General features: G+C 41.0%; 7 protein-coding genes and 2 long non-coding RNA genes across 11 annotated transcripts; 4 read left to right on the top strand and 5 right to left on the bottom strand.

Annotated features, from left to right (window-relative positions):
• The first annotated feature begins 1,707 nt into the window (after positions 1-1,707).
• On the top strand, positions 1,708-6,249 carry eed (embryonic ectoderm development). The gene is made up of 12 exons (XM_079185899.1): positions 1,708-1,844; positions 2,559-2,711; positions 2,923-3,015; positions 3,095-3,160; positions 3,299-3,424; positions 3,541-3,622; positions 4,052-4,143; positions 4,227-4,360; positions 4,444-4,549; positions 4,663-4,821; positions 5,001-5,074; positions 5,184-6,249. Exons 1-12 carry the CDS (start codon positions 1,725-1,727, stop codon positions 5,308-5,310), a joined length of 1,332 nt encoding a protein of 443 aa, XP_079042025.1. The 5' UTR covers positions 1,708-1,724; the 3' UTR covers positions 5,311-6,249.
• Positions 6,250-6,585: 336 nt separating this feature from the next.
• Positions 6,586-18,784, top strand: atp7b (ATPase copper transporting beta; the record flags this gene model as incomplete). The annotated part of the gene is made up of 21 exons (XM_079185582.1): positions 6,586-6,747; positions 9,500-10,262; positions 11,784-12,017; positions 12,092-12,255; positions 12,338-12,499; positions 12,587-12,681; positions 12,968-13,151; positions 13,516-13,749; positions 13,957-14,048; positions 14,141-14,268; positions 14,610-14,764; positions 14,875-15,009; positions 15,106-15,300; positions 15,560-15,742; positions 15,839-16,022; positions 16,989-17,129; positions 17,222-17,364; positions 17,437-17,640; positions 17,715-17,832; positions 17,981-18,083; positions 18,164-18,784. The coding sequence occupies 21 exons, from the start codon at positions 6,586-6,588 to the stop codon at positions 18,393-18,395; spliced, it is 4,011 nt and encodes a 1,336-aa protein (XP_079041708.1). The 3' UTR covers positions 18,396-18,784.
• A 6,329-nt stretch (positions 18,785-25,113) lies between these two features.
• LOC306715416 (leucine-rich repeat-containing protein 3-like) lies at positions 25,114-25,902 on the bottom strand (the record flags this gene model as incomplete). Its single annotated transcript, XM_079185780.1, has 1 exon — positions 25,114-25,902. The coding sequence occupies one exon, from the start codon at positions 25,900-25,902 to the stop codon at positions 25,114-25,116; it is 789 nt and encodes a 262-aa protein (XP_079041906.1).
• Positions 25,903-33,169: 7,267 nt separating this feature from the next.
• On the bottom strand, positions 33,170-41,309 carry LOC306715592 (poly(rC)-binding protein 3-like; the record flags this gene model as incomplete). 2 transcript variants are annotated; one of them, XM_079186009.1, is made up of 12 exons in its annotated part: positions 33,170-33,224; positions 33,815-33,984; positions 34,796-34,848; positions 35,357-35,435; positions 36,632-36,673; positions 38,175-38,249; positions 39,234-39,362; positions 39,607-39,738; positions 40,748-40,864; positions 40,945-40,977; positions 41,069-41,092; positions 41,235-41,309. In XM_079186009.1, 12 exons carry the CDS (start codon positions 41,307-41,309, stop codon positions 33,170-33,172), a joined length of 984 nt encoding a protein of 327 aa, XP_079042135.1. The 2 variants fall into 2 exon arrangements, with proteins under 2 accessions (XP_079042135.1, XP_079042134.1); XM_079186008.1 differs by having other exon boundaries at positions 35,357-35,432; positions 38,106-38,249.
• A 23,883-nt stretch (positions 41,310-65,192) lies between these two features.
• Positions 65,193-66,152, bottom strand: LOC306715521. Its single transcript, XR_013767684.1, has 3 exons — positions 66,048-66,152; positions 65,419-65,478; positions 65,193-65,286 (listed from the first exon to the last, which is right to left on the bottom strand). It is a non-coding gene; the product is annotated as an uncharacterized lncRNA (long non-coding RNA).
• Positions 66,153-67,301: 1,149 nt separating this feature from the next.
• Positions 67,302-69,865, bottom strand: LOC306715379. Its single transcript, XR_013767674.1, has 3 exons — positions 69,785-69,865; positions 68,772-68,829; positions 67,302-67,334 (listed from the first exon to the last, which is right to left on the bottom strand). It is a non-coding gene; the product is annotated as an uncharacterized lncRNA (long non-coding RNA).
• A 1,999-nt stretch (positions 69,866-71,864) lies between these two features.
• LOC306715630 (fibronectin type III domain-containing protein 4-like) lies at positions 71,865-86,073 on the top strand (the record flags this gene model as incomplete). The annotated part of the gene is made up of 7 exons (XM_079186060.1): positions 71,865-71,952; positions 78,482-78,597; positions 81,958-82,059; positions 83,283-83,385; positions 83,885-83,974; positions 84,407-84,573; positions 86,032-86,073. 7 exons carry the CDS (start codon positions 71,865-71,867, stop codon positions 86,071-86,073), a joined length of 708 nt encoding a protein of 235 aa, XP_079042186.1.
• A 5,414-nt stretch (positions 86,074-91,487) lies between these two features.
• On the bottom strand, positions 91,488-108,528 carry gpd2 (glycerol-3-phosphate dehydrogenase 2 (mitochondrial)). 2 transcript variants are annotated; one of them, XM_079185864.1, is made up of 17 exons: positions 108,432-108,528; positions 105,621-105,727; positions 102,828-102,999; positions 102,257-102,381; positions 102,068-102,165; positions 101,737-101,900; positions 100,220-100,384; positions 99,883-100,027; positions 99,065-99,258; positions 98,308-98,442; positions 98,050-98,225; positions 96,108-96,239; positions 95,872-96,030; positions 95,303-95,415; positions 95,048-95,126; positions 94,850-94,948; positions 91,488-92,968 (listed from the first exon to the last, which is right to left on the bottom strand). In XM_079185864.1, the coding sequence occupies exons 2-17, from the start codon at positions 105,720-105,722 to the stop codon at positions 92,843-92,845; spliced, it is 2,184 nt and encodes a 727-aa protein (XP_079041990.1). In that variant the 5' UTR covers positions 105,723-105,727; positions 108,432-108,528; the 3' UTR covers positions 91,488-92,842. The 2 variants fall into 2 exon arrangements, with proteins under 2 accessions (XP_079041990.1, XP_079041991.1); XM_079185865.1 differs by having other exon boundaries at positions 105,621-105,932; positions 108,432-108,490.
• Positions 108,529-109,744: 1,216 nt separating this feature from the next.
• Positions 109,745-113,110, top strand: LOC306715155 (nuclear receptor subfamily 4 group A member 2-like; the record flags this gene model as incomplete). Its single annotated transcript, XM_079185428.1, has 6 exons — positions 109,745-110,596; positions 111,516-111,645; positions 111,769-111,926; positions 112,053-112,252; positions 112,513-112,691; positions 112,863-113,110. 6 exons carry the CDS (start codon positions 109,745-109,747, stop codon positions 113,108-113,110), a joined length of 1,767 nt encoding a protein of 588 aa, XP_079041554.1.
• Between the last annotated feature and the right edge of the window lie 7,538 nt (positions 113,111-120,648).

Genomic DNA, 120,648 nt, shown 5'->3' on the forward strand with positions numbered 1-120,648 from the left:
AAATACCACATGAAATCAGAGGATATTTATTTATTCATCAAGTATTGAATTTTGTCATTGAAGCTGTTTTGAGAAAAAGGAGTAAATAGATTATTTGAAATTGCCTCTCTTGTGAGGAAAGAACCTGGAAGATGTTCAAATTAGGGATTTAAAAGTATTTATTAAATACCCACAATTGTACATGTTTTTGGGCATTTTGGGATTGGGCTTAAGATTACTTTGATATACACTTGCAGACTTTGTATCGCTGTAGCTAACGTTACCTAATTAATTACAAGTTCGTCTTTGGTTTGAACACAATGCTGATTGGATTAACCAGCGGCCACAATGTTGTATGTATGATTTAATTTTAAATTTACAGTTTTATTGCTATCGTCAATAATCAAGAGTATACACTGCCTTCTGGTGGTCAAAATGCGTAATTACATGTTGTATGCTTTTATTTTTGATCGATTTAGTCGAAAGTATTGATTGTGTATAATTTTCTAACTTGATAACATGTAGTTGTAGACTTTGGCCACTAGAGGGCGTTAAAACTCATGCTCTAAATCCAGTATTACTTTGATATACACTTGCTAACTTTGCATCGCTGTAGCTAACGTTGGCTAATCAAATACAAGCTCATCTTTAGTTTGAACACAATACTGATTGTATTACCCAGCGGTCATACTGTTGTATGTATCATTTAATTATACATTTACAGACTGCAGTGACAGTTTTATCACTATCGTCAATAATCATGCGTATACACTGCCCTCTTGTGGTCAAAACTTGCAATTACATATTGTATGCTTTTATTTTGAATGATTTAGCCGGAAGTATTTATTGTATGTCATTTTTCTAGCTTGTTAACAACATTGCTGTAGTTACTGACTTTGGCCACCAGAGGGCATTAAAACTCATACTCTAAATCTAGTATTACTTTGATATACACTTGCTAACTTTGCATCGCTGTAGCTAACGTTAGCTAATCAAATACAAGCTCATCTTTAGTTTGAACACAATACTGATTATATTACCCAGCGGTCATACTGTTGTATGTATCATTTAATTATATATTTACAGACTGCAGTGACAGTTTTATCACTATCGTCAATAAGCATGCGTATACACTGCCATCTTGTGGTCAGAACATGTAATTACATATTGTATGCTTTTATTTTGAATGATTCAGCCGGAAGTATTTATTGTATGTCATTTTTCTAGCTTGATAACAACATTGCGGTAGTTACTAACTTTGGCCACCAGAGGGCGTTAAAACTCATACTCTAAATCTAGTATTACTTTGATATACACTTGCTAACTTTGCATCGCTGTAGCTAACGTTAGCTAATCAAATACAAGCTCATCTTTAGTTTGAACACAATACTGATTGTATTACCCAGCGGTCATAATGTTGTATGTATCATTTAATTATATATTTACAGACTGCAGTGACAGTTTTATCACTATCGTCAATAATCATGCGTATACACTGCCCTCTTCTGGTCAAAACTTGTAATTACATATTGTATGCTTTTATTTTGAATGATTCAGCCGGAAGTATTTATTGTATGTCATTTTTCTAGCTGGATAACAACATTGCTGTAGTTACTGCCTTTGGCCACCAGAGGGCGTTAAAACTCATACTCTAAATCTAATATTTCTTTGATATAAGATTGTCAAACTACCATACCCAGCAGCCCTTGCGGCAGCGGAGCGGAAAAGGTGGAGTTTGATCCAAAATGAGGGAAAATAAGAACATGTCCGAGTCCCCCTCTCAAGCGGGAAAAGAAATACCTGCGAAAAAACAAAAACTAAGCAGTGACGAGAACAGTAACCCGGATTTATCCGGAGACGAGAATGTAAGCAGTTAAAATGTGTAAAATGTGTTAAAATGACCCATAAACCGCCTCAAGCGAGTTAGCATCGTGCTAAAGTAGCCGTGGCTAGCTAGCATCTTTGTTCATCTGTACCGGCTAGATGTGATTAAGCTGTGATGATTACAGCCGTTAACCACTTAGGTCTGTCCACACGACCGAAGACACAGTTAGCTTCGTTGTTGTGTACTTGTTGTGTACTTATACACGTTGTTTTTAATGCTCAGACTAGTCATTCCATCCAATGCTAGCGCTAGCAGTAGCCTCTACTGTTGGTAAATCACGTGACAATGTTGACCTGAGGTAGCTTCTGAATTAAGGGTTGTGAGATGATGAAAAGTAACTTGAGTCAATGTCAGCCATGTTGGACTCATGCATACATGATTTAGCTCCTGTCAGCAGGTTTAAACCTAAGAAATGTGTTTATATTCATGTAATTGTTGAAGAAGTACAGCTCGCTACAGTGATGCAGGTTATTGTACACCTTAATGTACAATATGACATTCACTGTGGTCGCTGATGCTTGTCACGTGTTGGACTACTAACCTCTTCAGTCCTGATAAGAGAGAAGTATTAAAGGATAAATGTTGGTTATTGTTCCTGTGTCCACTGACATGGCGATCAACAGAGACTTGACATTCCTGCAGGATAAATACAACACATGTGTACCCACCACCTGTGTCTCTGTGCATCCTGCAGGATGATGCTGTCAGTGTTGAGAGCGGGACCAACGCAGAGCGCCCAGACACACCCACCAACACTGCCAACGCCCCGGGCAGAAAGAGCTGGGGCAAGGGCAAGTGGAAGTCCAAGAAATGCAAATATTCGTTTAAATGTGTCAACAGCCTGAGGGTGAGTACGGACGGAGTTCTTCTACCAATACTTTTGTGAAAGCTGTCGTATGTGTACATGGTGTTCATGTCCTTTCCTGTCCATCCGAAGTGTATTTAAACCTCTTGCATACAGCTCCATGTGAATTAATGCAGCCTTGTGTCAGGTGACCTGTGTTCATTTCACCCTCTGAATTTCGTGAATGATGACGTCACGATCACGATTTCCACAGGAGGACCACGGCCAGCCGCTGTTTGGTGTCCAGTTCAACTGGCACAGCAAGGAGGGAGACCCGCTGGTGTTTGCCACCGTCGGGAGTAACCGAGTCAGTGGTGATGAGGGATTCGTTTAGTCCATTGGTTGTCTTGGTCTATTCGTGACTAATGCTGTCTTCTCTTCACCAGGTAACTCTGTATGAATGTCACTCTCAGGGAGAAGTGAGACTCTTGCAGTCTTATGTCGACGCCGACGTATCCTTAAACTTTTCTAACTTCCTCATTGTCATCCCGTCACTCGGACATGTTTTAAATCCAACCATTTGATGTGAGATGCGAGTCTCTGCAGGAACTTCTAGTTCGCGTTTTAATTCCTTGACTGAATGTGTGAAGGCCGAGGAGAACTTCTACACGTGCGCTTGGACCTACGACACCAACACGAGTCATCCTCTGCTGGCTGTCGCCGGGTCCCGCGGCATCATCCGGGTGATCAACCACATCTCGATGCAATGTATCAAGGTGAAGATAAATAACACGACTCTACAGTTTCAGTTCAGGTGGTTCCGATCAGACTGTTGTTCAGTATTTATCTGAATCGTGTCTGGACTTTGAACCGTTCTTGTGTTTAAATGCAGCATTATGTCGGTCACGGAAACGCCATCAATGAGCTCAAGTTTCACCCGAGGGACCCAAATCTCCTCCTGTCTGTCAGCAAAGGTAAAAAACCTTCAATCATTCTATTAACGTCATTAAACTCTCACACAGAAAAGCCAGGAAGAGGACAGTGGGAATGCAACTTCAGTTAACGTGAGTTAACGGCCCAATATTCAACATCATCTTTATCTTTATTGACTCTGTGATTCGTTACCTTCTTTATGTCACGAGTCTATAAAGTCTTTATGTCGACAGTTCTTGTTTTTTATTACCGTGTGATTGTCACACGGCTCACCTGATGAGGCTCGTGTGGAGTTTAATCATTTATTTAATCAGGTGAACGTTGACGGAGCACATTTCATGTTGTTCCCGTCACAGCCTGCTTTTCGGTTGTTAAATCATTTGACTCCCGCATGAAGAAGCCGGTGATAAACTGTCAAACGAGCATTAAATATTCTTCGCTTTCAACAAAGTCGTGACTTGTTCCCTCAGATCACGCCCTCCGTCTGTGGAACATACAGACGGACACGTTAGTGGCGATATTTGGAGGTGTGGAAGGTCATCGGGATGAAGTCCTGAGTGCTGTGAGTGTTCACTTCAATCAGAAGAACAATAAACTCAAAACTATACCTGCGTGTGAATATCTATTTTTGATATCCCGCTGCAGGATTTTGATCTTCTGGGTGAGAAGATCATGTCGTGTGGGATGGACCACTCCTTAAAGCTTTGGAGAATCAACTCGGAGAGGATGCAGAAAGCCATCCGTGGGTCTTATGAGTACAATCCCTCCAAGACCAACAGGTAAAATAATAACGCAGCACGTCAGTGTGTGTGTGGGCCGTCAAACCGTCACTTTTCGACATCTCGTGTTTTGTGTCCTTCAGGCCTTTCGTCTCGCAGAAAATCCACTTCCCCGACTTCTCCACCCGAGACATCCACAGAAACTATGTGGACTGTGTGCGGTGGCTCGGGGATCTTATTCTCTCCAAGGCAAGTCTGAATCGCTCTCTTTGATATCGTACGTTGTTGTGAACAGGCACACGAGCTGCTATATGTAGCTGTCACCGTAGAGTCGGTCTAACGTGCTCCCTGTCTCGCCGCAGTCCTGTGAAAACGCCATCGTCTGCTGGAAACCAGGGAAGATTGAGGAAGGCCTCGACCACATGAAGCCAAGCGAGTCAAACGTGACGATTCTGGGACGCTTCGACTACAGCCAGTGTGACATTTGGTACATGCGCTTCTCCATGGACTTCTGGCAGAAGGTGGAGTCATTTATTGTTCATTCATAGCTGCACATGTGGTCATTCTACCTTTGAGTGGTACGATCTCTGATGTTAGTGATTTGACCCGAACGTCGTCTGATTGGTGGACTCTAGAGGTGCGGCTTAGATCTCTTTGTGCTGTTGCTGATCTTTTGTCTCCTGTGATGCTGATCTTTCAGATGCTGGCTCTGGGAAACCAGGTGGGGAAGCTTTACGTGTGGGACCTTGAAGTGGAAGACCCACACAAAGCAAAGTAAGACACTGACAATCATCCATGTAAAAGTCATTATACGGTGGAGAACAGTGTCTTATTTTGTAGGATTTGTGTGAGATGTATGAACATGTTTATCTCCGTCCTCCAGGTGCACCACGCTGACGCTCCCCAAATGCACATCGGCCATCCGGCAAACCAGCTTCAGCCGCGACAGCAGCATTCTGATAGCCGTGTGTGACGACGCGTCGATCTGGCGCTGGGATCGACAGCGCTGAGCAGTTTCACCTGAAGAAGAAGAACTTTTGGTTCCATCCTGTCGCCCCGTTGTTCAGATTTACACTGCAACAAATGTCTGTTTGAACATTTAATCTTAACGTGGGGTCTAAAAAAATACAGCATTTCCTTTAAAACAACAGAGAAGTGAGCAAAGGTGCCGATGCAAGATGAGGTGATTCCTTTTGTTTTTACGATGAGCTTGATGTCTGATCAAGGAACTGTTTCTGTCCAACAAAACATCCGTGGGATTCTTCCTTTAATGAGCCGCAACACTGAAGAACAAAAAGATAGACGTAGTTCCCGATCATAGAAGAGTATTTAGGTGAATTAAGATTTAAATGTCGAGCTATAACAGCATGTCGGTGACGTGTTTAACTTCAGCCCCGTGTGTGCCTTCTAGATTTCTATGCAGTCTCATCCATCGACGGTTAATAACAGACGAGTGGAATCATCTCAACCAACTGCATTTGTTTTAGGGAAAATAAGCTTTTAATTAAGAGACAACCGATAAAATGACCAAAGATGGATTTTCTTTGCAGTGGGCCACATCTGACGTTCATTAGTTCACACAAAAGAAATGAAGAGTTGTTCTTTGTTGTCTACGTTCCTTTGTTTGCGTTGATGACCTCCCCCCCCCTCCCTCCCTCACACACACACACACTGACTGGAGGCTTCGAGAACACTCAATAAAATGTATTTTATAAATATATATACTCAAGAGTCTGTTTGTATTGATCGTGGACACTTTCATTTGGCTACAAATCTGATGAAATTGTGTTTTAAGGCAGCATTAGTGGTATTTTGCATTTATGTAATTTGGCTTTTATTTTGAAATTACAACCTAATCCCGCTATAATGCAGAGTCTGGGTTATTTTGCCTTCATGCACTGCTTGTACTTACATTTATTTGGACTTGAATAAAATTATTTTTCTACAGATACATTGGTTTGTTTCTGTACCCAACTTTCTCCTCAAAGAACTACAAAAGTTCTCAAATTGTAGTTTAATGCAGGTATGCGCGTAAATAAGTCCTTCTCTCTGCACGTTCTGCAGAAGTCATGTGATTGGAGGCTTTGTCTACACTTTTCTGAATCACAAACCTCCTAAAAAAAAAAAAACTTTGAACTTCAAAAGCATGACGTTTCCCCGGAGTGCGCACCGGCGCTGCGCTCCTCTCCTCCAGGAACAGACCGGAGCGCTTGGCACACTGCGGACTTTTGCCCCCCGACTGTGATAGGTGAAGATAAGCCAACAGGCATTAAAGCAGCGCAAACATGTTTTCACCAAAGTTGCCTAAAAAGCCGTCCAAGTATGTCTCCAAGTCGTCGCGCGGCGCGGTGGATCAGATCTCTATGGTCGACTGTGGCTGTAAGCCGGACTGCACCTGTAGCGTCCACTCGGCCGGCAGCAGGAGACACTGCGCGCCCGAGTCCAAGGTAGGCCTCCGGGGAGCATGTGGTCCATCTGCGGCAGAAGTTTCACTTCACTTTAGAAGTTGTGTTGGTACAGACCCACATGTGTTTGGGTTCAGTTTCATTTGGCACATCAGGTCAGAACCAGTGGAGATCTTTAGGTGAGTTTCTGTTGTGCAGAAGCGCAGAGCTGCAATCATTACAGAAGTGGAAAGTAGAAGCACAAATGTATACTTCTACAATTAGAGGTAAATATGTATCCCACAGCTTTGGCTAGAAATTACTTTGAAAATTGTGTTTTTACTGTAAAAAATGTTCATTCATTTATACAATACGATGCATTTTTGTCGATTGAACCTGTTAAATGCATCAAGTATTACTCCAGTAAAGCTGTGTAACATGGACCACGTCCTGTATTATGATGCATTAGTGCTTTTGATACTTAAAGTATACTTTGCCAATATTTATTTAGGCTGTAAGTGCACATTTTGAGTGCAAGACATTTACTTGTAAAGTATTTATATATTGCAGTATTGCTAATTTTACTTTACTTTTTACTTTTTACTTTTACTTTTACTTTAAGGAATAAGTTCTTCAGGAATGGTTGATTAATCGATGGACAGAACAAAGAGTACAATGTTTTTCTCTAAAATGTGACAGTAGCATAAAGTGGAAATACTACCAAGTACCTCAACATCTTACTTCAGTTCCACGACTGGAAAACATGCAGTATATTTTATATATACTTGTATTTCTCTTGGTGAGACACTGCTCACATTTAACCGGTTACAAACCCTCATTATGTGTCGCATCATTTGATTTCTGTTGCAGCGATCGTGCGTCTGACAAACGTTTGATTGCCGGGAGGTGAAGGAAGTTTGTGATTATGTGTCATCTGTAACATGCAGCTCATGTGTCCCTGCAGGTTGAATGCTGTTATTGTCTGCGCTTTGGACAAAAGCCAAATGACTCATGCAAGTCATTGTGTCCCAGACTGGTTTAGGATGACTCTGTGAAAGTGTCGAGGGAAATCAATCATACACGATTGTTACATTAACACAGTGACATTGTTTTGTTCATGACACAAATATCCAAACAAGATGTGTGTCCACCACCTAAGAACAAGAACTCTATTTAGTCCAGCAGTCAAAACTCACTCAGTCCACTTTTACACCAAATCAAACAAACGATCCTAAATTATAGTGAACACACATAAACTGTCTCATTTTAGTCCAAATTATGATTTTTCGTTGTCTGAGAACTTTATCGTAATCGAAGCAAAACGGTGGTGAATTATTGAAAACAAACAATAAATCTTAGTTTTGTAAATACATCCCAACGATCATTTTAAAGTAAAGAGAAGGCTTTCTATTCTAATCGATAGAAAGTTACTGCAATAATATTAGAAGTATTAGCAGATTGATTTGACTGGTGCTTCAGCTGTCCAATCATTAACACCTGGGTAGTTTTCTTCCTCATTAATAACATGTCAGATCATATTTATATACAGTTGTCAAACAGGCCTGTAGCTTCATGAGTTCCTGTTTCCTCTCATGTCTACAAGATAAACCATGAAATACAGCGGGGTCACTGGGACACAGTTTACTCTGTGACGCTGTTTCTGGGAATTGTTTGTCGTGATTCGCTGTCTGTGTGTGAGGTATTGAACTTTGAACAGGTGAAAGCACCAGAAGTCAACATGCCACTGTTTGTCTTAGTCATTATTAGGCAGATCTGTAGTCACTGTGGTGGATCTCGTGTTTTGCGATAGACGATTAAAGTGATTTGTCATTCTCATAAGGCTCTGGCCTCCTAAGGATTGTGGGTCTGAGGCTCATCTGGGGTGCAGCAGAAGTGTGCATGACTTTGCAGACATCCTCTACTAGAAGGCTTTAGAAGTGTGCAGAGGTTTACAACCATCCTTTTCTCCCCCCATGTGGCCTTTGGTTACATCAACTTGTACTTAAGTACCAACTTACAGGTTTTTAACGTGGGTCACTGTGGTTTTAAGATGCATTCCAAATTAAAGTAAAGTAATCAAGAATTGACTTCTAAAGGGTCATTTACACATCTGATAAAGAAGCATTTATCATGGAAAATGTAAGCAGCATGAAAGTAAAGTAGAGCTCCATGTTGTAGACTTAGTGCTTCAGTTCTGTGAGGGGCCTGTTGCCTTTAAGAAGAGTCACGTTGGGAGATTATGTGAAGGACCAGTCATGTGGATTTTAGCCCCAAACCAGCAATGCTGGACTTTTCTTCCCGTTGGACCCCCATTTTAGCTGACAGCCTATTGAGAGGGTGAAAGCGTCAAGTGTTATTTGTACCATTTAAATGTACCACCTAATCCTTCTCTAGTTAAACTCCTGCAGTACATTATGTAGCAACCAGGTCTGTGTTTTAACAAAGAGATGGCCTCGCTGTGTTTATTCACAGGGAGATTAAACTCTGCATGTGGAAAACCGATGTTTTACCCACGAAGCTTAACTCTCATATCACAGACACATACACTCACAATGCAAAATATTTTTTCCTGATTTCATTATTTCCAGGAATGCATTCATTCGTATGTAAAAGTTGCAAAGAATACAAGCATAGAATGGAAGAAAGCAACTGTATAGGCTGACACATATGATGCTGCATTCATTATTTTTACAATAGTTAGTTTTTATGATTCTTGCACAAGATACCCCCCTCACCATCTCCAAAAGACATATTCATACAGTCCCTGAGCTCATAGAAGTGAAGCGTACTGACTTTATTTCTCTCATCTGTCCAGGAGAATGGCCTCGACATCGAGAAACAAGGCCTTGACAACTTGGCCTACGAGTATGGGAGTCAGAGCGAGCTCTGCCCTCCACCCAAAACGGCCTCCGGAGCTACTTTTAAACTCCTGGGACTCGGCCCCGAGCACCAGAACCAGGCCATCGAGAGCAGAATCTGCAGCCTGAATGGAGTTCTCGCCGTCAGCTTGTCTTTACCCAGCAGCTTGGCCAAAGTGGACTATGATGCCTCAGTTATCACAACCAAAGAGATCGCCCTGGACCTCCAGAGGCTGGGACTCAACGTGGAGTCAGCGGCGCGGATCAGGGTGGATGGCATGCACTGCCAGTCCTGTGTGCAGTCCATTGAGGGACAGATTGGTCCTCTGCCTGGGGTGTCACATATTCAGGTGTCCCTTCAGGACGCTGCAGCGCTGATTGTGTATCAACCTCATCTAGTGACCCAACAGGAGCTGAGAGACAGCATCGAGGATATGGGTTTTGGTGCCTCTTTATCAGCCGATGATCCATCTGGATCTGATATAAGCTACTGGCAGAGGGACGTATTGAACTCGACTGTAACCGTTTGGATTGTAGGGATGACTTGCAACTCTTGCGTGCGGTCCATAGAAGGGAGGATCTCTCAGATGACAGGAGTGCAGTCCATCGCGGTGTCACTGAAGGAGGAAAAGGGAACGGTGAACTTTGACCCCAGTCTGACGGCGCCGGAGCAGCTCAGGGCAGCTATCGAGGACATGGGCTTTGACGCATCGCTTGAAGGTTGGCAGAGATGTTTAAATTGTGGGTTAATCTCAATCAAACAGAAATGATTTTAGTATGAGTGCAGAGGTTTTATTTTGAAAAGAAACATGACAATGGGTGTCTCCATGGAACTCTTTATGGAAAACCAGCATTGTTTTATATTTCAGAGGCTGGAAATGTTAATTATTTAGAGTTTTTCCACTTTAAAAATGTCTCAAACAAATAATCTGTTATCAAATAGATAATCCTTCAAGTCCTAGAGGTCCAATATCCAATCTTCACAGTGTCACCTGTGGATTAAGTGGATGATATTTAAGTTCTCAAATCTCCAGATTTGTGTCCACAAACAACTATTTTTGTTTCAGAAAAGAGACACATCACGTTTGTCGTGTAAACAAGTCTGAAGAGGAATAGTTGGACATTTTGGTAAATGCTCTCATTCTCTGTCTTGCAGACGGTAAGATGAGAACAATGGTACCACAGTTAACTATGAAGCTACAACCATGAGACCGTTTATTAAACTGTTTAACGACAGATGATTGCATTGAACTGGTTTTACAGCTCAAGGCAGAAAAAATTTCGACATTCAAGTTATGATCCCCCCCATGAATTCTTGTGCATGATATGTTAAGATGCATTCAGGAAAACTACGTTATTTATATCCCCTGGTTATGAGCAGAAAGACTTTGATTAAATTCTTTCCTGCACACCTCAACTCAGTTTCCTCTGCTTACCGTGGAAACCAGACAAAGTATGCTTGAGTGCGACATTGAGGGCTCTTACGCCGGCCGGTGCTTTCTTGCTGGATTTAATGACAGAAACAGCTTGCCAAGACGTGGAATTAACTCAGAAAGCAGATTAAGAGCAGATTCTTTCATGTATCGTTTGCATTTTCGGCCGTCAAGCTCGACCTGTGTTTAGGTTTTAATCTCTAAATCAGTGAGAAGCATAATTCACACTGTAGCATAAAAGTTATGTTTTACATCTTGGTCGATTTGTATTGCTTTGCTGATATAAATGGAAGCAGAATATGTGTTTTATATATGTTATGTGCAAGAGCATGGATGTTAACTCCTGATAGCTTGAAGTTCATAACATTTGAAAGAGTTTTTATACAACACGTTGTAATGTAAAAGACTGTCAGAAAATTATTATTTTATTGCTTTTTAATGTAAAATCTTAATCAGAAAAGTAACAAGTAACTACAGCTGTTGAATAAATGTTAGGGCAAGGAAATAGATTGTTTTATTCTAATTTTAGGAAAGGAACACACCTCCGTATGCATAACAGCTGAGTAAAAAGGGTTACCTTTTTGCATTTACATTCATCACAATAGTATTTGGAAATACTCAAGAAAAGTTCCTCAAAACTGTACTTAAGTACTTGAGTAAATGTACATAGTTAGGTTCCACTATTAAAATGGGAGAAACTGCAGTGTTTATCCTGTTTATAGTTTGTCACTATATTTAAGGATACTGACACACTACTAATCTACCTTTAAGCATCCTTCTGCCTCTGACTTTGTTCCTCCTTCTACAGAACCTGCATCTGCAAAGACCTTCCAGCCTCATGTAAACTCCAGGCCTGTTAGCTCTGGACTTTCTGACCTCTCTGACTTGCAACCGCCCAATAAAGCGGGAGTCAGCAATGGCACCGGATCACAGGCGGCCCCTGGAAGCCAGATTAAAGCACAAAAATGCTTCATTTGCGTGACGGGAATGACGTGTGCCTCCTGTGTGGCCAACATTGAGAAGAACCTGCACAAACACAAAGGTAAAGCAAGCTCAGGTGTTGTTATAAAGTGTGTGTTTCAGTTCACGCGTGTGATGTTCGGCTTTGACTTCCAGGAATCATCACGGTGTTGGTGTCACTCATGGCTGGAAAGGCGGAGGTGAAGTATGATTCAGAAGTCCTGGACGCTGCTGCTGTAACTCAGCTCATAGAAGACTTAGGCTTTGGTGCCAAGCTGATAGAGGACAATGCAGTAACACACGGGAAGCTGGACCTCACTGTGAGTCAACTGAGAAGAATAAAACACATTTACTGGTTGAAGATAATACTCGTTATTTAATCCCACCATTCTTCACTCGCAGATAACAGGCATGACATGTGCGTCATGTGTGCACAACATTGAGTCCAAGCTCACCTCCACCAAAGGGATCCTTGAGGCCTCCGTCGCCCTTGCAACCAAGAAAGCCCAGATCCAGTTTGACCCAGAAGTGCTGGGAGCTCGAGATATAATCAAGACCATTCAGGTGTTGATCACGTTCCTTTTTTTAACCCCCTCCCCTGTAAAGCAGTGATTTTACAGAATAACCTGGTTTATATGTCTGGTTATCTAGAGTCTTGGATTCGAGGCCAGTCTGGTGAAGGCGAGCTTCAGAAACAACCTCGATCACACCGAAGAAATTCGACAGCAAGTATCTGTTTTTAAAATGTCGTCATTTAGAGAAAAAGTCTTTTCTTAGAACATCATCTTTAAGGCCTTCAGGCATAAAAAAAAAAGTATATATTCCGTCTGTTTATAGGCATTTTAATTACTGTAAAATCTTAATTAAACCTTGATTAAATATGTGCAAATTACATCAGAAACGTGTCCTGCATGAGGCAGACTATATGAAGATAATTCAGAAATTGCAGTGACCCACATCAGAAACCTGTCATATAACAAAATGGTGCAAAATCACCTCTCATGGGACTCAAATCCACGTTTATTTTTCCAGGTGGAAGAACTCCTTTCTTTTCAGCCTTGTTTTCGGCCTGCCCGTCATGGGCCTCATGATCTACATGATGGTGATGGACAGTCAGCACCAGGAACATGGAGGCTCCATGCCTGAGGAGCAGAACCTGCTGCCCGGCCTCTCCCTCCTCAACCTGGCCTTCTTCCTGCTCTGTACACCTGTGCAGGTAAGGGGACGTGTCTGGGGCTGGGACCCCTTTCAGGACTTTAGTTGTTCCTGTAATGGGATTGTTTCCTTTATGCATTAAAGTGTGAGGCCTTTAATCCAATATAAATGCATTCAAAGCGTATTCTTAAAATGTAGGTGTGCTGTAAGTGGAGCACTCCTTCCTTCTTTTCCTCGAAGGAATTTAAAGTAAATTCATACTTTAATGAACGTCTGGCTCACCAAACTGGTAAATAATCTGCCTACGACTTTTATGAATGAAAGTACCAAGTATTCCTTCTTTTCTTGTCCTTCAGCAAACGGAAGATTTTGTCTTGAGTTTGTTCTTTTAATCCAAACGCTAAATCTGTTTTTCTTCCCTGCAGATCTTTGGAGGCCGATACTTCTACGTCCAGGCTTATCGCGCGTTAAAACACCGCACAGCCAACATGGACGTGCTCATCGTGTTGGCCACCTCTATTGCCTACATCTACTCCTGCGTGGTCCTCTTTGTAGCCATGGCCGAGCGAGCCGGCCAGAGCCCCGTCACCTTTTTCGACACTCCACCCATGCTGTTTGTGTTCATCGCGCTGGGTCGATGGCTGGAGCACATTGCAAAAGTAAAAGAACATATTTTCCCTCAAAGTTTCTTTATGTCATTAGTATAACAAAAGGCTTATCTAAAGGTGCAATGTCTTTTATTTTGAAACTTCAATATTATTATGACATCTTGGAAAAACCCTGTTAGTTTGTGTAGTCTATGTTTTACAAGTGGTATTATTGGACCACATTTCCCATAAGCCCTTGCTCTGCCGTCTGACATTTAGAGTAAAACCTCAGAGGCGTTGGCCAAATTAATGTCACTTCAAGCCACTGATGCCACTGTGGTCACTTTGGGACGAGACCACTCCATCATCAGGTGAGACACAACGCATACCGAGAGCATTTTAAGTGTATCACTTTGAGAAACTAGAACTGAGATCTGTAACTGTCAGTGCGTTGATGCTTCAGTGAGGAGCAGGTGGTGGTGGAGCTGGTCCAGCGGGGCGACATCGTAAAAGTCGCTCCGGGAGGAAAGTTCCCCGTCGACGGGAGAGTGATTGAGGGAAACTCCATGGCAGATGAGTCCTTGATCACAGGTAGGAGGATGGGACTCCTGACTGGTGAATTTACAGCCTCTTGACAGATAATGCTGGAGGACGTATGAGTCTCTTGGAGAAATGTTCACAACTTTATTATTGTAAAATCAATTTACTTTATAGTAGAAGTTTTGCAGCAATACTACTTCTTTCGTTGTGATGTAAAAGCAGTAATTGCATATAAAATACTTAAAAATAGACTATTGTTAATGGATGCATTAGCTGGCACCATTTACCTCCAAGCCATTAACAAAGAAAACATTAGTTTGTCCTATTTGAGAAGAAGAACTCTTTGATTAAAACATTTATATTGTTTGCCTCTCTTCTTCTATGGTGGTAAGGGGAGCCGATGCCTGTCAGTAAGAAGGTGGGCAGCTTGGTGATTGCCGGCTCCATCAACGCTCACGGGGCTCTTCTGGTGGAGGCCACTCACGTCGGTGCTGACACAACTCTGTCTCAAATCGTTAAACTGGTGGAAGAGGCCCAAACCTCGAAGGTAAGACGCAGTTTGAACTTTATCTTTCATGCTGTTACACAAGGTGAAATGCTCTCACAACATGTTGTCCAATAGAAGTATTTCCTCTGTACTCTCTTGTGTGTTTTCAGGCCCCCATCCAGCAGTTTGCAGACAGGCTCAGCGGCTACTTCGTGCCCTTCATAGTTATTGTTTCTTTGCTGACACTGATCGCCTGGCTGGCAATCGGGTTTGTCAACTTTGACATTGTGAAGGAGAACTTCCCGGTAGGTGCGCACACATTTTGTTTTCACACGCAAACAAAAGCTGCTTTCATAAAAAACAATTGGCATCACTCCAATAACACATTCTTTTCCTCACAGGGTTACAACAAGAACATCTCCAAGGCGGAGGTTATCGTCCGCTTCGCCTTCCAGGCCTCCATCACCGTTCTGTCCATCGCCTGCCCCTGCGCTCTGGGGCTGGCAACCCCGACAGCTGTCATGGTGGGCACTGGGGTCGGAGCTCAGAACGGGATCCTCATTAAAGGAGGCGAGCCGCTGGAGATGGCCCACAAGGCAATGCTCTTTACATCCTTACATTTGATCAGATTGTATTTTGTGTATTATAAATGCATAGTTAATTTCTTATGCTCTATATTTACACGTGACTCATAGCAACCTGCTGTTTTCCAAACAAGACTTAATCTTCAAATATCTTTAATCTTTAATCTCTGAAGATCTGATTGATAACTGCTAAATAAGTAGAGTTATGTGACTTAATCGTGGAGTGTAGAGTTGGATTCATGACTGTGTCTTTGTGTTTCTGCTCCCTCAGATCAATGTGGTGATGTTTGACAAAACCGGTACGATTACCAACGGCGTGCCTCGGGTGACCCGTGTGCTGGTGTTGTGGGAAATGGCCCGCATGCCCCTGAGGAAGATCCTGGCGGTGGTCGGCACAGCGGAGGCCAGCAGCGAGCACCCGCTGGGCATGGCCGTCGCCAAACACTGCAAAAAGGTGACAGAGATGCTCTCCGTGTGTGTCAGTACTGTGTTTACTACAGCTTTAATAACGGTTCTAACAGTTGATAATCTGTCTGTGTGCTCGTAACAGGAGCTGGCCAGTGACTTGCTGGGCTACTGTCAGGACTTCCAGTCCGTGCCCGGTTGTGGGATCAGCTGCCGGGTTTCTAACGTGGAACATCTGCTGCAGCAGCCGAATGAAGAGCGCTTCCTGCTGCCGGGAGCCACCACCGACGAAAGCAGCCTGCTGTCTGCTGCCGAGACCACGTCTGCAGGTTGGATGGCTTTCAGTGTCTGAGGTTGCACTCACAATTATGGTGTTTGAAGAACAGCTTCACTTTTTGTGCAAGCTAAAATTGGTGCCGTTTGGAAAAACAAATACATACAAGGTCTTTAAAGTAGTCAGTTAAAGTTATTCAAGTGAAGATCCCCCTTCTTATCATCATAAACAACACCATGGACCAGGCTGGTAAGATCAAATGTTTAGAGTACGGTGCTATTAATGCAAAGGTCACGGGTTCAATTCCCATACCGGTCAGTTCTAAGCATTTGCTGACTGTCCAGTAGTTCCCATTTAGGAAGGATTTGTCTCTAAATAATCTCCTTTAAACACAAGTTTCAAAAGCTCCAAATTAACATATTAAGTATATCTTAAGTGCTTTGTGGTTTTAGACTTAATTTTCATACACATTTTTAAAGATGTACACACCTATAACTATTAATTTAAGGCGTTCCTAAGGTTGAGCTTTTGGTTGCAGGGCTCTGAAATACTTTCATGTGAAAATGAATCATATTTGAAGAGACTCTTGTTCAGTATTCATGTATTTAATAGGGTTACCTTAGATTGGGGGGGTTTAAGGATTTACAATTCATTAGATTTACCAAATAGCATGAAAATCATTCCTGAATTTACACCTTAATTAAAATGTTTTACCCCAAACCCCTTAAACCTTACTGATAATCTGTTAGAATACCTTAATATATTACAGTCCATTAATTTATCTGTTAATTATCCACTTAAAGGTGCATTATAATACCTTAATTTAGTCATCAATATCACTAGATGTTAAACCTATAAATCCTGCTTATAAATTAGTGATTCTTTTGGTTAAATACATCTCTAACGTAACTGAAATACAGACTGGTTGAACTTTAACTAAATGAGCCAAAACACATAAAAACACTGTGCGTCTTCTTTGCTTCAATGTTCACTTGTTAACTCACAGACTCTTTGCTTCCAGGTGAGCCTCTGTCTTACTCCGTCCTGATTGGGAACAGAGAGTGGATGAGGAGGAACGGCCACCACATCGGAGCAGACGTTGATGCCGCCATGTCCAGTCACGAAACGAAAGGACAGACTGCTATCCTGGTGGCTATAGATGGTGAGGATAAAAATGAAAAAACACTGACATTCACTTTCATCTCTTATCTCGCACCTCATGATGTGTTGTGTGTGTGTGTGTGTTCTCCGTAGGTGTGCTGTGTGCCATGTTAGCCATCGCAGACACGGTGAAGGCAGAGTCAGCGTTAGCGGTGCACACGCTCAACAGCATGGGCATCGAGGTGGTGATGATAACAGGAGATAACAGGCGCACTGCGAAAGCCATCGCTGCACAGGTAAAACACAGTTATAAAGGATTCTAAAAAATGAGTGTAAAATATGAAATCAAATGTTTTGTTTGATCACAGGTGGGGATCAAAAAGGTGTATGCGGAGGTGCTGCCTTCACATAAGGTGGCAAAAGTGCAGGAGCTGCAGGAACAAGGCCGGCGAGTGGCCATGGTGGGGGATGGCGTCAACGACTCGCCCGCCCTCGCTCGGGCCGACGTCGGCATCGCCATCGGCACAGGCACCGACGTGGCCATCGAGGCGGCCGACATCGTCCTGATTCGAGTAAGTGACACGTTGTGATTGACGGCCTTGTGCAGACATACAGTCCTTAAACTGAAGGTGTTCACACTCTGCAGAATAACCTGTTGGACGTGGTGGCCAGCATTGAGCTGTCCAAGAAGACGGTGCGGAGGATAAGGACCAACTTTGTCTTCGCCCTCATCTACAACCTGGTAGGAATACCCATCGCTGCAGGTGAGGACGGATGATACACCAGCAGCCAAAATATGACTCAGCATCCTCACTATCTGATCAAAGAAAAGAAGAAAGAATCAAAAAGCAGAAAATTAGTGTGCAGCTTCTTGGTGAGCTTTAACTGCTTGTTCTGCTCTGTTGGTTGCAGGTGTGTTCATGCCTGTTGGCCTGGTGCTCCAACCCTGGATGGGCTCTGGTGCGATGGCTGCCTCGTCCGTCTCAGTGGTTCTGTCGTCTTTACTGCTGAAAATGTGAGTTCATGTGAACATATAAGTTTACAGAAGAAGAATAGATGGCAGAGGTGAAGATAATAACCATCTGTTCCCTCCAGGTACAAGAAAACCTCGGTGGAGCTGTATGAGGCGCGAGCGCTGGGCCACATGAGGAGCCTTCGGTCGTCGCAGATCAGCACCCATGTGGGTCTGGACGACGAAGCTCGGGAGCAGCTGAGCCAAAGCGGCCCCGTCCCACCCGTCCAGGCACCGCCCATTAACTCTGCCCAGGAGCGGGACCGCTACTCCTTCCTGGATTACCAGACTGCAGAGGACCTCAATGTGTTGTAAAGGGAAGAAGGACTGAGATGTCACACATGGTTCTGGTTCTCATGTTAAGGAATTTGTAGTATTTCTATGTATTTATGTAAATAGAGAAGGCTAATTGTGCACAGAAACTCACCTTTAGCGCATGAACCTAAACCACTGTTATTGTTGGCTCTGAGGACACCGGTTTATAACAAAGAATCAAGCTGCTAACACTTAAATTGAGGCTTTTGCTGAAGCATTGTGTCATTTTCTGCATTTTTATTTTCTCACATAAATCAAACTTGCAATATGAAATGGGTTTGCTTGTGTGAACAACTGCACTTTTACGATATATACCTAAGTCAAAGTAAAGCCACGTGGATAAGACTGTCGGTGTGAGAGTCTCAGGTTATAAATAAGGCATGAGCCGATAGAGAAAAGTCAACACTTTCTACAGCGTGTGTTTGTGCCTGTTTTCATCCAGCTGCTCTGATTCTGTGTTTTGATTGTAAAAGTGTTTTAGGCTCTTATTCTTAAAAGCTACACACCTAAAGTGCTGCAGTTATTTAAAGATGTGAAGAAGAAGAAGTGGAGGGCAGACTTTCTGGACTTTTCTTGCCAATGTATTTTGAGCCTGGCCAAGGATAATTAATGGAGTAGATTAATCAAATGATTCATGGACCAGACAGAATAGTTTCACAATACATATATAGGTTTTACGGATATAAATATGACTTTTGCCTCACTCCCAGTTCATATGAAAGATCATTTTTCACAGCAGACATTTTGACATATGAAAGCAGGAAGCGCAGAGTATTATTAACAGTAATGAAGCGAATATCCAGTGTTAATGTTAATAATACCCGTGCTTTTCCTGCTCAGCCACGCCAAAATGTCCATTCATAATTCCTCTGTAACACTGACTGTAGACATTAGAAACTAATGTTCACACACACGTCACATTCAGGTAAGTGTTACGGGATCAATGTGCAATCCAAGCCATACAAACTGCTATTTCAGTTAATATTCGATGTATCTTTTTTTTGTTATTTTGTTGGTGTTTCCATAGACGTTTTGAAAACTTCAGTTCAGACTGACTAGAGGAGAATCCAGGGCCTTTGACCTCTTGTAGGGTCACTCACACGGAGCATCGTTAAGCTCTCCTGGTTGTCAGAGTCACATGAGTCCTGATGGGAACGGGTGCCTGGGCAGCGATGTGAGTGCAGCTTATTACACGGTAGATAAAGGCTGAGGTGTTCGAGCCTTGCAAGATGTGACAATCGTTTAAATGGGGATAATGGCGCTCAGAGTCCTCAGAGGCTTTCACGGTGTTGCGCTCCTTTGTGCGTACAAAAGGTGAAGAATCTAAAAAGAGAGTCTGAGGCAGAAGTTGCTCAGCTTCTGTTTAGTTCTGTGTTAGTTTGAAAAAAACACAGGGACGCAGAGTCGCAGATTAATCGGGGCGATGTGGGGTTGTGGATGGGGTCGGAGAGTAGAACAATGTTATTTTGGATGAAGAAGCCACAGCAAATCCTGTCTTGTCTTTCTATGATTGAGTACTTGTAGAAATCCAGTGGCGTCGATGACTGAGATTCTGTTGCTCTGTTCCTGTCATTTTTATTTGATTCATGAATGTGGATTTGCCTCACCAACTTTGAAGGGACAGCTTTTACTGATGTTTTACATTTAATCTAATCTGTACAAAATATTGACTGCAGTCTTTTTTCTCTGTATCTTGTGTGTGTCTGCAAACACAACTTGAGGTTGATAGGGTGTCAAAATGTATTTTACAGCAGTGTTATATGGGGGCACAGCACCCTGGGGAGTCCTTTGCTGACTCAGCTATGCATCTGTAGTTGTGCCGCCTGCATCTGAGCGCATCTTTACAAAAATACCCCCAGACAAACCCTCTGACAGACGACCAGAAGGTGTTAGCTTCATTTATTTATTTATTTGGGTTTGAGCATATCTAAGAGAGGGAGAAAACACATAGTTTTAATGTTCGGACGGGACCAATACATTTTAGTAAATAGGAGCTAAACAAAATGTAATTTATTAGGTTTTTTTGCAAATTGTATGGCTTTATACAACCTTAAATAAAAGCAGTTAATGCCCCAATTTAATCATTTTAGTTTTCAAAATTTCAAAAGGTTTCAAAAGACAAATGACATGACAAAGTGCAGAATTCATCTTTCCTTGTAACCTGGCTCTGCCTCATCTCTCACACAAACAAACACACTTCAAATGCTTTCATAACTTTTGAGAATTCATCTTGAACTGAGCGACCCTCTCTCAGCATGTTCATCCACCACCCCCCTGTGCAGCACCATGATAGCGAACGATTCTCTCCTCAATAAACCCAAACGGCATCTTCCTTCCATCTTAATTAGAAAGACCTCTCACCAGGAATCCCTCAACCTTTTTGTTGCAATGTGTCGTGACTACTTTTCTTTATTTGTGTCTGCACTTATTTGTCTTTTCCACAGAAACACTATGAGAATGTACCCTGAATTGAAACATATATGGAAAAGAACTGTGATGACAGATGACATACGTCTTCAAGAGTCTCATTAGCATGCGCTCCTTGTGCACTTTTGGAGAACAGACGGTTAACATGAGGCATAATGTGCTCCGTGAATATCTTACCAGCAGGAGTTTGTATTAATTATATATTCATTGCATGGTTTTGTTTCTCCACTTGTGTCACGCATGTGTTCTGTGTGTGTGTGTGTGTGTTTGTGACAAGATCTGAAATGTTTGAGACATAAGAGTCTCAGCTTTCCAGTCATATTCAATTTATGCAACTCCAAGACTGTTTAGGTGCCCCAGTATGCAGAAATCTTCAAATACACTTTCAGTTTGAAGCACCTGATCCAATCAAGGGAGACCCATGTGGTCTAATTGCAGCAGGTGTGAGAGAGCAGAGCTCCACATGGAAACACGACATCAGGCTGCTTACCTTTATGAACTTCTTAAAGGGAGTCACCTTAAGCAGGAAGTGATGAGAGTACTGACACAAATCATCTGTGTACCGGTTGGCTTTGACGTTTTAATTTACAGCATGTTAGTGAAAAAAGAAATGAAAACTGACTGAAGCTTAAAAGCTGATGTTGATGGTGAGCTTGTTTTCATTTTTTTGAAACTACTCTGTCATCGAGGTATTAGGGAAATTAACTTTCAAAGTGCACTCTTTACGGCTCATTTATTAAGTAGCTGGAATTCTTGCAGTGTCATGTAGCAACTACGTTCAACAGCTTTGAATATTCTCTGCTTAGAAAATATCACAAACAAGTTATCCCTAAATGAAACTATACTGAAAGGAGGAAAGAGAGTTAAAGGACATAAGGGCACCTCAGTATAATCTCATTCTCTGTCTCTCCTGCAGACGTTTGAACCTGTGATCAGTGATCCGTGAAGGTGCTGCGTCACGCATCAGCGCTGACCGATAAAGGTGTGTGTGTAGGTAGGTAGGTGTGTGTGGGGGGGGATGAATATTGTAAGAAGTCAATGTGACAGAGCCATTTGTTTTCTACAAACTGTAAGCTGGGAGAACATCTTCAAATGAATATCAAATGAAAACGCATTGCTTTCAATAGTAAGTTTAGTTTTACGTGACGTGTTGTCATTTATTTAAGTACTCCTCTACCTAATGTTTATTGTCCCACATTAGAAATAATGTTTCAGACTTCTCCACAGTGACATCTGTCCGGTCAGAACACATGTTCTAGTGTTGAAAAGACTTTTCACTCAGTGCACGGATGCACTGATTGTTGGTTATTTGCAGTTTCACATCGTGCTCACAGCTCTTGGTGGAGTTGGTGTATTTTGTGGACTTAGTTAGGCAGATTGAGTTGTATTATCATAGCTGTGCAAATGATTAGTAGATAATAATGTTTACATAGAAACATTTTTCCACCAGGCTGGAGCTTTCAACCATGAAGTCAGACGTCTTGTGCATTTGGCCACTTTGTCTCACAAAACAAACAGATTTTTTAAAATCCAAAAGTGTCATGGCTGAGAGAGCTCCGTACATTAGACACTAAATAATGACTGGACCTTGAAAAGAGCCCTGATCCTGACTGGCTTCAGACTGTAGAACTTAACATTCATTTGCCTCTTGATGTTTTCTGTTTCACTGAAGGTCATTGTTTATGTGTGGAGATATAGGATGGCCTTCATGTAATATGCAAACATGATAAATCTCCACAAAGGTCTCCTACCATAAATCAATGACACTGCATAGATTCCAGTTAATATACTGAATAATCCAACATTAATAAAACACTCTGCTGACTTCGAGGGATAGTACAGTAGAAGGGAGGATTCTCGTTGTTGTGGCTTCACAACAAACCATCGTTTGTGCACGTTTTGTCTTTGTTCATATTCTGGGTTTTGCTCCTTCAGCAATGCACCTGATTATTCAACAGCCCTGAGGAAATATAATCTGTGGCCAATTTGAGGAGCAAACAGCCTTTCATTCGGCATTACCACAGCCATGATTTTTGAAGTATCTCTCTAAGACCCAGTCTTGATTGTGTGCTGAAGTCAAGCTTGCGAGAGTCCCTTGAGTTATAATTCATGAGTAAACAACTGGGAGCACAGAGAAAACATGGAGAAGAATTGAGCACTATACAGTACATCTGTGTGCTGAAGTTAGAGGCTCTATCCTGCTCTGTATGGGGTCGGATGGAATGAAATAAGTCTGATCTGTACATTTTATTTTACTAATCTTAAACTACGGTCTAGGACTGGAGCAAGTGTAGAAAAATATAGATGCGAGTCATTTCTGCTGCTTATGTAACTCTAATGAAGTGCCACGCAGAGAGACACCCTGACCTCAGCTGTACCCGGCTAATTAATATCATTCGGTTGATTAGGATGTGCGCTGCGGCCCTTGGGGCTTATAAAACAAAGTGATGTGGACTATGATTCAAGTTGTGACCGTTTTGACAGGAGAGATAGTGTCGAGGCTTCAAGGTCAGCATTAGATATTAAAGAAAATATATTAAGTGGAAGAAACCAGAAGACAGGCCACACGTTTATGCCCATAAAATACAGCAAATCAACCAATATTTATGGGCCACCAGTGCTGTTAAACTGTATTAAAGCTGTTTTCACATCAACGTGGCAGCACCATTCTGTAGCTGTATTATATTATATGTATTATAAGAACAGGAAGGAAACTGGACACCAGAACGGCGCATATTTCGTCATATAAGAATGGCTCACCTGCAGCATACGCCAACAAAGTTTTGTAGCTTCTGGGTTCACTTCCGGGTTATGCTTTTTTTTGTTGTTTTTCCCTCGGGTTCCAGCTAGTTCCCTGTGCTGCATGAAGTCATGAGCAACAGTATTCACTTTGTCAAAGAACAGGATGCTTTCATCCTCTCCCTGACCCTGATGATGTCCAGTATCAACTGCAGCTGTAACTCATTGAGCTGCAGTGCGAGTTGTGCAGCCGACATCAGCAGCTCTCTCTTGTGAACTTTTACCGGCAGCGGGATAAAAGCGTGTTCCCAGAAATGCTAAAGTTTGCAAAGAAAATGCTGAGCTTGTTTGATTCCACATATTGAGCAGGCGTTCTCTGTTATGAACTTGATCTCAATCTTTTGAGGTTTAGAGGAACTGATCCTGCACCGTGACATAGGTTTATAATACAACAAACTACAACCAACCCCATTTCAAGATATGAATACTGCTTGGATTTTTATTTGCAATGGTAATAGCTGTCATTGATGACGATATTATCACATCTCTCTTCCATTAAAAAGAAAAGGTACACATGTGACACGTATGTGCATCTAGATAAATGTCAGTGGGGAGTTCAGAATCAAAAATAAACAAACCATCCACTCCTGCAACAATTAATTTTTTTGTCCCTGTATTTTCTTTTTTTTCAGGAAAAGTTTCCGTAAAACCTGAGAAACAGGTGGACTAGTTGGTATACATCTTGAACAAAGCTGCATAGTGTCTTTTTATTCAATTACATTTTTTTCTCCATGTTTTTCACTTCAGTTATTCCTCATATCTGGCTGGGCGTTTTATTATCCTTCCACTGCATTGCTGTTTTATGCTGTTGCATGCTCTTCACTTGTTGCTGCCTGATCCTCTGTTGATCCCTGAGTGACGGATGTCAATGCATGTCGTGTCTCTTCCATATTGTGTGGTTGTTGAGTTTTACATTGTGCTTGTGGGCTTGTAGTTTCAGAAGGAGTCTCTGTATCCTCGGTGAGGCACCTCCAGTTGGTTTCTTGAATATCGACACCAGCGGCTTGTTTATCCTCTGCTTGAGGACTCCACAGCACCGATTACGTTAGTCGGAAAGAGGGTTATAAGAACTGTTTGCTAACCTTTTTCTGTGCACTGAAAGAACACTTTTCATGTGAATAATTAAATGAGATCCGATATGAGAACCAACGATATGGTACCATAGACTTGAGTTTCATTATAATATACAAATTTGTTGTCTTCAATCATTAATAGTGAAATATTATTATAATAAATACAGTAAACCAGTAATAATTATCAGTGAATAGTGTATAGTAGTAGGCAATATTTAATACATAGTAATTTACAGTATTTTACTATAAAACACAATTGGTGTCTTACTCCAAAAGATATTTTCACTATCACTGTAAACCACTTAATGCATATCAGGGTAACGCAGTTGTACTGTAAAACATCATCACAGCTATAAATCGATGATTTTGGTAACTTAGTGGCAACAGTTTTATCTACAGTACATCTTTACTCAGACACACTAAAACACACTGCTGGCTGTGTCGTACTCCTTGCTAATGTGGGAAGTGCTGGGCAGGGACTTGAGGTACTCCATGTGCCTCCTGGCGTCCTCCTGGTTGTGTTTGATGTAGTACACGATGTAAGCCGTCACCATGGAGAACCAGCAGAACATGGCCACAAACATGGCCACATCTGTAGTCTTGTGGTGGAAATTGCAAAAGTTGATCCCAGAGTCCAGTACTTGGATCACCGCTTGTCCCACGTACTCCTCCTGCACCGATGTGGAGCAGCTGACGTCGTTCACCGTCTCGGGGTCGAGCCTCAGCTCCCTCAGCGCCTCCTGCAAAGAGCACTCGCAGTGCCAGGGGTTGTGGGATAACCGGACGCGAGCGTGGAACTTGGCGAAGGTGTCCTTGGGGAGGCTGCTAAGGTGGTTGTTTGAAAGATCCAAAGTCTGCAGGCTCTCGGAAATTCCTTGAAAGGCGCCGACCTCCACGCTCTCAATGGCGTTGTGAGATAAGTTCAGTTCCCTGAGGCGATGGAGGTCTGTGAAGGTCTCTTTTGGGATGTTTCTGATCCGGTTAGATGAAAGCAGGAGAACGACTGTGTCCTTGGGCAAGTTCAGAGGGATGTTCTCCAGGTTGCGTGAGGTGCACTGCACCACCACACCGTTCCTGTCCGTGCAGTGACAGTTGTTGGGGCACGCATACGCAGTCATACTCGCAGACAGAAGCCATGTTCCCACTAACAAAAGAGAAGCACAGGAGGGAGGTTTTATAGATGACCTGCACCTGTGAGAGGCCCCCATTAGCGGACTGAAATCAGCCCTTCGCTAAAACAATGCAAGAAGTTTGCATTGGTGGGGTGTGTTGCTTACCAGTGAGACATGAAATATATCCAGGAAGTCCAGTTGACTTTAAAGTAGTTTGTTGCGCTCAGAGACTCGGTTTTACGACTCAGCCTTGAATGACAAGTTGCGTCTCAGCAAAAGTTAAACCAGGTATAACTTTCTTGCCAGACGACCCTGCAGTTTTTCGCTGGAGCCCTCTACGTTGGCATCGTGGCACTGGGCTGAACGTTTTTCATGCAGAGGTAAAGTCAGTCAAAACACGGCCTTCGTCTCAGCATTAATGGAGAAAGTTGCATCCTCAGGGCACTTTTCAATGTTCACTCTGACATCATTGTTCATCATTGTGTCCTTGAGCAAGACACTTATCCCCCAAATTGCTCCCGTAGCTGTGCCTACGGTGTAATAGCATCTGAATTGTAAGTCGCTTTGGATAAAAGCGTCTGCTGTAATGTAATGTAATTTATCTCAACATATGGAAAACTAAGCCCCGATGCAACTCAAAAAGAAGCAAATGTCCAAAGGTTTGCATACTAGCTATGAGATGTCAGTGCTACGCAGCTGAGGAGGAAGGGGAAGGGGAAGTCATCTCAGTGGATCCAGGGTGGAAGGGGCATGTGTTCATGGCTGACTGGAAGAAACCTGTGATAGAAAGAGAGGGAGGTAAAAAGATGGAGAGACAAAAGGTGAGATACAGAAAATGTCAAAGCTTGTCAGGAATCAATTTGTTTTGTATTTTTGCTAAGTCTAAAAATGTCAAAATTCACATCTATTATCTTCATATATGCTTTTGACAGTTGTGTTAATTTTCTGGCCATATCATTTTCGAGTGAACTTTCAACAACACCTCCCCTTATCAGATGCTTTCCTCCTCAGAGGAAAAGCTAGTAAAGTTCAAAATTATCATCATAATGGCATGTTTCCATAGCATGAGTCCCTTTGCTCAGCATCTGTCCCTTTGAGAAGATACCATTAAACAAGGTGTGTGTTCATCAATATGCAGCAGATGAACTTTCAAAGAGTGATTTGTGATTAAATAAAAACGTTCTACTTTTTAAGATTAACAGAGATGCATAGGAGCGGTAAAGGTCAGAATCCAAATCAAAACGACTACGAACAATGGAAGATAACGAGACGTTGTGATGTTCAGTTTCCGATTTCTCCAGGAGTCATAGAATAATAATAATAAGCTAAATTTCACTGTAAAAAACTTCAAAGGAATATTATAGAAATATATTTGGAGGTGCAAAATACAGATAATCAAGAGCCAGGCAGCATGAATCATTTAAGTATATTTTAGGATTTTAAATGTAATACAATCCTCTATCTTAATTAAATCAATATTTGTGTTTGTTTTGGACATTTGAAGATGTCACCTCAGGCTCTGATAAACCCCAAATGGTCTGGACTATGTAATTAATCAATCTAGAAACATATTGCATGATTAATCAAAAAGGAAAATAAATAGTTGCAGCCAATTTCTTAAAGTTCACTTAAGAATATTAAAAGATTTGTCTTACACAGCATTTGTCTGCAGTGACAAATCAATAACCCTATAAATTCTGACGCCCATGGTGACAAAATACAATCTTAAAATGACCACCAGCGAAAGAAAGAAAGAAAGAAAGAAAGAAAGAAAGAGAGTTTATATTGCTATTTGAGTGGACACCTACCTGATAGCTCCACTCTGTCCGGCTCACATCAACGTGTATTCACGGGGGTTCTTGTCTTTGATTAAATATCCAAGAATAAATGAATAAACCGGAGAAAACCTCAAATCAGTCTTTGCAAATAAACGCACGTCTGCGGCACTAATCAGAGATTACAGTTCAGGAGTCCGGATCCAAATGTTTGAACGCAGTTTGCAACCTCGTGTCAGTGCAGGTTTGCAGCAGCTGTGTGTCGGTTGGTGTGTGGATATGCGCAGAGGCGCAGCAGCTGCACCGCTGTGGTCCCGTTTAAAGCCTCTGATCAGTAATTCAAATAAAATAAAACATGAAAGCATCCCACTGGAGCTCCTCTACCTCAGTTGTCCCTGAACCCCATTTAGTTTGCCCCTCCTGTCACACTCTGTCATTCTTCATAAACATTGATTACAATTGTCCTGCCCTGATGAAGGACTTCGATAGAGACCACTTTACAGCCGCGGTGACGAAGGTAGTCCCAGCTGTATCGCAGTGACGTAAAGGTCACCTGAATGCAGCCAGCGCTTTGCAAAACACCTGCATGATTAAATGTGCAGAGTTCAGCCCTGTCAATTTAGCTGAAAGGCAGACTCATTGATTGTATTGACTACTGAAGCATAACCTGTCCCAGGTAAAAGAGTTACTTCATATTCTCGTTTAAGATACTTGAGACTGGCCAAGCCATTTGTTTATCATTCTAACTAATCTCTATCGGTCTCCTGGCAGACTTCCTGACTCTTAGATAAATTCCTGCTTCTCCCCAAAACGATATGGGGCTAAGCCAATTTAGGGAACCTTTGTCGGGTAAGCATTATGGACTGTCCTAACTCTTGAGACATATTTAACGTCAACAGACTTCCTCTGAGTAGAGCCATATTTTCAACATCATTCTGCCCCATCTGCACTTCCTGCCTGCTTTGTTACAGATGACATTGTGAAGAGACTCTGAAAGCAGCACTGCGCTGCCCTACAGTATATATTGACCTCTTCAAAGCCACGCTCAGTACATTTCATAATGTTTCCCCGCTACAGAGACTATCTGACATTGCATTGCTCACTCTGCAATTGCTCTGCACTAGCAGCAAAAAGGCCAGGGATGTCATCACACTTTTCGACTTGCACATTGTCTCCCTCATTGCTTTGACATCAGTCTTTTGCATTATACAGAAGGTTGTCTGTAAGTAGCTTACAGCATTGCTGAGTGAAGGCATGGACCAACTCCAACGTTGAAGCCGAGCCAACGTAGGGGCAGAGAACGCTTTTACGTTTTGGGACAAGCTCAGTCGGTCGAACCCTTATTGAACCGTTATGGGAGGTAAATTGACTGAGGAGAGCTGATGCACAGTGTATTGGCCACTTCATTTGATGATGTCCTTTTGTTGTTATAACTTGTTCTTAGTTTTTTTTAAGAATAGAAACAAACGTGATTTTTTTTTAATGAGAACTTTAAGTGGCTTTGTGACAAATTGTAATGAGATGTTTGCTTACTTGCCCCAGTGTATATGGTTGGATATAACGGCAAAGAACGGATACATCTTTCTTAAACGCAGTAGATTACCTGATTATACTGTGAGCCTCTAATGTCATTGGGAAGCTGTATGTCACAGTCACATCATGCTATTAAATAAATCACTGGCTCCAGCTGAGTTGTGATGGTGAGGGAGTTATTTTGGGCATTGTGATTCATTTTCTGCATAGAGAATATAAAGTGACCGGCAGCTGGAGCACTTTCAAGGCTTGAATGGACATGAACATTTATGTGTTTGAGTTGACTAACCCAAAGCATACTATAGTGTATTTACCATAACCACCATATTTTGCTAACCTTAGCCACAGCCAAGTGCAGATGCTGCAAGTGAGAATCTTTTGATTAATTGTATTAATTAATTAATTGTATGACTGGTAATATTCAATTGCCCTATTCATCTAATTTGAGTGTTGAGTTCCAGCAAAATTACACATTTATCTTTGCCATACAAAAATTAACTGTATATAGTAACTATCAAAATCTCCCCAGGGGTATCTTTGCTTGAGATAGCCCATGTTAGCTCATGGTTCATCGGGTCCTAATGTGTGCACAGGGATCGTGGGGAAATGATCTGAAGTCATTCATATTCTGTAAGAGGCAGCAAAGAGAAACCAGAGAAAAACAAGTCACAGAAAGAAAAAAATGAAAGTTTATTTGTTTTTATACTTACCAACACTTTGAAATTAAAACCTATGTAATTACTCACAACTAATATAGATCTGCACATAGCAAATAAATCAATCGAAAATAGTTACGAAGTTCTATCACTTTTTTCCCCCAAACTGCAATACACACGAACAAAAGCTGAAACAAAACATGTCTAGTCATTCTTTTTTTCCTGCTGTTGCTGCCACATGGAAAGTGGATTTTAAAAAAGTGTTTTAAATAAGCTACACAGTTCTCCTGTATATCTATACTAATAATAACTGAATAAATAATTGCACATTGCACCCTATTATTGCATTAGTTGCAGTTTGTTTCAAAGTTGTAGTATACTCAGGCATATACACAAATGTAAATACAGTTTTCAAACACTGAGTAACACATGAATATCGATGTTATTGAAATCACACTGCCATAGCAACCAAATTCATATCACACAACAAGATCTTTATCAAATGCACGCGCCAACTGTGCTAATTAGCATTAGCAATCCTTGTTTTTCAATGTTTTTAATGCTTACAAAATATGTACCAATTTAAGTAAAACATTTCAATGGTACACATGCACTGATAACAGTTGTTTAAAAGCCATAATACCCTTGAGGATGTTCTTTACTGTCACAGTACTGTTGGGAAAGAATGCCCTCTTAGGTATTAGCTAACTGTTCTATAAAGCAAGTTTGCCCAAAAACATAATTTAATTGTATTCATTTGACAAACATTCCCATTGAAGTACAAGCTATGACAACTCAAAATAAAAAGAAACACAAATTCATAATTTCAATGCTAGCACTACTACTTGAGTTAACATCAAAATGTAAGAATTATTGCAGAATAATCAGACTATGCATGGTTCAGTATAGCAATACAGCATTTGTCCAATTACATAATCACATTTATGTCATCGAAGCGCTTAAGACCCAAAGTTACAGGAAAGATTGACCTATTGGCAAATATGTTGATTAAATTTCTTGCAGAGCGTTAAATGACATGATTGATACCATTCTCATCCCCTTACTCTTAATATGAAGCTACTGTTAGCAGCTGGCTAACTTAGCTTAGCATAAAGAGTTGAAACGGAGGAAACAGCTAGCCTAGCTCTGTTCAAAGGTAACACAATCTGCCTACCAGCTCCTCTAAACCTCACTAATTAAAAATGAACATGTTTTTTTAAATTTGTATGAACTAAAGTGTAAAAACAACAAATCGGTCGGTTATGAGCCGCACTGTTTCCTGATCCGGACTACTAACTGGAGTCTCTTCAAGCTGGTTGCTTGAAGTCAAGAATGTTACTTATTTCATTATATTTTAAGCCCTCTGAGTTTTATTTGCTTTCTTTGCTAAATATGAGGCTAAAACCAGTGGACAGGTAGCTTAACTTAGCGTGGAGATGGAAAAAAAAAATCTTTAGGTGCTGGTAAATAGAATTCTTATCTGACAAGAAATCGAAAAAGCATGTTTCCCAAGATATCAAACGTTTCCTTAGCTCAGCATATGGCTAGCAATAAAACAGAAGTAGTGGTATGTATAAAGAAATTGAGACACCGGAAATGCAGAATGATGCTGTGCTGGACAGTAGATAATGTGATTCGACAATAACATTCAACAGCTGTATTATGTCAAAACTTAATTGAGCTCAGCTGATCGGAAATGAGACGACTCAAGCCGTCCAATCGTATTTAGAGCATCCTCATCAGTAAAACACGTGAGGGATGGTTGAAATACTGAACCATACCAAATATCATCCACACCTCCCTCTCAAATTAAATACAATACGACAAAACTAACTTAGCTTAAGTTTCATGATCAACAACCAAAAAGTCATATGTGCATCACCACACCATAAATAAATACATGCTGGTTTTTACTGAAAACCAGTGACACAGGAAATGTCATCCAACCTGTCCTTTTTCAAATAAAAACAATTAAGTTGCTGACATAGTCATGACAATAAAAAGACATTCAAACCTAAAGCGTCAAATCAATCTTATGACAACAAAAAGACGAGATGAACAATCTTGAAAAAGAGACTGAGTGGTCACGTCCGCCCAGGCCCTGTGGGTTCCCCCCAATGAACCCCTGAACATTCCTTGGCCCAAAAAATACCATTCGGCTTCGTCCAAACGTTCAGGCCTCTTTGCCGTGACGAGTCGGCTTCTTCCCCTTGTTTTTCGCTCTCTCAAAAGCTTTCTCAAAGACCTCAACATTTTTCCAATACAAGGGAAGGAAGCCGAAAGGTTTGGACGCAACACTTGGCTTTTAAGTCCAACTAATTCCTCACACATCAGAGGCAGTCCAGAGTAAAGTGTTGAATAGTCTATTGCATGAGCGCCGCGTAGTTGACTAATGTGCTAAATCACAAAAGTCCTTGTACAAAACAAATACAGTATAATAAGAAGAAGTTAGTAAACAATCATTTTAATTTTCAGTTAGTGTTTTAGCCACTGATTTTTCACTAATTGCCATTCATGCATCTAAATACTAATAATCGGTTTTGATAGAAGGAGGCTATTTCGGAAAGTTTCTCATTTGGGCAGGAAGTAGGACTAGACGTGAATGGCCAAAAATGTTGAAAAAGTTTTTGGAAAAGAACGGGAGCACAAAGATATAATACTAACATTTGAAGGAACGCATACACTGAACAGGTTTACTGAAATGCACAACGACACGACATTGAACACATGCAATATAAGCAATAATGTAAATATAGGAAATCAACACGAGAAGGGAGGCTCTAGGAGTGATACCATTGGCTTAAAAGGGTCATGTGATGCAGCAAAGAGTCATGGGTAGAGATTGGATTTGTAAGTAGACAAAGATGCAAATTAGGACAAAAGCAGAACAGTCCAATTTCTTTTCTTTTCAAAATATATTATCAAAATTGAATACTTTGGCTACATCCCACCACACACTCTGCCGATAGCATCACTGCGCAGCTGTAATATGCAAATAACTACGTTCTACAAAAATTCTCAATCTTTTACAAGTTTATACTTTTAATGATGTTCTATGACGCAGCACTGACAGAAAGAAAGAGAAAGCAATAGATAGATAGAGAGAGAAAAAGAAGAAGAAAAAGATGAACACAAGTTGTTCCTAATAAACATTCAACATGCTTTAACAGAAAACTAATCAACAGAGAATTCCTTTTTGTAATTCTTATTTTTTTCTATTTAATTTGGCTCTCTGAAATAAAAATGATCGCCCAACCCTCCCTGACATATAAACAACTTTGAACCAGGGCAGGAAGGCGGTCAGGGTTTTCGGAGAGCCAGAGTCCGAAGGGCTTCATCAGGGTTGTCTGCGGTAGTCTGTCATTGGAAAGGGCCAAACGGAGGAGCCAGTCAGGGATCTCAGGATGTGGTCATGGAAGTTGGGTCGTTCCACATGGCCGCCACGTCTCTGAACCTGTAGGAGGATCATTGGGAAGTAAGCGATTAACGTCTAATTTTCCTAACAAAACAGCCTGCATTAATCCCCTGGTAGTGTTTGTGTTGTTTCTTTCAGTTGTTTGCATGTCTACATCTGTACAACTTTTTTCTCTTGACATTTCCTTTTGACTTCTTCACTCCGGACTTCACAAACTGTTCATTCCCAATTCATCCCAAACGGATGCTTGTTCAGAATACCTTGGTGTCACTTTTTGACACATCGGGTACACCTTGGTGTCACTTAGGTTAAATTAAGGAGTGTGGTTGGGTATGTTCGTTACGATTCTTCAGTTACGTAGCCTACTTTACATACAAATTTACCTTTTGGCATGAACAGCGGTCTCCTGGGTGAAAGTCCTGGGTTTGTTCACTTACGGAGCAGTTGCTCTGAGCATCTGATAACTATGGGTTGGATTGGTGTACATTGAATTTACTTGAAAGCCCGGTAGGTCTCGTACAGATGCCTCATGCGTTGGTATCAGACGCCGATGGCCAAGACATAAATTCGCTATTTGACGCTTTTTGAAATGAGATCAGGCTGGTCTTGAACAGCCATTGAGTTCTGACCTTGCATTGATGAGGTACTGGGCCAGGCTGATGTTGGCGGGGGACCCTGTGATGGTGATCTGGCGCTCCGATGACCCTTCCATGGCATTAGCAATTTTGATCTGCGCCCCAGACATCTGACGGATCTCGTTGATTTTGGTTCCCTGACGTCCGATTATGCAGCCTATTAGCTGGGAAGAAAATGGGGATGGGACTTAGGATGGCTAGAACCATGAAAGGTACCGTGAAGCTATATTCGACTGGATTCACTATGTGAGTATACGAGCCAGTCAAAGTCAGCCTTTCAGCTATAACTTTAACATTTCTTACTTTGGTCAAACAAGTCTTTTCCATTAAGGACAATCACTTTACGAAGCCGACTGCCTTTGGCTGTACTTTATCTCTGCTGTGGAGAAGGAGCTCTCAATAGTCGCAGCTGATCTGCTGTCAGATTGTATCGCTGGAAGCTTCAACAGGAAGCCACGTTAAAAGATAATAAACCAGAGTTTTTTGACATCATGGTCTAACGACATTTGTGAATTTGTGTTGTGATGGCAGTAAAATTCTGATCACTGTCGTGCTTTGTTTCTGTTTCATGCAGCTATTTCTGGATTCATCTTTCTAATCTCTATAAATGGACTTAAGAAGGAGTTGGTATATAATCACAATGTCACATTGACCTTAATGACTTTTCTGAAAAGTTTGCTGCCAAGATGTTTTAAAAGAAGTGGTTTACTTTAAGGTACGGTGGCAGAGACAAATTGACGAAAGGGCCACAAATTATCAAAACTGCTGAATAAGTGTGACAGTTTTTATTCAATACTGTCGACAATGTTGTCTTTTAAGGTGCTGGAGGCAAAATGAACCCTGTTTTCATTTAAGAAATGGAGGACCTCTCAGTTTTTGAGTGGCAAATCCTTCATTTTGGGTAAAGGTGGTGTTATCAGTCAGGGAAAATGAAAAGTATAAATCATTTTTACACATCCTGATAAATGTACTCACATCATTGGGAATGGTGAGTTCATGAGTACTGGCCTGGTTACTGGCATCCAGACCTGCTGCTGAACACAAAGAGAGGGAAGGAAGAGGACATAAAATAGAGTTTGGCACATTGATGAACTGGAGTTGTGGAGTTTTTTTTTTATTCCCTGGCTTGTGACCAGTAGCATTCTGTATCACTGGAAAGTCTGGCTCAGCCTTGAGCAGAGCCTGCATTCACTCTATAAAACTCCTATCGCCTTGACAAGTTGAATTCTACTTTCTAGAAGAGGGAAAAAAACAATCTGAGGCAGTTGCATCATTCAAAATAGGATACTAAGGGAACACCAAAGAACAAAAGAAACCTCAACATCAACAAGAGCAGACCACCAGCAGGCCATGTCAAAGATGGCAGTGCACCACAGAGACCATTAGGAGGAGAACGACAAGAAGAAGAAAGAGTAAGGACAGAGACAGGAAAAGAAGAGAGAGAGAAAAGGAGGTAGAGAATGTGTTTTGTCTCTAAAGGTAAAAACGAGAGAAGGAGCTTTGGTAAAGAGGGTCGTAGTGTAGGTGGGTACGTACCGGGGAAGGCAGGGGTGGTCTGTCCGAGGGGGGTAAAGGGGGTTTGCTGCATAGCCAACTGGTGGAGCTTGCTCAACTGCTGAGGGGGGGAGGAGGAGGTCAGCAGAGCTATGAGGTCATCGTTAAAATACACACTCGCGAACACACACACGCACGCACCCAGATATACACAAACACACAGGTCTGTCTGAAACGCTACAAGAGTAGAGAGAGGATCTGAGGAGAAGTAACAACACAGACAGATGAAGGACAAAGACCAAGACAGAGAGAGAAGAGGCTCATAGAGGACTTGGCCTGAGGCTGGGGGGGGAGCTGCAAGGATATATTAAAAACTCTGTCAGGACAATCTTCGTCTCCTTAAAACTTAATTATGTTAATTCACAATGCAGTTTCATTGCATGGAAACCAAACAAGGCTGCACCCTCACCAGCTGATAATCAATGTACTGTATATATAGAAGTGAATAAAGAAACTGCATTGGACATGCTGGACACACAAACTCTTTTTGTTCCAAGTATTACTCCCACTGCAGCCAAAGCTAGACAGGCCTGCTAAACTGTGATTGGACAATCCATGTTTGTGGGCGGGGTTAAGTGAGTTGTCAAATTGCCCATGTGACCACATTGGTTGGTTTAGGATACAGTGAGCATTGCTTTTTTTAGCTGTCAGCTTCGACTCATTTCATGTATTTTGAAGACGCTGAACTGAAATGAAATTCTTCATCGTAAAGATGTTTTGTCACATTGTGACGGAGTTGATAACTGAGTTTTAAATACTATGAAAGGGCAACTCCATCTTCAACGCGCTACCAAGCCGCCTTCTATGGCTGCTTCAGTCCAATCACTGTGTTATTCCGGTTTTGATTTTAATTTAAATGCTCTTTGTCAACTGACATTTAAGTTTTGAATGTCAGAACGTCTTTGAACATGGCAACAAAGAGAACTTTTCAAATTGGCCCAAGTTCCACCTGCGTTACTATTGGGCTGTAACATTCAGATTACCAGTTTAAAGCAGGTTCCAGTTGTTTTTTATATCCTATTGAATTAAAGCACCAGCCACCAGGCCAAGCCCCATGAGGTTTAGTGGCAAACAAAGGCCAGGTCAGAAAAGTTAGAAGAAATAGGAATTACATATCAGAAAAAAAGAGCTGTATTAATATTAACAGTTAATATTAATATGGGTAGAGAAGAAGAGAGTAAAGAGAGAACTGTGGATGCAGTGAGACAGAATTATGGAGAGAGTGCAGTGTTGACTGCCTCATGGGGTTACACTCACGTCAGGATGAGGGATGGCGTACTGTCCTTGAATGGTATAAGCCTGCAAACATGAGAAGAGCTTATTATTATCTCGTTATGTCATCGAAACAGTCCCACATAAATACTCAGGTCATGAGATTTGCATATGACAAAACTAAAACTATACAACAAAAGACTAAATATAAAAACAATTGACGTTTCTACAACACAAGCACTCTACAGACTCATTTTCATATCTTTTTAGCTGTATTTTTAGCCATATTACAAGAAAACCATGCACTATAGACTCCCTGTCATGTGCTCCTACTGTTCATCAATCAGATCCAGTTGAACTAAATCAATAAGGGATAACTCAGACAGTGGGGAAGTGACAGGGAGGGAGAGGAGCGGCCCCGACAGGAGTAATGGGACTTGCTCTATTGGATGTGAGCTTTGACCACAGAGGTCAGAACTGAGCTAAATTGTATTTTATTTATCGTCCGAGACAGCAACTAGAGCTGTAACCACAGAAAATAACATGTTAAGTCTCTGCAGAGTTCAGTAGAAGACTTCCAGACTAAGACTTTCTTAAAAATGTCCTATGTAGAAATTTGAATGAAATTTAAAAATTCAAATACTGGCTAGCTTTCCTGTTGATTGATGAGAATACTGATGATCATTTATATATTCCTAACAAGAAGCATGCTAAAGGTAGTCAAATAAAGCACTGAAGTAATTGATCAACCAATTATGAAGTCATTTATCAACAAAAATATCAAGACTTCTCTGCAGCCTGTTAATTTAATTGTTTTAACAGTCTTCTTACTCTTTGAGGACCATAAGATTAATTGATTAATAACATAATCCACATATGCATTGATGAAAATAATAACTTGTAGCTGCCCGGAGGATTGTGGTGGATGTGAGATGTTCTTTACTGGTAGCGTTTATAACCGTCTCTATCTCCCATGAATATTAGCCTCAGTGTTGTGTGGTGTTTGTCCTCATCTCCTGTCATTCACATCCAGTCCACTAGTTGTCCCTGTAGTGTTCCCTCCTTTCAAGATCACCTGATTTAACCTGCTTCCTTTTAGCTTCTCTAGCTTGTGTTTACCTGTTGCTCCCCTGTCTGGGTCACTTTTGATTTTCTTGCTTTGGCAAGTTTTTACCTCAACATGAGCAGATGTTTGTCTGCCAACAGATGTGTTAGTCCAGCTCTGCAGCCAAAATCGAGATTGGTTCTGACTTGATTCAAGTTTACTATTTAGTAAGTGAAAAGTTTTTCTGCTCTGTCCATTTAGAATTATCATGGAGTCGCCTTCGCCGCCTCTGTTCTCATCAATTAATGGGTAAGTTGTCCAGTTTCATTTAACCCAGTTCTGGTTCGAGTGGCTGCAGGTGATGGGCGACAGTGAGGGCACATTAAACAGCAGTGATGGTTTCATGCTTGTCTGGGTGGGGGGCAGTGAGGGAGGGTGGGAGGAGAAGTGAATAAAACCTGGTGAGACACTAACAGGCAGTGGCTGGTGCTGCAGTAAGAGGCTGAGGTTGGCTGTGGACGCCCCCAGTGGGTCTGCTCTTACCTGGCCACCTGAAAAAATGACAGGGGTGGAGGCAGGCTTGGGGCGGTAGGGGATGGTGGCACCTTTCGGTGGGGACTGAGGAGAGCAGAGGAGGAGAGAGTGGGGGGGGGAAGGGGTGAGATGTGGAGAGAGTGTTAGAAAGAAAGAGAGAAAGAAAGAGTTGCATAAAGTGAAACCATAGAGGGGCGGTGCCTTTAGGGAAGACATCCTGTGACACAAAAGTGCTCTTCACTGCGTGTTCATGCTGACATCAAATGTCCAAATCGTGGTTCAGTGCACAACTAAACTTGGATTTACCTGGAACATCACTTTCAACTGGATAATGATGACTCTACTGTTCATACTGTGTTTTAAAATATCTTTAAAAAGTCCACATTCTGGAGACTTACAGTCATGTCACATATCTCCTAGTATCCATGGCTGGTGCCATCATGAAGGCCCAATGGAGAACTGGCTGTGCAGATAGTTCACATTAATGGTACAAGAAAAAGAGAGACATCTACAAAGTGTGGAGCCTTTGATTAAAGCATTGTGACTTATTATGGTTTGACATGTACCTAATAGGACTGTATTGCTAGTTTCTGCTTTATTTGTAGTTGGGGAAAATGTGCTTTCCAGATTACCAAATCAAGACGTCAGAACACTCAAAAAAAAACAATCAAATGCATCATTTAGGAAATTATATTAGCAACAGATATCACAGAAATAGATTTATTATTATTATTAGAGAGCACCTGATACAGCAGATCTAACGTCTAGCTGTGTTAAAGTTATATTCCTTGCTAGTATATAGTTGCCGTTTTCATTGTGAGTGGATGAGTCCGCCATTCGTATTGCCTTCACATGGACAGGTACTTAACAGGAAATGATGCAGCATGTAATGTTGTGCTTTTTGCTCATGGCATGACTTAAATGAAAGTGAGTTTATGTGGCTGAAATCTTAACTAATCCTAACTGCAGGCAAACTACTACATCTTCCATATCAGGCTTTTTAATCCAAGCATACTGTATGTTCAGTGTAAATAACACTTCCTTCATTTCCCCTCCTCCCTTCTGTACCTCAAGCATCACCACACATATCTGTTTGACACACTGGATGATGGCTTCTGGGGCCCCTGAGATCGTCACTGCTCTCTCAGTGGAGTTGGGGAGCATATCACCTGCAACCTGGACCTGAGCTCCTGTGGACTAAAGGTAAGAAGAACAGTTATTCAATCTGAATTTGTATTAGGAAATATGCACAAAGCATACGGGATTATGCAGGATTTAAAGTTTATATGAACGATGACTATAATGTCTCACAGCTGCACCAATTAAAAAGAAGTATTCTGGTTAGTTCAATCCCTTCAAAACAGGAGAACTGCCTCTAGAATCTGTTAATATCTCAATTTGTATGGTATTTGAGATCATTAGTATAGATTTGAGACTCTACCTCTCTCATTTCTTTGATTTTGGAGCCTCCTTTGCCGATGAGTGAGCCACACTGGCTGGCCGGGACAACGAGCCTCAGGGTCACAGGGGGTTTACTGGTGGCTGGACTGTTGCTCATAGAGTTGATTATATCCTGAGGGCAGGAAAGACCAGGTGTTATCAGACGAACGCATTTGTTACTGGATCGGAAGTTTTGGCTTTAGAGAAATCCACCTTCATGCATGTTTGCTGCATCGGTAGAGAAAACTCTCGCTTGGATGTGTTTGTAGAGTGTAGTTCTGCTGCTTTAACTTAAGTTATTGTGCTGTCACCTCTTCCAAACTGGTATAAATGCACTCGTTCCTAGCACAGGTTCACGTGTAGTGTTTCGGAGACTCTCCGGGTTGGTGTGCTGATTCGGCACCCAAATGAAAACACAGTACTGGCCCACTTTCAAAGGGTGCTGCAAGGTTAGATCAGCACATTTCTGTCCTACATATCGGGGCCCAGCCTGCTTTGTATTCCATTTAGGGACGAGTCAGTACAGACAATGAAGCATGCTGGTGGTGGGATGTAACTAAGTACTGATACTAGAGTACTGCACTTAAGGGCAAATCTGAGGTACTTGTACTGTACTTGAGTATTTTCTTTTCATGCAAATTTCTATTTGTACTTTCATTTTAAGAATGCAAAACATCTCATAATTCCATCTTCTAAAATGTGAGGATTTTTTCGACAATTTTGTATTGGGACAAAACTCACATTGTGAAAGAGTCACTATTTTCTGAAACCTTATAAACAAAACAATCAATCAAATCGATTTAATGGAGAAAATAATCAGCAGATTACTCTGTAAGGAAAACAATTAGTTGCTGTGAATACAAAATAGTTAAAAATGAACTTCACAACAAACCAACTACCACAATAAGAAGCTGCTTTTACATGAATGCATGAATAATATTATTAATCTAATTATGAAATACATTTATTTGATTACTTTTACTGATTTTCAATGCAGGACTTTTGCTTGTAACGGTGTTTACAGTGTATTTGTACTTTTACTGAAGTAAAGTATCTGCATACTTCCACCACTGCAGCATCCCCGGTGCCATTGACTCAGTATCATGTGGTATTTTGTAGTGTTTATATGATGAATGTTATACCTCCTCAAACTTGTAGGCTATCATGGCAAAGGCCTTGAAAATAGCATCTGTTGGCCCGGTGATGGTGACTATCCGCTCAGGGCAATTCCCCTCTGAGATGTTGATGCGGGCTCCACTCTACAGGACAAAAACACATAATTATGAGAGGAGAAACACATAAAGTGTATCAAAAATATTTGCAGAAAAGTTCTACTTACGTCTTCACGCATTTTCTTCACCGTTTCTCCTTTCTGGAGGTAGAGAAAAGGACGCATTAAGATCTATTTCCCACAGGCGTTATGATGCTTTACATGGTCTGCTTGTTGTGTCTGTGATAAATACCTTTCCTATGATGCTTCCAACCTCCTGCAGAAACACAAACAAACATGGTTGAGTGTATTTGTGCCACAGGGAGCCTTGAAACAATCTATTTTCTGATAATTGGAAAGAAAAGCAAGAATAATAAAGTCACTGAAGAGCCCAGTGACCCTCTTTTGTGTTTTTGTACCTTGCCGTGCATCAGCAGCCTGATGGTGAGGGTCACATTCAGTCCACCTTCTGATTGGACCTTGATGGGCTCCATGTCGGGATTGGATGTGAAGGAAGGGGCGTGGTCACGTGAGAGAGGAGTTCAAGGGCCAAATGCGAGTGTGATGGTGGAGTCAGCCAACCGGTCACCTGCCAGAGAGGAAAGATACAGACACACCTGCTGAGATTAGATGCTGCTTTATTTTACCAAGGAACTTTTAGTTCGTACTTTCTGACTTCCCTCTTGTCTCTGTCATCATCCCAAAGCTTATTGGTTTATGTGAGGGAGTAAAACTTTAGAAATCAGCCACAAACATTGTGTTTTATTACTTCAGTTGTGTGCTTATATGTTGCATATTTCTCATATTACCAGACGGTCAACACGGGGCCTTCGATTAGTAAAACTGCACAGGAAGAGGGAGGAGAATGGGATAACTGGGGCCCAGTGTCTGATTTTTATTCCTGGGGTAAAAAGACTCTTTTCAATCTCTGTTACAAACCACTAGACCGTCTCTGTGCTACAAAATAGTCTACAATGAAAGCCATTGAAATGTAGGTCAGCATATTTCTCTTCAGCCATCAAACAGTGAGCGCCATATTTATTTTTATCAAGCCCATTGCAGCTGAACCCATCTAATTCTGGCTGACGAGTGATGTAATGAGTCAAGCAAGACTTCAGTTTGCAGAGCGACCACAAGAGGGCGCTGCGGTCCTGACGGTGGATCTGTCATTCACCGCAGTCAGGGCTGGTTTATTTTAATCTGGTGCACATTTGAAACTTGTTTTGTGAATAAGTCACTCAGAAATGTCTTGATCTGGCATTTATATAACGAGATTTCAGATGGTTGCAGCACCCTGCTTTAGTTAATGGCTCTAAATTATGACAAAAATAACTACATTTAAATGATTTCTACTATATTTGAATACATTATCCTCTTATTAGAAGGGGAAACACATTTAGAGTGTAAGACTGCAATGAAGTCAGTTTTTAAGCTGAAATAATGATTGTAGATGATGAGCTTAACTTTTCAAATGATAAAAATATGAATTAATGGAATACGATCTTATACCAGATTCTAAGGGCACAGAGACGGGTGAAAATGAGAATTTAACAGAATTTATTTGAGAGATTTCCTATTTGTAGTCTGTACCAAATAAATAAAGATGCAGGGCGTCACGTAATACAATAATATGTTAAAACATATTGATTATTTAGCTCTATTTCACACCATGAACCTTCACATCTAATGCGATAGTTTGCTTCATGTTTATGATAAAACATTCGGAAAGAAACCGAACTAAATATGAGTTGAATCATATTTTTTGTTGTCGGCTGAAAGCGAATATGTGGAAAAGAAAAGCTGCTGCAGCGGCTGACCTTGACTGAAGAGACGGATAATGTCACCATCTGCCAATCAGAGGCATTGTTGCTATGTGGAAATGGAAATGATTTTTTTCTTTCCCTCCCTCCCCTCTGTGATCTCTAATTAGCTGATTAAGTCTCGACGAAATGAGGATAATTAGAATCAGTCAAACAAAATCCATGAAATGATCGGACCGGTAGTCCAATCATTTCACGGGTTGTGAAAAGGTCGATGTTCCAGTCGTTGACTCTTCCGTCACCGCGTTCACCAACACAATGAGTCTAATTTAACACACTGCTCTAAATGCTGCTCAGGTTCTGTAAACACACATCTATCTTCATAGATTGTTGGCTCTGCACTGTGTCGGCCTATAGGGGCAGGAAATGCCCTTATTCTATATAAAGCAAGATCCCGAACATGCTGAGCATTGAAGATTATGTCAGTACTTTAAGTTTAGGAGTATTTTTCATTTTTTACAGAGAAGTCATGGTTTATTCTCTTGTATTTGTCTTATGAACCGTGCAGAACAAGCTCTTAGCTTCAGTAAAGTAAGTTTTACTTTATGTAAATGCAGCTACAACTATGAAAATGATTTTCATTATCAATTCATCATTTATCTCCTCCAATAAGAGAGTCATGTTTTTGTCTATAAAACGTTATTTCACAATGCAATCAGTCCTTTTGTGTGACCAACAGTCCAAACTCAAAGTTATTCAGTTTATGGTGATTTTAGAAGCAGCAGATCCTCGTTGCAGCCAGAGAATGATTTGTGGAAAGAATGAATCGATTATCAGAAGAGTTGCTGATTAATTCTCAGTCAAGTGTAGTAATTCAAGTAGGAAGTTGAGGGAGGACGTCTGTGTATTGTTGACCATACAGACCCACATAATGATAGCAAGGTAGTAATAGAGCCAGCATAGATTAAATGTAGATAACTCTCATAATAAACTCACAGATAAACAATGAGTTAACAAGGGAATTTAAAATGGCCTAATTGTTGAAACTAAAGGCAAGAAAACATCCAAATATTCATATGTAAGAGGATGGAAACTCAACATTTTTGTCGAAAGTAGGAGCCCTGCTTTTCTTTTTTTATTTATAGTAACATCATTTATATATCATGTAATCACAAGGTCTCATTTAAACATGTGAACCATCTTTTGTTAAAGCTTCATAAAATGTAATTTACACTGAGATAAAATCACTTAACATGTAAATAACTAGTGTCAAGAATGTTCTGCTGTATTTGTGTGTATAAATAATAAAACCTTAGTTTGAATACCATGAGCTGTTCAATAATTATATCTTTAGTGATTAGCACTAAATATTTGTACAGTTTTCTAGTTGTATTTTGGGTTCCTGGCAGCTTTATACTTAAACTGACTACTAGCTGAGGTTGTGCTGAAGAAGGATATCATGCAAGTGGAGTTAGGGTTAACATTATTGTAAATTGTTCAAGTGTTTTCTAGATTAAAATAAACCCACAGATGTGTTCAAGAGGCATTTTTGTGCAGGAGTACGGTATGCCATCAACCACAGGCTCCAGAAATCATTCCCCCTCTAATCTACGCTGCATGCGGCGCTGAGAGCTGAGGGATGTGTTGGTTGGAGGCCAGGGGAGGTCTGAGAGATAAGGACAGGGATTCTGTTGCCAGCTGTCTCTCCAATCTCCCAGAGGAGACCAGATTACATAAAAAGCCTTAATCCGGGTTTAAGACCCGAGCCAGCGGTGCAGGTCCTCTCCAGGGGCGGGAGGGGCGGGGGTGAGGGCGTGGGGGACAGAAAAAACTCCAAGATTTACAACAGGATTCAAGCGTCGTTGATGATGGATGACGCAGTACTCATCCCCTTTCAAGGCTACGAATTGAGGTTTTGGAAGGAACAGATAAAGATTTATTTTTCACAGTTAATGACTATATATAACATTTTATACATGCGTTCTCATATTTCAGAAACTCTGAGGCCCGTACCTACTTCCTTTGTCTGCTCTTGCACAATAATGAAAAAACAAATACCTTCAAAGAGCCTCCTTCCCTGTGATTTAAACACAAACTCTGCTGTAAATTTAGGTCAACAAGAACGAGATGAATGAGGTCAGCGTTAAGAGCTGTGTTTGAATAGTTGTGCTCCCAGACTGTATTTTGCTCATACATCCTGTAGCATAATAGAATTAGGTCAAGGCCCCGTGAATCATTTGCCCCAATGGGCTAAAACCTCCCAGCAAATCTGTTTTTATTTTTATTATAAGGCACAAATTTCTTGCAGCATTTTAAAAGTAACAGTCATTCCCCTAAAAGCTCATATTTCTACTAAATGTGTGGCCACTTCTGATCATTGCAAACGTACTGCACATGCATTGGTTTAGTAATTTACCTCCCCTGTCTCTTTGTTAATCAGACAGGAAGTTGGAGAAACACACAGAGGGATGGCAGGGAATTTTTCATGACATCTGACGGGGAAAGTGGGTCATGCTCGGCGTTGCAGTGCTGCTAGCCTCCTCTATGGCGGCTATTGAATTAATCACGCTTTACGCTCTGCTGGACAATGCAGAGCACAAAATGGCTCCCCCCCTCGCCTCCCGTCTCTCCCTGAGTCCGCTCAGTGCTCGCCACAGAAAAAAAAGACTTGTGCATTGCTCTTGAAGAACTTGAATCTAACGTCTCCTCTCTTTTGATCTCTTTATGTGCTCTTAACAATGAGGAGATGCTGTTTTGTGCAGAGCCACTGATGTGTAAATGACGCAAAACCACTCAAAGCAAAGTTAAGAGGAGATATTTGGCCGGTGAAAGTGCATTTTGAAGATGCTTTGGAGGAAAGTGCTAGAATAACTGATGATTATTGAACACTGACGCTGCTATTCAAACTATATCAGTGTTTTAAAGGCATACAAACTATTGAGGATTATCTGCCTCTTTGTTCTGTTGGCTTTGAGAGGAAGAAGGCAGGCATTGCTTCAGATATGGAGGCATCTCATTACAGCACTCACTGATTATACAACTAGAACTTACACTCCAGGCCGAGAGCCGCTGCACAGCTAAGTGACCATCAACTTGCTTTGGCCCCTTTTGTCATGATCCACTTCACTCTGTCCGAAAGTGTTTTAAGACGTGAAAGAAACTGGCGTGTATCTCAAGATGCACAAAGACAAGAAGTTCAAGACTTTTTTTTCTGTTATAGCTTTGAATCACCTTTCTTTGGTAAGAATTCCTGGCCAATGAATTCAGTTTAAAGTCATTTTTATAGATCTTAGATGTTTATAAAGGAATCTAGCACCTCGCATAAAGGTACACAATGTAGAATAATCGATTCAAAAGCGGTTTCTCTTTGCATTTTATGAGATGAATGATGGATGGAGTCACTGTTCCAAAGTCTGCATGTATTTTGGGACATTTGTAAGAATGTTTACTGCTCAGATTTCTTTGTATTTGTAATTTTAAATCGACTAAGATCCTCATCAGAGTAAATTTAGGCAATCGTATGTCACTAAAATGATCCACTGAAACACCAAAAAGCAACGATATAAGATTTGAAAGAAAAATAAGCATTAATAAATTCCAAATCCTGTGCATGTTTTAAAACGGATTTTATATAGTTGCATGACGAGAGTATGGCATGTATCATCATTTTGAAAGATGTTTTCACATCATCATGTTGCCATGCTATCAATAGAATCGCTGAAAGAGAGAGACATCTGAAATCCTGTAGGGAAAATCATTAAATGGACGGTCGTCAGTCTAATCTAGGCCAAAGCCGCTGTCATCTGTTCCGTCCTAATCCACATATCTACAGATATGTCATTATGATGTTTTGATATAAAACCCTCCATGACTACACCAGAGCCTGAGCTGAAGCTGTGAGGCCAAGCTTTCACAAAATGAATCTGCAGTGGAAGACCAAGATTTTGCATATTGAACAATATATTGTACATAAGTCTTGTCTCTGTTTGGATTAATAGATAAACAGTGTTTTGCAAAGGAAAATGAAAAAGCAGCATGAAAAATGGCTTTTGAGGCTATTTGCCTCTTCAATTTAAAAATGTTGACATTTGGCATTTTATGCCAATTATCGGGGAGTTTTTCTTAAAGTAAAATCACTAAATTTGGCATTTAAATTCTTTATGGTCTAAGTTCTCGTTTGTGATGTTTTGCATTTGGAGAAAGTTCAGGGATTCAGTCGCCCTTAAAAACAGTCTTAATGAATCCCAAACTAGGTTTATCTGTTTCTGCTGTTAAAGAATGCTTTGACCTTTTCACAGTTATCTTTTTAAGGATTGTTTATGTACTGTAATTAAACAGCTGCAATCATTTAAAGCAAAGTTAAATTAAAATGTTGATGTTAACTCTTATGTAAGAAGCCTTTTCTGCAGGAGGTCAAGTTTGAAAAAGTTATTCAGGACGGCGACTGAGAAAGTTTTGGTTATTTAAGGCTATTTTCATGGTTAACTGTGAACAAATAACCTAATAAAGATAATTCACTTCTGCCTCTCTGAAGGTTTTCTTTATATTTGCAATTCCAGTCTTTGTTAGAGAGCTTTTTAAATCTTCATGGTTTCTCTTCAAATGTTCTAAACAATAAAGACCTGCATATGTGGAAGGCTCTAGTGGATTAAGCACTGTATCTTCTGTATGTTGTCCAATGCTAACATACGGTAAAAATAATATTTTACAGTGTTATCATATTGTAAATGCTCTTGTAGGTATTGCTGTTATTCATTTTAGCATTTCACGGTTAGATAGTAACTGAACCGAAGACTTGAAGCAATGCAGTCAGCCAGGAAAGTAAACATCTGGAGCAAAAAATAACTTGTAATGAAGCCAATATGTTTGACCCACGACCGGGGAGATCTCCGCACGTACATGTTTGTGCTCCAATTAAGGGTGAACAAAAGGGAAATTAGCGTGCATGTAGGGCAGCAGAGGGGGAGCACAGAGGGTGACCTCGTTGATCCATATGTTTTCACGAGATCTGTTCAAAGCATCTCATTTCTGCATGAAGGAACTTCTCACTTTCAGGTCTCTTTCAACTCGTTTGGAGGCGCAAACCTCTTGGAGACAAAGTTTGTGGCAGGGAAAGCAACTGGGATGAGGAGCAGGAGAAAAAAAGCATGATAAATAATTGGTGGCGACGGTCGCTCCTGTCAGAAATGGTAGCTGTAGGCAGATTGAGAAGTGAAGTTACACTAAGTCCTGAGGATCTGGCCCTCAGTTTACTGGTATATGAGCAGCTCTTGTCTCGTCTGGCGCAGGCTTTTGTTGTATGTGGTGCGGTGTTGTGCTGCGGAGTGGGGGGGGGGGGGGGGGGGGGGGGGGCGCGTCTACCCCATTGGCCTTCCTATACGCCACTATGACAGTGCTCTCAAGAGCTGTCAGCCCACATCAGCAGCCCAGCATCCTGATAGCTCAGCCTAAATCACAATCAAAACTGTGGCCACCACATCCTCACCACAACCAGAAAAATCAGAGAATGCAACGACCAGCAGAGACACGGGGACCAACTATCGCCAAGTAGCTTTAAAAGTACCTCTAGGGTGCTACGTGTAGGCTTGAAATTGTCCCGGGGTGGGGGGTTCCAGTGGTGCTGGCACACCATGTTGTGCTGTGAACGCGGTGCGACGAGCTGAGCGTTAAGTCGGCCATTTTAGATTTGCCACAATTTGTAATGTGAGATCACTGCTTGTCACAAAGTCATGGCTTCCATACGCGACGCTTTCGCCGAGCAGTCATGCAGAACGGGTCCAAAGCACGTCTCGTTTTCTATGGTAGTCATTCCTACCAAACCCCTTTCAGTCATTGCTCTAATTTAGTATCGTCACCTACAGAAGGACCGTAGATTTGTGAGCACACCAAACTGTCACTGCTTTTTACCCAAACAAAGGAGTTATTCATCGCCGTATTTCGAGTCAAACGCAGCGTTTGAGGTAATGGCAAATTACATTTTTTCTAGCGGAGAATAAGGCCATCCGCAGCGCTAATATCACAGTGATGATAATTGGAATAATGAGCATGGGGGAGGGGGACTGATGTATCAATTCTATGTACCATCATGTTATCAACCCTATTGTGAAAAAGGTCAGTCCAGCTTCATAGCAATAGATAAACAGCAGATTTTCCAGTTATCCTTCATATTTTTTTATGTTTCCTTCAGGGCTAATTCTTCAACAATAAAATCGCTCATGCTTGAATCAATGAGGAACACCCAAACAATGATGATCAAGAAACCCCGAAAGCAAAATCGACTGACCATAAAATTGACTATTCTCTGGGGAAAACCAAAATATTTCCACACCGCATGTAGTCGCCTTATTTGGGCGCGCTGGGGATAACTTCGGAAAATGTTAACTTGATCTACTTCAAATAACCAGATTAGATAACGAGTCAATAAGTCGTACTGTGTCACAGCTCATTATGCGGAAAATGATTATTCTTGACTGTGGGTAAGTTACCAAGTTAATTAATTATTGAACGGCATTACCGGGCTCAGCATGGACCAGTATTTCATGCAAGTTTTCAACAGTTTGATGCTTGTAGAAGTCCAGAAACAATGTGTTCTAAAAAAATGTTTAAATTAATTATACATTTCAATACTAGCATTACATAGAGGAAATGCACCCCGTGACCTAAAATTTACCAAAATAATTCTTCATAAGAGCCTTAAAAAGAGATTTTACCTTTATGTAGCGCAGGATACCGTAGATGACGACCACTTTCAGCGTTGCAAGATTAAAAATCGCAAAGGGAAAATGATTTTTTTTCCCCTCTTCCTTTCGCTCTGCCCAGGACAAACCGTGCCACCCTATTGGTCCGTACCACAGGGTCACATGAGCGACCAGAGGAACACGTGACCGTTCTCGAAATTATATGACGAAATTAAACCGACTGGCATCCTCAATGAGCACAGTTTTCGTTGCTGCGGTGCGATACTCTGTTTGCCATACTGTTTGGTGTCAAGTGTAAATAGGCCGTATGATGTGGTGTAATCTGGGTGACCATCACCCACCGCCCTGTCGGCCCCCCTTTCCTCGGCTGCAACAAAAGGGGGGCATGCCTAGTGAGGCACGAGGGCATCGTGGGGGCACGTTTGGGGATAAGGTGGTCTGAATCAGTCTAGCCTCCAGGGCGCTCGTCTATCCCAGGGGAGAGTCGAGCACCCCTGAAATCCACCATCGTCCTTGTCACTGTCAATAACAATCGAGACAAAACTAACCGAGCTACTTCTTCAGATAATCATAGATTCAAAACACACTGACGTTATGTGCCGTCTCACTCAGGACAGTTGAGGAACTTTTTGATGCAGCCAAACCCCTCAAAGAAGTAGAGGTCAAACCAAACACACACACACACAAACATTTATACATGCACAAAACCCCTACAGTGCACCAACAGTCTACCATGGCATGCATATCCTGCCCGGCCTCCGTGCTCCTCTGCTTTTTAATCTGCTGCTATCTGTGAGTGTGTGTGTGCAGAATTACAGAGCTTTGGAGGCATCCCATCCAGATTTTCCAATCCAGCTCAAATCCAGCCATCATGTCAGATGGACAGTTGTGTGCAGAGCTTAATCTGACAATATTAGGGTTGGACAGCAGTTTAAAAGGAAGCTGCCAGGGAAAGCAAACAGTGGGGTTATGCTGTTTGGATTAGGGGCAATGCAGACAATGAAGAACGCGTTTCACCTCCTTGGCGATTGTTTTCGTGTTGCATAGAAGCTCTTCATGAAGAATCCATACTTAGTCCTATATCAAACAAAACGATGGCTCTGTAACAATGCTCCCAATATGCATATGCTCTTAATTTTTTGTACCTATACAATACAAAATGGTAACCATGCCTCTACCTACCCACCCGACTGTAAAATGGCCCATGGGATGAACTACAAATAGAGCATTAAATTTGCTCCACATTGAATCATAAAAGGCAAAGGCAGAGTGTGGTAAAATAGAGCGCCATGTCAGAGGATATCTGCTTTGTATTCGTACGACACTGTTGGCTCACCCTCAAAACCTAAAAGCAAGACTGGTGGCAGCGCTGTGGAAAATACTAGTTTACATAACATCTTGTATAATTGAGTAAAGTCTAATCCTTATTAGTCCTAAATGCACTGTCCTCAGTTTTTGAGAAATGACTCATTAACTGTGAAAAGTTTTTTTTGTGGAGCAGTATTAATGGCCATAATAAGCCATCTAAATTAAAAAATTCAAATCATAAATAATTCTCCACTGAATAAATCAACAGTATTTGTGAGCTGAAGATCTCTATATCAGGATTAAACCTACAAAATATATATCTCGTTTGATGGCCAAGCATTCTCACTCAGGCTCTTTTTAACACTTCTTTAGGTCAAAGGTCAAACGGCTTACCGGTTAAGATGTGGGGAAGCTCCTTATCAGGAGAGAAGAATTGCAGTCTGGGATTTTAGGACCAAGATGGCAGATTGTGGGCACACTAATGGCTGGGGCAGCTCCCAGGGCCCTATAAGTTGACTAACCCCCCGCCCATGGCCTCCAGCAAGGTGATGAACTAGTCCAGCATGCACAGACCCCACTATTACCACCCCACCCTTACCAGAGCTTGTCCTCATAACCACCCATGTGTCCTATCAGGGTGCCAGGGTCCTAATGGAGGCAGAAGGGTGTGAAGGAGAGAGCGAGGTAGATCACAGTGACAGTCAATCCAACTGATTGTTGGATGCAGGAGAGTGGCGACAAAAGGGGTCTGAGTTGACCCCGTTAGTACCCATGTAGTGAGAAGATTTCCCATTCATGGAATTTCTGAAATTTTCATACCATTTTTGGAGGTGAATTTTAAATAGTAAAAGATAATTTACCAATGGGTGATTTTACAGTTAATTAAGTTGTTGCATACATAAAAATAATATTACAACTAGAAGATCGTGAAAAAGTCAGAACGCTTCAATTTATAAATAGAAAGTTATGTAAAGTAATGTGTGTTAAAGGGGGGAGAGACAAAGTAGGAGAGTGACGGGTCATATTGGCTTTTTCTGCCAGACTTTTCTCTCTGCAATCAATGTTGATTTCCATTAGTAACCAACAGCATGTAACCACTGAGTGTCCGAGAACTGGAGCATGGCCAGCCAAAAACAATTCAGATAAATTGCTTTTATGGGGTTCCAGATCATTTTCATTCTGCTGAAGTTATGGATGGGATCAGCGATATCCTTGTTACTATTCTGCCCTCGTCGATGATATGACTGATCTACACGCAGCTTTTGAAAATGTGGATCCTTGCCTGTAGAACCATAATCTTGAAATCTACATTGATATTTGAGAACATATGTTGGTAGATCCCCCTTTAGAAAATCCTAAAGGTAACCTTAGTCTGAAATGTAAACGTCGGTGTACCACAAGGCACTAGTCTGGGCCTGCTGCTTTTCTATATCTACAAAGCATGAAACTTCACTTCTATGTGGACGATATTCAACATCATATTTCTGATAATCCCTAATCCTAAAGATTGTTTGTGTGATTTGTTATTGAATGACAACAGTGTTACATCATATACCCTGTAAAGATATGACAAGCGTCTACATTGCAATTAATCATATTCGTTGTGTAGTAATTCCATTGTTTTAACTGAGACTTAAACCCCTGATCCTTTTGCCACAAACTTGCTTCTGTTATCACGCCGCTGCTGCACATAATTTAATTTTCAACAGATAAGTGATTAAATAAATGATTAGAAAGAGCAGACGGAGAAATAAAACTGACATTTTCAACAAAACTAAAACTTGTAAGCTGTTTTATCTCGTCTGCTACCAAAGTTTAATCTATCTTCTTGTTCCTGCAGTCTGGCTGCTTGAATCTGTTAAATGGTGGTATTCGTGTGGAAGCTGCTATTCAACATTAGCCCCATCTAATTACAAGACTCAGCAGAAGCCGAAAATAAATATGAACAATGTCAATCTCATGGTGGCGCTAGAGGAAAAGTCAGGGGTCATCCCTCGAAGGTTATTAGAATTCATACTCTGGGCACCTTCAGTGCATGTTCAAAATGTCATGACAGTCTTTGCAATACTGCAGTTGTTGGGATATAAAAATGCCTTTTTAAGATACACTCTAAGACCTTTGTCTGTATATTTCAGGCCTTTTGAAAAACCCACAAACTCGTCTTTAAGTGCATGACAACTGCTACATTAAACTACATAGATGTGATAGAATTTTCCAAACTCATCAAAAATGAAAGAATTCCACCAAGCTCTGCATAAACAAGTATTGTGGAGTATGAACATAGAAGTCAATGAACATAGAAAGAAGCTATATTTAAACATACACAAATGTATTTTAAAAGGAAATATAGAAGCCCATTTGAACCTTTTTTCCATTTAATAATCTAACCATCTTCTTTTGATGTTGAGTTTGTCCCCGATAGCCATAACTGCAGCACTCTTGTGTCTTGGGCACAATAAACCTCCCGTAAGCGTTCAGCGTGCTCTAAAAGCCCTTAACTCTAAAGCTGCTGCACACAAAGCAACTCCATGTTCCTAATGGAAAACATCCCCTGACCCTCTCCACAGATGTGGTCAATGCAGCCAGTAATGGGTACACGCTGCCTCCTGGCTAAAACCGATGATGAATAGACTTCTGTTTGGTGAGGAGCTTTGACTGTGTCTGACTCCTCCGGGCTCAAACACTGTGTTCCTGCTTTATTGGTGTACAAAGAAACAAAATACTGTACCATGCAGATGCGGAATGCAATATTTATTTATGAGGAAGTTTAGTTTTTTGAAGGGCCACCTAAGAAAACACATCACACACAAGAGACGATATATTACACATTGATGAGCAGAAAACACTGAGTCATGTAGGGATGCTGTATTCCCCATATTAATCCAACAAGCTGTTTTCTGAAGGAGGATGAATTAAATATGAAGAAATTGATTTTCTGGAGAGATTCTGAAGATGTTGTGGAAGAACATTTTGGAAACTTATTAGTAGTTCCACCGTTTTGCACCACTATAAACGAGCCTTTTCTTTACCGGGATGCTGCACATCACTTTGTCTATGTTTGGGCCTCTTCCTGCAGTGATGTGGCAGTGATTTGCATCAAGCTAATAACTACCATTAATTTAGTATTATAATTTATTTCTTAAAACAAGGAAAGATTAAGAAGAAAGTGGAGAAAATATGTACTTATTACCTACTTATGTAGGTACTTGAAAGAACATTTACAAAAGAATGAACATTTTAAAGGAAAATCTTGCAACTTACCTTGTTTTCAAAAAGTAAAAGATGATCCTTATATCTTCTTTTCAATATTTGGCGTCACCCACAGGTGGAGTGTGGTATTGTACCGACAGTTGGGCATTTTATCACGGGGGGGTCTATGGGGATTGGCTGGCTTTTGGAGCCAGCATCAATTGGCCATTTAAGGAACGGCAGTGTTTGGCACTTGCGTGGTGGCTTCATTTTTCAGACCCGGAGTTGTTGCTTGATCAAAAACAAACACCAACCGGAACCGTTTCTGGTTTTAGTGGTGTTTAAGCCTGCGTCCCTTACCTTTGACCTCACTTTTCTAGGGAGGGTCTTCTGTGTCATCTTCTTCCTTTAAAGCCCTATTACGCAATTATAATCTCATCTCACCCTTGAATCAAACGACTGTGTAATGTCGCTTGTAGCCCCAAACCCATTGATAAATGACACCCAACAACGCAGCGTTACGCAGCTTTTAGCAATTGTAAGTTCGATCATTTCGGTCCTCTTGGTTCTTCCTCTTCTGATGAAGCAGTTGCCGTTAAAATGCTCCACATTCACATTCATATTTATTATGTTTTCAACCGACATAGACTCACAGAGGTGTTAACAGTGACATAATATTTCTCAGGGTGTCTGCTTCAATCCCAGGATTATCTTGCTGGTAATACAGGACAGAACACTGAGTCGTAACAAATTCTGTACGATGGAAATCTATTTTAATTTACACAATGCATCGACTCGTGGGCTCCTCTGGAACAATCCTGATGGGATTCAGACTTGTACTGTCCGATGAGATCTGACATGTTAGGATGCCGGGCACATACAGCTGTGAAATCAGATGAGGATGATGAGCAAGGCAACCATGTGCTGAACTACAGTGATATGAGCCAGGGGATTATGGGTATGTTAACTGCAGGGCAGGCAGCGCAAGAATACACATCTGGGCTTTTGATGAGGTTTGATGAGGAATGAATCGATGCATAAATGAATGAATGAATGAGAATACACATAAACTCATGGATGACTGGTGCGTTGCAGCGGCAGAGCAAACCATTTTCTTAACTCGTCCAAAGAGTGCAGTGATAGAAATTCGACCTGACCATGCCAGAGGCTGGAGACGAGACGCACTCGCACACACATGGAGGAACATCACTGAACCTCAGAAGGACAGTTTTTGACGCTAGCAAAGTTAGAGGGCCCCGTAACACACAAACACTCGAGACGACCTCGGGGGCCTCAAGTAAGTGGAGTCGACTGAAACAGCCAGACTGCATTTATTAAATATTTAAAAGCTGCAGATAGATATCTGCATGCAGTATACATACAGTTTATCAGGCATTAATAATTAAATGCTAGAAATTAAATATAGTTTTGTAGTTTCTTACCAGGGAACCTAAATGGGAAAATGCTGGAAAATTAAGGTTATTTGGGAATAATGATATGCTAATTATAGTTTTTGTAATGTATGTTATAGTGCTGCAACTAATGAATGTTTCTAGCGATTCATTAATCCTCTGGTTATTTTCTCAATTCCTCTAAAACAACACAATATTACCAAAATCTTCAATTTGTCAGCATTTAACCTCATCACATTTAAGAAGCTAGCAGAGACTGTTTTGCATTTTTTAAATTTTAAACGATTGAAACAATGAATCCATTATCAAAATAGTTGCATGTTATTTGTTTTGTTCGACTAAATATTTCAGCATCAGGATTGATTTAATGAAGGTTATTGCAAGTGAGTTTGGTATAATGACAAAATGTTGTATTTTACTGTGTACCAAGAACCTCAGATTCTTCAAAAGAAATGCATAAATCGTGTGACCTCTGATATGAGAAACATCTGTTCGCACCCCTTTTCCACCATCAATCAACAATGCTTTCTTTTGACTACGGCTGGGATCTTTCCCAAAACTTAACCGTGTACTTTTAGATTCAAAATCTAGAACTGTTGATGAATTAATTAAGAGTTGATTCCATTGACTAACTTGGAAATGGAAGCAGTTTGCAGTCTGCCGTTGTCAGCATGTCTCCAATATTATGTCTTTTTTATCCGTTTCACATACTTGTGTGAAACTGTGTTTTCATTATCTACCAACAGTTTTTGGGATGTCTCTCAGTAAAAGTAATGAACTAGAGGGAGTTTAAATCGTCTTGGTATGCAATGAAGAGATGGTTCGAGGACTATCTAGATTAATCATGCAGAGCTCAGCTGGTTTTCTCAAACACTTTGAGAGTCTGATGCAGCCACAGGTGCCTCCCCCTCCCTCCTGATCGCCTAGTGTGTGTGTATTTGTAATATGTTGTCATAAAACCTTACTATAAACATTTAGGATATTGCACAAGTATCCCAAAAAGAAAAGAACGATAATGGCATCAGCAGTGATAACAGCTGAAAATGGAATGAAATCATAATAACAGCATGGCTAAATCCTTTGAAGAAGATTGAATGGTCTTAAAATTCAGTATGAAAGTCCACCGTTTTGGGGCTGCGGGGAAAATCCTCCTTTCTGTCAAGATGACAGAGTAAGAGCTATAATACATCTTGTCTCTGTCCTTGTTGCTAAGCACTCGTAGCTGTGCTGTTGCTAGCTGTCAATCAAACGGTTTGAGTGTGACTGTACGTACTTTTGGATTTATGGAGGGTTTTTTTAAGGTGTTGCTGCAGCATGGGAACCCACTGTGCTTAATGACCATATAGAGCATGTATATACAGTGACTTCTCTCTCTCTCTTTCATACTCCCTGTCTCTCCCACACACACACACACACACACACACACACACACACACACACACCGCCTCCTAGCTGAAGCTGCCAGTGTGGCAGAACCAGTTGCTTTGACAAAGGACACAAGTTCCCCTGGGTGTCAGTAGGACTGAAGCCTTAATGCCCCGAATATACTGGAAGTGTCACTGTTGACTCATGTGTGAGTATCTGCATCGAGTATGCAAAGGACCTGTGTGGCCTTCTTATTCTATACTTGTGAGGACCAAATGTGCTCACAAGCATAGAGAGGTGAGGGTTGGTTAAATGGTCAATTTTGGTTTAAGAGCTCAGTGTTAAGGTTGTGTAAAACATGTTATTATTCAAGGATCTATATATTTAAATATATATACTTTGTAATGTGATTTAGTGTCATGGTGAAGCAAATTGAAGGATTTTTGATCTGACCAAAAGAGAAAATCCCAGATTGAGGTATTAAACACTGATTTGACAGATGTGTGAATATTCTGAGAGATGAATAATTTTGAGTTTTAAACGGACAACATGACCAGTTTTGTGCCGTGTAAGATGGCGATCCTGAGTTAGAGTGAAGTCTTAATGAAGCTGAAGTTCAGTGGAGATGTGCTAAACGTGGTAACTCAAGGTCTTTGCATTTCTGTTTTATTCTTTAGTAGGTGTACTTATACTACAGTGGAAATACTCTTTAAACTTGATTGGACTAAAGGAACCCTGTCGAGTTTTTGACCACTAATGGCTCCCCAACTCTATTTTTTTAATGGAGTCTGGCACAGTGCTCACTGCTCATAAAACGCACCAATGCTCATCACTTCCAGCAAACTTCACGGAGCGAGGGCCAAACAGCATCTGAGATCTGTTTGGTTCAACTCCGCTTATAACCCAAGAACACAGAATCCTTCAGCTCATTAGCATGTTGTTCACTACCGAGCCTCTGCTGGGCCGGACCCTTTGGTTCCCTGGACCTGTTCCTCTTAGGCCCGTTTAGTATCCATAAATAAGCAACTTAACGTTTGAGAGGCTTTATTTATCAGTATTATATAGTTAAGGATCAAATCAAACATTGTTCTACTTCATCAGTCTAAATAAAGATTCAAACCAACTAAATGTCTCAAATCAGACAACGTGAAAGAAACCAGGAGCTTTTATATGTGCCAACATGACGTTCTGCACACTCTTCACAATGGCTCTTCTTTTCTCAGGCGTCAAACTACCAACCTTATTAGGTAAAAGCCTGGTGGCGTCCTGCAGCATGGACGTGGTCTCATGGCTGCAGCACCATATGTGAAGCTGCTCACTTAGCCTATGCGTGGCTGGCTTTCATAATTAGCAACGGAATTAAAAAATAAATAAATCTATAATTAGGCCTTGTGATTTCAAGCATTCCTCTCCCCCCTCAAGTAAAGATCCAGCGGTTGTCACGGCCGCATAAATGTGTGAAATATAAGAAAGAGAAGAAATGAAGATGCTGAAGTCATGTAGGGACACTTTGAATTAAAGCATCATAAATTATCTGTCCAACCTCAGCAGGGAGCGTTTCTGATGTGAAATGCTCACATCATCATGTGTTGTAATTTGCATTCACATCTCTGAGGGAGACTGTAAGGAAGCATGACCCACTCAGCTGTGGAAGATTGGAATGAAGCCTGCAGCTCAGTGCTTTTTATATAAGGCATTTGTTTTTTTAAAGAACTGTTTCAGGATAGCTCGCAAAGTGTAAGTTAAGATAGTTTGGTGGATGTTTTAGGAACAAATGTGAACGCTAGGAGCTCATGTTAATACATATTCGTTTGAGAGCTAGCAACGTGTTTAGTGTTCATGCTCCTCAGAGGATGAACACTGACTTTTCCTCTAGCGCCCCCCTGAGGTTAACATTTTGGGTTTTGAGTGAAATTTCTTGACAAACATGAAACGCATCGCCATGAGATTTGGTGCAGATGTTAATGTCTTGATGCAGAAGCTCTCATGTCCTCCAGTTTCCCCTCTTCATTGAATGCATCTTTGGTTATGACGGGGTGGACGCCGTTTTAAGAGGCTGCTGACGAGAGTAACATTCACCTAAGATATAGTGGTGTGTTCGTTGTCTGTTCACCACGATCAGATCAGTATCAGACTTCAGATGCATATCAGTTAATAATTGGATGTACTGGATGTGTGTGTGTGTGCTCTGCTGGAGGAAGAGTGAGCTGAAGTTCATTGACTCAAAATCTTGGTGTTGCCAAAGGACAAATAATTTTCTGCAAGGCAAGTTTATTTGTATAGCACATTTCAACAACAAGGCAATTCAAAGTGCTTCACATAAAACCATTCAAAGCATCAAAACACAAGGCAAAAAAGGAGATTTAAAAACAATTAAGGAACATTAAAAACGGTCATTAAACCCTAACCCTAAAAAGCTGTGTAAGAAATAAAATACACTAGTGAAATGCAGGAAATTGATTAATATCCTTGAATCTGCAGGCTGCTAGCTCCCCTTGGTGGAGGGAGTCTGTACACAGGGGCAAACATCTGTAATCTGTTTGTCCTCATGAGGATGTGGAGATACGAACGAGACACGTGAGCTGCACCAGGAATTATATCTGGTGTCACGATTACGATAATAAAACATGTAAACAATCTCTTAAAGACATTAGAAACGGTAAAATAATATATTGTCTATCAATTATGACTTGAGGGCTTTTTTCTTTCTGATTATCACACAGCAGAAAGACATTAGCATACCACAATAAACCAGGAAGTAGAACTTGATTTGGAGGAATTAAACATGAGCACAGCGTTACATCCAGGCTGGACATATTTTTGGTTAATGGCAAGTGTTATTCAATCACATATTTAAATTGATTAAATTCTAAGTAATTTTATTATATACATTTCAATAAGAATATCAATGGAGAGTAAATCAAAATAGTTTATTTTCTTTAGTTGAAATGGGCAATAATTAACTTTATTTAGCACTTTTCCTTTCAAAACAAGCAATAAATGTATAAATATAATTACAAATTATTGTGGACTGTTTCCTTATTTATATTTATCATTGACTTTTATTTTTAACACTCCTTTACTAATATGTCTGTCTGTGTATGTCTGTATCCTGAATGTTTTTACTCACCCATAATCATGTTGCCTTCGTGGATTAATAAAGTTGTATTGTTATCTAAAGATGTCCCTGATATTGTAAGATGTAAGTTGTGCAGCAATGATTTTTGGGGTAAAATAATCCTCAGAAGGACATGAAATGAAGGTATTGTGAGCTTTGTATCTGTTGTGCAGTTTGCCAGCTAGCTGGAAAACTTTAAACTTCCTTTTCTCAACTTCAGTGCATCTATTGATGCTTCCTTCTCTCTGCCTTTGTGGAGCTCAAACGTCCTTTTCACCTGCGGATGATTCAGCTTTTTCTGGGGGATCCCGAGGCGTTCCCAGACCAGATGGGTGATATAAACCCTCCAGCATGTTCTTCATCCTCGCTGCGCTCTGCCTTCTCCTAAGTGCCCAAAATAACCGCCACAGGGAGGCGTCCTGGTGTATATGGATAATTTATTTTATTTCTAGTTTATCTGTGACCCCATAGACTTCCAAACAAAGTTGGAAGTCTATGGAAGTTTAAGGTTTCTCCACTGTCCTTGGCCCTGTTTATGTGTTGTTTTTACAAGACTATTAGTAGATTCAATGTGTCATGTTTTTTTCACACTGAACAGAAAAAGTGATGTAAAAGTGATCTCAAATGCCACATTAAATATACTTTGAGTCAATATTGTAAGACAATAAAACATGAAAACTGTTGAGCCGGTTTTAAGTGTACAGTGTTTGGAAAAGTTACAACATGTCGGCACTCAAACAAACTCCGCATGCGTAATAACGAGGATTGATTTTTCTTTTGAGTGTGCTGTTGATGCGACACAGCTGCAAATAATTACAACTCTAACATTATGGGTGCTGGGAGACAGCTGGAGGACCATTATTGTTTGATTGACAGTAATGTCGTGAAGTTGCAGCTTGACATTCTGCATCATTCTCTTGTTGTGTTAAATTGTAAATAGTCTTGCTTTATTAACAAAAACTGCATAGAGATATTATCAAGTATATGCACTGTGGTGGAATGTAAGTAAGTACTGTACTTAATCACAAATGTGAGGTACTTTACTGCTGCTTTATACTTCTATATCTCAGAGGTAAATATTGTACTTTTTACTCCATTGAATTAATCTTAAATTGTTTGTTACTTTTCATACTTTAATGTAAGTTCATCATATGTTTTGTATGTAAAATATATATAAGGGAGCACGTAATACCTACATTTCAACATGAAACACTAACATTCCCTGACAAAGTCTGCGCAGACATCCCACCTTCATTTGACAAGACTAAAGAATCTGCTGTGCAACACCCAAAAGTAAACAAATATCTGACAAAACTCTCAGAGGACAGACAAGTGAGATAGCTCAGGATGATAGATGACTGGTTAGAAGACAGGAGGTTGTGGGTTCAATCCTTATCCTTAGACACGCGAGCAGTGACCGCTCAGGTTGTTGTCCGCCATCTTGGATGCGTCATCAGGTGAGCTCGTCCACCTGAGCTAAATAGTGATGACCTCACAGGAAGAGCGCGTCATTCATTGCGTCGTCAAAAACACTTGAACGTGTCACTCTTAATGTACATTTTTACTGTTACTGACTTTTCCACGTTTAGAAATGGACAGAAAGCTGAACAACATTGTAAACAATATCTGGTTGACCTAAACATGTAACGCACTACTGAAGGTACAAACTCATAACCTCCAGTCACTCATAACCCAGCCTCACTTGCGGCAAGTCGTACATCTTCATAGAATATTTAACTTCCTCATCTTTGCTGTTGGACTTTAAAATTCACTGCACCCCGGGATCGAGCCCACAACCTCCAGACTCCTGATCAGTCCTCTATCAACCTGAGCCATCGGATCTGACACGCTGACCTGCTGCAGCGTCACACTTTCATCTGCAAAAATAAACTATCACTCTTCTCTATAAAGCTGCTTCAGCTTTGTTGTCAGTGTTTCACATGTGTGGAGGAAACAGACTGGACCTTCCTGAAACACAGTTAGGGTTTCATCCTTTCACCTCATGTTGTCACGCACCACTTGTGTCGGAACTTTCACTCAAAAATCTCTGCACCTCACAAGGAGCGAGCTCATGAACTCAGGTCTTCTGAGCAGTCTGCTAACTGACTGAGCTGTTTGGTCACACCGCCTTCACTCAGCTCTGAAACACAGAAAACCTCTGAAAAAAACTAACATTTAAGCTACTTTCCAACAATGAGAGATTGTTCCTCACATTTACAAATAAAACACCAGATCACATTAGGAGTCATCTTCAGTTGTGGTGTCTCTAATCGGTGGTGGAAACAGACCGGACCTTCCTTACGAAGAGAAGAATGATAGTTTATTTTTGCAGATGAAAGTGTGACGCTGCAGCAGGTCAGCGTGTCAGATCCGATGGCTCAGGGTGATAGAGGACTGATCAGGAGTCTGGAGGTTGTGGGCTCGATCCCGGGGTGCGGTGAATTTTAAAGTCCAACAGCAAAGATGAGGAAGTTAAATATTCTATGAAGATGTACGACTTGACGCAAGTGAGGCTGGGTTATGAGTGACTGGAGGTTATGAGTTTGTACCTTCAGTAGTGCGTTACATGTTTAGGTCAACCAGTCAAAACAGAGGAGACAAATATGCAATGAAACACACATGAGTGTCAGATCAGATAGCGTGAGGTGATGGACGACTGCTTAGAAGACAGGAGGTTGTGGGTTCAATCCTTATGTGGTGCAGTGGCTTTTGAGGTCTAACAGCCAAAGGAAGAAGTCAAATATACCAAGAGAACAGTTCAAAGCGTGAGTGACGTGATTACCGAGTAACCGCGCAGCAGCAGAAGACGACGACGTGGATGAAGAGCAGAAACCCCGTCGTCCTCAGGCAACAACAACAACAACAACAACAACAACAACAACAACAACAACAACAACAACAACAACAACAACAACAACAACAACAACAACAACAACAACAACAACAACAACAACAACAACAACAACCTTTTTAATAAAAGAAACTTCCATAACCCTCTCCATTCACTTTTCTGAAAAAAAAGACAGACGTCTCGACTCAACCGGGGTAGTGGACATTGACGTCCTCACACAGGTGAGGAGCGAACCCAGGAACCCCGGGATCCAAACCGGGAACTGTGTCACAACACCATCAAGTCACTCACACTTTGAACTGTTCTCTTGGTATATTTGACTTCTTCCTTTGGCTGTTAGACCTCAAAAGCCACTGCACCACATAAGGATTGAACCCACAACCTCCTGTCTTCTAAGCAGTCGTCCATCACCTCACGCTATCTGATCTGACACTCATGTGTGTTTCATTGCATATTTGTCTCCTCTGTTTTGACTGGTTGACCTAAACATGTAGCGCACTACTGAAGGTACAAACTCATAACCTCCAGTCACTCATAACCCAGCCTCACTTGCGTCAAGTCGTACATCTTCATAGAATATTTAACTTCCTCATCTTTGCTGTTGGACTTTAAAATTCACCGCACCCCGGGATCGAGCCCACAACCTCCAGACTCCTGATCAGTCCTCTATCAACCTGAGCCATCGGATCTGACACGCTGACCTGCTGCAGCGTCACATATTCTTCTGCAAAAATAAACTATCACTCTTCTCTATAAAGCTGCTTCAGCTTTGTTGTTAGTGTTTCACATGTGTGGAGGAAACAGACTGGACCTTCCTGAAACACAGTTAGGGTTTTCATCCTTTCACCTCATGTTGTCGCGCACCACTTGTGTCGGAACTTTCACTCAAAAATCTCTGCACCTCACAAGGAGCGAGCTCATGAACTCAGGTCTTCTGAGCAGTCTGCTAACTGACTGAGCTGTTTGGTCACACCGCCTTCACTCAGCTCTGAAACACAGAAAACCTCTGAAAAAAACTAACATTTAAGCTACTTTCCAACAATGAGAGATTGTTCTGCACATTTACAAATAAAACACCAGATCACATTATGAGTCATCTTCAGTTGTGGTGTCTCTAATCGGTGGTGGAAACAGACCGGACCTTCCTGAACCAGAGTCTAGATTTGATCCCTTCTCCTCAGGGTGCCACGCGTCACTCACTGTCAGCTGCTTATCTCGGTGAGCTATCCCTGAAGCTAGAGGCCCGTATGTTCTGGGCTTTGTTCTCCACACTGCTGCTATATGAGCTTCTTCAAATCAAACTTCCAGACCGCGAGTCGAGAACCGGGCAGCATGAGAAAACCAGCAATGAAACACACATGAGTGTCAGATCAGATAGCGTGAGGTGATGGATGACTGCTTAGAAGACAGGAGGTTGTGGGTTCAATCCTTATGTGGTGCAGTGGCTTTTGAGGTCTAACAGCCAAAGGAAGAAGTCAAATATACCAAGAGAACAGTTCAAAGTGTGAGTGACTTGATGGTGTTGTGACACAGTTCCCGGTTTGGATCCCGGGGTTCCCGGGTTCGCTCCTCACCTGTGTGAGGATGTCAATGTCCACTACCCCGGTTGAGTCGAGACGTCCGTCTCCTCCCGGGTTTTCAGAGGAGTGAACGGAGAGGGTTATGGAAGTTTTGTTTATTGAAAAGTCAGCAAATTTTCAACTTTTGAACCACCCCCCACTCTCTCATTTTAGATCTCAGAGTAACCACACAGCAGCAGAAGACGACGGGGTTTCTGCTCTTCATCCACGTCGTCGTCTTCTGCTGCTGTGCAGAAGACGACGACGACGTGGATGAAGAGCAGAAACCCCGTCGTCCTCAGGTCTGGTCTGGAAAGTCTGCACTCATCTGAGGACAAAAGAAGAGAAGACAACATTAGAAATGACATCATACATGTATGACTACTACAACAAAGGTTATCAATGTTTTATATCAGTACATTTTTATGGCAAACTATATTATGACTATTAAAAACATGACATTTTGAATGAATACAATGACATTTTTATGACGGACTATACTATGTTGATTTTTTTAATAACATACAATACAATTTTAATTTGAGGACTTTTTTCGGCATACATTACTATGATAATTTTAGCTTGTTTTATGACGTACTATACTTTGATATCTTAATAGCAAACTATAATATGGCTTTTTTACGGCATACTATACTATATTATTTTAACTTTTTTATGACATACTATACCATCATCTTTTTGGGATTGTTTTATGACACACTATGGATTTGATATTTTATTTTTTATTTTTAATGAGATATTATACCAAAATCTTTACAACATACAATACATTGCCATTTATTTATGATATACTATACTCTTACTTTTTATGAAAATCTTTATGACATACTATACTTTGCCTTTTTGTGATTTTAAATGCTATATACTTTACCATTACTTTTTTGTGACTTTGACATTTTTGTGACATACGATCAAATCTCTTGACATTGTATTTCATGACTTTTTATGAAAGACATTTTTGAAAGAAATATTTCATAACATTCTATGTAATTCCCCTGGTTTCATTCTACACAAACTATTATTAAAAAAGGCAAAAATGCAATTAAAACATTTAAAAGATCAAGATGAAGAGAAGATTTTGCTTTACTGGTGTTTCCTTACTCTGCAGGTTGGTCCAGCATCCTCTGATTGTCTTGGACTTCGTCTCGGAGGCGGCTGAGCAGCTTCTCCAGCTGCTACTCCAGCACTTTCTGGAGGATGGAGACACAAACAACACATCACAGACACACAACCGTTCATATATAAGCAGCATGTGTTTCGACTGTTGCGGTTTACAGCCGTGTACAGATGGTGGTTTGTTTCTCAGGTCCATCTCTCCTCACCTTGATGTCCTCGTCTCCATCCAGTCTGCTGCTCCTCGCCCCACACCTTGAGTCTTCTCTCTGAGAACCAACAGAAGAAGACAAATAAAATGGGCTCTAATGTCAGCTTGAGGTATTCTGAAGTCCGCCTCAGTCCACAGGGAGGCTGTCACGGTAGACGAGCGATCGATCAATATCATGTCTTGTGATCGCAGCCAGCTAGAGAGACCAGATTCTACTGTGCATGTGTTGAACCCCCATGATAGATTGACATCCCCTCTTAACTCCCCTTAGCTGGCCTACAAATACGCGTCATTGCTGCAACACTATTATTCCATATCATTTATGAAGTACGCCCTCTAGTGTTCAACGCAAGGAAGTGCATCTCTGTGGATGGTTAGAAAGCCAACTCCGAAATAAGAAAACAAATATTAAACCGTCCAACTTTTCACTTGCAAACAAACGGAAAAATATAACTGTATCCAATAATCAAGACGAAATTAGCACAACATGCAAATATACCGTACATTATCACACAGCAAGATAGTCCACACACAATCCACAGGTGCCTTGATTAAGGTTAGCATCACCTCTGACAACAACAGCAGAACGACTATAACCAAAAGCCCCTGAATGTCATCGTAACTCACAGGTAACGTTAGCTGCAGGTCTCCCGTTTCCTCTGGTCCTCCATTCACAAACTGTCGACACGCGAGCAGTGACCGCTCAGGTTGTTGTCAGCCATCTTGGATGCGTCATCAGGTGAGTTCGTCCACCTGAGCTAAATAGTGATGACCTCACAGGAAGAGCGCGTCATTCAGTTGGTCTGTGTAACGTTCCTCTTCTTCTTCTTGTTGTTTTTAGGCGGATGGCATCCAAAAAAGTTGCATTACCGCCATCTACTGCATTGGAGTGTAAACCAGAAATATCTATCCATTTCTCCAAACAAACATAAAGAAATAAATAGAACAAAAATAAAGAAATAAATAAAAAAATAAAATAAAAAAGGAGCTATGTCACTATCGGTGCCCTAGATCCTTCCACTCAATCCAGTTTCTTTTAGATACTGTAGTACCTTTCCTGCCCCCAAGGTTAATGCATCCTTTAATTGTATCTCCTCCACTGCCAGGCTCCTCTTCAACCTGTCTCTCTCCACTCTGAATTTCTGGCAATGCCAAATTACATGCTCTACTGTTTCTGCTCTATTGCAGTGCTCACATAGTCCAGTTGGGTGTTTATTTATTAGTTGCATTGTTTTGTTCAGCCTTGTGTGTCCAATCCTCAAGTCTGGTTAATATATTTTCTTCTCTAGTGCTTCCTCTGGATGTCCTCCCTTTGCCAACTTCCTTCTGAATAGCATAAAGATGCCTTCCTGTGACTCCTGTATCCCACCTGTGCTGCCATTCCGTCAGTAAAGGTATTGTAACCGACGGCAAAGTACCGCCCGCAGTCACTCGGACCAAGATGAGAGACGTAGCTGTGAGGCAGAGACGGCTCTCCCCAGCCAGGGACTTGGAACAGCCCAGACCGATGGGCTTCACTGTGATGGGCCACACCTTAGACGACGGTGAAGGGATCAGAGGCAAAGATCGGGGCAGGGGTATTTAAATCCAATGAAAAGCTGGTGGTACTTAAAAGTTACAACAAGGAACTCTCATTTTGCTTTTATTTCCAGAAGCTTTTATTCCCCCCTTCCTTCCTCTCTCTGTAGGTCTGTTATTTAATCTTTTAAGTGTTTTCAGAGAAATGAACGGAGAGGGTTATGGAAGTTTTGTTTATTAAAAAGTCAGCTGCATAGCAAATTTTCAACTTCTGAACCACCCCCAAATCTCTCATTTTAGATCTCAGAGTAACCGCACAGCAGCAGAAGAAGACAACATGGATGAAGAGAAGAAACCCCGTCGTCCTCAGGTCTGGTCTGGAAAGTCTGCACTCATCTGAGGAGAAAAGAAAAGAAGACAACATTAGAAAATGCATCACATACATGTATTATATTATTACTACTGCAACAATAAATACAACGGTTTCATGACATTCTTTGACTCCTCTATGGTAGGCTATACTACATATCTTATGATGACACTTTATAATATATCTTTTATGGCATACCATGTTATTAATATTTGTATCATATTTTCATGACGTACTATATATCTTTTTTTATGGAAGACTATACTGTGACAGTATCATAACTTGATGATACTATCATGTTTTTGTGACACTATAGTGCATCTTTTTTATATCTTTATAGCATATTATACATACTGTCACATTTTCCCATGACTTTCTTTATGACACTGTATTATGAATATATTAAAGGCATACTACAACATACTATAACGACAGTTTACTAACGATCTCTAAAACTCTAAAACTAACATTGTCATGCAACACTTGCGCTAACGAGCTGTTTTGGAAGATTTAACAGGAAGAATCGGGCTTCAAATGAAAACGTTTAATTGTGTAAAAGAAAAGTAGAGTAAAGTAAATAATACATTAGATATAATAATATAGGTTATGATGTAAAGCAGTTAGAGGTGTGCTTACCGAACATTACAAACATACCTAATTACTGTTTAATGTGATGCAACTTCCACCATGAACACAAACACATGAAACTATGTAAACAAACAGTGTAATACCTCAGAGATCCAATTACAGCTTCTCACCCAGCATTGTATGTTATTTATACTATTCATAAGGATTTTTTATGAAACTAAATCAAGGATTTTTTATGGCCAACTATACTATGATGTCTTTTTGACATTTTTTGGTATTCTATATTTTGAAATATTCATCGTATTTTATGATATGTTATTCATTCTTTAGGTAATATTATCTTTATGATGTGACTTTTTCAAGATTTTTCATGGTACATTAAACTATGACAATTCATTTTATGACACTATGATATGAAGTTTTCTATGGCATAATATACGTATTTTAATGTCTTTATAGCATACTATAATATGACTTCTTTTATATACATTACGGTATGTTACACAGCTAGCTAGTATGCTACAAGTGTTAGCCAAATATGCAGCTGTACTTAATTTACAACACGAAATTAAGATTTCTAATGGCATACTTTAGTATCATATCTTTATGAATATATTTATAGCATATAATACTATGTTTTATTACTTTTTATGGCATACTATAATGTGACATTTGTTATGACTTGATGATAGTATTACTTTTTTGTGATACGATATTGTGTCTTTTTTTATATCTTTATAGCATATTATATACTGGAACATTTTTCCATGACTTTTTTTATTACACTGTATTATAAATGTATTTAAGGTATACTACAACATACTATAACAACAAGAAATACAACAAGTACTACTACTAGTTGATTTGATAATTACCAAATGTTTCTTCCACCAGTTGTGGTCTCCTGCAGGCTCTTCTTGGTCATTCAGCCTTCTGGACAGAAAACAGGGAATTGAACACGTTTACAAAACATATGAAGTCTCTTCTGCTCCAACGGCAGACTCTGACTCAACATTCTTAAATATACTCTTTATGACATATTTCATGACATACTGACATCTTTGATTTGTTTAATTAAAGTTTGATGACATCCTATGCTATGATGTTTTTATGAACAATATGACACTATACTATGACGTCATGTGCTTTAATGACTAAACTTACTTTTTTATGACATACTATGATGTTTTTAAGAGTTTATATAATATACTATATTATGTCTTCTTCATGACATTCAATGTGTCTTTGTATGACATGAATTATTAATGAAAGTTTTTATGGCATGCAACATGTTTAATGACATTTGTTATGACTTTATTTTGAATTTCTTTTATGATATACTATATTATGAGATTTTAATGGAATTTTGTAGGCCTATCATAGTATTGTTGTTACATTTTTATGGTATATTCTATAAAGATTTTATTTTATTTTATTTCTTTAAGCCGTACTATACTATGGCATTTTTATGACACTAAATTTTGATTTCAGGCATAATATACGTATTTTAATGTCTTTATAGCATACTATGACTTCTTTTATATACATTACGGTACTTTAAACAGCTAGCTAGCATGCTACAAGTGTTAGCCAAATATGCAGTTGTACTTCACACATAAGCCTGTAAAGAAGTACACAATAAAGATGTATTTATTCACCAATCTGTTATATTTTCCTTAACACCATACAGTAGATTATCAGGCAGCAACACAGTCCGCCTCTGTCTTTTTTCTTTCCTCCTGATGTTATTCAGAGCTTGTGTTTACGTTAGCATACATTAAGCTAATGCTAGCTAACTTAGCAATGGATGCAGCGACATGTGTTCGTATTTGTTTGTGTTGTTGTTGTTGTTGTGGCCGTTCAGCCCCTGATTGACATCGTAACTCACAAGTAACGTTCGCACGAGTCTCCCTTTTCCTCCGGTCCTCCATTTGTCTTTGTGAATCACAATTAAGCGAGAAGTAACCCGTCGGGTCGTTGTCAGCCATCTTGGATTCGTCTACTGGTCAGTTCGTCAACCTGAGCGAAGTCGAGCCTCGGCGAGAACCAGCACAGGACGGGGGTCCTGGGGAGTCATTCATTGAAACATTATTGTCCGATCATCTAAGATCTATAAACATGTCCCTCACCATTCATTTTGATAGTGATACTCATGGATGTGGTTGTGTACGGTCCAATTTCTGTCAGAATCACATGCATGAGTGTTTCCAGGTCCTGGGGGTCCTGGGGAGTCATTCATTGAAACATTATTGTCCGATCATCTAAGATCTATTAACATGTCCCTCACCATTCATTTTGATAGTGATACTCATGGATGTGGTTGTGTACGGTCCAATTTCTGTCAGAATCACATGCATGAGTGTTTCCAGGTCCACACCTCATTCATAGAAGGTACTTAATCAGTTACTGGACTGCCCAATGATTGAGATAAATGTTATATATATATATATATATATATATATATATGAAAATAGATTAGGTAGATGTCCCCATATGCCTGTCCATTTCCTGAAGCCACTTTCTAAGTAATTATAATAATGTGCATGCTAGTCAGTATGTGTTTTGGAGGAAAACAATGAAATATTTGCAAAAACATACATTTCTCTGTTGCCGTTTCACCATAAGTGGCCCTTGGTGTTCCTGAGTATACAGGTGATGGGGCCGTCCACCGCATGGAGCTGCACTGTAACCCAGTTAACAAAAAGGTCGTCAGCAAATGAAATGCATGATTATAATATTAGAGCTGCAACTAATACTTATTTTCATTGTTTTGTCTTGACAAGATATGTTTATCGTTTATGTACATTTTAAGCGTTCTTTGTATATAAAAAGTGCTATGTATAGCACAGTGGTTCTAAATATAGGGGTCAAGCTCCTTTTAAAGGCTCACAAGATAAATCTGAGGGGTCGTGAGATGATTAAAGTTCCTTTTTGGGACTTTTCAACACACAATATTCTTTATGCTTACCACGCACCAGCATGGTAAAGGTACTTTGTCTGCATGAGGAAGGAGTCTTTGTCTCTTTGACGATGTAAAAGGAGAAGAGGAGATAATCCATCAGATAATGAAAAATATTTCCATCTTGAGTATTTTAATTCTCAGTAGCCTATTTGAGTTAATGTAACACTGATGGATTAATACGGCATGTCAAATGTAATTTGATTACATAATCAACAGATGAAATCCGCACCACCATCCTCCCTCCTCCTCTTCCTCTTCCTCCCTCCTCAGTGTAGTGACAGGATTTGTAACGTCAGTCTCGTGCGTGCCTGCTGTGTTTAAGTGTTTGAGGATGTGTGTGTGTGTTGACTGAAGGAGTTGCCACCGAAGCTCCTGCGGACAGACATTGTCTGATCCTCCAGGCTTCACATAATCTGTCAGATTGAACCGGAGCTGGATGAGACGGACCACCGTGGCGCTCCTGCGTCTCCCGCCTATAAATATCACCCTATATTTATTTATTTAAATCCTCAAACGAAGATTTCTTCTGGCTTCGCTTACAATGACAGCCGATCTGCCGGAGCGCTGTCCGCGGTGCTAAAACACCCGCGACTTTCCACCTGCCGCGGAGAAAAGCGGATTTGACGCAAAACCGAGCCCGCTATATGCATGCAGAGAAAGGCTCGAACTACCTGTTAGCTTCTCCGGGCTGCGGGATTATGCTGCCTGTGCTGCGCGAGGGGGACTGAGCGGCGGCGTCGCGTTTCCATTCATCATATTTGACTTCGCAGCTGCATACCACTGACCTACTTTGTGCAAGTTGTGAATAAAACCGACGCAGAAGAGAGGAAGCAGTGCGGGCGCTGGGGATGAAGATGGTGTGGGAACAGTGGTGACCCTGTGGGGAAACTTCCAGTAAGACGCAGGAGAGTTAAAGGAGGAGAAGGGAAGAGGATAAGGGAAGAGGAGAAGGCGTGCAGAAGAGCCAGAGGTGCGCGCGTGTGTGTGCGCGAGGACAGAGAAGGTTATGACCGCGTCACTTCACCTGGACCTCGGGCTGCTGCTGCAGCTGCTGCTGCTGACCTGCTGGCAAACACCAGGGCTGGTCGGAGCCAGTGAGTCTCTGTTCACTCTTTTACATTTTCAACTTCTCATCTTCAGTGTCAGTGTGGCTTTAAAGTGAAGTCCAGACACAACGTGTCCAGGTGCAATCATCTGTCTGAACTGAGATACTGAGGGGATTTTGTATCAGGATCAGACACGTGTTTCAAATGTGCAAAAATACATTAGAAAAATACATTTACCTCATCAATCTAGCAAACCAGACAATTGTCTACTAACATATTTGCTGAAATGCATCATAGATTTGTTTTTGTTTGTCTCTCCAACCATCTCTCATAAAAGAACAAATATTCGTGAGAAAGTGAAATGATCATTTCCCTGAAATATTGACAGAAATATCATTTTCAAAAACCATAACTATGCTTTAACAATGCAATGTAACAATAAAATGGACGTTAAACTAATATGAATCATCTCAATGTTTAGACATTTTGTTTTCGTGGTTTTCCTCCTGCTTATGGATGCTGTTTTCAAGATGAAGACATTTTCATAAAATCATAAATAATACAGCCATGCAAATACATTTTACTCGGGTACAAAAGTGACAAACTTGATGCACAGCTTTACATTGTGTTGTGGGGGGTGGGGGGGGGGGGGGGGGGGGTGTACTGTTTTCATGCCGTATATTTCAACAAGGACAGCTGTTGTAAAACTGTCAAAAACCTTAATTAAATGTGTAGCAGGAGATTGGCTCCCTGGCCTGTTTTAATTAGGAGGAATGCACTTAAATCATCACTCCTGTGATACAAGGTTTTATGATAAGCAGCCTTTGGCAAACGAAACCAAATCAACCAGCTTCTGTTTGGCTGATCACCAAGAGGTGGCTAATTTGCTTTGACGAGGCTCTGTATTGATTCAGCCAATGAAGTGGGCCTTTATATTTCCCCACATGGCATAAATATCTCATGTTAACTCGGCATCCTGCTGCTCTCTGCCTCAGCTTTAATGGGGATTTTCATTCATGAAAAACAACTGGAGTGGAAAAGCTTTGTCTTGTTTGGTACATAAATCAGTAGAAAATCTTATGAAAGGCAGGACGAACAGATTTATGAGCACGGTATTTCTACCTGCCATCATTTCTGATTTTAAAAGCTCTTTATTGGCTCGGAAACATTGTTTTTTCAACAATAACTTGCGGTCATATTCAGCCTCAGCAAGCAGATCTGTTTGCCTCTCACTGCAGGACAACACTGAAACTCAACTTTTCTTAATTCTTAATAATAATGGTATTTACTGCATGTTGGAAACTATAATGAATGAGTAGCATTAGTGTCTATGATATGATGTTTGCTGTGCTGGTATTGCAAACTACATTTTGACAGTGTGAAGGATTTGGGAAGTTGTACTTTTGAGTTGCACTTGAACATGTGGATGTTCATCTGAGAGTCCTGAATCATTGTTCACTCTGAAAACAGTAGTTGACATTGAGGGCCATTCGGTTGAGTTGTCATTGGAGTTTAGATGTAAAAACTCAAAAAACTTTTAGTTTAAACTTTTAGGCCAACATGGATGAGAAATACTGACACAATTACAATTCTGTGATACTCTCAGAATAGTTTCATGACTTTTCTCTGTTACGTCTCACTGCTCCGAGATGAAAACTGAGACAAGAGCTGTAAGTTTTCAGAACAAAAGTTCTCCAATGTTTTTTGGAAAAGAAGCTGAAAGACGGTAGCTGAACATTCGTGGCACGTCGGGGAGCACAGGAGGTCTTTATTGAAAAGAAGCAGGGCAAAGAGCTTCTTTATTCACGTATGGAGGGCTGCCTTTCTGCTCCGCTCTGCTTCACATCACTGCTCTCATTGTTGATTGTCCTTATTCTTATTGTCTGTTGACTCTGATCGTCCCTGCAAACCTGACGATTGCAATGATCCCTGTGTCTCCTTTTAGGGGGTTTCTTCCTGAGTTGCAGCATCGCTTTGATGAGTTCTTGCAGGACGTGACTAAACTTAACCGGCAGAGAGAAAAGTTAAATTCTCAATTGCTGACATCTGGGTCCAAGTCCAAAATGTGTTTGCATAATGTGGTCATTAACTTTCACTTGACTTGCGGAAAATGAAACAAGAATTAAAAATGTATATACCAGTATCACAGTCATGGAAGGATTACTGAGTGGGCCAAAGAGCCAGAACCTCAGTTTAAAAGGACTCTATACATTTCTTCTTAGTGAGTCAATGAAATGAGAGACAAAAAGACCACAAAAAAAAACTTTCTCTGTGTCTCCGGGTCTTTATAGGAGGGATCGTTTAACATGTTAGCCCAGGCACCCATTGTCTCAAGGTTAGGGGCCCATGTTCATACTGTATCTTAATCAGCATGTACATGTTGTTACTGTATCTATAGCATCCACCCATCCCAGAGAAGGTAGGAAGCCATTAGCCATATTGGACTGTCTGAGTTCCTCCGCAAACTGTTACTTGGCTGTGATTTACGGTCTGAGTCCTACGTCAGAGGCTCTCCTCCAGGACACACGATGTAAACAACGCTGTCTCCAGGCTTGTTGTTGTTTTTGTCGCTGGTGGAGACGCTGTCATTGTTGTGTTGCTAGGAGCTGCAGGGAAACAGAGTTGGATTTGACAAGAAAATGTATGTTTGGTGGAAGCTTTTGTCGGTCTCATCGTAGAATTATTGAATAGAGCATTGTGTGGAAAGATCAAACAGAATGTGTGTAGGTGTGCATGTGTTTGAAAAAAAGATAAGCCACATTTTTTTAGGAAATATGGAGTTCTCGGTTAAACTTCAGCTCCAATTTATTAGTAAAACCCCTGTGTAGACTACAGATGATGCAAAAACTGTTGTTTGGTGGAATAAAACCAAAATGGACTTTTAATGGAAATATTGACAAAATCGTTTATTCATTCATACTAAAATGATTTGATAAAATAAATCCTCATGCTTGTATGGGTTATTTTAATGAGTTATATAGGAGTAAATATCTCTATTGGTTTAATTTGTGGATTTGGTTTATGATGATATTATACAGCATATTGTATAATTAAATTTGAGAGGAGAATCACAAATGTTGGCTAAAGATAGAACAATCATAGACTGGAAACGTGGCTAAATGCGTCCTGAAATGTTTAAAAATGAATGAATGGGCATGAAAAAATAATTTGAACAAACCAGCTGAAAACATGAAGGACAAACAAGGACAAGAGAGGAATGTGTGTGTGTGTGTGTGTGTGTGTGTGTGAGTGTGTGTGTGTGTGTGTGTGTGTGTGTGTGTTCGTGTGTGTGCTCTTACATCCATCTGAACCGCTGTATTTCACCATTTAATCAATATCCATATTCTCCTCCTCCCTGTTTCCGTCCACCCTCTCTCCATCTCTTACCACTCCCTCCATCATTGATCTTTTATCCTCCCTCTCCGTCCATCCATTTCACTTTGCCCTTCGTCTGTCTTTTCTCTCAAAAACCAAAAGATTGAAAATTCACCCGCCATCTCTTGGTATCTGCCCAAGATAATTGCTCCCTCTTCATCCCTTTTTTTCCCCTCTTTGACTCAGTCATATTCCTGTTATCTTTCATCCTCCTCTTCCTCTCTCATCTCCATCTCTTTCCCTCTGTCTTCCTGACTCCACCTAAGCCTCCCCTCTCATCTCCTCTCCTGGTGTGTATAGTGTAATTGCAGAAGTCTATTGACTGTGTGCAGCCCTGGCAGATGAAAGCGTTTGGGATTTAGCAGCCGTAACGTGATGGGAGTAGGAGGGGGATCTTAGCTGTCATAGGCAGAGACAAGGGAACATGGTTTTGAATGTGTGTGTAGGTGGAGGATGGGATTATTTATTCTATATACACTTGTTTTTTATGTCAACATGTCCTCTATTCTCTCCGTAAAGGAACAATCCTCCTAAAAAGAACCTCTCCGTCACACACCTTCGGGATGGACTGGAACACCGACTGTGAGCCAGACGTAGGTTGAATCCGGACAGAATGTAGGCTGCATTACATTAGAGGGTGAGACCATTTTTCACTCATTAAAGGGGGTTTCCTCACCTGAATCGAGGGTCTTAGGACAGAGGGTGTTTGTTTTAAAGCCTCTTGAGGCAAATTTGTGATTTGTAATATAATTGACCTGAAATTAAATCCAGTAAATCCAGTTTGAGTGACAGACCCGAGAATCAGTCATGTCCAAACAGTGCACAGCATTTTTAAATGATGTGCAAGGATTTTACAACTCTGAATAGATCTAATGATCCAATATCGTTGATGCAAAGCAAAAACATTGATATGAACATTGAATATTTGGGTGTTGTTCACATACTTTTGGCCAAATAGGGCAGCGTTAAATTTCAGAAAAGAATTCAGAAATGGAGAAATTGAGCTCCGAGCGTCAGGTTTCAGGGCAGTTCCACGGAATCAAGGAGCCTCTTTCTGCAGCAGACATTCAGTGATTATACAGAGAGGAATTTATCAGCACAGTGGCCAATTTCTATGCTCACAGCCTCAGGAAATAGACCAACATGCATTGCAGCCACATGACACATTGGGTAGTCAACAATGTTGCTTTTTCTCAACTCACCAAAATAAAAGCCTCCCACTTTCTTTCACTCCACCTTCACATGCTGAGTGCAACAGGTTCATAAGCCTTCCTCTGTGCTGTCAAAAGGGGTTTCTGGGAAATGTAGGAAATCACAGACAGATGAAAAGAACTCGATGCTCTCTATCACAGCGTATTGATTATTTGGCACGGCAGTATCAGAGGAACTATGTTGATTGATGGCTGGAGCATTGTTGGCCGGCGTGTCCTGCAGGGAGCAGAGGAAGGCTGGCATGCACAAGGAGCTTTGGTTAGCTTGTTAGCCTGAGATGAGCTTGACATTCACGGTCATACTCCACAGAGCCCGGATTCAGGACTTCATCAACTCCATGAGCCTGAAACCATGGCAACAACAAGTGTGTTCCAGCCGAGTGCATCACTTTTTACATGCGGAGCGTGTTTCTGTATTTGCTTGGTTTTTTTGCAGCTATGTGTCTTAATTTGAGCTCTCATTGCCGTGTAGTTTTGTGTTTCTATTTTAACACAAAACCTGAAGAGAATTCAGATTTCCATTGGGCTGTAATACGTCATAATGCAAAGTCCTTTTTTTAGCCTTGATGCCCTAATTGGCTGCTGTGCCGGCTCTTTTCCCTTCTGATGGTGCGTTGTTTTTACAACACACACACATGCAAACACACAAACACACACTCTTCCAGTGGTGGCATGTTAATTGCTTTCTGCAGCCAGAGAAATGGATGAGGAATATGCTTTTCATGTCCTGCACTAAAAGCAGAAGAAGTTGGAGTAGATGAAATGAGGTGATCAATAGCTTCTGACTCGCAGTAAATATCCAGTTATTGATTCCATTAGATTTTTTATCATAAGGACGGATGCCTGCTGATCACTTTCCTCCTCATTTCTGTCTTTCTCTCTGGTTTTATGACTCATCTGTCTTCTGGTTCATTTGTTTGTCTTTGTTGCTTCGTTCCAGTCTCGTTTTTTCTTTTTCTTTTATATCTTTTATCAATTTCCTTCTTATCTTGTTACATTATTTTCTTGCTGTCTTTATTTCACATTTGGTCTTTTTATTTGTATGCCCTTTTTGTCCACCTCTATTGCTTCTTCTATCTTTCAAACTGTTTCTTTCTCTGTTTTGTGGAAGACAGTTATGTCTTCAATCCATATCTATAACCTTTCATTCTTCTTTTTTGACTCCCCTTCTTTGCCATCTGTTCTTCCTTCTTAATTACCAACTGTTTCCCCATGAACAACTAAATAAAAGTAATAGTGGATTATTGTTTAATATTTATTTACCTTCTCTCTTCCTTCCTCTCAGCGAAGGTCACAACGTTTACTGATGATTTAAATCTCTCAACGAACACTTCAGGTTTCCCGTCAGTTCTAACTAGCCTCCAGAGGACCATTAACATGAGCCTTCAGGTTGGGAAGTACAGTGTGTGTGTGTGTGTGCGTGTGTGTGTGTGTGTTTCTCATCTTTTGCACATGATCATACATTTGCATCGCAGCCATTTAATGGACACTTTAATCCACAGTGACGTAGGGGATGGGACAGTCAACCTCACAAGCATCTCGCTCAAGGACACTTGGACAGGCGGCTGATGGGAACATGACGGAGTATCAGTGTGGCTGTTTGTTCATGTGTCCAGGGCGTCCTGCTGGAGAGCAGGACGCTGTAAGGACAGGGGGACGTCTCTATGTTCGCCAGGAAACACCAGCCTAAATCTTTTGTAGATTGTTAGTTTGACATTTTGGGGAGATTTGAACTTAATTTGCAGTTGCAACATCTGGTTGAAGCCTGAAACCAGAATGGAGGGGGCTGTTATAGCTGCAGATTTGTCCATATGGGTATAATGTTGACGTGTTTTCGGCCATGTGGTGTCTTTCCATGAACTGCAGTAGAGTTTTCTTTGCTGCAGCAGGACACAAATTATCTGGAAACTCAATGTGTAAACTCTAAAGGTGCTTCTGACCGTCCTTAATAAGTAATATCTTTGTGTTTGTGTGTGTGTGTGTGTTCACAGCGGTGCCAGCAGCCCCGGTGAACGTGTCGGTGACTCAGCTGAGGGCACACTCGGCCATGGTGACCTGGAACGTCCCTCAGGGGGACACTGTGATCGGATACTCCATCTCACAGCAGGTACAGTGAAGTTGTAGCATCGCTCTGTGTGTGTGTGTGTGTGTGTGTGTGTGTGAGAACATTTACTATCTGTGATAATGAGCTCACAGTTGGATTTGTTTTAATTACTTTAATCCTCAAAAAGCTTGGAAAATATTTAGTTAATCTGTCTCTAGTCTCTTCTGGTTGACGGCCAATTAAATTTGCAGGGAAACAGATTGAAGCGATACAATTTCTGAATTGAACACCCAGAAAACTTGGATCGCTGCCATGCTCAGGGTTAGAAAACAGCTTTCTTGAAGTTGAATTATGTATTGTTTTGAGGAATGGGCTTTTTAAAATGCTGCGTCATTGATGAAGCCAGAACCTTTGAGCCGTCTCCTTTAATAGCGTCTAAGGAATACATTCATTAAGCCTTTTAATGTCGAGGCCGGCTGCAGGTTGACGTCGGTACTTTTTGTAGTGAAGATAAAAAAACAAATCTCCTGATTACAAACATTTCCAGCCAAAAGAAGAACTGGAACTTTCTAATTATCCAGTTAGCAAGAAAGACTATTTCAACTGTCTAAAGTGGAGCGTAGCATCGATGCTTTAGATTGTGTCTGAACTGTGAGATTCCTGGAGACACTTCCTGTAGCGGGAACTACAGAGGCGGAGGCTGAGTGCTTTGCCAGCTGTTTTTATGTCACTGTGATAGCATTGCAACCTTGCAAGATGCGTTCACAAAACTGAAGGTTGAGTTTAAAGATGGGCGTGGTCCCATTTTTCTATTTTTTACACTCGTTGCACAAACACAGTCCCCCGGCAGCTGCAGAGGCTGCAGCACCCTCTTTATACTGCGGTTAAAGTACATCTGGTTGGGAAACACATCCTTCTGCTCATACATCACCACATTTTGTCCGGCTCCTGACACCCCGGCTGCTAACTCAGCTCGGTTCATTCCAATCAGTTTGTACCACCCACACATTGGCAGAAGGAGAGTCAGACATGAGCTCAGCTCTGAGTGGGAGTCGTCTCCATTAGTGGAAATGATTTGGCCAGGACTCGTCTCACAGGAGGAACATCCACGGTGGCGACGATGCCAAACAGCTTTTTTAAGCCGGCTCACGTCTAACTCAGAATCCATCAACCTCGTGGCAGTTGCAAGAAACCAGGATGGGGATGTAAAACATCTCCTGCCATAACCTCAAAAAGCTCATATAAAATCCTCACTCAAATATGAATAGGGGAGGTGATGGAGCAGGTATCCATGCAGGATGTTAGTCATCAGAAGTGGCTCTTAGTGAGGGTGAAGATGTATTAAAGGGCTGAAAATATTAGATGCAGTTATATAAAAGGCGGCTGTCAATCATGCATATCTTCAGGATTCTGCTTTTAAGGTGTAGAAACCAAACAGCACTGATCTCGTGTCAGTCTGCAGGATTGGTTTGGACTCACATATACCGGCTCGCTGCAGGAGATTATTTCATACACACTTTCTTTCAGTAACAAGCTGAGCCTTCTGTTTGTGAAGGAGAGCAGGACGAGTGAACCCGCTCAGACAAAGAGCTGCTTCACTCATCTGAAGTTGTTCCAACTCCCAGAAGCTCCGGCTGCTGAGATTCACACGTTACGCAACAGCGCTTTCTCACACACACACACACACACACACGGAGAGGAAGTAATCCAATTTGAGAGAGTGTATTTAAGATGCACAATAATCCTGTTTCTGAAGCATAAATCCCAAACTATCCCAAGGTTAATTGATGATTACTGTGTAGGTGGACGTTGATTAAACAAATCCATGCTGTGTCTACAGATAATGTCTGCTGTCAACAGGCGATGTGTTTCTAAACCGGCTACAAGAACAAAACTGTCAGCCTGTGACAGAGACAAGTGGTTTGTTTATCTGATGCAGACATACATTAAGCTGCCGACTTCTTTCTTCACCTAAAAATAGCTTTGTCACCAAACGTTGTCTTGAACTGTACATTTCAGGGCTCACAGAAGACACATTTTACTATCTTTTAAAAATGACCCGGGGAATGTTAAAGAAGCAGGTTGGGTTGGCAGAAGGGCAAAAGAATGTGCATTAATAAATAAAAATACACTTAGAGGAATACATCTTAGAGCAGCAGGAAGGATGTCTTTTAAGCTCCTCTCAGGAGATATGCAGGCTGCCCTCACATCGCTCTACCTGTAGGATGTAAACACTTAACTACTGTTACTCATTAGAATTAGAATTCAGCCAGAGATAATGCAGTAAAGCCCAGTATCGCGTCTACTAAAAGTAAAGTAAACATGGTAGATTTAGCACACTAATAACACAACATTTGTACAGCATTCACTTCTGACACAGATTTAATGCCAGCTGCTTCAGCTGCATTTATTTCAATTTGGAGGATTTGTGGTCTTTATTTTAAAATTAGAGAATCTTGCAGCTGAGTTACTGGTATTAATCAACATAAAGATATACTGTACTACTGTAATACTATTAAAGCTGCCTCTGTGACCCGGCAGCAGGACACACCCCTCTGACGGTCTGGAGAGACTCGAGCGTCCTGCCAGCCGTCTTATTTATTGATTCCTCCTCAGCTTTTACTAAATTGTGTCTCATTCTGAACTAGACTTTATCACCCACCGCTGGCTGGATCGTATAGACTTTTATCCAGAGGAATAAAACAGTTAGATAGATGGTGGCCTCTCTCCTCTCTCATAGTGTCGTTTTTCATTACAATCCACTGTCTGCTACCTGCCCAGCAACAAATGCAAAACTAGAGACTACAGCTGGTGAACACAGAGGAGCATTTAGCAGCTTGAGAGACAGATATTTCCCTAAATGAATGATAATGTTGCTCCATAACTGCTGGATGTGTAAAAAAGCAACTGTTTGTCTCCCCTACTTAAAATGTGATATGTGGATTTTAATTAATCCGTCTCAGAGTACGGCACAGTGTCCAAAAGAACAATGCTTTTTTACCAGAGTAATATTGCAAGCTTTTAGCCCAAATCATTCAAAGTTATCCTGAATATTTAAGAGATTTATCGCTGTAATTCCCCAGGTTAAATCAGTATATCCATGCACAAGAGAAAGGTGATGGTTGCACATGAATTCTGTCCTAAATACTTATTTGTTTGCACCAGCAGAGTATCTCTATCTGTACATGTATTCTGTTTCTTCCAAATGATGATTGGTGGTGTTACATAGCCTGCAGACCTAATTCCTCCCAGTGGGACAATAACAGTTTGAGCTGAATTTATACGAGTGAAGCGACGCGACTCGTTACAGCTGGTGGATTTAATTTGCATTCATGGCGTCTGCCTCGAAATGGGGAAATAATGATGTTAAATTAGGCACAGCAGTGCAGTGGCTTTTTATTACATGTCCTTCATCTGCTCCAGAGGCAGGACGGCCTGATGCAGCGCTCCATCCGAGAGGTGAACACGTCCAGCCACTGGTGTGTGCTCTGGGATTTGGACGAGGACACACACTACAGCGTCCAGGTGAGGCGCACACACACACACACACACACACACACACACATACACTTAAGAAAGCTGATAAATACCTGATTTAATAATGTCTACATAATAATACATAGTCTACATAAAAGTTGACATTATTAAACAGTCGTGAGCTTCTCAATACCCAATAAACAACCAATAAAGCCTTCAGATTAGCAGTTATAAATGTCATAAATCACATTCAGAATTTTAATAGGATTTTTCATGTTGAGACTGAAAGAACAGTCAAAAAGTAGTGATAGTCTATCAGGATGAAATCACATCATAACGTCATGAAAACTGTGCAAACTGTGAGGAAGACTCGGTTAAAAGCTCTGGAAAAAGCTGATAAATAGTTTTGAGTTCTGTTCATGACTCCCCTGTGTGTTTAATTAACAGAATGTTTTCTTTATAGAGCTCATGGTTTCTTGAATCAAAGGCCAGCACAAACTACAGCTACCCTCTAAAGGAAGAGTATCTAAAGTGACTCCATTATCATGACTCTGTTAAACTTTTTAGAATCCATTAGAGCTTAACAGACAGATACACATTGTCCTTCAGCTGGAGGACTCAGTTGAATGTGCTCGCCAGCAGGCGGATGTCCTTTAGAAGAGTCAGTGAGCAATGCACTGATGAGAGGACGGTAGAATAAGAGAATGTCTCAATGGAGTTTGGTGAAGGATTTGGTCATTTTGGGGCGGTTTGCAGAGCTCAAGCTTCCAATTGGAGAAGTTTTTTTGGGGGATATTTTCATAATAATTCAGGGACTTTTGTATCAAGCTGCACTGTATCTGCTAGAAGAATCCTAATGTTCCGTTTGAATGAAAAACACCTCATCGAACTTTATTTCTTGCGAGTTGCTTCATGTTTGGGTGGATTATCACTTTCCCCGCTTTGCTGAAAATGTTCCCAAAATGAGTATTTAGCTGAAATCTTTATTCCCTCTTTTATCTTCCAAGCTTTCAGTCTGCTTCTACATTTACAGTGTTGCTCGTCCTCCACTGATCATTCATGATCCCGGCCAAAAACCAAAGCACCATTTGCTCGCTAAATATACCCTCGCAAGCCAGTTTCTTGTCATCGTTACATAATCCTCAGCTAATGTCAGCTGGGAATGTACCCAGTGTTCAGCTGTATAGAAGTCCAACTACGCTTCCTGAAACATATGAGCAGTGCTTCATGTTTCCACCTAAAGAAACTGGATCTTTCTTTGGGGGGTTTAGGTGCAGTCTGTTGGGCCGCAGGATGATAGCCAGCCCAGCCGTGCCGTCCACTTCAGGACTCTGGAGAGGAGTGATCATTATCCAGCCGGAGTCCTGGACCACAGTTAATAAACACACACACACACACACACACACACACACATCTATATACATACACATATATTTTATGTTTGAACTTGTTTCTTTTTCAAAACAGATTTCCTGACACCGTGACTCATGGTGTCAGGAAACAGGGGAAGCGGTTAGCCTTTCTGCAATATTTTTCTATTTGTTGCATTTTTATTTGCACCACTTCCAACATGATAGGCTTTTTATTTACTGTCATTTTGTATTATGTATGTTTTTGTTATTATTTAGTAGCTAATTTAATTATGTATGTATAAGCGTATTTCGTATTTATTTAATTTTTGTATGTTTCCATACTTTATAATTATATCCATGCACACTACAATTACTAGCATTAATACTTTCTATACAGAGACAATGTTTTGTTCTATATTTCATGTCAACAATGGGAAAGACTTGTAACTTTATACTTGTGTCTTTTTTTGTATGCTCATTAACAAAGAAAAATAGATAAAGTTGTCTTTATTTGTCCTCAGATGAGCCGGCGATGGAAGGTTTGGGCATGACTCCTCACTTACAGACGGGAGAGCTGCTCATCATCACCACTGTGCTGCTGCTGTGGGCAGGTCCGCCTGGATGTGTGTGTGTGTGTGTGTGTGTGTGTGTGTGTGTGTGTGTGTGTGTGTGTGTGTGTGTGTGTTTATCAGGGGTGGAGGAAGTTATTATTATTATTAATTTAAAAAATCCTCTGTGACTGTTCTACTACTATATGTTCTGTCATTAGATTATTATGGCTCATGCATTCGTGCAAAAGCAGGATTTTATTGTTGTAGTTGGTTGAAGTGCAGCTCATTTTGAACTATTAACTGTTTTAATAATGGATCAATGTGCTGAATATTTTCTAAATGAATCAATTGATTGTTTGGTTTCTGAATATTCTGAAATGCTGCTTACAAAGTCATATAAATATGTCAGCTTGTGTATAGACACAGTCAGGATGTATACTGACTGTTAATTTCTTTGTGTTGTTTTTACGTCTTCTTCATCTTCCTCCCCAGCCGTCATCGCCCTCTTCTGCCGACAGTATGACATCATCAAAGACAACGACACCAACAGCTGCAAAGAGAAAGCCAAGAGGCCACTGGTGCGAGCCCCTCCTCCCTACTACAGCACTTCAGCCGGCAGCTCACCCATCTGCCACAACGGAGCCGTGCGCAGCAGCAGGGTGACTGATTTCTTCTCCCTGAACATCATTAACAAACCTTCTTCTCCATCGCCTCCATTTTGTTGCAGCACCGCTCTATAATGCACGATCAGGAGTATTTCCTCTCTGAAGAGCCTTTGTAGTTCCATCAGAGATCTCCTAGCAACCAGAGCTGCTGCCATCACGGCTAAATATAAAACCAGCAGACAGGGAACAGAGAGCGCTTGTTGGGTTGTTGCTGTGGATCTAATCAGTGACATGCTCGGTCAAAGTGAGCCGTCTGATGAGCTACATGTGTTTCCAAATAGAGAAGAGTCAGACCAGTCAGTCAGCTGGAGCCAATCACTCAGTTCTCTTGAGATGAAAAAGGGTCATTTTCAAAAAGCAATGAACATCCGAATGCATTTTATAAAACTTATACAAGATCTGCTACAAGGGCTGATCAATCACATTGAAGGTACAGGGTCTTTATTCTACATGCATCGCTTGTGGATGTCTAAATTAGAAATGTAGTAATTTTGCATTGCTTTTGGTGGCGGTCTTTCAGTGACAGAGTGAAAATGGACCCATACTGTATGTTGTAAAACTTAAAGCGTGGTTTAATAACCAAATATAACCTTGATGAGAGTTTGTTAAGCAGCTACTTAAACGATGAATCGTTTACTGCTGACGAACTGTCTCTTCATCCTCATAAATTACTCCTCTAATCACTTCAGCTCTAATGGAATGAGCTGCATTTGAGACAAGAGATTATTAACCGTTTAATGTCTTCATCTTTCCCCTTAAGTAGCTCTAAGATAGGAAAAAATCATCTTTTTCCACTCTGTCATAAGTCTTTATAAATTCTATATATTTGTACATCATTGTCACCCAAATTCGACCTGATGTATTTGGAATCTTTGAAAACTTTGGCATCTGTGCTTGAATTTTGAACAAAGTTCTGTAAGTTTGAATAAAGCTTATGATGACGTAACAAGGTTAAAGATTAAACTGGACAGTGATTAATTACATAAATTGGGTATAAAATGCAATTAATGTTTAAACTGTGTGGTGAGGATGCATGTTAATGAAGAACGATGTCAGATTTTGAGGAAAAATCCATTAAAAAGTTGTTGTTTTGGCACAAGAACAAGAACAAAACAAGATGTGCCAAACATGATTCATTTTAAGTCTGGGTGCCCTGATAACAAGGAGTGCCTCATCATCCTCCCCAAAGTAAGAATTATATCTTATTTTTCCAGCCAAAACCTGAATACAATCAAGTGAGAACTTCAAGTGAGCCGGTGTGAAAGGTCAAGCTTGCACAGGTCATCGATTAGCTCATAAATCTTTAACAGACGTCGTATATAATGTGCATGAGGTCACGTGGCGCTGCATGTGAATAAGGCCCACACACTTCCTTCCTGAGGTTTATGAGTCATGTTCATATATGTGACCCTCTCTGTTCATGACTCATGTACTCCTCTCTCTCTCTTTTAGCTCCACAGAGCCTCCTCCTCCATCAGCATCATTAGAGTCTGAGTTTGGCTGTGAGACTCGGCAGCATCTTGCTGTACAGCGCAGGACGGGCGGAGTCAGTGGTGTGCGACTTTTGCCTGAGGAACTTCAGTGGGATTATCGTGACAGATGGAGAATTTATAGACTTAGACTGAGAGTCTTAATTATTGTAAAATATGGGGAAAGTAAGAAGCACTCCATGCTAATGAAACTGTGGAGTAAATGGATGACTACTGCTCTCTAGTGGCCGAAGACGGCAGCATTAAAACATGCAGAGACTGCATGCAGGTTTTCAAGGAGTTCAGCTTGAGAGGACTTCTGACCTGCAGCCAAACTCCTGTCCTTTTTATTTCTATTAACCCTCTGATTTTAAAGACTAATTGTGAATATTTGCATGTCTGCCTCAAATTAATTCAAGAGCTATGTGTGTCAAGTGTGTGTGTGTGTGTGTGGTTACATTCCAAATATTTAGTTTTTTCTACATTTTAATTCATCTCATCTGTGTTTTTCATCTTCTAATGTACATCACTGACATCAAACAAGTGTATTATATGTAGATAGTTTAAATTGAAAGTAGTGGTAATTTAAGTATGATGGAAATAAATATTTTAATGTAGAGGATGATTCATGTTGCACTCAATTTTCTTCAATTAAATCAACTCCTAATTTCAGCATTTAGTTAAAGTCATGAAATGTTGAATCAATCTATGATGTCTAAATGAAAACTGATCGTTTTTTAGAAACATAATGAGCTTATTAGCATACTTTCCCGCCTGCATTGTGTAAGAGTTTAAATGCAGCAGCTGCAAATCAAGCTTCTTGATATTTTGTTTCTCTATAGGTTTTTTTGGGGTGGTATTGTTGAATTGTAAATGACTTAAACTACAGGGTCAGATTATAATAATTCAGGCTGCTATGATCAACATTAACTCAGCTTTAGCGATGCTGCTGCAAGATCTCAGGCCCCGAAAATCCAAGTTGTAAAATAATATAATATAAAATAAATAAATTAAGGGAGGAAAGAGAAGTCTGAGCATCTAAAAAAAGCATCTCTCCTATACTCTGCTGCCTGATAAGTATATCCTAAAACTGCAATAATCAATACTTACTGAATGAGACGTCATGTCGGTCAACTCTCACCAGATCAACCAGGTTCCATGTGCATCGGGAAGCAAATGCATCTGCCCCCTTTCTTCAGTAAGTTATTGGGATGTAGAATACATCTTGGCCTGAAGAGGGAGCCGTTTGTTCACATACATGATGGGGTTTGTGGGTCATTGTCACTGACAGCTCTTTCTTGAATGTACTCCAGTGAAACATTTTGAAAACGCAAAGTGCATTGAAAGCTACAACATATTGTCTCTAATGTCATGGTCAAATCAAACTTTTTTTATCTTTTTTATTTTCATTGTATTTCCTTTATTTCTGTTGCTCCAGATTACATGATGGTAACTTGAAACTAAACAAAGATTATGTTCGTGGATCAAGTGTCTGATTATAATTTCTGACTGTATTCTCCAGTTTCAATAAAAATGAAAGAAATGACGTGTTAGTAGTAGATCATTTCATCAGTACACGCATGCAGGATGACCAACAGGTAAGTAGATAATAGTCTGTTTATGTAGACACACAGTAGATAGGCATTTTTCTGGAATTAACATTTCAATGATGACAAAATGTGTGTTCTCAACATCACATTAGCAAAAATGAAAAGATTCTTAATATGTTGGTGTCATATGTGATATGTGGACAACACATGGCTCTTGACTATCAGATGCAGCTTGTGTCCTGCAAACTGCAATCATAGATCGATAATTTAGCCAGTAATATGACATTTTAGACAAAATCCTATCATCTACCATGGACTGACGTGGGTTCGAATCCTGCACGTTGCCAAGTGTCTAGTGCAATGCCGGGAAGGTGGTGGTGGGGGCTTTGTCCCCACCTGAAGTTTCAGAGAAATGGAACTGGCGGTTATGGTGAAAAAAAATAAGTGACTTGCTTTAAAGTGACTTTTTATTGTAATACTTTGATCAGTGGTTTGATCCTTGCTGACAGTCGGAGGTAATGTTCTACACATCTTAAACTATTTCAGAAGTATGAGTGCCTTTACATGCTATCCCAAACTGTTATAGAAATGCAGTCTAGACTGCAATCAGTAAAGGAATGTTATATTTTAGTGCTTAACAATAAACAGTAAAATAAAAGAGTCAAGAATTATAAATAGAAACATATGCATTCAAAACGTACAAAGTAAAATATGTTTTTGAGACAAACAGGTTCTTGTTTTACAGGTAAAGAAGAATTTCTGCTGTGTCGATGTCCATATTCCTCTTCTCAGGACTAAATATTCTCTCCTTGTTTTGTTTGATTGGCAGGTGTCCATTGAAATGCAGCTGAAAGAGCTTCCTGTCCACATTCTAACGGGCACAAAGCCGGTGAATGAGCCAGGTAAATGTCAGGACACCTTGCAGAATGGCTTTTTGTTCCACCGGAGGAGGTTCGGAAAGGTTTGAACCATTATTTCACCCCATAAAGTGGAGGTTTTCAGGGTTCACCAGGCATTTCGATGCTCTTTACCCTTCTCAAAGTCTGAGACAGAACCCTGTAGAATACATTTTACACTTTCAAAAACACCCTCCTTATTTAAAGACTTTCACTTCCAATTAGTCTTAAAGGCACAAATAACACCTAATACTGATATATTAAATTACCTGCCCTCTCCCATATCAATATTTGAACTTTTACTTGCTTGCAACAGGTCGATGTGATTCATTTCTCAGTTAATTATCATCTTATTTACCATAATTATTAGCTGAATAAGTGAGGGGTTGTCTGTTCCCAGTGCTCTTACTCACACTTCTAATTAAGACTCATCAGAACATCATTATTTTTGCGACAACCTGTTTATGGAAACCGGGAGGATGGCGTTTTTTAATGACTAACACTGGCACTTCAGCTCATGGCTGCATTAGTCATTGGGGAGGGGTCATGGGGCTAAAATAAACCCACCTGACCAAACCCCACACAAATATAAAATGAAATTACTATCAAAAACTTCTCAGTAATTAAGGGCTTTTGGAGAACACACAAATATCAATGTAAGGTTGTTTCAAAGACTACCAGGCTTTGAAACAGCCTTGTGTGAGGAGAACAGATGTATGGGAGATACATGGAATGAATACCATATGATTTTGCAGACTAATTGTTCAGATGTCCTGTGGAATGAGATACAATGAGATACATTTTATGTATATGGATCAGAAATTCTATTTGAATTAAGTAAAAGAAGAAATGGAGGAAGATGATACCATCATCCTCACACTTTTCAATTACTGTGCAGGCAGACACCTCAGCGTGGCCGGCATCGCCGTCCTAAAACCTCCAGAGAGAGAGAGAAAAAAGGAGCATTAGCAGTCATATGCCAACCAGATTTGTCCCATTATTCATAACAATTAATTGCTTCCCCGTACTCCCGGCCTTTCCGAGGAAGGCAGCGCACAGCGGACGTCTGCTCCGCTGTAGATTGTAATATGAGTGGAGGACTTAAAGCTGTCATTCAAATCTCACCGTGACCTTTTGGGAGAAAAGGCTGTTTTTCACGCAGTTTGCAGGAAGCAGACTGGATAGAGTTTAGTGTGTGTGTGTGTGTGTGTGTGTGTGTGTGTGAGAATGTACTTCTATACTTGTGAGAACTAATCTGAGTGAGGATATTTTGACCAGGTGTAACCCGAGCCAACAGGTAACACTTCAGAGGACACTAAATCCCTCTGAACTCTGCATCATTATACATAAATAATAAGATGTTAGGTCACTCATTTAATTTACAGTAGCTGTTGGTTTTCCCTCTAAACAACAGAGGTCAGTAGTGAGGCAGAAGATATATTCTGATCAGGTTTATATCACAGAAAGATCTGACTAAAGTCCATCGAGGAGCTGTTCAGGGGAAATAAGCCTTGCCTTCATTTATTCGCTTCATTTGCTTAATTCTTCAGAGATTTGACAGCAAAAAACATGTAAAATGAATTCAAATAAAAATAAATAAAGACCCTTGTCGACATCTTTTCTGTTTCATTCACAGGCTGTCACATCCCTTCTCTCTGCTGTTATGACACCATCTATGAATGATGCTCGCATAAGAAACACAAAAGCTTTGCAAGCAACCAGATACATTTAATTAGATAATTGCTTTTTTTTTTTTTTTTTACCTGAAGACAAGCTCACAGTATTCTTACAGTAAATGGAACATGATTCTCTTTGAGCCGGGATGAAGCTGTAATTTCATCTGCAGGAGACAATCAAACATCGGGATGCGGATTTAAGTCGTGCTGCCCACGAGCTATTCTTGACACACACACACACACACACACACACACACACACACACACACACACACACACACACACACACACACACACACACACACACACACACACACACACACACACACACACACACACACTCTCTCTTCAGGAACAGTTACAGTGATGGTTCATGGGAGGAAACCTTGTGGAATGATTCTGTTTACTACATAAGAATAAGTCCATGTAGATAAATCTGTTAATGATCAATATAAAAGCAGTAAGGAAGCAACCAGACGTTATTTTACGATATAAAACCTTTAACAGGAGGTCTGTAATGAGGAAGTGAGGACAGACTCACTGCCATGTTGGAGCAATGAAAACTAACTCTGTATTTCTTTCTTCTTTTACATTTTCAAAAGGTCCTCACAGTAAAATTATATATTTTTTAGTGCAAAAGAATGTATTGCCGATAAATAATTGAAATGAAATACAATAAAAGAAGTCGAGTTTGAGCAACAGATGTAAGAGTTTGAAGGAATACTTTAAGACTCTTTGAAGTGATCACAGGAACTATTTCATCTTTCGTCAAAGAGCAGAAATACTTGACGTTGCAGCACAAGTTGAGGTTTAATAGTTAAAGTCAGTCTGAACTTGGCCTTCAAGGAATATAACTACTAATATAACTATAACAATCTTTGCAACATGTTCTTAAAGGCCCTGAATAATTAGTTTCATCGTAAGCATTTCTCTAAAACATTAGAATAATATATGCTTCACTTAAAGTTTGAAAAAAACCTTTAACACTCAAAAAGTCAACTAACCTGCTTTTTCAATCCTGATTGGTGCTCAGAAGCACATCACCTTTTATCCAACCGCCTAACTTCAAACCAGCACGAACAGAGAAAAACTAAAATATTTGAAGTCTTTTCTGTGAAGTTATGAAAAAAATTGTCGGAAAAGAATTTTGCCTGAATAAAATACTAAATAAATGACACCTATTCCTAAAAATCGGCTTCCCTTTTGACTGACGGCCAAATTACTAAAATAAATATCAAAATAAATTCTGGTCGATTCCTCCAACATGGCGGCACGTCCCTTCCAACAAGACCTCTGTTCTAAAAAACAAACAAACAATACAGTTTAAACTCTGTTCTTTATATAGCTTTACATTCTTTAACATCATTTCCTGTATTTGTTAACATGGAGTGTGGCATTGTGAACGAGGTGGGTCATATCTTAGGCACATCAAGGCACATATCACACATTCACACAGTGGACTGCCTTTCACAAACAGATAAAACATGCTCCGACGTTAGAAACGTCCTATTTGTGTCACACAAACGATGAAAACATGCGCCAACAGCATGCAGGATTACTTACTTTCTCTCTGCTCACAACCACAAGAAATAAAAGAACTCCACTTCAAATGCACTTTGTAAAAATAAAGATTTAGCATGCAAATAAAAAAAAGAATCCTTTGAAAGCGTTTTCTCATGCAACATATTTAAATCTCTGTAAATGTATTTGTGTCTATAATTGGCTGCAGTGACATCAGGACAAAGAATAAATAATAGAAATATAGAAATATATATATGGAAAGAGCAGATTGAAGAGCATCTTCCTCAGTAACGCTAAAGCTGGAAACCTCATCGTGTAAACCTCAGAATCAGTAGTGGTTTACCGGTAGTGCAATAAATGCTAAAGTAGACAAGAAGATGTACTTCAGAAACATCTCAGAGTGCTTTAAGAACCATTAAATATTACCTGACTAGTAATTGTAACATGCTAAGATCAGAAACAATACAATGCAAAGCTCTGTCTGGCTTTACTTTAGGGGTCCAGAGTTATTTCTTTGGTTTCCTGGAAAGAACTAGTGATTTGTTACAGATTGCAGGTACAATCGGATCCATTTAAACTAAATAAATCTCCATTAATGAGTCATTTATTCCTCCTTTCTGTTAAGTTGTATGCTATAAGCGTACGTCTCTATTTTGCCTACAATTGGTAGCAGGTTACATATTTCTTTCCAGTGAACTTTAAGGGAATTATTAAGAAATAATGGAGCCGTGAAATAAAGCACAACCAGATGGACAGTTGCCACATGAAAAAGCTGCATCACACCGAGGACAGTGTTTCCTCAACAATCAGTGTTAAAAAAAAGAGGTTTAAAAAGGAGTACAAAGATAATGTTAATGATCACACTATCAAAGTTCAGGAGACAGTAGAAAACAGATGTGCTGTGTAACATCAGAGGCACCAGATGTTGAGAAAACAGATGAATCGACTTCGTGAAAAACAAACCTCATCCTCAATCTTTAGATACGATTTCACTCAAAACACACTCAGGAGTGACGCTTGATTTGGCCAGATTCATCCCGCCATGTGCTTGATTGCATTATTGTCATTCAAATAGCGCCATTAGCATGAGACCCTTTTTGTGTTTGCCACCTTTTAAAGGACCAGTAGCTGAATTTTATTCCTCGCCATCCTCAGAATCCGCCCCCGCTTCGGTCCACCGTCACCGGCCCTCTTTTATTCAGAGTTTCCTCCGCCGTTTTCATCAGCATGGCCAGACGGCTGTCCGACACTTGTCCCTTCTTCACCGCGCTCATCAGCTGCACGGGAAACAGCAGAGAACAGCGGGAAAGGTCAACTTCAAATAGGAAAAATGTAATCATCAGTGTGACGAACGCCCCGCTGCCTGCCCGATCACCTTCACATATCCCGGACGTTAAGAGGTAGAACATGAACCCGACACCAGCTGTCTTCTTCACGTGTTAAAGCTGCACTAGGAGGGGAACGAAGGAGCGACTGGTGCTGCAAAAAAGAGCAGCTTCCATTCCTTTAATAGAGAGATTCTTTAAAGTAAGGATGATGAAGGAATTATTCTATACTTCCCTTATTGTCAACAAATCCCATTAAGGCCACAAACCTGAAGATCTATGATAAATCTGCATTGTTAAGGCGGCAAGTGTGCTTCAAACAACGTCTGAAAGAAATACTTTCTTAAAGGAACAAATTTGAATTTGTTGAGTACTATTTTTAGATGCGAATTAATACACTATTACGTTATTCGTCTGCATGCATGGCAGTGCGTAGAGTTCAACTACAGGAAGTTATAAAAGCTCAACGCTGAGGAAAGAAACAGGCAGTAAGGACTCTATGTGTTAAAATAATCATTTTCTACTGCGTCTTTACTAATTTACTTTGTTTAATGTGTTCTGATTTGTAATACTTTCTCTGTATTTCCCTTACATGAAAAGAAATAAATCAATCCAGGCATGATTGCTACGCATACATTTAAAAAATGTGTTTTAAATGTGTTTGATTTCATGTTAAATATGAGGACAAGTGTGTTATGTGTGTAGGTTGTAGGTTTATGAGATTTGTTGACAACAAAACAAACAACACCACCGCTTATCCGTTCTGTCATCGTTAAAGTTAAAGTTAACTAGTGCAGCTTTAACACTTCTTGGATCCTTTTTAGTGTGTTTTTTTCCCCTTCAGCCACCGGAGGACTTAATAAAGTTTAACCCATCAGCATACTACATGTACACTACCTGTTTGTTGTCCCTAAGTCATCCAATGCGCAGGTCGGGTATCCACACAAGCAGAAACAGACTCACAATGAATCACAATGTACACGACATATGCATGAATAAATACTGGACTCTAACAATGCTTTACGTGTCACACAGAGAAAAACTCAGCTGCTCGTCTCCTCGGCCAGCGGAGACGCCGGCACACTAATGAAGACTAAATCATCGGCTGTCACCAGGCTCTGCTATAATGACTCTTTCCTGGACTTCGTTGTCATGTGAGAAGCTAATTTATTTAGCCCCGACACACAGCAGGCTCCATTACACAAGTCGCTGACAGAGATTCTCCTTTCTAATTAGCTCCATCTAGTCGGACTTCACACCTTCTGTTCCGCAGGATGTTCATTGTTCTCACATCACAGGTGGACAATGGTGCTTTTTTTAATGATGTAGCATATAAACATATAATATGTATGAGGAACATGTGATTATCTGGATGTGGAAAGTGCAAGGTGTAAATGAGTATATACAGTAATATAAAAAACATATCTCTATATATGCCTAGAACTACAAAAACCTGCTTAAAACCTGCTTAAAACTGCATGTATTGATATAAAGTTCAGGAGAAAATATATAGATATAAAAATCTTTTTAGAGGTATGTATTACTACACGAACTACACCTTTTTATGTACAGCCACATTTAGTTTTTCTACATATTTATGCTTTTTTTATGTGAGGAGCATAATTCTCCGTTGTGGTATTTACAAAAACTTGGGGCTTAAAAAGCAAATGTAAAAAATGAAGGTACTCATTAATATTGTACATAAATATGAATTTTTTTTAACTTAATCTGCACCAAGCGTCACAGTTGTACACATACATTTACTGATAGAAATGATGGGTCATCAGATGCATCCTCTCTCCTCTGAGCTCTCACCGTCTGCACGTTACCTACCTGCATGAATTCATCAATTTCCACTTGTCCGTTCTTGTTGAGGTCCACCTCATTAAGGATTTCGTGGAGCGCATTTTCATCAATGTGGACATTGATGCTCTGCAGAGAAGAAAAAACGAGACGAGGGATCAATAAGGTGTAATGAAGAAGTGTGTAAAGATGAGAGGCAGACGGAAGAGGAGATGAAATAAGACTCACTTCCAAAACTTGCTGGACGTCGACAGTCGTGATGAATCCCTTGCTCTCTTTGTCAAACTTATGGAAACGCTTCTTGTACCTGTCACACAGATTTCAGCACATTTATTCCATCACTTCTTTACATTTTGATCAGGATCATTTCATACGTTATATTTTGTTGTGTGTGCAGAACAACACCCATCATTCTGCCGGTTACACACTGGCACATGTTTTTATTTCATCAGATAAACTGATGATGAAAAGGTGAATCATTACCTGGCTACTTCCTGGTTGTCCAGGTTGATCTCGGAGGTCTTGGTCAGCTGTTCGGAGCGAGACCTGTAGCCCATCTCAAGGTACAAAAACTTCCTGGCTGCTTCCAGCTGGGTCTGGATTTCACATTAGCAGAGAGAAAAGAGGAGTCAGTCTGTTAGCACATTAAAGATACCCAAGAGCACCTCTACTGTCTGATGGCAGCACCAACATAACCCCCCAAATCATTTCACATGGTTGTATAAATACATAGAGATTACTGTCTGACATCTAGTATGACCTATTCAGCAGACCGGTGTTTTGTTTACGTGTTATTCTACAGTATGAGACATGTGGCCTCCCTGTGCTGTAACAATAACTGAGAGTTCAGTTTTCATGCACACGTAACTCCACTCATATCACTTCATCTCTTTCATACACACACACAGAGCTTCCTCCTCCAAAGGGATGAAGGGTGTGGACCTTTTCTATTGTGTGCCGATCGAAAGCAGAAACCAGGACTTTAAAAAACCCACCAGGGAATAAGGCATTATGTAAAACAGAGCAGGTTTTCCTGTTCTTCAGATTGTTACCGTCTTCTGCTCCTCACTCCAGTCCAGCTCCTTCCCCATGATCTGCACGATGCGCGGGAGGGCTTCGTCAGCCGCCTGCACGTTCAAGAAGCCCAGGCGTGTTCGTCGGGCGATGACGTCGATGGCTGTGCAGGCGTACTCCTTCATCGCATACAGCACCTGAGGAAGAAGGCTCACATGAGGCTCGAGTGTTTGAGCCTATTTGGGCAATGGTAAGCATCAAGATCCCACGTTACCTCGCCCTCGATGTAAGGGAACTCAGACACCAATCTCTTCCCCACGATCGGCCACCTTTGCCCGGTGACCTGAGCCATCTTGGCCACGTCGAACGCCTTTCCGCCGTACGTCGAGGCCAGATGCTGAGCGACCTGCGCACAGATACCAACGAGAGAATGAAAGACAATGAAAGAAACAACCAGCTGTTGAGATGCTTTTCTATTGTCAGTTACAGTAAAATACTTATAATTATTGTTGGAAAACACTTTAAAACTCTGCAACTTTGCTACTAAAAATGATACAATTGCTCTCCAGTTAGAGTCCTTATGAAATACAACATTTATTGACTATGGATAAAATAAGGAACAAACAGGTTTAATCTTCATTTTTTAATGCAAAACACCACATTTTATACTCTTTAACCTCATCTTTAGCAGGGTGGATCGATCGGCTAATCAGTTAACTTTTACTGTTGTTCTATAAATGATTAACCACTGTAGCATAGGAAGCAGTATAAACTTTTATTATGATGTATTTATTAAAAGGAAGGAACTTAAGTATTTAGCCTTGAACTGTCTGTGTGGATTATTGTGATTTCTATTCACTTTTCTTCTCTTAACGATATAAAAATCACAGGTTAAACTTCGTACAACCGATCGTTGTGGTAGCTCCTAATATTCACATGATCGATTTCCCCTCTTCAGAGTTCAGCGATAAGCGTTAACGCCACTTTGTCAATGAGGCGTCACATGTTTACAGAACACAAGAGGGCTATTTGCTATTCAGATCGTTGGGCTGCCGATCATGTGAAAGGGCAAACTCTGTCCAAATATCAACGGTGACCTTTTAGGAATATTGGAGAGAGCGGCAGAGCCGGTGCAGAACGCCTCTAATGAGGAGTAAGTGTACTGAAGGCACTCGGTGCACGAGTACTTTTTCTTCATGAAACAATGTTCTACTGGGTTTAATGAAAAGGCACAGCCTAATTATTGGAAAGATGGCTTGTAGCTGATGTAAATCAATGTGCCCTTACTTCATGCCATTGATAAATCGTACAGCATACAGTGCATTGCAGCGCGTGTCCAGTCTTTTGTGTAGTAGAAATGTCAGCATTGTTACAGCAGCGGCTTTAATGTCAGCTTCACTGCTGCTGCTGCTGCTGAAGAGGACAGTGGATGTGTGTGTGTGAGCTTTTACAGCTTTGTTTGTATCTGTAGCTAGTTAAAGGTCTACGAGCTTTCGACGCATCGCCATGCTCAAAATGTTTCAGGAAGTCGAGCTGGTCTCGGAGGCAGAGCTCAAACAAATAGTTACAACATTTAGGTGGAATTAAAAAGCACCTCTAAAGCTCACACGCTGAATCTTAAACAGTAAAAATGACAATTTGTGATACAAGACTGACGCAGCATTAATCATTTACTTACAAACTTAAAGTAACAATACCACAATGTAGAAGTACTCTATTATGAGTAAAAGTACAGAAGTAACAGCAACAAAAAACTACTTAAAGTATCAAAAGTCAGTGGCTACTGTCAATGTTTTACTATTGTATGATTGGATCATTTATATTGATGTATTATTGCATAAGTGGTACTTTAATGTTGTTGTTGGTCACTGCGGAGCAAATTTAAAAAAACTATATTTACTATAGCTCTTAAATCAAAATGTAGTAAAGTGACAAGTAGATGTTTCTCTCTGAAATGTGGTGAAATAGAAGTATAAATAAGCAAAAAATGGAAATATATTAAGTATTTGCTGTTACTCCTACAGACAGTGTTTAGGATGCTGGGTCGATTTGATGTTTTTTGTTTAAATAATAGCTCAGAGATCCTCCAAAAATCATAAACTGCTGTTTTTAATAATAATATTGATCTTCTAATCCCACTTTGTACTACTTAACAAAACCCACGTGTGCGTGCTAATGCGACTGAATGCTGTTTATAAAGCGTTCACATGTGTTACCTCGTTCTCCAGTCCGTAGTCCTGCACCAGGCGGATGTAGAGGGTCGGCGTCCAGCCCTTGGCTCCCTCCAGCATCAGACCCACGGTCTTGCAGGGCTCCGCAGACAGGCCGTGGGTTTTGACGGCTGCGTCCAGAGTCTCTTCAGCCATGGATCTGTAGGTAGTCCACTTGCCCCCTAGAGTCACACACAAATACGATCCTTAATAATACGCAGAAGTGGTGGTGCAGTGATGTCACAAGATAATCCAGAAACTGACCAGCGATGGTGACCAGTCCGCTGTCACTGATGCTGACGATGTGGTTCCTACAGATGGACTGAGTGTCCTTGGAGTTGGGGTCGGTCACCAGCGGACGGATGCCGCTCCACGCTGCCAACACGTCTCCTCGGCGCACTGCAGACGACACAAAGACGGTCACGTTTCCACCGAGACACTTCACTCTGAACCAGAGCTAAATGTTAGACCGAGTGCATCGTTGACACAAGAAGGAAATGAACTTCCTGCACTTGTCATATCACATGCTGATATCCTGACCAGCACTTTCTGTCTGGCCTCTGTTTCATCTTCTCTGGGTTTCCTGTCCATATTCACAGACGGATCTTCAGCCACTACACTACAAACGTTCCGGCTTTCAAACAAGTTTAGGTTTTCTCACTTCTGGAATCTCCAGTTTCACTTTGGAGCTCAATAGACACAAAGAGTCCATGGAGCATTTAGGGGGATTAGCAGAAATGGAACTTAATATTAATATGTTTTCAATCACCTGAAAATAAGCCGTTTGTATCTACATATGGAGCAGGTTCTTATCAGCCGCCATGTTTCTACAGTAGCCCAGAATGGACAAACCAAACACTGGCCCTCACCGCTAGACGTTGCCAAGTCCCGCACACTGCACCTTTAAACTAAACACACTGCTTGAATGGACAGGTGATCTCTGTGAAGTGCAGGTACTTAGCAACAAAATAACATCCCAGAAAACCCTCTACATGCTCCTCAGAATGGACACGAGAAGCACCTTCTACGTCGGGGCTGAGGTAGTTGCGGATCTCCCTCAGGATGAAGTTGATGTCGTCCTCCCCCGGGATCGGGTGGGCCGTCACGCTGGTGGGTGAGTCGGTGGTCCCGGCGATGGTCATCTTCTCCCAGGGCAGGAAGAAGATGACGCGTCCGTCACTTGTGGACGGATCGAGCAGACCCATGTTGTCGGGGCTGAGGGACAGAAAATCCAAGAAGAAAGGTTGTTATCATTACAACAAGTGCAAGTAGGAGAAGAAGATGGCGGAGTGATAGCAACATGTGTTTATTTTACCATCTTTACAGTCTCAAGTTTGTGGATAAGTATGAGAAAGAAGTGTTGAGGAGAGCAACAGAAAAGGAAAAGAGGTACAAATTGAGGAGCTGAAGACACAAATGGAAAAACACAGATGTGGGGGAGGAAGAGGAGGTGGTGAGGGAGCGCAGATAGCGGCAGGAGGAAGACGAGAGAAGAAGAGAATTAGGTGCTTGGCATTTCTGGCGCTGTTCAAAGGGCTCGCGCTCCCTCGGGTTTCGCTCAATAAGCTTCGCTGAACTTTAAAAAACGCCCTACTTCAACAAAACCACTCTATTGCTCTGCTGTATCTTAACCAGAGAAGATTGTCCTATGCATGTTAGTATAGGTCAGATAATAGTTGAGTATTTACACATTAAAATGAGAAAACACTGAGGATTAAATATGTACTAGTGAATGCCTTTTGAAATACCAAAATAAAAAAAACCATCAAACATCTCAATTTCAATAAAAATACTCGTTTTAAAGGAATGCTGTGAGTGTGTTGGCTGTACGTGTGATACCTGTAGTAACCGGGGATGACGATGTGAACACCAGCGCTGGGTTGGCAGATGTTTTTGGTTTCCTGGTTGTCCATCTTCCTCAGCGAGTCTGTGAACGGTCCGGTGGCGTTGATCACACACTTGGCCTTCACATCAAATTCTTGTCCTGTGAGGAGAATAATGGTGAAACATGCATGACGTCACTTCTAAATCAACTTATTGTTTGCATTAAAAATAAACAAGACAGACCCCTGAAAACATGCCGATAGCTTCAACTTAAAATGAATTCTGCTCCTGCTTTCAGCGAAATACACGCCTGTTTGTGTTGACTAAATCTTCACTGATGGGAAAGCCTCACCTGTGATGACGTCCCTGCAGCGGGCGCCACACACCTTCTCCTTGCCGCTCTGTGGGTCCTTCGTCTTCAGCAGGTGGACCACCTCGGTGTAGTTGGCGACGGCGGCGCCGTAGCGGGCGGAGCTGAGGGCGATGGCCAGGTTCATACGGGCGTCATTGTGCTGCCCTGAAGGGGACAGAGAAGAAGAAAGCTGCCGATTGAGAACAAAGGTTTGTTTTCTCTACAACTCCTTCAGTTACGTGACAATGTTGCAGATTCCTTTGCCTTAAATGTAAATGAAATGTCAGAAGCTGAACTAACTGGTGGTTTATGCAACAAACACTCACCAATCCGTGCGTCCCTGACCCTAAATGCTCTGTTTTGTCTCTGGGCTTCTGCGCATGTGAAACATTAACATACTATAGTTTCTTTTTCCTGAGGTTCCAGAGCATGGTGATACCAGCCAGTTCACAGTGAGAGCGTCAGGCCTACACGGGTGCTGCAGAATAAAAGTGCCTCTGCTTTCGTTGGTGGCAGCAGCATCAGCAGTAACCAAGACAGCAGGAGAAATAGCTGTTGCTCAGTCGCTCCGACCGTCTACGATGCTCCTCTGCGCTCGACACCGCCGGGAGAGAAGGTCAGATTTCGAAATGTCACCGCCGTGATTGTTCCAGACGGCATAATTGGAGAAAAGACGCCCCACCCCTCCAAACATCCCCCCTCAGAGCAGATGATGGGAGGGGGGGTGGACATCAAACATATGCTGCTTTGCACCAAGAAAATGCTCTTCTTTCTCTCACCCTGCAGTAAATCCACTTATATCTGGCCACTTTTAATGTGTGGCATAAGTAATTGCATGTAAATTAAGCTCTCAAGATAGCAAACTGTTTCCGAAACTTGGGAGATTTGTGAATTTTTCTTTCATAAAAATATTCAACCAGGAGTCACATTACCAAAACTGCAGATAATGTCTTTACAAAGCAGCATGGATTTTAATTTCTGCTATTAATCACTGATTTTGAAAGTTGAATACCATAAATAAACGCCTCTTAAGTAGCATCAGATATAAAAATCTGTGATCTGTGATCAGAGGAGCGTGCAGCGTTTGCTTGAGTTTATCGTTGGAAAGTGACCGAATTAAACATGTGCATCATGTCTGTGTGTATAGAGTTATGACTGACATTAGAGAAGTCCATCAGGCTCTCGAGGTTAAAACAAAGCAAAGTCTACAAACGCCAATCAGTCGTGAATGGCTCAACCAAAGGGAACTTCCATTCTCAAACTGTTTCATTTAATCTCTTTTTAGAGTCCTACAATGGTAAACGATCATGTATTTCACAGGGAAAAAAATGAATCAGAGAAAAGCCAGAAAACAGCAGGGAAAGGAAAAGAGCACCAAGACTGACTCAGCTGCTCTGTTCGTGTTTACAGAAAATACAAGTATGAGTAATGGATCAACAAACGAATCGTGCCGTTTTTGATTACTGTCCACACAGACCGGTGACAAAGCAAAGAGGCCTCTGCAGCCTTTCACTCACCGTCATAGTAGACGATGGCTCCCACCAGTTTGTCCTTCTTCAGCATGGGGAAATGCTCCAGGGCCTTGGTCTTACTGAGGACGTAGCTGCTCTTCAGATTCTGGATCCCAGCCACCAAGTCGTACATCTTGATCCCTGCCCAGTAGTAAGGCAACTGCCACCATCTTGGAAATTAAACAAGTTAGATTGTAGCTACATTTTTGGGTAGTTTGGGGGTTTTCCATCAATTCATCATCTTTTAAACAACAACTATCTTCATTTAAAAGATGAAAAGCATTATGCTGACGTCACATAGCAATTAGCACCCGCTTGTTTGAGTCCTGACACTTACTTGTACACAGGCAGCATGATGGGTAGCGGTGCAGATAGGTGAGGTGCAATCTCCAGGAGGTTGGCTCGCTCGTGGAGGGCCTCCTTCACCATCATGTACTGTCCCCACAAAATAAAGAGGAGGTTTATGTCAAAGAAAAAACGAGCAAAACAAGATGAAAATGAATAAAATACGAGCGTGAAGAGGAACCTGTTCGTAGTCTAACTGCATGATGGCCTTCTGGAGGTAGCGGACTCCGCCGTGGATCAGCTTGGTGCTCCGACTGCTCGTCCCCGAAGAGAAGTCGTCTCTCTCTACGAGAGCAGTCTTGAGGTCTGCGGAAAGAGGACAAAGGATGAATATACCTGTACTGTTTGCTATCTTTGCTATCTACACTTCTAAGCTATACAGTAGTGACTAATAAATATCATTTGTAGAACACTAAGTATGTATCAACATGACATAATTCAGCTTTTCACAAAGATAATAGCAAATAAAACTGTAAAACCACTCCGTTCAACGTTTTGGTAGAAGCACATATATCAATGCTGCACAAATATCTACCAATAATCTAAATATATATATATATATACACAGTATATTCCCACAGCACTGATATATATATCGGAGGGTGTATTTACAGTAAGTTACAGCTAAGCTTCTGCTGTCACAACAGCAGCTGACGAGACATTATAAACTCTCCTCCTCCAACACTTATAGAGCTTGGAGCACGTTGTATCCGGGGAGAGTGATGCACTTGAGAGCAGATAGGCTCACTTACTGCGTGTGACAGCGTCTAAGGCACATCCTGCACCCGTGGCCCCTCCCCCAACGACCAGGACGTCAAACTCCTCTGTGCTTTGCAGCGCCGCGAGCTGGGCCTGCCGAGTGGGGAACTCGTCGGCGAAGGGAACCCTCAGCTCTGCTTCTGCAGCCACGTGGGCTAACCGAGTCTGGATGTGACACAGATACATACAGCAGCACAGACACAATGAGGAGAATGCATTTGAAGCACATTAACGAGTCCCGAGTTGTGCAAAACTACAGTTTTCTGTGTTAATTTCTATTTAAACTATGTTAATTTTCAATACAAAGCCATAGAAATACAGCAACACTTTCCTTGAGGTGCATTTTGAAACATTATAAGCTCACTGCAAGCATTCCCAGGAAATGTGTTTATGCATTATAATCAACTCATAACATTACATGTGAAATAATGCATAATGACGAGCAATCATTTTAATACATTATGGATTTGACTGTGTAATGAGATCACTGTACTGCGCTCATAATATGCATTATTGTGTCATAACAGATGATCATGTATGAACGGAAACCTAGATTACTATTAAAAAGTTTAGTACAGTCCAACGTTGACAATTCAGAGCTTAAAAAACCTTTCAGAAGAAAAAGAGTTTTCATTGTTTTACATCGTTAACAGAAACAAACATCTTTCATAATAATCTTCCATTTAATATTCTTTGTTTCTATTGTTTGGCCATTAATGGATAGATGGATAGATGACATACTGTGAAATAGATGACATATTTGGTACGCTTCACTTTGGATGACAAAGTATTTTATTAACTTCATAGTATTGCTACTTTTACCCGAGTACTTCACCAAATGTAAATGCATTTTTTAAGTTCAAGAATGACCTTTAATCTTTAATCCAAGAAAAGAAAAAAAGTGCTTATGATGTCTCATTTTCACCTTTAGTTTCCAAGTGAAGTGTTGCTAAAAAAGCATAAATATATACACAGTATGCGATTAGTAGCAGAGGAAAGTTTCGGCTGCAACATGCTGCACAACTTTGCAAAACCAACAAAATAAAATCACAATGATTAGCAAAATAATTAATTTAAAGAAATAATCACATACGACAACACGATAAAAGCAGAAACACAGCTTCCCTCTGATATGAGGATGTGGAATTTCACTTCTAATGAAATATTCATTCATTCATTTTTTTTTTCTATTTAGCAGTTCAAGCTAAATGATTGCATCAAGCTGCTTTGAAGCAAACGTGGCATTTGACTTGCAAATTGTAGCAGGCGTTTGTAATTTAGGTATGCAACCGCAAACGAGAAGATGATATAATCATTGTCTATTTTTGACGATGCATACAGACAAACACCGCCACAGAATTAAGTGCCAGCGTGCCCCCCGTAATCAAGTTAAGTCAGTGAATGGCACAGCAAGGCCCATGCTAATAGCCAATCGGCCGCTGTCTTGAAAACTTCTCCAAGCCATATGCCCTTGCTAAAGGAGACAAGACGGACATTCATCTCATCAGCGTTGCAATTACTGGGATTAGAGGCATGCATGATTACAAACTATTGTGAAAATAATTATATTTCATCAGGGTCGACTTCTTGCTTACCAATCCATGCTTGGTTGAGAGGACGACGGTGGGCAAGAGAAGACATTATCGCGTCAGGACAAAAAACAAAGTTCATATTAGGTTGCACAGTCACATAAAGTCTGGTATGTAGTTGTGTGGCATTGCTTAAAATAGGCTCGGAGGTCGGAGGTCGGGGGAAACACAGCTGCTTGTCCATTTCAAACGAAGGCAAGTGGTTAAATACAGTTCATCAACACCATCAGTGGCTCAGTCTGGAGGCTTGACATCTTACGTCCCTTCTTGCAGAGAGGTTTAATATCGCTCTTATATCTGTACGGCTAACTTAGCTTAGCATAAAGACTAGAAACAGAGGGAAACGGCTCTGTAAAGGTAACAAAATCTGCACCTTTTAAAGCTAATCTATTAACACCTTATAATCTGTGCAAAAAACAATTAATAACTGTTTTACTTGCAGTATTTCTTGACTGGGACCAGTACGATTCTGGTATCTACACTGGCTTTCTAGCAACTGGTTCCAGTCTGTATGTGAAGCTAAGTTAGCAGGCTGCTAACATGGCTTCACATTAAGCGTACCGACGGTACAGAGATTGGTATCGATCTTGTCATGTAACTCTCAGCAGGAAAGTGAACATTATTTACCATTATTTTTGATGTATAAATAGGCAAACAGCCACACCTCTATGGACTCAGAAAACAAGTTGTCCTCAAATTCATAATTACAACTTATGAACATCACACATTTTATTGGACCAGGAAGTGGAAGGAAAACAATCAGAGTAGTTAGTTCCATGAGAGTTTTAACAACAATGTGAAAAGAAAGAAAACAATCATTTAATAATCAGAATTTCGAAGCAGTTCAGGATTCGGTGCTGGCCAGTTTCCAAGTTACTTGATGCCTCCTGCACGGCAGCTGGAACGCATCCAACATTCCAACATCTAGACCTGACAAGCCTGGAAAGACCTCCCTCCCAGCTGGGTCGACTTGTTTCAAAAATATACCATTCACAATATTGCTCTGAAAAACATTGAAGTGTTTTGTCCTTCAATTTGACAGCAAGTGAAGCAGCATAAACAATACTGACAATAAGAAGCAAAAACATAAACATAATAGCCTTCAGTCACAACCTGCTGAAATGGAATTCATGCCGCCTGTACTCGTGCCGCAGCAAACATACAAGAACTGAGAGGTGACATCTTCCATCAGCTTACCTGTGTCTTTCTGTACTCGATCAGCTGTGAAATGCCAAAAACTGTGGCGACCGCCCCGCCGCCGATGACGGCCGTCTGCTTCAGAGCCTTCCTGAACGCCATCGTCCCTGTGGGAGCGAAAGTCAAGTGCAGTGAGGAGACGCAGGGACACCCGGGTTATGAGGCTCTGGCATGACAGGTCTGAAGGATGTATGCGAGGAAGTACGGATGGTGGGAGGATCCAAAAAGCTGAGAGTCAGGCTGTACGGCTGGTTGTTCAGGTAGGTAATGTGCAGAGAGGCAGAGGAATGCTGTGGTGATACAACTGTTGCACTAAATAAGGAGAAAGCTTCATTACTCTGAGAAAGAAATGACGGTTTTGATAATACTTGGGCGAGGCCGTCGGCAGCGGGCCCTTGCTTTGGCCCCTGGAAGTGCTGCCTGCAACGATATTCAGTTTACCATGATATCAAATAGGGAAAGAAGCTGGTACCATCAAATATTTGTAAAAATGACTTATTTGACCTTTTAAAGATAACTGCTCATCAAATAATCACTAAGAAGAAGTTTGAGGACACACATTGGCTCTGTGATGGGCATGTGTAATTAGTTTTGACATTTAAAACCCCACATGATCAGACAGATTGATTAGTTTAAAAAACATATATATATAAAAATAATTGACATATTAATCAATAATGAAAATGATTGTTAGCAGCACCTTTTACAAGATCATTATGTTTGTCCAACTATGCAGAACACATTATTGCTTTGATAGTAAATGTTCTGTGCAATGCATGCAAAGTGTTCGTAACATAAAATACTACAGGGAATAAAATGACCAAAGTACTTCTTAAAGTAGTAGTTTTTTCTACTAATCGTTTCATATCTATTTACAATCTATATTTTACTTATTGGAGAAGTTTCCAAGTAAAGGTTCCATGTTTACAGGTTAAAGATTTTTGGGGATACGACTGAAAACAACACATCAAGTCTGCAGCATTGTCTTGCTTAAAAATTAGTTAATTTGCAGTTAAGTATTAAGCGACTGATAGAATATTGTTTCCTGTATTAACGAGCAGAACAAGCTGCAGCAGGATGAGGACCTCAATTCCCACCGGGGTCGGCCCCAAAAAAGTATTTGCATTCCCAGTTTAACGCGCTGAGATTAAAGGTTTCCAGGGAGAAGCCACCGCTGAAGCAGATTCTAACGCATTTTAATAAAACGCCGCTACAGATGACACAAATAGTGACGAGTTCGGAGTAACGAGAGATTCTATGGTGTCAGCGAACACTAGCACCAGAAATCAGTGTCACAATTTTACTGCCGCTGCCTTTATCACTTAATACAACTGTATTAAGTGTACAATAAAACAACCGTATAAACGTATCATTTACTGGACGAATTTAAACAAAGAAATGCACTGAAGGATCATGGGATGTCTGTGCATCCCTGATTACAAAAGGTGCTAATTAGCCTCATTTTTAACCTGTTATAAATACGATGTATATAAAAAGCTTCTCCACAGAGCTGCATATGTTCGATGCTAAAGCTGTGAGCTACAGTATATGAGTGATATGTAAAGCCTAATTATAGCCGGAGGGAGTTTTAACAGCCTTTGATAGTTGTGATGCTGTTTCAATGGCATAAAAAACTGAATTACAACCTATGAAAAAATATATATAAGCTAGTAATATGAACTATAAATGTGTTTTTCTAGTCATAGAGCTCAACCAATCCTGAATTTTTAAGATATTTAAGAGTTTACGAATCCTGATCACAATATATCGGCCCATAGGTTTCAACAAAAACCAATAACACAAACTAACAATCTTGATACAGATACAAAAAATAAAAAGAACTCATCAGTGCCCTTTGGTGGACAAATGCAATAGAGAAATGTGAAATATTTGCCTCAACAAAATAGTCCAAAATGTGTTGTTTTCATTCAAATCCGGACACATTATGAAATAAGAACTACTGCTACTTCAAGCTTAAATACTCCAATAAAAAGTCTTAGTTCAAGACTATTTCATTCAAGCAAAAAACAGATATTTTGTTAAATGAACAAGTGTTTGCTCATCTTTCTCAAAGCCAGGTCTAATCAACATCCACTGTATTGTCCTTAAAATCCCCGTCCCATCAAAAGCTACTCTGCAGCATAGCTCCGGCTTTCACACCCTCCCACAGGCGCCTCATTACTGGAGCCTTTAAAGGCCAAACGTGCCCATAATTAGCCCTGAGGAACATTTCTGACTGGGTGTGCCGCATGCCAGAGTGAAGCTGCAGCACTAATAAGTGAGCGACATTAAACTATTCCTCCTTGTGATGATCACCACCTCATGCACCTACATCAGCCTGCAGACTCATAAGGAGTCAGCATAAGGGGGGGGGGGGGGGGGGGCCTGGCTGTGATGAGGGGGGCCCCTGACTGGGACGGTACTGTGTCAGTACTGACACACTTCACACAGCAGGTGGTAGTATATTGATCTGTGATGTCCGGTACAATACGGTTGCGTTAATCTATCATCACACAAGAGGAAGTAGCTGCTATTTGAAATCATCAAGCTTCATCCCCGCAGCAGGAATAAGACCTTTACCCGTAATACACCAAGAGAGGAAACATGTCGCTGCTTTAAATAACCAAAATGCACACATGAACCATGCATGTCCTTATCTACAATAACTGAGAAGAGGTTATTCCTCCATGGTCACTGCCACTAGCAGAGGAAACTCGCAGATGTTGCTCTGCTTCTTGGATCTACGCCAACAAACAAAAGGGTTAAATATTGGTCAAACATAATATAAATACAACAGATATTCCCACTTACAGGATCTCTTGTTCTGTGGCTGATTAAAACTCGCTCGGGGCGAGGCAGGGCGGCGACTAAGGACATCGGTTGTTATCCAAACCGTGGCTTGTGTTTGACAGCAACGACCAGGAAGTGGAGGTGCCTTGAGCGACGCCGCGGAGAGCCAATCAGAACGCGGTGCTTGGCTGCGCTCGTCTAATAGCATTCGAGAGGAGGCGCTGCCGCGTAGTTGACGTAATGTGGAGGGTAAAGATTGCACAACGCTAGTCTCCTGTTCATCCTCCTCCTTCAGGATAATAATAAAGAGGGAGAGAAGGGGCACCAGCTGTCGTTCTCTTTCTGTGTTTCAGCACGAGAGGCTTGGCAGAAGAAATTAAGCTATAACATAAATAAAGACTGGTGTTTTCTACAGTATTTCTTATTCTACACGTGTTTTAAGATGAAACATGACGCTCCTCAATCAACCACAGATTAAAGAACAGCTGTTGAAGATGATCGTTATCTTTAAAGACGTGTGAATCTTACTCCCCAGGAATGCAAATAGACATCTGCTTTGAGGAGCAGCCCCAGGTTGAATTACAAAATCCCAATACATCCTTATAGGCCTGGTGCAAACTGCAAGAAAGTGCACCCATTATTTCCAAGTTACATGAACTTTCTGTGCCCACACACACCCCCACCCCTCTGTGGCTCGTGCGTAATAGGGTTTGGCACAAGGGCGCGCACCACGTAAACAAAAGCACATTGTCGGTGTCACTGACGGCCAGTATGCAAGACGAGAGAGTGAACAGTCATTTCCTTTGCTCTCCACACAGCGAGCGGACCTTTGGTCGCAGGCAGCTAAAGCTTTAATAGATCCGCAAGCAACACAACAGTAGAGATGGGATTACTTGTCACTGTCCTCCTGCACTGTGCGGAGGTCTGAGGTATTGTATGACCTTCATTTTCTCCACTAATTTATGAAGAAATCAATCATGCATGGCAGTGTAAATCTTGCAAGTGATGCTTTGGTTTTTTTGTTGTTGTTGTTTCAGGCAAACTCTAGCAGAAAATAATATCCTCTGGAAAATAAGACAACTCAAGCCTTCAGGTAATAAAGACAATTTTCTATGCAGCTCAGTTTCTGTTCTATGCAAGACGTTCAAGTCTGATTTAAAATAGTTTTAAGATCTGCCTTTTCAACAAGCACTTTGTTTCCATTGGATTTAAAAAAAATAATTAGATAAATTACAAAGAAAACATTTGAAAGTAGTGTTTAAGATCAGACATAAGAGCAAAAGCTTGTACTTTGTCGACGTTAACTGACTGCATTGTGCCATGTTTGCAGGGCCATGCCGTGCGTCCAGACCCAGTGCGGCTCCTCTCCACAAGGAGCCAGCCCGGCCTCTCAGAGCGCCGGCGGAGAGCGCAGCTGCGACTTCCTCACCCCGGAGTTTGTCAAGTTCAGCATGGACCTTACTAACAGTGAACTCTCAGCTGCCACGTCGGGTCCCAGTTTTGGCCCTTTGGGTGACACTTATGGCGTCGGGTACGACGTGAAGCCCCCGTGTCTCTTCCAAATGCCGGTGCAGGGAGAGCTCCCGTGCGTCAAGCTGGAGGATGCGCACGGGTGTCCGCGGTATCAGCCGAATCAGCATCACCCGCACCAGTCCGACGAGCTGCTCTCCTCCCCGGGCTCCGTATATTATTACCGCTCCCCGTCGCCGCACACCCCCATCACATCCAACTTCCAAACTCAACCGGGACACATATGGGAGGACTCCGGCTCTCTGTACAGTTTTCGACAAGACTATTTGGCCGCGGCGCACAGAAAAAACACGCTATCCAGATTGTCGTTGTTTTCACTAAAACACGCGCAACACAGCGGCCAGAGCTTGTCCACCTGCCGAATGAAATTTGACGGATCGCTCCATGTGTCGATGAATGTGGACGCAACCGGAGCGCATCAGCCGCTGGACAGCCCCGGGTTTTTGGGTTCCACTTCCCAAGGAAAGCAGCCCGGAGTGGGGTTTCCTCACCCACTTCAGTTCGCCCACGGACACCACTTTATGGACTATCAGACTTCTTGTGCTCCAAGCCGAGGACCGCTGAGCACGGAGGGGCTGTGCGCGGTGTGCGGGGATAACGCAGCCTGCCAGCACTACGGAGTGCGCACCTGCGAGGGCTGCAAGGGTTTCTTCAAGGTTTGTTCTCAACTATATTTTAAAGCTGCAGGAAAAAATATGATGTTAACTATTATATTATATATGCAGGCAGCTGATGGACCTACAAGATGAAAAGTCTAAATTATACAGTTGTTGCTGCTGTAATCATAAAAAACTGAAAATACGAGACTTGTTAAAATGGATGTATTCACTTTTTTGTAGAGAAGACACTGTCGCCTAATGAAACCCTAACTTCAAGTAATAAGATAAAATAAAAACCCCACAGGGAGCCCTGGCAGGCCTCTTAATTGCACATTGTGCTTCAGACACACGTTTTGATCTCTTGACACACGCGTATTAGGGGCAAATGTCCTGTATTAAATAGGCCACCAACGTGCCATGAATAAAAACCTGGCCCTTCTCCTCTCTGAGGGAGATTCCCGGGGGCAATTCTCCAAATTATGAATGGCCACGACCTGGTATTTACCCAGACTGCCCTGTCCGCCTGCTGAATGCCTTACACCGCCTCAGATGGCCCACAGGGGCCAGAGGGCTGCTGTTAATTTTCAAAGGACCGTTAAAGGCTCTGTACTTCAGTCTTGACAAAAATGGGTCTTGGAGCTACTAAAAAAGATCCTCCCAAAAAGTCTTCCCCTGCCGCCAGTTTAGATCACCTTGAGAAAGCCCACTTTGGTGCCATATAATCAACCTTATGAGAACAGTGCTATACCATGATATTGGTCCTTAGATGTTCTTTAATGATGCTCTTCAAACTGGTACCAAAGTGCAGATGCAGTGGATCAGGATGAGGTTCAGAATTAAATTCAAACTACTGTCACTCAAAGTAACCTTTATGCATCAACCTCACATTTCTTATCAAGTCTCCAAAGCGCAGATATTATATTTCTACACTTTTGTTATTTGCAACCTATCTAAATATTTTTCTTCCTCCATTCAGCGCACAGTACAAAAAAATGCCAAGTACGTGTGTTTGGCTGCCAAAAGCTGCCCGGTGGACAAACGCAGGAGGAACCGATGCCAATACTGTCGCTTCCAGAAGTGCCTTGCAGTGGGAATGGTCAAAGAAGGTAAACAAATAAAACCACGTTTCATGTCTGACCTTCAGGGATCAGATTGGGATTCCAATTCCAACTGATTTCAACACCAAAAACTAAAAAGTGTCTTCTGTTTCTCTTCATCGTGTCCTGCAGTGGTGAGGACAGACGGTCTGAAAGGTCGAAGGGGTCGTCTGCCGTCCAAACCTAAAACTCTTCCGGACTCGTCTTCCCCCGTTAGCACCCTCCTGAGTGCGCTCGTCAGGGCGCATTTGGAATCAAACCCTCCTCCTTCTCGTCTTGACTACTTCAAAGTAAGCAGTGTGGCGTTATTTCATAAGTGAGTTGTAACGCGTTTACACACAAGATAAATATAGCAGAGCTGTAGTTGTTGATGTTTTCCATCTTTCCACTTCATCAAACTGTTGACCTTTCACCAGCTCAAGGAGAGTCCAGGAAGTCCACCGGGGGACGACGTTCAGCATGTGCGGCAGTTTTATGACCTCCTGACCAGATCGATGGAGGTGATTCGAGGTTGGGCGCAGAAGATCCCAGGCTTCACATCTCTCCCCAAACATGACCAAGACCTCCTCTTCTACTCTGCTTTCCTGGAGCTCTTTGTTTTGCGATTGTCGTACAGGTAAAGAACAAACCAGGTCCAAAGGGACTCAACTTCTTACATGACATTTCCTTTTTCTCAGCAAATTTGGACCCCAAAACATGTAAATATGTTTGTTGATGGATCTGCCAGTAACTCAGGAATGGATTTGTTTTCTAGCACTTTTGGCACAAATGAAAAATGAAACAGCTGCTGAGGCCCCCAAAAGGACATTTATGGAAGGAGGGTTTGTCATCGTCTTAGGTCCTACAATCTGAGCACAATCTGTCGTACTGTTTCAGATCCAACCCAGAGGAAGGGAAGCTGGTTTTCTGCGACGGGTCGGTGTGGCACCGGCTCCAGTGCCTGCGGGGCTTCGGGGAGTGGATCGACAGCATCGTTGAATTCTCCGCTAATCTGCAGAGGATGAACCTGGACGTGTCCACCTTCTCCTGCATATGCACACTCGCCCTGGTCACCGGTGAGACACTTTTATGCATGTTTTAGTCTTTTTCCAGATAAAATAACTAAGCAAATGAAGCCGGGAACAAAACAAGTAAATCAAAGCCTTCAATGTCTCGGGGTGAATTATGTTTCATCACTTCTTATCTAATATGTTTGTTTGAAATGTGATTTTTTTTCGGAGCTGCAGAGCGACACGGACTGAAGGAGCAGAAGAAAGTGGAAGAGCTGCAGAACAACATCGTCAAGTGCTTGAAGGACGCCGACGGACTCTCAGACTGTTGGTCCAACCATTTGTCCAAACTTTTGGAAAAACTGCGTGAACTTCGCACTCTGTGCATCCAAGGCCTGCAGAGGATTTTCTATTTGAAGCTGGAGGATTTGGTGGCGCCGCCTGCAGTAATAGATAAGTTATTCCTCGACACGCTGCCATTTTAGAGACATAAGAGAACAGGCTTTCTCCAGACTTCTTTGGACTTCTTTGTCATTGCTGACAGTTGGACGTTTGTGCTCTTTTGCATTTTGAAATCTAATATCAAGTTGTTAAATCACATTTTTCTCAAAACAAGTAAAGATGAGAATAAAAACTAATTTGTTTTGAAAATTGTGACCACCTTCTGGTAATTATCTTCATAACATCAAGCAAACTGCTTTGCAAAATTCAGATCATGCGAGGATCTGAAGGCCCAATTTAGTCTTACAAGAAAGGATAAATACATTTACAGTCTGCCTGTCGGGCCAAAATGATAAGCAAATGATATGTTCGACCCGTTTGACACTCTGAGAGGCAGTTTTGATACGAGATGTTTTCTATCATGTTTAGGTTTTTCATGACATATAGTGACTAATGTAATGTTAATATTAAGTAGACTCCATCATGGTCTGTTGTCATTGTCCATGTTTTAGTAAATAAATTACTGTTATTGCTGCTGGACTGTTTGTTTGTTTTAAATTTAATTTCTTTATTTTATTCTAAAGAATCTGAGGAAAATATCAATAAAACTTGAAATCATAACTTGTTTCCTGGCATACAATTCCTTTTTCAAGACAAGTGATTATTTTACAGTCAAATGAAATATTGGTAACTTTGTGGTTTATGAACATGGAATTTTAAAATGATGAAGCCATTTGTTTATTTATTTAATGTACGTGAAGTTACGGCTCACAGGCCGTGAAGTATATCTGTTCAAGTAAAGTAAAGACATATAGACATTAATTATATGACACTAAGATCAATTTAACAGGGAGGCATTCATTAAGGTATTATATATATATATATATAACCTTTATTTAATCCGTCCCAGATTAAGATCGGATTTTAAAACTTGAGTTCTAGTGTGTACAATAATACAAGATAGTGAAAAACAATAATGTACATTTAAACAAATGATGTTGCAAATTAGTATATAAGTGACTATTCTTGCATAAAATGCTGCAAATCTCGTTTAAAGTTTTCACATTTTGCTCTTTTCTACAAGGCACAATTGTATCAGTACTGTGATGTATGAGGCTATCTCTGGGTGTTTTTAACCATTAAGACTTGAGACGTCAACGTTTGGAGATTAATTAACAAACTCTGATATAAGGAGGACCATATCTAGATATTTGCATGAGTGCATGCATCTGTGTGTGTCAAAGGTCAACCCTCAATATCTCAGAGTTCTTTCAGTCAGGCAGCTGACAGATTTCATACATCGTTCTGCAAGACGTGAGGGTAACAGAGTGTGTGTGTGTGTGTGTGTGTGTGTGTGTGTGTGTGTGTGTGTGTGTGTGTGTGTGTGTGTGTGTTTTATGGCTGCTAGCTACCTGACATTTCTGCAGCCCTTAGGTTACGTCTGACATTAAAGAAGTCACTTCCTGCTGCCATTTAAGGTCTTCGAGTTCAGAGCTTGCAGCAAAAAAGTCAAAACACATAAACGTACATCTGCTGATCACAGTTTTAAATAAAATGTAAGTCTTCCTGTTCTTCGTTCTTAAATGACAAACGCCGGTGAGTGTGGTTTAAATTACAATCCAATCCTTAAATCAGGAGCTATTTTAAACAGAAGAAATGAAATCAGTAGAAATCCTCCCAGCTGATTTGTACTCAGCCTCATTCTTGTCCGCCACAATGTGACATCTTCTATCTGGCAGGAATAATTGATTTTATGGTTTGAAAAAAAAGGTCTTTTATATACATAAGAAGAAAAAAAATAAGATGATGTTCCCAAAGAGGTTTTAACAGGCCTGCAGATCAATAGTGGAGGCTGCTCAATACTGCGGCGTGGCCGGCTGAGATAGAATGAATCGATAGCAGTATCGAAGAAACGTCCAATTTATTCGGATAATGACAGGTGGAGAGGCAATTTAATACAATACCAGATATTTCACAGCACAACTACAATATTATAGGTGTGGATATTAAAAGACTGCATGCGCTAAGGTCACTACTGAGTGTATATACTGTGTATATATATACACGCACAACAGTATAGAAATAACCAGTGGTAGGAAGTAACCAAGTACATTTTCTCACGTAAGTGCGGTACTTAATTTTGAGGTATTTACTTTACTTGAGTATTTCCACTCTCTCTGATTACATGAAAAATCCATCTTTTTTTGCGAAAGCTATGAGGCTGAAATGCAACAGGAATACATATTAGTACTTCTTCCACCACCTTTCCTGTTTCAAAGCAGAAATGTTTCCCAGTTTGGTGTGAAAGAACTTGACTGACCTGCACAGAGCCGTGACCTCAGCCATCCAACACGGCGGGCCGGACCTCGTCACCCAGCATCAGGACCTCGTCACCCAGCATCAGAGCCGGACCTCGTGACCCAGCAGCAGAGCCGGACCTCGTCACCCAGCATCAGAGCCGGACCTCGTGACCCAGCATCAGAGCCGGACCTCGTCACCCAGCATCAGAGCCGGACCTCGTCACCCAGCATCAGAGCCGGACCTCGTCACCCAGCAGCAGAGCCGGACCTCGTCACCCAGCATCAGGACCTCGTCACCCAGCATCAGAGCCGGACCTCGTGACCCAGCATCAGAGCCGGACCTCGTCACCCAGCAGCAGAGCCGGACCTCGTCACCCAGCATCAGGACCTCGTCACCCATCATCAGAGCCGGACCTCGTCACCCAGCAGCAGAGCCGGACCTCGTCACCCAGCAGCAGAGCCGGACCTCGTCCATCAGCATCAGAGCCGGATCTCGTCACCCAGCATCAGGACCTCATCACCCAGCAGCAGAGCCGGACCTCACTGATGCTGCGGCTGAATGGGAGCAAATCAGTTTAGCCGGGTTACAAAACATCTGGTTGGATCCCTGAAACCAGAAGAGTGGAGGCTGTGAGAGGAAAAAAGGTGCTCAATAATCAAATATGTGTAAAGATCAAGTGTCCACATGCTTTTGGCCATGAAATATATGCTGGTTCTCTATATTCTATTAAATAGAGTACAACAATATTATTCATCACAGGCACCAAAAAGACGCCCCTGAAGAGGCAACAAATTGCCCCAGAAACAGGTTGTTTTTTGGGGGGTTCCTGAAGCCTCCCGGCCCCTCAGGCTGGGAGGAGCAGCAGCATCAAGTATTTTTATCTGGAGAGCACGACTTTGGGGGATTTTTCCTGCGGCTCTGACCGCCGCCTTTGATCTCTGCATCCATCCAGCTTCAATACAGCTTAACCCTTATCACCGCCAGCCCAGAGACCGTCAGCATCAACAGGGATTTACAGGCAGGGACCCCCAGGTACTTTCAACATGTAATCCATTACAGATTATTACAGATTACTGATCAGATGCTTCAATAGTTGTAGTTTTCAATTAGTTTGTTGGCAGTCACACATTTTATTTATCTATTCTTGTGAATAAAAGCTCATAAATCATCCACTGTTACAACAACAACGAGTACAATCAGTGTTTAAATCTGTTTCTAAATGACTTGACTCTTTGTCTGAGAGCTTTGTTTGTTTAGGAAATGTGTGGATGTTGCATGAAAACAGATTTAGCCAGGATGAAGGGTCCACTTAGCAACTCTTTCTCTAAATCTTCCTGTCTTGGAAACAAAAGACGCTAATTGGAAGGGATTAGACTTTCATATTTGTGAGGGTAAATCCTTCAGGGAGTCTCAGTGAAATCTACATTCTCTGCAAACAGCTAATGGTCGTCTGAACACTTGAATCAATAGATTGGATTATTTCAGCCCTGAGACAAAGGACAGAATACACACCGAGGATCCCAAGCGACACATCAAGAACCTGAAATATCCCACTTCACAGTTTTAACCCCAATCCAGAGCTGATTTAGAACTGTGAAGAAGGGATTTTTAGTATCACGTTATTAGAGGAATAAGCGTCTTTAGTTACACTATTTCTACTGGGAATGCCAAATGAAGTTTGGTTGCAGATGTTTATATATTTAGGCTCAATCTGACTTCAGTGTTTAAAGATGATCAGCTCTAAACACAGCCGAGGGATCTCTTCCTAAAGCAAAGATCAAAAGACTGACTTGCTGATGGCGCTAGATGAAAAGTTATACATTCAGCAACGTTTTTACATTTCATTCTGAGGAACACTGAAAGTAATTTCATGGCAAACCATTCACTAGTTGTTGGATAAAAACGTGATAAATTAATAAAAACTGTCCACGTACAATTTGACTCTTCCATTAGCCACATTTGTGCAAATCTCTCGGTTTTTATTTGCACATATTACACTGTGAACATTTGCACATGTAGCTCTTCATTGGAGAATATATATATATATAGATTTCTATTATACATATTTTACATTTAGTTCGTGGTTTCTTTCCTCTTACTTTATTCATTTGAACCGTTATGCACCACATCACACTTCTGATCAAACTGTACTTGGATTCTTGATTAATCAGTTGTTTTTTTCCAGCGTGGTCTGTGTGCACATAATGTTTGTGTCTGTTCAGGTTTGTGTTTGAGCAGAGCTTTTCCTTCTGGCAGGTTCAGGGACTCTATATCTGTATGCATGAGAACACCTGAAAGCTGTGAGCTGCATTCTCAAACATTAGTGCACAATGTGTGATCAGGCTTCACAAACATTGCATTGTCAGGAGAAGGTTTTATCTACAATCCTGACTGTTATTGGGTTATTTCCTTTCCAAACTCCACTTGGGAGACAAATAGAGTCCGACCTTAAAGTTTAAACACGCTGTATTGACATGTTTACACAATATATAATTCATATATTTAATAATTACCATGCTGGAGATAACTGTTTCCATCTGACACCACATATCATTCATCGACAAACTTTTTACTTCTTCATCACAACAATTCTGTCTGCTTCAAGTTAATCTGAAAAATACAGCGCCCCCTTCCTGTTTTGTGCAGCAACACTTTTAAAATGACATCGATGTTTCAAATAAATCAATCCTGGTTAAAAACGTGTCACTTCCGCTTCACTGTCATATGAAAATTCATCTTGTTGTTTTATTTTCTATGCATGCTTCCAGCGGTGACAGCTGAACAATGCTGCATAATGTTACACCCATAAATACACACATTTATATTCACGTTTACATTTATATGCCCTCAAGCTAAGTGAGTTAAGGTTTGTACATTTGGAAGGTTGATCCTCCTGAGAACAGATATGAGAAATATCAAATCACTAATTATGATACAGAGGTGTGGGGCAGAGAAATAAGCAGGAGAGAATTCAATACTTGTCTGCTGTGTTGTTTATTTTAGTAGGACAACACGGTTCCTGCAAAATAAATGTAATGTATAATGTGACCTCATTTGATTTTTGCTAAATGCATTATATTTTACCGTTGCTTTAGGAGAGTTATAACATTAAATATATAATCTGTATGACCTAGTGTGTTTTTGTTTGCTCTTACAAATGCACGGCTTGACTAAATAACTTAAGATGGAGACTTTTTTGCAGCAGAAAGTGGTTTTGTCACATTCAAGTCATCTTAAAGAAGAATAGGTCAAAAGAAAAGCTGTCAAACTGTCAGGAGGAGGGAGGGGAAAGATGTAAAAGAAAAGTAATCTGTGGAGCTCCGAGGGGAGGAGGCCAAAACACAACACTTGAAAAAGATCTCCATTATCCGACTATCGCAAACTATCCCTCCTTTCCACCCTCCCAAAAAAAAAGATGCTTCGGGGAGTGTTTGAAGAGGAGAGAGCGGTTGAGGGGATGAGGCTATATGGGCTCTGGAGGACTCAGGGGTTTGTTTGAGGATTATGAGGACGTTCACATTCAGAGGCGAAGGCCTGGTGCGATGAGCTCAGGCCTCTGAAGGCTCCTGGATCAGCTCTGCATTCCTGTAAAGAGTGATGGACAGGCGACACTCACAAACACAATAAATGGAGAACATTTGTGGGGTGAAAAACTGAATTTGAGAGATGCGTTTTACCAAAAATGCTGCATCTTTTCTTCCCTCATACCCAATATCACAACGCCTCGTATAGTGCAGCTGTTTAATCTCACTGATAATGCTGCTATAATAAAAAAAACACACACATCTGGACTCACATTTATAACACATAACACAAAATCAAAAATCAAACAACACGATTTGGATATTTTCTCTCACAGTGTGAACAAAACCTTGGTAGCAGAGAGATACTTATACCAGACGGTGGCTCACTAAAATGAGAAATATATAAGATATAATTGAGTAAATGATATAATATACAATACACATTTGGCTCTGTTGGTGCATTTAGAGGATCAGGCTGGATCTGCTCCTGTTATTTATATATGTTATTGTTTTCAGGTATGTCATTACGTCATTATGTGTCATGTTGCAGGACTATTGATTGTCGCTGTGCATAATCTTCAGTGTTACTGTGGTTTGTGTGTTGCCTGTCTGAACACCCTAATTTATTTATTTCCTCTTCATCATATGTGGAAATGGTTGAGGAAGAGTTAACCGGGACACAAAATCATAATGATAAGGACTCCATCTAGTGGCTGAAACCTGCACTATTATACACTATCGTTTCAGGCGAAGTTCAATTAGAGAATCTTTCAATTTTACACATTGTAAGAAAGCGTGAGTCCAACAAAGCACCAGGGACGTGCGGTCAGGGGAGGCAGGTGCCATCATGAAAAGTATAAAACAAATAATGATAAATAAAATAAATAATATGTATCTACTGATCTGTGCTATAAATTTAATTTCTGTATGATTTCAATCATTTTCAGCATTTTTATAGTCAAAATCGCTGAATTTGCGCATGTCCTGTTCAAGCAGAGAGGAGACACAATCTGAGGTGAGGCAGCGACGAGCTGTGCCTCACCTCAGATTGGCAATCCCTAAACTGGGTTGAGCGCGTGCCTTTAGCTTTCTCATTGTTTGTCACTGTAATATTTGTTGACACTTGTATTATATGTCCTTTCTTTCCATAGAATAGGTCATGTATTTCACATAAACATGACATTAAACCTCAGTGAAGAAGCACAGAGGGGAGGCAAACAGTACCTCTGCCTCACTAAAGGGGGCGTGCGAGAGCCCACGGGTCGGTTTCATGCTAGTAGTTCCGTTACTCTTCTTCTACACTTCTCTTCTTTTCTTCTTCTTATATTTAGCTTTGACCGCAAACATTGAAGATTAAATATCTAAGCTTTAACAATTCTCCAAAAACAGGAAAATATGACCAAATCAACAGCAATTCAACGTCGGACCGGTAAAGTAACCTTTTATGTGTTTGTTGTTCTCTTTATAAATCAGTGGTTGCTAAAGATTATCGCGCGATTTTCGCCCGCGAAAATCCCCGGTGGAATCAAATATGTACCTTACTTATGTATGTGTGTCTAAAGAATGCTGATATGAAAAACAACCAGTGGTCAATGTGCAAGCTGCCAATTGAATGGTAATTTAAACTACTCTATATTGGGTTCAGATATTTGTTAATCTGACTCTGAAAGAGTCAGTGCCTCACCAGCCACGAACCTCACCGCACGTCATATTTTACCAAGTCAGATATCTAAAAAAAAAGTCATTATTTTCTGTGT

The sequence above is a fragment of the Pholis gunnellus genome (assembly GCF_910591455.1).
Source record: "Pholis gunnellus genome assembly, chromosome: 24".
In the NCBI taxonomy this organism is placed as follows: Eukaryota; Metazoa; Chordata; class Actinopteri; order Perciformes; family Pholidae; genus Pholis; species Pholis gunnellus.

Coding starts and splice junctions, on each gene's coding strand:
- eed (XM_079185899.1), top strand. CDS start 1,725: ATGAGGGAAAATAAGAACATGTCCGAGTCCCCCTCTCAAGCGGGAAAA. Junction 2,712..2,922: donor AATGTGTCAACAGCCTGAGG/GTGAGTACGGAC, acceptor CGATTTCCACAG/GAGGACCACGGCCAGCCGCT. Junction 4,361..4,443: donor AATCCCTCCAAGACCAACAG/GTAAAATAATAA, acceptor TGTGTCCTTCAG/GCCTTTCGTCTCGCAGAAAA.
- gpd2 (XM_079185864.1), bottom strand. CDS start 105,722: ATGGCGTTCAGGAAGGCTCTGAAGCAGACGGCCGTCATCGGCGGCGGG. Junction 102,382..102,827: donor CTTAGACGCTGTCACACGCA/GTAAGTGAGCCT, acceptor CTCTTTCCGCAG/ACCTCAAGACTGCTCTCGTA. Junction 102,166..102,256: donor TGCAGTTAGACTACGAACAG/GTTCCTCTTCAC, acceptor TTGTGGGGACAG/TACATGATGGTGAAGGAGGC.